A 144,179-nucleotide genomic window follows, 5' to 3' on the forward strand; every position below is an offset into this window, starting at 1 on the left:
ACTCCCTGCCGAACGGGGAGCCTGATGCGGGGCTCGATCCCAGGACCCCAAGGTCATGACCTGAGCCAAAGTCAGATGCTTAACCGACTGAGCCACCAGGCGCCCCTCAAATCCTTTGCTCATTTTATTTATTTATTTATTTTTAAGATTTTATTTATTTATTTGACAGAGAAAGAGAGCACAAGTAGGCAGAGAGGCAGGCAGAGGGAGAGGGAAAAGCAGACTCCCTGTGAGCAGAGAGCCCAATGCGGGGCTCAATCCCAGGACCCTGGGATCATGACCTGAGGAGAAGGCAGACGCCTAACCGATTGAGCCACCCAGGCACCTCTCCTTTGCTCATTTTAAAACTGGACTGTCTCTTTGTTGTTGAGTTTTAAGAATTCTTTTTTTTTTAAGTTTTTATTTATTTAGATAATGTTATCTTGACACCCAACATGGGGCTTGAACTCATGACCCCAAGATCAATAGTCACATGCTCTTCCAACTGAGCTAGCCAGATGCTTCAAGAATTCTTTACATATTCTGGATAATAGACCTTTATTAGATATGATTTGCAAATATTTTCTCCCATTCTGTGGTTGCCTTTCCCTTGAATTTTTATCTCTATTTTTCTGTGCTTTCTTCAGCATGGTTTCTTCTGATCTACTTTTCAATACACTAATTTTCTCTAGGGCTTATCTAAACTGCTGTTACTCGTTTATCCGGTTCCTAATTTTACTTACCGTGTTTTTCTACAGGGGCAGAGGAAGGGGGAAAGGGAGAGAATCTCAAGCAGACTCCCCACTGAGTGCTGAGCCTGACAGGGGCTTGTTCTTACGACCCTGAGATCATGACCCGAGCGGAAACCAAGATCCGTCACTCAACTGACTGAGTCACCCAGGTGTCCCTGTTCTTTTTATCTGTAATTGAGATATGTGTTTAATTTTCTAAGTATAATGGTGGATTTGTTAATTTCTTCCAGCAAATGTATGTTTTTGCTTCAAATATTTTAAGGCTATATTGTTTGGAATGTGTAAGTTTAGAATTGTTCTTTCTGGATGGGGTAACTGGGAGATGGACATTAAGGAGAGCACGTGATGTAATGAGCACTGGGTATTATATAAGACTGATGAATCACTGACCTCTACCTCTGAAACCAATAATACATTATATGTTAATTGATTGAATTTAAATTAAAAAAAGAATTGTTCTTTCTTTCTTTTTTTTTTTTTAAAGATTTTATTTATTTGACAGAGAGAGAGAGAGATAGCAAGGGCAGAAACACAAGCAGGGGGAGTGGGAGAGGGAGAAGCAGGCTTCCCGCCGAGCAGGAAGCCCGGATGTGGGGCTTGATCCCAGGACCCTGGGACCATGACCTGAGCCGAAGCCAGATGCTTAACGACTGAGCCACCCAGGTGCCCCAAGAATTGTTCTCTCTGATACACTGAATTTATGATCATTTTTTAAAAGATTTATTTATTTATTTTAGAGCGAGAGTGAGCCCATGGGGAGTGGCAGAGGGAGAGGGAGAAACTTTAGCAGACTCTTTGCTGCTCTCGGATCCCATTGCCGGGCTTGATCTCTCGACCTTGAGATCATGACCTGAGCAGAAAACAAGAGTCAGAGGCTTAACCGACTGCGCCACCCAGGGGCCCCTGAATTTATGATTATCTTTTCTGTTTTTTTGTTTTTTTTGTTTTGTCATAAAGCCTATTTTTAGGATATTAATGTAGTATGGCAGTTCTTACTTTAAATTTTTTATTTTTTATTTTATTTTTTATTTTTTTATTATTATTATTTTTTAAAGATTTTATTTATTTATTTGAGAGAGAGAGTGAGAGAGAGAAAGAGCACAAGAGCGGGAAGCGGGAGAGGGAGAAGCAGACTCCCTGCTGAGCAGGTAGCCCGATGCGGGACTCGATCCCGGGACTCCAGGATCATGACCTGAGCCGAAGGCAGTCGCTTAACCAACTGAGCCACCCAGGCGCCCTAAATTTTTTATTTATTTATTTTAGAGAGCGAGCGCGCAAGTGGAGGGTAGGGGCAGAAGGAGAGGGAGAGAGAGAATCCCAAGCTGACTCTACACTGAGCATGGAGCCTGATGCAGGGCTTGATCCCAGGATCCTGAGATCATGACCTGAGCCAAAATCAAGAGTTGGATGCTCAGCTGACGAGCCACCCAGGTGCCCCACTATGGCAACTTTTAGATTGTGTTGGTTAGCTGTATCCTTTTCCATTTTTTTGAGTTCAACCTGTTTTGATCTTTGTTTTAGACATGTCTCTTCTGAACAGAATATAGCTAAATTTGTTTTTTATATCCACTATGACAGTCTCTCTCCCTTTTTAAAAATTTAAATTCAAGTTAGTTAACATATACTGTATTATTAATTTTGGGGTAGATTTTAGTGATTCATCAGTTGCATATAACCCCCAGTGCTCATTATATCAAGTGCCCTCCTTAATGCCCATCACCCAATTACCCCAGGCCCCACTGACTTTCCCTCCAGCAAACTTATTTGTTCTCTATAGTTAAGTTTCTTATTGTTTGTCTCCATCTCCTTTTTTATCTTATTTTATTTTCCCATCCCTTCCCCTATGTTCATCAGTTTTGTTTCTTTAATTCCACATATGAGTGAAATCATATGGTATTTGTCTTTCTCCAACTGACTTACTTTCCTTGGCATAATACACTCTAGTTCCAACCACATCATTACAAATGACAAGATTTCATTCTTTCTGATGGCTGAGTAATATTCCATTGTATATATATATATATCACATCTTAGTTATCCATTCATCCATTGATGGACATCTGGGCTCTTTCCATAATTTGGCTATTGTGAACATTGCTGCTATAAACATCGGGGTGCATGTGCCCCTTCGCATCACTATGTTTGTATTCTTTGGACAAACAAGTGCAAACAAGTGCAATTGGTGGGTCATAAGGCAGTTCTATTTTTAACTTTTTGAGGAACCTCCATACTGTTTTCCAGAATGGCTCTACCAGTTTGCATTCCAACCAACAGTGTAAGAGGGCTCCCCTTTCTCCACATCCTCGCCAATATCTGTTGTTTCCCGAGTTGTTAATTTTAGCCATTCTGACCCGATCCACTATGACAGTCTCTTTTAATGGGCAAGTTGAATTTATTTAGAATTATTGTAATATTAATATATTCGGATGTTTATGCCAGTTTACTTTTCACATAAATTTGTTTACTTAAAAATATCTTTCCTCCCTCTGTTTTTTGCCTTATTTTTCCTTTGCAATGATTTTTTGTTTTTTTATTCCATTTTTTTCTTCTTCAGCTGGTTTGTAAGTTATATACTCTTATTATTTTAGTAGTTTTCCCTGATGTATTAATATGCACACTTAGAGTATAAAGCTAGTCAATATTTTAACCCAGTCCTGGAATAAAACCATGGACCTAGGACACTTTTGTAACCTGATCGCCCCCTCTCAATTACATAGTATTGCTGTCTAGTCTTACTTTTTTTAAACACAGGAATTAGAAATTATTAATGATAGTATTTGTTTAAATATACTTGCATATTTACCAATTTCTTTGTTTATCATTATTACTTGCATCTCAGAATTTTTTTGAAATTATTCTTTTCCTTTTTCCTGAGGTATATTCATTAGTAATTTCTATTTTTTTTTTTAAAAAAGATTTTACTTGAGAGAGGGAGTGAGAATGAGAGAGAGCATGAGTGGGGTGGGTGGGGGAGGGCAGATGGAGAGGGAGAAGCAGACTCCCCGCTGAGCAGAGAGCCCTATGCGGGGCTTAATCCCAGGACCCTGGGATTATAACCAGAGCTGAAGGCAGATGCTTAACTGAGCCACCCAGGTGCCCCTCCTTAGTAATTTCTTTAGTGAAGACCTCTCAGTGATGAACTCTTTGATTTTTCTTTTTCTTTTTTTTTAAAGATTTTATTTATTTATTTGACAGAGAGAGACACAGCGAGAGAGGGAACACAAGCAGGGGGAGTGGGAGAGGGAGAAGCAGGCTTCCGGCAGAGCAGGGAGCCTGATGCGGGGCTCAATCCCAGGACCCTGGGATCATGACCTGAGCCGAAGGCAAACGCTTAACGACTGAGCCACCCAGGCGCCCCTCTCTTTGATTTTTCTGAAAAAATGTTTATCTTGCCATTATTAAAAAAAGTAGATTCTCTGGATACAGAAATTTGGGTTGATAATAATTTTCTCTTGGTGCTTAAAAATAGTATTCCATTTGTCCTCTGTCCATTGTTGTCATGGAGAAATCTGCTATCAATGTGTCATTCCTTTGTACCTGATCTTTTTCTTTCTGGTCTTTTTTTGTCTTTTTATTCTGTATGACACTATAGCTCAGATGTAGGCTTCTTTTTTCTTTTTTTCTTTTTAGAGAGAGAGTGAGAGTGATGGGGGTAGGGACAGAGGGAGAGGGAGAGAATCTCAAGCAGGCTCCACGCTCAGTACAGAGCCCCATGCGGGGCTTGACCCCACAACCCTGAGATCATGACCTGAGCCGAAATCAAGAGTCATTTAACCAACTGAGCCACCCAAGCACTCCAGATGTAGGTGTCTTTTTATCATCCTTCTTGATATATATTTGTATCTCTTAATTTATAGTTTTAACAATTCCAATAGGTTATCAGCCATTATCTCTTCTAGTATTGGCTCTCCTTCATTCTCTGATTTTTCCCTTTTTGAGACTTTGGTTAGATTATGTTAGACATTTTCAATCTATACTTCACTTCTCATTTTTTGTCATTATGAGACATCTCATCATGTCTGTTGTATTTTGTTGCCTTTGCTTTTGGTGTCAAATAAAAAAAAAAATTGCCAAGACCAATGTCAAAGAGCTTACCACCTATGTTTTCTTCAAGGAGTTTTATCACTTCAGGTTTTACTTTCAAGTCTTAAATCCATTTTGAGTTGATTTTTGTGTATTTAAAGTATGTGTATATTATAGGATCTAAGTGTTTTGTAATGGGAGGTCCCAAATTTTACCTATCAAAACAGGTCTTAGGATTCTTTTGGCGTCATGTTGTTTCTGTAGCTAACTACTGAACTGTTCTTTTTTCAGAGACGTAGATACCATAAAATATTTTTCTGACATCCTTGTTTTCAACTGTTGTGGCTTGCTGAATCAAAGAAGCTGAATTTGATAGAAGTTCAGTGTCCTTTCCTTCAAGAATTAAGTCATCTTTCTGGGCTTGAGATACTGAACAAGGAACACCTGGCCTCATATGACACCTGCGGATATATTTTTCACCCAAGAAATCTCAGATTTCAAGAAAAGACTGGTTCTCCTGAATAATAAGCTTAATAGGGAAATAGGCATACACAATCTGATTTTGTAATGGAAGCTCAGTGTGATACCCATGGATCATGTTCTGTTAATGAAGATCATGGGAATAGCAGACAGTTCGTATTTCCCCAGAATTTGTCAGAGTTTCTTCTTTTTCTTTCCAAGGAGATTGAGTTCTACATTGATGTGATTGAAGTCCCTCCATAGGATTCTTCTGGGGACCTGCACAATAACTGTGTGTCCTTTCAGAGTAATGTTGACATTTTCTGGAATGTTGATAGTCTGATTGAAGAGTCTTCAGTCTTGTAGTAGATGTGGGAAAGACTTTTAAAGTCTATTTTTTTTTTAAAGATTTTATTTATTTGTCAGAGAGAGAGAGAGAGAGAGAGCAAGCACAAGCAGGGGGAGTGGCAGGCAGAGGGAGAAGCAGGCTTCCCGCCGAGCAGGGAGCCCGACGCGGGACTCAATCCCAGGACCCCGGGATCACGACCTGAGCCGAAGGCAGACGCTTAACTGACTGAGCCACCCAGGCGTCCCTAAAGTCTATCTTGTTAGGCATTTTTAATCCACCCTTTTTAGCATTTATATATCCCTTTCTCTAATCTGGGAAATTTAAAACATTTTTTAAAAATCTGTACTTAAGGGGCGCCTGGGTGGCTCAGTCGGTTAAGCGTCTGCCTTCGGCTCGGGTCGTGATCTCAGGGTCCTGGGATCAAGCCCCACATCGGGCTCCCTGCTTGGCGGGAAGCCTGCTTCTCCCTCTCCCACTCCCCCTGCTTGTGTTCCCTCTCTCGCTGTCTCTCTCTGTCAAATAAATAAATAAAATCTTTAAAAAAAAATCTGTACTTAATTTGAACCTTACAAAAAGTTGGAATAAGAATAATACAAAGAACATCCATATATCATCATTTACTCAGTGTCAACTATTGATAACATTTACTCCATTTACTTTATCATGAGTGCTCTCTTTCTGTGCATACAGGTATATATTACACATGTAATACTATTTTTTAGAAAAGAACTGCTTGATTGTAGTGCTGTTTTGGAAAATTATTTCCCCCCACCCCTTTCTGGAATACATTTTATACAGAGGTTATTTCTACTTCTATTCTTCATATCTCAACTTTCTTTCACTACTTCCATTTCTTTATGCTTCCTCTTGCTTTTCAGGACAATTGCTTAATCTGATATCTTTATCAGGTTATTATTATTTTTTTGTTGCCTATAGGCTTTCTGTTGTCCAACTCCCTCTTTCTCCCCAATTTTTCCCAATCTTTTTATTGTGGTAAAACACACATAACATAAAATCTATTATGTTAACCTTTTTTTTTTTTTTTTTAAAGTAGGCTCCACACACAACGTGGGGCTTGAACTCATGACCCCAAGATCAGGAGTTGCATGCTCCCCCAACTGAGCTACTCAGGTGCCCTTATCCTAACCATTTTTAAGTGTATAGTTCAGTAGTTTTAAGGCCTTCATATTGTTGTACAACCATCACCAGCATCCATCTCTTTTCAAGTCAAAACTGATACTACCCATTAAACAATAACTCCCCATTCCCTACTTTCCCAGACCCTTATAACTACCATTCCACTTTCTGTCTCTATAATTATGACTACTCTGAGTACCTCACATAAATGGAATCATACAATATTTGTTTTTTAGTGACTGGCTTATTTCACTTAGCACAATGTCCTCAAGTTTCATCTATGTTGTAGCATGTGTCAGAATTTCCTCCCTTTAAGGCTAATAATATTTCATTGTATATGTACACCACATTTTGCTTATCTATTCATCTATTGATGGACACTTTGGTGCTTCCATGTTTTAGCTATAAACATGAGTGTAAAGGTACATCTTCAAGACCCTGCTTTTAGTTCTTCTGTGTGCATACCCAGAAATGGAATTCCTGGACCATATAGAAATTCTACTTTTAACTTTTTGAGGAACAACCATACCATTTCCATAGAGGATATACCATTTCACATTCCCACCAACAGTGCATAAAGATTCCAATTTGTACACATCCTTGCCAAAACTTGTTAATTTCTCTTTTTTTTTTGTTTTTTTCAATAGACATCCTAATGGGTGTGAGGTAGTTTCATTGCAGTTTTCTTTCCTTCCTTCCTTCCTTCCTTCCTCTCTTTCTTTCTTTCTTTCTCTTTCTTTCCTTTCTTTCTTTCAAGTAGGATCTACACACAACGTGGGGCTTGAACTCATGACCTGGAGATCAAGAGTCACATGCTCGGGCACCTGGGTGGCTCAGTTGGTTAAGCGAATGCCTTCGGCTCAGGTCATGATCCTGGAGTCCCGGGATCGAGTCCCACATCGGGCTCCCTGCTTAGCAGGAAGTCTGCTTCTCCCTCTGACCCTCCCCCCTCTTGTGCTCTCTCTCATTCTCTCTCTCGCAAATAAATAAATAAAATCTTAAAAAAAAAAAAAGTCACATGCTCTACTGACTGAGCCAGCCAGGCGCCCCATCACTGCAGTTTTGATGTTCATTTCCCTAATGATTTGGTGGTATTGAGCATCTTTCGATGTGTTTATCAGCTATTTATTTATCTTCTTTGGAAAAATGTCTATTCAAAACCTTTGACCATTCTTGAATCTCATTTTTTGTTGTCGTTTTAGGAGTTCTCTATATTCTAATATTAATCTCTTATTATATATATTAATTGCAAATATTCTCTGTGAGTTGCCATTTTATCCTGTTGAAGTCTTTTGATGCACAAGATTTAAAAATTTTCATTAAATTTGTCTATTTGTTTCTTTTTTAATATTTTATTTTTTAAGTAATCTTTACACTCAGTGTGGGGCTTGAACTCATGACCTCAAGATTAAGGATTGCGTGCTCTACTGACAGCCAAGAGCCCCTCTATTTCTTTTTTTGCCTATGCATTTGGGGTCATATCCAAGAAGTCATTGCCAAATCCAATGTCATGAAGCTGTGCCCTATGTTTTCTTCTAAGTTTTATAGTTTTAGGTCTTACCTGTAGGTCTGATCCATTTTATGTTAATTTTTATTTGTAATGTTAGGTAAGAGTCCAACTTCATTCTTTTGTATGTGTATATCCAGTTTTCCCAGTACCATTTAAAGAAAAGACTATTTTTTTCCCTTTGAATGGTTTTGGGAATCTTGTTGCAAATCATTTGATCATAAATGTGAAGGCTTATTTTTGGAGTCTCTGTTCTATCTCATTCTTCTATATGTCTGTCTTTATGCTAGTACCATGCTGTTTTGATTGTTGTAGTTTTATGCATGTTCCAGTTTTCCCTGTTATTGACTTTTTTCTTTTTAAGAGAGGGGGAGAGAGAGCAGAGGGAGAGGGAGGAGAGAGAGAGAAGTCTTAAGCAGGCCTCACAGTGTGGAGCCCAACATAGGGCTCATTCTCACAACCCTGAAATCATGACCTGGGCTGAAATCAAGAGTCAGACACTTAACCAACTGAGCCACCCAGGTTCCCCCTCTGTTGCTGATTTCTAACTTCATCTCATTATGGTCAGAGAAGATTCCTTTTTTAAAATTTTTTTAGAAAGATTTTATTTATTTATCAGAGAGAGAGAGAGAGCACAAGCAGGGGGAGTGGCAGGCCAAGGGAGAAGCAGGCTCCCCGCTGAACAGAGAACCCAGTGTGGGACTTGATCCCAGGACCCTGGGATCATGACCTGAACCAAAGGCAGATGCTTAACTGACTGAGCCACCAGGCGCCCCAAATCAGCTGAGTCTTAATTGTGGCCTAACACATGGTCTGTTCTGGAAAACATGTACTTGAGAAAAATGTGTATTTTTTTGTTGGGTAAAGTGTTCTGTGTATGTCTATTAAATATAGTTCTGACTTACTGTGTTGTTCAAATCCTCTATTTCTTATCTTCTGTGTGGTTGTTATATCCATTATGGAGATCCATTAGGATATTGAAGTTCCCATCTGTTATTGTAGAACCATTTCTCCCTTTAATTTTGTCAATTTTTGCTTCATAAGTATTTTTATGTTGTCATTATGTGCATAAATGTTTACAGTTGTTATTATCTGCTTGCTGTATTTGACATTTCCATTAATATATGTACTTGTTTCTTGTAACCTTTCTTTTTTTTAAATTTAAGAATTTTTAATTTTTATTTATTATTATTTTTTTAAAGTGAAGCTCTACACCCAATGTAGGGCTTGAACTCATGACCCCCTAGATCAAGAGTCATTTAGGGGCACCTGGGTGGCTCAGTCATTAAGCGTCTGCCTTCAGCTCAGGTCATGATCCCAGGGTCCTGGGATCGAGTCCCACATCGGGCTCCCTCCTCGGCGGGAAGCCTGCTTCTCCCTCTCCCACTCCCCCTGCTTGTGTTCCCTCTTTTGCTGTGTCTCTCTCTGTCAAATAAATAAATAAAATCTTAAAAAAAAAAAAAAGAGTCATTTAAACTCTATTCTGTCTGATATTGTATAGCCACTACTGTTCTGATTTTGTTGCTATTTGCATAGAATATATTTTTCCATTTTTCCACTTTCAACCTGTGTCTTTGAATCTAATAAGTTTTTTTAGACAGCATATTGTTGCATATTTTTAAAAAAGCCATTCTGCCAGGGTGCCTAGGTGGCTCAGTCAGTTAAACATCCAACTCTTGATTTTGGCTCAGGTCATGGTCTCAGAGTCATGGGATTGAGCCCCACATTGGGCTCTGTGCTCAGTGTGGAGTCTGCTTGTCTCTCTCCCTCTGCTCTTCCCCTTGCTCTCTCTCTCTCAAATAAATAAATAAATAAAATCTTAGGGAAAGAAAAAAAGCCATTCTGGGGCACCAGGGTTCCACAGTTGGTTAAGCATCTAACTCTTGGTTTCAGCTCAGGTTGTGATCTCAGGATCGTGAGACTGAACCCCATGTTGGCTCCACACTCAGAACAGAGTCTGCTTGGGATTCTCTCTTCCTCTCTCCCTCCCCCTCCCACTTGTGCTCTCTCTCTCAAAAATAAATTAATAAGTCTTTTTAAAAAATGTATTAAAAGAGAAAAAGCCATTCTGCCAGTCTCTGTCTTTTTGTTGGAGAGTTTAAACCATTTATATTTAAAATAATCTAGAAAACCATTTCCAGCTTATTCACTTCCCTTCCCATCTTCCTAGAAAATCTGGTCTGTGTAAACAGGGAGTACAATAAGAGTCAACACCATTTCCTAGAAATAATGTAAGAACGGATGAGGTCATGTAAATAAAAAACTTACTTTTTATTTTTCTCCTTTTTAATGTTCCCAGTAGATGGTAAGCACTCAACAAAATGGTACTTAAAGGGCACCTGGGTGACTCAGTCGGTTAAGTGGCTGACTCTTGAATTCAGCTCAGGTCATGATCTTGGGGTCCTGAGATCGAGGCCCCCGTTGGGCTCCACGCTCAGTGGGGATTCTGCTTGAGATTCTCTCTCCCTCTCCTGCCCCTACCCCAACCAGAGCACTCTTGCATGCTCTCTCTGAAATGAGTAATTAAATCTTAAAAAATAAATAAATAAAATGGTACTTAATACTGATAATTGTAAGTTGGAATTGCAAATATCCTAATTCCTCTGCCCCATTTTTGATTAATTGAATTCATTTGGCAAAAATCAAAATCATCTCAAATCCAACTCTCCATCTAATCCATACATATTGACTGCTCTCTTTAAATTCTGTTTCTTAATCTCTAGGGATCCCTCTTTGCTGCCCAGCAATCACATACTTTTTCTTTAATCCATTAAAATCTATTTCATGTCATATCCTCTTTCTTCAAATGTCTAGTGCCTTTTCTTTTGTCTTCATTTTCAGCAGATAACCTTGCTTCTTATTTCACTGAGAAAACAGAAGCACTCAGAAAAGAAGTTCCACAAGCTTCTACAGTCCTATCTCCTGACCTACCTACATCTATGCCTGTATATTCCTTTTCTTCTATCACAACGGATGAACGATCCATATTTCTAGCTGTGGCCAACTCCTCCATTTGTGAACTAGATCCCCTCTCCTCTCAAAGATGACTCCAGTAAATCTTTCTCTTTTCTACACATTATCTAACACTTTCAAAGTCAGTATATATTTGACCTATTTGCTTAGTTATGGTTTATCACCTCCCACTAGAATGCAAGCTCCATGTGAGGTGGTATTTTATTCTGTTCAAGGATAAATTCCCAGTAGCTATCTGGCACATATTGGGTATGCTCAATAAATATTTTTCTGCTCTTATTTGATAATATTGTCTAGTATTTTAAAAGTTTATACCTCCAGAATAGATTGAAAAAGAAAGAAAAGACATACCAGTTAGAAATGAATAAATTGTCCTTATTTGCAGATGACAAGGTCTATGTAGAAAATCTCAGAGATTTTTACCAAGAAAACCTCCTAGAACAAAGTGAGTTCAGCAAGTTTGCAGGATATAAAATAAATACACAAAACCCAATAGTATTTCTTCATATGAACAATGAAATGAAATGAAAATGTAGAAACCAAAATGAAAAACGGTACCATCTACAATTTCTCAAACACAAAATGGATTTTTCTCTCTCTCCCTCCTTTCCTCCCTCCGTCGCTCTCCCTCTCTTTCTTTCTCTTTCATTTTCCTTCCTTCCTCCCCCCACCCCTTGCCTAATTGCTCTGTCTAGGACTCTTGAGTAGTAGCGGTGAAAGTGGGCATTTTTACCTTGTTTCTGAATTTAAGGGGAAAGCTCTTAAGCTTTCCATTGAGTGTAATGTTAGCTGTGTGTGTGCTTGTGTGTTTTTTTTTTTTAATAAATGCTTTTTGTCATGTTAAGGAAGTTCCCTTCTATTTCTAGTTTGCTGAGTGTCTGTGCCTAACTGATTTTTTTTGACAAAGATGTAAAAGAAGTTCAGTGGAGGAAGGCTAGCCTTTCAAAAAACGATGCTGGAGCAATTGGATATCCATAAGGGAAAAAAAAAGAATTCTGACCTAAATACAAATGTTATCTCAAAATATTTCACAAACTTAAATGTAAAATGTAAAAGTATAAAACTTTTAAAAACAAAAACGTAGGAGAAAATCTTTGGGATCTATGGCCTGGTAAAGAGCACTTAGTTGTGACACCAAAAGCACAATCCATAAATGGAAAAATTAAGGACAAATATGTAGCATATATAAAGAATTCTCAAAGTTCTACAATAAAAACAATCATATTTGAAAACAGGCAAGAGAATGAACAGACATTTCATCAAAGAAAATATACACATGACAAATATCCACATGCAAATGTTTTCAATATCATTACCCTCAGGGATATGCAAATTAAAACGAGATAGAATTACACATCTACCAGAATAGCTAAAAACAAAGTCGTGACAACACCAAATGCTGCTGAGGATGCAGAGAAACTGGATCGCTCATACATTGCTGGTGGGACTATAAAATGGTATAGTCACTCTGGAAAAGTTTGGCAGTTTCTTTTTTTATTTTTATTTAATTTATTTTTAAAAATTTTATTTATTTGAGAGAGAGAGAGAGAGAGAGAGCATGAGAGAGATCATGAGCAGAGGGGAGGGATAGAGGGAGAAGCAGACTCCCTGCTGAGCAGGGAGCCTGATACGAGGCTTGATCCCAGGACCTGAGATCATGACCTGGGCTGAAGGCAGACACTTAACCGACTGAGCCACCCAGGTGCCCCAAGTTTGGCAGTTTCTTATAAAACCAATTGTGTAATTACCATACAACACAGCAATTGTACTCTTGGGCATTTAGACTAGAAAAATGAAAACTTATTCCCTGCCTCCAGGTTCTGAGATGATGTCGAAGGTCTCAGAGCTCTATGATGTCACTTGGGAAGAAATGCAAGATAAAAAGAAAATGGAGAGAAGAAAACTCACGAAACTGAGCAAATTATGGAAGTTGGAGAGGAATTAATTAATGAATATGCTTCTAAGCTTGGAGATGATATTTGGATCATATATGAGCCAGTGATGATTGCAGCCCTAGACTATGGTCGAGATGATTTGGCATTGTTTTGTCTTCAGGAGTTGAGAAGACAGTTCCCTGGCAGTCACAGAGTCCAGAGACTAACTGGCATGAGATTTGAAGCCACGGAAAGATACGATGATGCTATACAACTATATGATAGAATTTTACAAGAAGATCCAAATAACACTGCTGTAATAAAGCGTAAGATTGCCATTTCAAAAGCCCAGGGAAAAAATGTGGAGGTCATTTGGGAACTGAATGAGTATTTGGAACAATTTGTTGGGGACCAAGAACCCTGGCATGAACTTGCAGAACTTTATATCAATGAACATGACTATGCTAAAGCAACCTTTTGTTTAGAGGAGCTAATGATGACCAATCCACACAACCACTTACACTGTCAGCAATATGCTGAAGTTAAATATACCCAAGGTGGACTTGAAAACTTCAAATTTTTCAAGAAAGTATTTTGCACAGGCCCTGAAACTGAACAACAGAAATATGAGAGCTTTGGGCTTTACATGTCAGCAAGTCATACTTCTTCTAATCCAAAAGCAAGTGCAAAAACAAAAAAAGACAACATGAAATATACTAGTTGGGCAGCTAGTCAAATAAATAGAGCTCATCAGTTTGCAGGCTGAAGTAAGAAGGAAACCAAATACTCTCTTAAGGCAGTCAAAGACATGCTGGAAACACTGCAGATCACCCAGTCTTAAGGTTTCAAAGTCCTTCACATTACATTTCACAACTGCACAACTGAACTTACTGGCCTATGAATTATTACTAAATGCCTAGTGCTATTTATAGACTAATTTTTTGTTAAGAGGGCAATTGTAACAAATGTTTACATAAACCTAAAAATGCCTTTTATTGCTAAGCAGGAAGATGGAGAAAGTCCACAGAAGAGAGATTTAACAAGATTCATTTTGATTGTACATCATTCTCTTCATATCACACATATATAATGTCTTTTAAACCACAACCTGAGGTAGAAATTCCATAAATAAATCATGTGATTTATTAAACTTGCAAAAAAAAAAAAGAAAACTTATGCTCACACAAAAACATGTATACAAATGTTCTTAGTGGCTTTATTTCTAGTAATCCAAAACAGGAAAAAATCCAAATGTCCTTCAATGCATGGACTGTTAAACAAACTGTGGTACATTAATAATGCTACTCAGGGATAAATAGGAACAAACTTGGACAGATTTTAAGGATATTATGCCAAATGAAAAAAGCCAACCCCAAAGGCTACATACTGTATGATTACAATCATTCTTGAAATGACAAAATTATAGAGATGGTTAATAGGTTAGTAGTTGTCAATGGTTGGGGAGAGGAAAAGGGAGAGTGGAAGGTGGATATATTTATAAAAGTGTCATACGAGATTGTTGTATTGATCGAACTGTTTTGTATCTTGATTATAGTGGTGACTACAAGAATCTATACATGATAATATTGCATACACACAAGTACATGTAAAACTGGTACACCTAAATAAGATAGATTGTGTCAGTGTTTGATTTCCCATTGTGATATACTGTATTATAGTTATGCAAGATGTTACCATAGGGGAAAATTGGGTGAAAGATATGTGTGATCTCTATTATTTCCTACAACTTAATATGAATCTACAATTACTTAAATATAGTCTAATTTAAAAATATTACATAAGATTGATAGTTGGTAGATTTCTGATATTTTTGGGAGCAGTGCTCCTAATATTGTAATTATTGGCTGGGTCTATCCATATATTAATACTAATATTACCTATATTTTGTTAAAGAAATAACTTTTTATTCCAATTTTACCTATGTTTTAAAATCAGGTACAAGGGGCATCTGGGTAGTTCAGTCGGTTAAATGTCTGACTCTTGACCTCAGCTCAGGTCTTGATCTCAGGGTCTTGAGTTCAAGTCCCACACTAGGCTCCATGCTGGGTGTGTAGCCTACTTAAAAAAATAAAAAATAAAATCAGGTACAAATGTTAATGCCTTATAAACAATTTTATAGTATTTATTGATACTACTTTCTTAACTTGATATATTACTTTGTTGTCTTTCATTAGTAAGTTTTCTAATATTTTTTTAAAAGATTTTATTTATTTGACAGAGAGATAGCGAGAGCAGGAACACAAGCAGGGGGAGTGGAAGAGGGAGAAGCAGGCTTCCTGCCGAGCAGGGAGCCCGATGCGGGGCTTGATCCCAGGACCCTGAGATCATGACCTGAGTCGAAGGTTGACGCTCAACGATTGAGCCACCTTGGCAGCCCAAAAGTTTTCTAATATTGAAACACCTTTACATTCCTGGCATAAACTCCAGTGGGTTTATCATTTAAAAAATTTTTCATTATAGGGGCACCTGGGTGGCTCAGTTGGTTAAGCAACTGCCTTCGGCTCCGGTCATGATCCCAGGGTCCTGGAATCGAGCCCTGCGTCGGGCTCCCTGCTCGGCAGGGAGTCTGCTTCTCCCTCTCCCTCTCCCTGCTACTCTGCCTGCTTGTGCTCTCTCTCTCTGTCAAATAAATAAATAAAAATCTTTTTAAAAAATTAAAAAATATTCATTATAGAAAACTTCACATACAAAAGTTGAGTAACAATACAGTGAGTCCCTATGTACATATCACCTAGATTCCACAACTAGGAAATCATGGCCAATTTTGTTTCATCTCAACCCTACATCCTCCTCCTCCACCAAAGTATTTTGAAGTCCCAGATTTCATATAATTTCATTCACTAAGAGGCAGTGACTTTTTAAAAAACACATAAGCACAATGTCACTATTATACCCTCATAATGAACAATTCTTTAATATTATCAAATATCCAGTGTTCACATTTATTTTAAGTGGGATCCAAGTGAGTTTCACATACTGCAATTTGTTGACATGCCTCCTACCTCTCTCTGTCTCTCTTTTTTAAAGATTTTATTTATTTATGTGTGAGAGAGAGCGAGCATGAGATGGGGGAAGGTCAGAGGGAGAAGCAGACTCCCCGCTGAGCAGGGAGCCCGATGTGGGACTCGATCCTGGGACTCGAGGCTCATGACCTGAGCCGAAGGCAGTCGCTTAGCCAACTGAGCCACCCAGGCGCCAGACTCCTATTTCTCTTTTAAAGTTATAGAATCTTCTGTCATATCTTGCTTTTTCCTTGCAAGTTTTTGTTAAACTATTGTTTATTCTGTACAGTCTCCCAGGATTTGGGTTTTGCTTGTTATATCCCAATGATGTTTAATATGTTTCTCTGACCCCGTCTTTCCAGAAATGAGCAGTTAGATCTAGGTTTTATTTATTTATTTATTTATTTATTTATTTATTTATTTATTTTTAAGGCAAAAGATTCATTCAATCTGAAGAGAAACCAGAGTATTAGATCTAGGGTCTTGATGAAATTAAAGATTGAATTATTTTGGCAAGATTACTTCATGGATGGTTCTCTATCAGCCAGGAGACTGAAACCACATGAGTTATTTGAATCATTGAGCTAAGAAGGCACAAAGAGAGCACTAAGGTGTTCTAGAAGCAGCAATTCCTGGTAGCTTCTACCACCTCTAACTGTTAGCACTTGGCTGGGGGGTGGGGGGGGGGAGAGAAGAGGTTGGAGTTATTAATCCTTAAAAGCCTGGAAGAATCCTGTGGAATTGAAATTCAGACCTCTGAGGGGATGCACTGCTCAGCTGGTGCTGATGTCCATTGGGAAGTATATAATGCCTGGCTTCCTTTAATGACAGTAGCAGTCATGGATGATCACCGCCTAGATCTATTAATTCAAAAGAGTGATATTCTAATTTTATTATTCCTTCTTGATACTTGTAAAACTATCACTCCTCATGTTAATGCCCCTCCAATCAATCTAGTTATCTGAACCACATTCTCTAGTAGATTCCTTAGGTCCAGGGATCATGGAAACAAGGTTCCATGAGTTTGCATATTGACGATAGTTTGCCTGTGGTTTTGATACTTGAAAGTCAATTTTGTGGGGCGCCTGGGTGGCTCAGTCAGTTAAGCGTCTGCCTTTGGCTCAGGTCATGATCCCAGGGTCCTGGGACTGAGCCCTGCATTGGGCTCCCTGCTCAGTGGAGAGTCTGCTTCTCTCCCTCTTCTTGCTTGTGCTTTCCCTCTTTCTCTCTCAAATAAAATTTTTTTAAAAAGTCAATTTCAGGGCACCTAAGGTGGCTTAGTTGGTTAAGCATCTGCCTTTGGCTCAGGTCATGATCCCAGGGTCCTGGGATGGAGTACCTCATCGGGCTCCTTGCTCAGCGGGGAGCCTGCTCCTCCCTCTGCCTGTCACTCCCCCTGCTTGTGTGCTCTCTCTCTCTCAAATAAATAAATAAAAAATCTAAAAAACAGGGCAACTGGATGGCTCAGTTGGTTAAGCGACTGCCTTTAACTCAGGTCATGATCTGGAGTCCCATAATCGAGTCCCGCATCGGGCTCCCTGCTCAGCAGGGAGTCTGCTTCTCCCTCTGACCCTGCCCCCTCTCATGTTATCTCTCTCTCTCTCTCAAATAAATAAATCTTTAAAAAAAAATCTAAAAAATAAAAAATTTTTTAAAAAGTCAATTTCGTTGGTTATAAAATCCTGAGTAAGTTTGTTACTTCATTGTCTTCTGGCATAGAATGTCATTATGAAAAAACTATGAAAATAATCAGATTTACCTTCCCTTATAAGTGTCTTGGCTTTTTGGCCTGGATTCTCAAAGGAATTTTTTTCTTTAAACATTAAAAGTATTTTTGGCCATGACTATTCTGGGTCACATTCTTAGGCACACAGTTTATCTTTTCAGTACACAGCCTTTCTTTCTTTAAAGATTTATTTGAGAGAGAGCAAGCGAGCACGTGAGTGGGAGGAGGGGCAGAAGGATAGAGAGAGAGAGAGAGAGAGAATCTTAAGCTGACTCCCCACTGAGCACAGAGCCCAACTCGGGGCTTGATCCCATGATCCTGAGCTGAAACCAAGACTGAGCCACCCATGGGCCCCAATACATAAAGTCTTTCTAATTTCAGGCAAGCTCCCTTGAATTACAGTGTATTGGCCAGGGTCCAGTAAGGACAGAGAAGCCATATTAGTTATTTGAGCAGATGGAATATGAAAACAAATTAACTAAGCATAGAGCTAAGTAGGTTACTGAAAGAATAAAAAGAAAACACCAAAATGTCATAGAAGTAGCAGCTTAGATTCTCAGGGATGAGAGAACAAAATAAAGGAGATAGGAGTTAAAATTTAGAGGGACCTCATGGAGCTGAGTCAGACATCTGAGGAAGGATGCTGGTGCTGGTTTGAGCTTGGGCTTAAGACCCAGAGCCCTGAAGAGGGCGTGCTGGTGTCTCACAGGAGGGGCATGATTAAAGTGGTTCTGTAAGTGTTGTGAAAATTGCAACTGGAATGAGGTCCTGCTAGGGAAGGAGGTGGTGCTTCCAGAATGATGTAGCATTGCTGGAATGATGCTCACAGCCACAAGCAGACATACAGCCCAGGAAGCAGGAACAGATTCTTTCTCCCTCATGCTTGCAGCTGTCCTCTAGTGCCCCCTATTGGTAGAGGCTAACACAGATCCAGCTAGAGGAGAACTGCTGTGGTTTGGATGTCCAGCTTTATCATCACCAGAGACAGAATGGTGGGTGTGGAGCTGAGACAAAATCTAAATAACTGGCATACAGTTTTTAGTATTTGTCCTTTTCAATTGCTTTGGATTACTGTGTATTTTTAATATTCTTTTCCATTGGCTCAATTTCTTCTTTGAAGATTCCTTTTATATGGATATCAAGTCTTCTATATTTGATAACTTTCTCTTGAATCCTTTTAAAGTCTTTTTTTTTTTTTAAAGATTTTATTTCTTTGAGAGAGAGAGCGAGCATGAGCAGAGAGGAGAGGCAAAGGCAGAGAGAGAAGCAGTCTCCCTGCTGAGCCGGGAGCCCAATGCAGGACTCGATCCCAGGATCCTGGGATCGTGACCTGAGCTGAAGGCAGATGCTTAACTGACTGAACCACCCAGGCACCCTAAAGTCTCTTGTTTTGATGGAAAACATTTTCTTCCCTTCCATTCTCTTTTTCTTAGGGATTATCAATTGTGTCTTATTGACTTTGGAGTCCCTTCTAGTTTTTTTTTTGTTTTTTTTTTAAGTAGGCTCCATGCCCACAGTGGAGCCCAGCACAGGGCCTGAACTCACAACCCTGAGCCGAAATCAAATCGGACACTTAACCGACTGAGCCACCCAAGCACCTGAGTTTTCAGTTTTAAAGTGATTTTTTTCCCTTTAATTTCTAATGCTTTGCTGAATTGTCACTGATCTTTTAAAATCTTTCATCCACTTATCTGAGCTTTTCTAATTTGTTTATAGCTTTCATAGCTTTCTTAAATTCTTATAGCTTGGATTAAAACAATTTTTAGGTTTTATAAGGATAACTCTGTTCTCTATTTTTGTATTAAATTCTACAATTCTGTTGTTCACTTCTATGTGAAATACATTTTCCTGTACTTTTAGGGAAGTAAAAAGGACAAAAATAACTTTGCTGGCCTCAAGACTCATGAAATTCTATTATTTTCACAAAATTACCTCATATTGAGATTCTGCTTCCTCTGATTCTCTCCTTCATTTCAATCTGTACATTGTCTTTCCTCTGTCCCTACTATCCCTGTCCTAATAAAATTGTTGTCTACAGCCAGCAGTTTCTCCTTAATTGAGCTGTTTGGGAATAAAGCTTGTATTTGTTAGTTTCAAAAGTTCCTAAGGACCAAAACAAAACAAAAAAAACAGAGTTCATAAGGACCTAGACTACTCTATCATCTTCAGAACTTAGCACAGTCTCCTCAAATTCACCAGCTGACATCTGTAGGGACCTTCTTTTTGGGCTACTGTTTCCTAATTAGCCTGCCATGCTTTCTAGTGGAAACCTGTTTATTTGGGAGATTTCTTAATTCTCAAAGGGTATCAGATGCCCCACTGCTTTTCCTCCATGGCTTTCTGAACAGATAGCCAATACCATTCAGGTCTATGGATTGCCTTTGAGTTTGTCACTACCTAATCTTATTTTGGGACCATGGGGATACATTGTCACCAAGATTTGTTATAGATGTTGTGCATGGATTTCTGCTTCAGTGGATTTGGGGAAATTAAAAAACTATACTGCTATTTCTGTGATCTTCCATTCTTTAATGCCCTTCTGGTAGTTACTCTTTTATTTGGGAATATTTCTGATAATAGTTTGTATAAGAGTTAGTAGAGCACTGTGATTGAGAGCATGGGCTTTGGAGTCACACTGCCTGGACACAAATCCTACATTCACCATTTACTCTGTGATCCATAACCTTTTTGTCTTTGTTTCCTGTGTAAAAAGATAGGTTGTTGAGAGATCTAAATGAAATATTGTATGTAAAGCACTGAACAAAGTACTACATTACATAGTAGGTATTCAACCAAAATAGCCGTTTTAATTACTGTAGTTTTCTTTTTCAGGTCTAGGACTTATGTTACTGTCTTTATAGGAAAAAAAGTAAAAAACAAAATATTTGAATATTTAAAAAGTAAAAAAACCCCAACCTCTTGAAATTAATTCCTGGTTCCATGACAATATAGAAACTACAACTGCAAACAGCTAGAAAATAATGAAAATGAGAAAAACACATGGTAGACAAAGGTGACTTCCGAGGACAGTTCACAGCACTAAGCACTTTCATTACAAAATTGAAAAGAATGAAAATACACGCAAGAAGCATCCAATACTAGTGGTTAACTAACCGCCTTCTATTTTGCTTTTTTTAAAAATTTTTTAAGTATTTTTTTAAATAAGATTTATTTGACAGAGAGAGAGAGAGAGCAGGAACACAAGAGGGGGAGTGGGAGAGGGAGAAGCAGGCTTTCCGCGGAGCAGGGAGCCCAATGCGGGGTTCAATCCCAGGACTCTGGGATCATGACCTGAACCGAAGGCAGATGCTTAACAACTGAGCCATCCAGGCGCCCCTTGTTTTCTTTTTTAAAAAAAGGTAAAGCAGAAATCAATGAATTAAAAAAAAAAGAGTAAAATGATAATACCAAATGTTGGTAAGGATGTGTGGAACAAGAGAGACACTCAGATAATGGTGGGAAAGAAAAAATTAATTTAATTAAACTGAGGTTTAATTAAAGTAGAAGATGAACACAGCCTTTAACCATCAAGTCTACTTCTAGGTAAGTACCCTACAGCAGACCTTCCCAACCGGTATGTCAGGGATTGGTGGTTGGGTAAGGCCTTTACTGGCCACAGCTTCCAAAGTCTCATCTTTTATCCTAGTGCAGCCTATATTCTTTTCTGTATTATCATCTATCTACATAAAGAACTGGTGAGCAACCTCTTCTAGTATCTATCTTGGATCACCACATTAGAAAGCTAAATTTCATTGGGAGTCAGGGCCTTATTTTATTCTCTGCTGGGTCTCCACAGTTAGAATAGCGTCTAGTATATAGTACTTGCTCAAAAGTATTTGTTGAATGTGCAAATGCATACCACATATACAAATGTTCACTGGAGTATTATAAAAGTGCAAAATCAAAGAGTATAAAATGTCCATTTAAATAGAGAAAGAATGAACATGTATATTCATACAATGGGGTATTATTCAGCAGCTAAAATTAATAAACTAGAAATCCATGTATAAATTTCAAAAACATTGAGTGAAAAAAAAATTACCGAAAGGTATGTACAATGCAACTTAGAGTTTTATATAGTTTATAAATATGAAACAAGGCTATCTTTTAAGTATAAAATTAAACATGCATGGAAAGAAGCACAACAAATAATCATTGCTTCTGGGGAAAATAGAAGAGGAATGCTATCAGTAAAAGATTTGCAAGGGAGCTTCATCTTGCTCTGTAATATTTCTGAAATAAAAATCTGGAGCATAGTAAAATATTAGGATTTATAGGATTAAATGTTACTTGGTATGCTCTTTGTATTTTTTATGTTAAAATCAACCATAATATTTTTAAAAAGTAGGATTGATAAATAAATCTAAGAATGTGTATGAAAAACAAGTAAATAAACCACCGGTTGGCTAATCAAGCAAGAAAGCATGTATACAGAAATTGTCGAGGAAACTTAGTATACAGAAAAAATTAAAAAAATACTTTCTATACCTTTACGTAAATACGTTTTCAAAAAAGCCTAAGTAAAATGCTCTTTCTAGAAAAATTACAATTAAGAATTGAGGAGAAAGAAACAGAAAGGGAGAAGTGGCAGAGAAATATTCCTAAAACAAACAAAATTCTAGGCCCAGATACATCTACCACTAAATTCTTACAAGCCTCTGAGGGACAGATTTTCCTTTATCACCTGAACCTTTCTAAAGTATAATGATAGAAAGAGTCTCTTCTTTTTGGGTTATTTAGTCATATTTTCATAAAGTAGATTAAGAATTCATATTGCACCATCTATTTGTGTCAACCAAAACCATAGTCGTGTTTATTTTTATTTTTTTTTATTTTTATTTTTTTTTAAAGATTTTATCCATTCATCCGACAGAGAGAGACACAGCAAGAGAGGGAACACAAGCAGGGAGAGTGGGAGAGGGAGAAGCAGGCTTCCCGCCGAGCAGGGAGCCCGACGTGGGGCTCGATCTCAGGACCCCGGGATCATGACCCGAGCCGAAGGCAGACGCTTAACGACTGAGCCACCCAGGCGCCCCACCATAGTCATGTTTAAACGTGACAGTTCACAGGAAAAGGAAATACTAATGGCTCAAGTAGATAACCCAACCTTATTATTATTATTATTATTATTTTAAAAGATTTTATTTATTCATTTGTCAGAAAGAGAGAGACCATGCGCACAAGCAGGGGGAACGGCAGGCAGAGGGAGAAGCAGGCTCCCTGCTGAGCAAGAAGCCTGATGCAGGACTTGATCCCAGGACCCTGGAATCATGACCTGAGTTGAAGGCAGACGCTTAACCGACTGAGCCACCCAGGCACCCCATACCCAACCTTATTCTGAAGTGAAAATACAAAATTCCACTGGGATTGATACCAGACTGGCAAAGATCAAAATGTTTCAGAACACTGTTTATAAAGATTCAAGGAAATAGGCAATCTCACACATGGGTGGTGGGACTGTAAATGGGCATAATCCTTATAGAAAGCAATTTGCCAGTATCTATCAAGAATAAAAATGCATAAATCTTCTGACCTAGTAATTCTAATTTAAAATTTTACCTTACAGTAACTCAATCATGTGCAATATGACCTATGTACAAGGTTATTATTATTATTTTTTATAGATTTTATTTATTTGGCAGAGAGGAGGGCACAAGCAGGGGGAGCGGCAGGCAGAGGGGAAGGGAGAAACAGCCCGCCCCCGCTGACCCTGAGCAGGGAGCCCAATGTGGGGCTTGATCCCAGGACCCTGGGATCATGACCTGAGCTGAAGGCAGACGCTTAACTGACTGAGCCACCCAGGCCCCTGTACGAGGTTATTAAATGCAGGATTATTTATAATAGCAAAATACTAGAAAGAATTGAAATGTTTATTGTTAGGGACTGCTCAAATATATTATGGTACATTCATACAATGAAATTTTATGCAGTTGTAAAAAAAAAATCAAGAAACTCTTTAGTACTGATATAGGACAATCTCAAAAATACGTTAAGTGGACAAGTTGAAAAACGGTGTGCACTGCAGAGTACTGTCTGTGAAAAATATCTCCAGGAGGATATTTGAGAAACAGATAACACTACAGGGAGGGGGAACTGGGTACTAAAAAGAGGAAGGAGACTTTTCTCTTTTCAGTCTGTTTTTTTGAATTTTCAATCAAGTGAATGTTACATGTTCTGATGAAAAAATTTTTTTCTTAGGAGATAAAATTTTGAAATAAAAAACAAACATTCCAGCAGAAATACAAAATTCTTTTGGGTAAATTCAAATTAGCAAATGTTATGTTTCTTTCATCTGATGGATAAACTTTTCTACAATTCCATTGAGTCTTTCAGGTTCCATCAGTTTATTCACCAATTCCTGCTCAACAGCCATTAGGGCCAGGCCGCTAAGCTTCTCCTGTCCCATGGTATGACATAAGTATGTTTGAAGACGGGGCAGTACAGAAAATGAATTTTCAGCACTTGAAGTAACTGGCCAAGACAAAGCAATATATAATAACTTTGATATGCAAGGAATGTTATTGTGAAGACCATGCTGAATAAACAAACAGCCAAGACTGATGAAGTTGATACAATCATAATCTATGACAAAATTGAGCCTTGCATATTGCCGATAAAATCTAAGCTCTGGGATGATGTCTGCATCAAGTTTATAAAATTCCTGGACATGTTTGGCTGTTGTTTCATTTAATGGTTCATTCCATTTAAATAATAGTTCTGAAATTTGCTTCATTTTACAATAATCAAACTCTGAAAAACATAATTTTAAATTATTTAATATAGTATCCAATCCTTGGTAATAAATATTAATTTTATATTGTTCTTCTGTTGAAGTAGGAAAAAACATCCTATCTGAATTGCCAAGATCTACTGTTTTCTGAATTTTTCTTCTTTTCTGAAAAGAAGGTCTTTCAACTTCAAAACCTTTACTGGTTATTTTTTGACATATTTCCTCTGCTCCATCCCAGATAGTTTTGAAATAGGCATCATTTCTTTCAGATGATAAACATTCCAAAATTGCTTCTATTTTTGAAGACAACGAAAAAATATCTATGGTTTCACTTTGAAGCTCTTTGGAAAGAATTCCTGTAACACTTAACACTCGATAAAGAAATTTCAAACAAAAGATAAATTCAAATTTGGAAACCAATATTAACAAATCACTCAATTCATCAGCCAAACTTGTGTTTGAAGAATGGCTTGATACAACTTCCAATGTTTCAATAATCTCTGGAAGGCCCTCAATCACAGACAGTAATATATGATCATGGACTGTCCAACATGATTGTGATGTATGTTTCTTGCATGTTTTGTTTTGACTTAGCTTACAAATGTTTTGAAAATTTGCAGACATTTCCCCAGACATATGAATAGTGTTGAACAAAGAGTTGAGAGTATTTAGAGCACTTCGGAGTTCTTTCACTTCTTTACAAAACCTAATTACTGCTAAATCCAAAAAATGCGCATAACAATGTATGTACAAAGCTCTTGGCTCTTCTTTCTTGAATTCTGCTGCAATTTTACTAAATTTTCCCCTCAAATTAGTGGTACTATCATAGGCCTGGCCACATATCTTCTTCAGATCAACTCCAATTTGCTGCAGGTAAGTTTTGATAATCCTATGTAAGTTAGTCCCAGTCATCTCTTCAATATCTATGAAACCCAAGAATCTTTCTTTAATTAAGACAGCCTTTGACATTTTTTGTGGGTATCTTACACAAACTGAAAGCTGTTTTTTCGTGGCACTATCAGTTGTCTCATCACATATTATTGAAAAAGCTGAGGAGGCATTGATTTCGTTCACAATATCTTGCAGCATTTCAGTCTTTATTATTTCAATAATATCATTTTGAATTTGTGTACTATTATAGAAGTCAACTTGTGAATTCATAAGTTGAAATATTTCTTCTCCTTTATCTTTTGCTCTGATTTCTAACAGTTCTAAAAAATTGCCTTTATTCACAGATGAAATCGATTGGTCATTTCCTCTTAATGGTAAACACTGCTTCCCAAGAAATAAAATATTTTCAATTATAAGCTTTAGGTACTTTTTATTTCCTTCAATCTGTTTTGAATGAATAGATAAATTATCATTGATGGCTTCATCAGAAAACTGGTATTCCCTCCAAAACTGCAATGACTTCAAATGCATTTCACTTTTTTCATGCTTTCTGAATTTTTCTAGAGTCTTTTTCCAATTAGAAATTCCTTGGGCTGCAAATGATTCTCCTCCAAAACTATAATTTTTTTGGCAGAACAACTGGCATGAATAACAGAATGTCACTTCCTTTTTAATACTGTTTTTCAAATGCTGGAAATTTGAACACCAAGATTTTTTAATGCTTCGTGACTTATCTTTAACTTTTTGTACTTTGGATGTAAATTTTGGGTGACATAGTCCATCACTTATTTTCACAGATTTCATATGGTATGTAGCATCTTGGTTTGACACTTGATCTTTTTGTACTTCTACACTGGACTCAACCATATGCTGACTGGGTATTGATGAAGATGGAGAAAGGCTTGGCTGTTCAACACTACCAGTTGCAACACCACTACTTGATTCACTGGGTAAACTCTTAGAAATGTTTGGGAGAAAAAGAGAAAAGCATTTGTTTGACAGTTTTCAAATGATTAAAATATCAAACATATCTATCCTAATAACACAATAAAATGAATGGGTGAGTTGCAATATTAGCTCCACTAGGGGGAAACATTAACAATTATTTATAATATAAAGTTGCAATCTAGATTCAGCATTAAATGTTCAAAGAATCTTTTGGTATATAATTGTAATAAAAATAATTTTTATTGCTCACGTGACCTAGAATATTGAAAAAGGTAATAAAGAACGCAGAGGAAAAACTACAACTAATAATACTTCTGTTTAAATATTCTTATTAATAATTTCAAGTCAAACCTGAGATTTGGGAAATTGAACGTGAATACCAAAAGATGTCTCTTGCTCAACTTTTTTGAGCTCTTGGATGAAAACAGGAATGAATATGCTCATATATATATATATGGACATACACACATATATATACATATATATATATATATATGCACAAAATATGCTTAAAAAAGACAAGACAGTGTCAAAAATATTAAGGACAAAACTTACATCTACAATGACATTTGCTGTTACTGAAGAAACTGTATCTGCTAAAATAAAAGAGTATCATCAATTCAAGATCTTATATGCAATAAAATATATGCTATAAAATAGGATAATAAACTACAATTGCTTATTTCATATCAGACAACAAAAACAACCTTAGAATATAGTTAGATTCATCAAGGATGGGAAAACAGTGTATATGTCAGGTATCTTTATATCAATTTTACCTTGTAAGACATCAGAGTTCATGATGGGTAGGGAAACGTGAGTATCTGCCAATGACACTATATTGCTTATAACTGGAGTTGTATCTTTCTTTGGAGAAAAGAGATCTGTTGAGGCATCATGTACCATGGAAACATTTACTGAAAAAAATAAAAAGATTTCTCAAAAACCAAGCAGAATCAGTCAATCAGAAAGCATTGTTTAATAACAAGTGTTTCAACAAACAATGAAAAAATCTAATAGCTTGGGGCGCCTGGGTGGCTCAGTGGGTTAAGCGTCTGCCTTCAGCTCAAGTCATGATCCTGGGGTCCTGGGATTCACCCCCGCATCTGGCTCCCTGCTCAGTGGGGAGCCTGCTTCTCCCTCTCCCTCTGCTGCTCCCCGCTTGTATACACTCTGTCAAATAAGTGAATAAAATCTTAAAAAAAAAAAAAAATCTAATAGCTTTAGGTATTATTGCTGGATATTGGAGTATGGCTTAAGGATAGCCAGGTTCTTTAGGATAACACATTAATAACCTTAAACTGATAATTTCCTTTTTCCATTTTTAAACATATTTTACCTTTGCATACAATTTCTCAGTTCTTTTAACCATTTGCTTGAAATTTCAAGCAAATCTTTACATGAAATTACCCATGAAGAACAGAAAAGAGATTCCTTTAGAATCTCCTAATGGTTATCATTTCTTTCATCATTTTTTATTTATTTATTTATTTTTTTAAAGATTTTATTTATTTATTTGAGAGAGAGAGAACGAGAGACAGAGAGCAGGAGAGGGAGGAGGGTCAGAGGGAGAAGCAGACTCCCCGCCGAGCAGGGAGCCTGATGTGGGACTCGATCCCGGGACTCCAGGACCATGACCTGAGCCGAAGGCAGTCGCTTAACCAACTGAGCCACCCAGGCGCCCCTCTTTCATCATTTTTTAAAATATTTTATTTTTTTAAAGTAATCTCTACACCCAACATGGGGCTCAAACCCATAACCCCAAGATTAAGAGTCACTCGCTCTACCGACTGAGGTAGCCAGGCGTCCCTAATGGGTATCATTTCTAACTCTTTCAAGATTCATAACCCTCAACATGAATGGAGCTACACTGGTATCTAAGCTAGTATTGCAAAGATTTCTATAATGAGCCAGTTTACATGATGTACAAGCCCCAGGGGCATCATTTACTTTATTATCTATGTAAATAGGACCACTGGTCCTATATGAGGCTCTTTGATGGAATACAAAGTTGGCCCTGGGTGACTTGTGTTTTTCTATTAGTGAACTTCCAAGTTATTTCCAACTAGTTCTATTTGCTGTAAAAAATGTAACTAATATTCTTGTTTTTACAAAGCAGGGCTAAGTACAAAATTCTATATTCTAACACAACAATCTTTACAAATAAATATTAAGTCTCTGGTTGTGAAGTAGGCTTCCTTTTATATAAAACTACTGGAAAACTTTTTTTAAAATGTAGGCTCCATGCCCAATGTGGGGCTTGAACTCATGACCCTGAGATCAAGAGTTACATGATCTATTGACTGAGCCAGCCAGGCGCACCTGAAAAACATATTTTTGCAAGGAATTTTGCATTGTTTTGACTTTCTTTTTTTTTTTAAAGATTTTGTTTATTTATTTGACAGAGAGAGACACAGCGAGAGCAGTAACACAAGCAGGGGGAGTGGGAGAGGGAGAAGCAGGCTTCCCGCGGAGCAGGGAGCCTGATGTGGGGCTCAATCCCAGGACCCTGAGATCATGACCTGAGCTGAAGGCAGACGCTTAACGACTGAGCCACCCAGGCACCCCTGTTTTGACTTTTAAGTCAGTTTAATTTCGAGATGAATCAAGGTTATAAATTAAAGGAAAGCAGTAATATTCTTCAATAGTTTCTAAACCTCTGATAACTGCTAAACAAACGTTACCTGTAGATGATTCCGTCTTAGCTTTATTGTAAGCAGAGAAACAATTAATAGAACAAAAAAGGTCTGTCTTCCCCAAGTCATTGGTGGTCTCAATCACTTCATCTGAGGGCTTCAATGATTTGCAAGGAACAGATGTAAGTGTTTTGGTTGGTTTCTGTTTAGAAATTAAAGTAATATTCATATTCCTGGTGTATGACATATATTGTTAACAAACAAAAATATACTCATCATTACGGCTCTTAGTTAAAATATAGCAAGTGATGATAATGAAGCCACATTTTTACACTTTCTTAAAAGCCAGAAAAAAATAATGAGCACTGGGTATTATATGCAACTGATGAATCACTAAACTCTACCCTGAAACTAATAATACCCTACACGTTAACTAACTTGAATTAAAAACAAACAAGAGAAAAAAAAAGGCAATACAGATTACAGTGACAAAAATGAAAGAAATAGATCAATCCAATAAATCACTATTTGTGTTATTTATCAGATAATATTAGTAGCAGCAGTAATACATATGCAAGCAATGAAGAAAGAGGTCATAGAATATGGTCATCATTCCAGGCAATCAAAGCCAACTGGATAAATAAACAAAAGTCTTACAATTATATCTCTTTCATCAATTCCACTTTGAATATTAACTCAGGAAAGCCTTCTATCGGTACTAAGGAGGAGCCAGAGAACGGCTGTGGGAATCACTGTTTCTCTAGGCTAACTTCATGTTTAAAATTGCAAGCATACTGCAAGAAAGTAGCATACAAGCAGTAAAATATATAGAATATAGTGCATCCAGGAAGCAGTAAGTGTGCAAAGGTAAATGATATAAACTGTGAGGCTTACCATCTACTGTTTCTACTGAAACAGGAACCATCATTCCTGGACTTATGGCAATGGTGAAAAAGAACTGCTTTTGGGGCATAAAGTACAAGGACAAATGAAAATATCTTATACAGGGGTGGCTGGGTGGCTCAGTCAGTTAATGTCTGCCTTCAGCTCAGGTCATGATCCCAGGGTCCTGGGATTGAGCCCCACATTGGGCTCAATTCTCTCTCTCAAATAAATACTCAAAAAAAAAAAAAAAAAAAAAAAAAAAAAAAAAAAACACATTTTCTTCCGTGAAAAACAAATTGGCAAAGGAACAATGAAACAAAAAACAGAGTATAACTTTGAAAATTCTTTTACACTTTACTAGTATGACTTTTTATCCTTTGAGAAGCCCTGGGGTGCCTGGGTGGCTCAGCGGTTAAGCGTCTGCCTTCTGCTCAGGTCATGATCCCAGAGCCCTGGGATTAAGCCCCACATTGGGCTCCCTGCTCAGGGGACAGTCTGCTTCTCCCTCTTCTCTGTCCCTCCCCATCCACTCGTGTTGTCTCTCACTTTCCCTCTCTCTCAAATAAATAAAATCTTAAAAAAAAAAAAAAAATTAAAAAAAAAGAAAGAAAGAAAAGATGTGGCTTACAAATGACCTATTTGAATTGTTCAGACTTGCTGAGAATCCTATCTTCAATTGCATGATTTTAAGGAAGAATTTATGGAGATAGAGTTGGGTCTCAAAGCATCATCTGAACAAGCAAGACAACCTCAATCCTACTTCATGAAAGGGGCTCAGACCACCAACTGCATTAATCTCATTTAGTCCACCAAAGCAGGACCCAGCTTCTCTGTTCTCAGAACCTCTCACCCAAGGCTCTCCTACCAGAAATAGGGGATTCTTTCTTTTTTTTTTTTTTAAGATTTTACTTATTTATTTGACAGAGAGATAGAGAGCACAAGTAGGGAGAGGGAGAGGGAGAAGCAAGCTCTCCGCTGAGCAGGGAGCCGGACGTGGGGCTCGATCCCAGGACCCCAGGATCATGACCTGAGCCGAAGGCAGCCGCTTAACCAATTGAGCCACCCAGGCGCCCCGGGGATTATTTCTCATTCAGAAAAGCATGTGACATTCTTGATTCATTTTAACCTTGCTTAGGTATAAGAAAACATAGAATTAAAAACACTGTGTGGAGCACCTGGGTGGCTCAGTCGTTAAGCGTCTGCCTTTGGCTCAAGTCATGATCCCAGGGTCCTGGAATCGAGCCCCACATCAGGCTCCCTGCTCAGCAGGAAGCCTGCTTCTCCCTCTCCCACTTCCCCTGCTTGTGTTCCCTCTTATGCTGTGTCTCTCTCCGTCAAATAAATAAATAAAATCTTAAAAAAAAACCCAAAACACTTTGTGGTTGAGTCTTACTGACCAGTAGGCTATTATTATTTCTGCTATCTTTATTTGCAGTTTATAAACAAGTTTTCATATGCTTGGCTTTTCTTCAAGGCCAGATCATCCTGAGATTCTTTAGGAAAATCTCCATACAGAATTTATCATGAATTGTTATGTAAGAGGAACTGTCTCTCAGAAGTCTTTTATTCCATCTTCTTCACTGTCCTACCAACTGAAACTATTCCCAATGGTACGAAAAGCTAATCCCCACCCTTTTCCTAAAGTGGAACCATCCACAAGTGAACTAATGGAAGGAACTCAATCTTGGATGTTTCATTTGAGTCCCATGCAGTCAAATTCAAATGGAGTGGTTCTTTATGCAACAGGTCTTTATTCATACCTGCTTATATGCTGTACTAGTCTTTGACCAATTTTTTTTCACGATTTTATTTATTTATTTGAGAGAGAGAGTGCGCGAGTGTGTGGGGTGGGAGAGGAGCAGAGCAAGAGGGACAAGCAGACTCTGCACTGAGTACAGAGCCTCATGTGGGGCTCGATCTCATGACATGAGTTGAAATCAAGAGTCAGACGCTTAACTGACTGAGCCACCCAGGCACCCCTCTCCTTGAACTATTAAAGTAATGGGACTGTCCTTTCATCTGAAGCATATGAAACAGACTAGAGACAGTTTAATAGTAAGCCCCACAGTTCTCAAGACCACCGTGATGAGGCTGTCAGAGTGAAACTGAAAACAGGCATTACTACAAAGACAGTGTTTCACATGCTGGTATTTTACTTCATACTGAATCTAGGATTTAAAAAAATTCAGTAAAAACTCTAATATTTAAGCAAAATAATCAGAATCCCTAAAAGTTAAAAAAAATTGCAACTTACAACAGTAGTCTTCTGACACATGCTGCACTTGGTTAAAATGCTATTAGTACATATGGTAACAAATGCTTTTCTTTTTTCTTCATATGATGAAAGACAAGACTGGCTGCAAAAATTTTTGCTAGACGTATTATCTTCTAGCTGGACACTGATCACATCCTTTAGATTTAAGATGTTTCTAAAAGGAAAAACAAGGGCACCATTAAACACTTTTATAAGTTAAAGCACTCCTTCAAGTAACCCTCTCCCATTTCATCTACCTTTAGATGGTGCAACAGCAGTGACATCAGCCTTGAAATAAGAAAACCTGAATTTGGTATTTAGTTCTAGGACTTATATTATGCAATGACGGGTAAGTCATATATGCTCCCAAATGTTGATTCCCTCATCTATAAAGTAGGGATTATAAAACACAACTGATAGCACAGTTTGAGGATTACCTAGCTTATGTTAATTAGTGCTAGTGATAAAAGAATGATGATGAGAAATCACATATTCATACCTGACTAACTTTGTAATCTACAAGACAAGAGGATATCAAAATATGGTCTACAAACCTCCGGGGATACTCCAGATACTTTTAGAGGGGTCCACAAAAAACAAAACTATTTTCATATTAAAATATTATTTGTCCAAAAATTTTTTCCTATGTTAACATTTGAACTGATGGTGCACAATCAACAATGGGCCACTGCAATTCCACTCCTAGGTATGTACCCCAAAGAACTGAAGAGAAGTACTCAAAAAAGTATAAATACACGTATGTTCCTAACAGCACTATTTCAAATAGCTAAAAAAGATAGGGGCACTGGGCTGGCTCAGTTGGTAAAGCACACAACTCTTGATCTCAGGGTTGTGAGTTCAAGCCCTACATTGGGCCTGGAGCTTACTTAAAAAAGAAAAAAAAATAGCTAAAAGATGGAAACAGCCCAAATGTTCACCAATGAATGAACAAATTGTGCTATATCCATACAATGGAATATTACTCAGCTATAAAAAAAAGAATGAAGTGCTGCCATACATGCTACAACACATATAAACCTCGGATAAATCTCGAAAAAATTATGCTAAAAGACAGACACAGAAGGTTGCATGCTGTAGGATTCCAGTAATATGAAATATCCAGAATAGGTAAATCCATAGATAGAATGAAGATTGGTGGTTGCCAGGGGCTGAAGAGAGAGGAGATCTCTGGGGAGAAACTGCTTACTGGATACACTAGAGTGACAGAAATGTTCTGAACTAGACACTGTTGAGTGTACTAAATACTACTGAAGTGGCTTTTTGTTATGTGAATTTCACCTCAATAAATTGGGAGAAAAAAAACAATGCTGAGTCAAACGCCAGAGCCTGAGCACAAATTAAGGCAGTTGAACCAGAATGTCCTAGTATGTGTTATTCATTGCCACACATTCGCTGTAAAAATCATTTACTTTATTAAACTTTATCCTTGACAACCTCTTTTTAGTATTCTGTGTGATGATATGGGACACAGGCATAAAGTACTTCTCCTTCACACCAAAGTATGATGGTTGTCTCAAGGAAAATCTCACGTGGGAATGTTGAGAGTTACAACCTGAGGTAGTTACTTTTTTCATGGAATACATTTTTACTTGAAAGAACAAACTATTATCCAGAGTGGGTATCTGGCAAATATCTTCTCAAAAATGAATAAAGTAAGACTGTTACTTCAAGATAAACAACTGGCAGTTTCACTGCCAATGATAAAAGTCGAGCTTTCACTGAAAATTAGAATTATGGAAAATATGCCATCTCCAACTTGCTTCCCAATAGTTAAGCTTTCTTGATGAGATTAGTGGTATTTTTTTTTTTTTTTAGTGTTTCTTTTAACAAATGTGATTTTAAAAATATTGCATAAATATGCCAACAGGGGCACCTGGGTGGCTCAGTTGGTTGAGCGTCTGCCTTCAGCTCAGGTCATGATCCCAGGGTCCTGGGATCGAGCCCTATGTCAGGATCTCTGCTCAGCGGGGAGCCTGCTTCTTCCTCTGCCTGCTCATTTACCCGTGTGCTCTCTCTGTGTCTCTCAAATAAATAAATAAAATTTTTATAAAAAAAGAAATACGCCAACATTTGGAAGATCTACATAACTCAGTGAACCAGTACTTTCCAAATTATGATAGCATGTAAGAAAAATCATTCATTCATGGGTAAAAATAAAGCCATTCAAAGTACAAACAGACCAATGTATTTTAACCTAACAGTACAAAAAATTCATTGGTATGGTTTCAGATTTCACATTGTAACTAACCTTTAAGAAGTACTACCTATTTTCTGGTAGAGGATCAAAGAAGAGCATCCACAAAATCTAAAAGGCTATTAAAACACTCCTCCCTTTTCCAATTACATATTTGTAGTGCCAGATTTTTTTCACACTTCAGCTAAAACAACATTTTCCAATAAACTGAACAGAGGCAGATATGAAAACCCAGTCAGACGATGAAGTGGTTTGCAAAACTGATAAAACGATGCTTATTGAATTTTTCTTAAAATTCCTCCTCACTAAATTAAAAAATGTATATGGCTATTTTTCATTAAAAATATTATTTATGTCAATATGCAATGAGTTATTATTTTTAAATGAGTTAATAATTAGTTTAAAAATTTCTCAATTTTAATTTCGAACACAGTATATATTGGTAGATAGAACCTACATAAACTAAAGCTCTCTGGCTTTTCAAAAAATTTTAAGAGTGGAAAGGGGTCCAGAAACCAGAATGTTTAAGAACTGCCATGGTATCTGGCTACTTAGAACCCTTAGAGTATCAATCTTTCAGGATAATAGTTTTCCACATGAAATATTCCTGAAATCAACACTATTTTAACACTTTAACACTTACAAATTTTTAGTGTATTATGATTTTCCTCCTTCTTAAATAGATGGTACCAAAAGTAACAGGTTCATTTCATTATCACGAATCAATCATTTTACTGGTTTAAAATATAGCTCTAAATGCAGTATCTGAGTTGTGCTATCCTTGTACTTTACTCGACAAAAACTTTTCTAGGATTCACTGTGTGCCAGTTGGTGTTTACGCATTGGGAATATAAAGATCGAGTATGATCTGGTTCCTAATCTCAAGAGGTTCATAGTCTAGGGGCGCCTGGGTGGCTCAGTTGGTTAGGTATCTGCCTTCGGCTCAGGTCATGATCCCGGGGTCCTGGGATTGAGTCTTGCACTGGGCTCCCTGCTCAGCGGGGAGTCTGCTTCCCCCTCTCCCTGCTCCTTCTCTCTCTCAAATGAACGAATAAAATCTTAAAAAAAAAAAAGAGGTTCATATTCTAACTGGGGCGATATCAATTCTTTCTTTAAAAACATTAATTTTATGATTAATGTTGTGGGAACTATGAACACTATTAAAATACAGGCCATGGAATAATTACTCTGAGTGGGTGGGGGGTTAGTGAGAGGAGAGGAAAAAATGGTGTGGGAACAGACAAGAGGTAAAGATATTTGAGGCAGACCTTTAAGACAGAAAGAAATTAGCAGATGGAAAGGGAGGCAGAAGAAACCATTGGCAAAAGCATGGAAGTCTGAAAATGTTTACTGATTTTTACTGCTACCAGTATACTACATTCCTGGTTTCTAATCTACTAAGTCCTTATAAATAAAAAACTAAAAAATGAGTTTTCTTAATAGTACCTGAAATTAGCTTAAACAAACTAAGCACAGGACTGAACAACGTTCCTACATGTAAGTGTTATATAGCACAGGGACATTCTGAACTCTGCTGATTGCTATCAGAATCTCTGGTTGGTTCCAACTGGGATACTAAAGTGCAGAAATGACACTTCTTAAATACACTGCTCTCAAAAGAAGTCTTATTTTTCTAACATGATTTAAAATGCCATTTTCGAAGCTAACTTTTATTTGGTTCATGAAACAGAATAAAAACTGCATTAACTCAAAACAGATTTTAAATCACTGCTATGAAAGAAACCTCAATACTAACTGATAATTAGCTAAAATCTTGAGAACTATATATTAATACAAGACGCTAATAAATGTGAAAGAAAAAAATTTTTTAAAAAGCACAGGTTACTCTGGACAATGGATGGCCTCTCCCAGCCTAAGCATTATTACCGTTCCACCAACCTATACAATAGTGTTTTTATCAAAAAAAAATTTGTATTCCAAAGGAAGTAAAACCTGTTTCATATTTTTGCTCATATTGGATTTCTTCATCTTAGGGAACAACTTACACACTATATCTTTCCTGTTTCAGCCTTTTCAATCTGTCTGGGAGATCTGCTGAAGATGTACAATGGGTAAACTCCAAACACAGTAACATGATACCTTAACTTCTCAGGACCTCAGTTTCCTCAAAACCAAAAGAAAATGTTTGGACTGGATGATCTCTAAGGTCCCTTCCAGTTTTATGATTCTGCAGAGAAAGAAAGCAGACTGAAGAGAGTGCCTTACAGCCCTTAGCAAAAAGGAAAAAAGACATAGTATTGAAGGGTTGAAAAAACACAAGAGAAAGGTTGAGTTTCAGGGAGTAAGACTCGAAGCAACAGATAACACCCGAAGCAGCAGCTAAACAAGGAGCTGAAGCAACCAATAAAAAGGGTTTGTGAGTTTGTTAAGAGAATAACAGTGATAACTAACATTTACTAAGGTCTTATTACATGCCAGTATTGTTCTGATCACTTAAATCTATTATTTAATGCTCATAATTCTTATGTGCATTTAACAAAACAAATGGGAATACTAAGAAGTTCTCGATGCTTTTCAAACTTTAGCATATAGATGTATCATCTGGGGACAAATGCAACTCTGATTCAGTAGGTCTGGATGAGGCCTAAGATTCTGTATTTTTATTTAACAAGCTCCCAGATGATATGGATACAGCTGCTATGAGTTGTACAATATAACCGTAAATGGAGGAAGCAAAATTCAAATTATGGCAACCTGATTCCAAAATAAGACATATGAAAGGAATTTATTATATTTACGAGCAAAACTGGTGGCTTATGTGTTTTCTTTGTTCTGAAACAAAAACATTTAAAATTTAGCATTAGCATTTAATGAGTACTAACAAACCAGAATTATACTACGATAGGATTCTCAAAGTACGTTGATCCTTTATACATCCAGGGTAGAGTTCAAGGTTTTGGACATTTTCCACTAATTCATTATGAAATTACTACTTCCTTTCTCTGCATCTAAATTGCCTTATATATATATATAAAGAAGTTAGTAATACAGACCCCAACACTGAAATCTTGAAAAGACTACATCCATCCATGTTTACCTACGACTATTCAATTTTGTAAAAGAATCGAATAACTTCATTTACCATTATGAGAAACATTATTTTATAATGTCACACCTTGGCTATTTTATACCTTGGAAGATCCAAATTAACTATTACATGATTAATGTGTTAGTGGTTTGCCTCCTATACGGTTAAATGATAAAATAGAATGGGCATATAATAATTTCACTTATAGAGAATTTTAAATGAAGAGTAGGAAGGTTAAGTTTCAGAAGTCACATTATTTAAAGCTGAAGAGAAATAGAACTCCTTACGTTTTAATTTCTGCAAATCTCTCAACAAAAAAAGTATTTCTGAAGAATCTAACAGAGGAACTGAAAGCAGAAGCAGCTTCTTTTCACTAAACCGAGGTGATACTTCTTCAGAAAAAATGAAAATAGGGGCGCCTGGATGGCTCAGATGGTTAAGCATCTGCCTTCGGCTCAGGTCATGACCCCACAGTCCTGGGATCGAGCCCTGCATCACGCTCCCTGCTTGGCAGGGAGCCTGCTTCTCCCTCTACCTCTGCTGTTCCCCCTGCTTGTGCTCTCTCACTCTCTCTGTCAAATAAATAAATAAAATCTTTAAAAAAAAGAAAAGAAAAGAAAAAATGAAAATGTAGACAGTTACAACCAAGACTCTGATCAAGATCTATGTAGGGAAGTAAAAGGAGCATAATTTAGAATTATATACTTTGAGCAGTTTGAACAAGTTCTCTTGGGAAGAGCTGGTGAATTGGCAGATGAAATGTATTCAGTGATGCACAGCGTGGAGCAGAAAAGCTGAGTAGACCCTTTCCTCTGATAAGCAGTTTGCCCCTTCTGGAGGATTTTTTTACAACCAGAACAGGAAACCTGAATAGCTGTGGTTGAAACTGAAGGAAGCATTTTATTCATGCCAGATGATGTCAGAGAAAGCTGAATGCCTGCAGTCAACTGTGGAGCTATAAACACAAAACAGGAAGGAAGAAAATTAGTATTTACATAAAATTAAGTATGCATTCTTTTGTTTTCTTTTAGAGGTTACTTCTGGACTTGAAACCCCAAACAATGCACTATTCAAAGACACTCTAAAAAAGTAGAATAAACTGGCTATTACATTGGTTAGAATAAATAGGATTAATTTAAGTAATTCTATTACCACTGTCTGAAAATGTGGTGTTTATTTTCAGTTCATTCTCCTGAGTTTTAGGCTGCTGGGCTTGACAATACTCCTAAAAAAAGAGATGAAAATAATGAATACAATGTGTATAAAACAACTAGTTATTCAACAGAAAATAATACTGTATATTATTGATATATAATACGGTATATTAGTGAATTGTATAACTGAACTGAACCATAGGTGAACACTCCCCTTTTGGTGACCTTTGGCTGACACATTATATTCTATACATTATATATTATATTCTATCATTCCTAGATGTGATTTCAGTAATATTTGTTCACAGTCCTTCAGTAAGCTACCACAAATAGAGGAGACACACTCAGTAATGACGCCTATTTTCCCTCCTTGTTCTAATCAATAATAGCTAATTGTCTTCATAAAGACCTTAAACACAAAATTGTTGGAGTGGGCTAAACGAGTCTTGCAGAGGATTTTTCAGAGCAGCAGGCACTCTATCTAAACATGATCTATGTGTTTGAATGTCCATACATTGAAGAAGCAATCAATACTTCCGAGATGGGACAACATTCCCCAGTGTCACCAACTCAATGGGAGTAATATCCTTACTTAATACTGATTTACTTTAGGCTATTTCTAAACAGAATACTAGAAATAAATTAAAACTGAATTTACTTTTTGTTTCATTAGAAATTTCACCTAGTTCATATATAAACATTTTAAGGAAATTTGGCACTACTCACAGAACATTCACAGCTTGAGTCAGTTTATCATTTACAGGTTCTTTAGCATATAATATGTCTAAAAAAGTTTAAGAATAAACATGAAACTGATTTGGGTAAAATAATTACAAAGAAAAAAATTCTAAGAATTTATAATGTACTAAACAGAGTCAGTAGCATAAAAACATACAATTAGTTACTCATATTGTTTCAAGTTAAGAAAAATGAAAACAAAAATGTGTTAACCTTAGTTAGGCCCATAATACCCTAAGCAATCCGTTTGTCAATCCAAAACCCAATTCTAAACATCCATTCTTCGCTCAAATCATATTCTTGCGTATAGTTGTGACGGCACTTTACACCATATACCTTGTATTATTTGACCAACTGCTTAGGGGAAGATAAAGATTTCAGGTTTTCAGCCAGTAAACCAGCATCTGCATAACTGAAATGTATACTTAAATGCTGCTCTACAAAAAAGAAAATAAGGTAGGATATTTACCTGAGCATTGTCAGGTTCTGTCTTAATTTCATCTAGCCGCCCCAGTTGTGGTGTCACTGCTTTGTCACATTTACCATCTATCGGTGATTCTTTCATCTTGGGGTCTGATACAAAAGAATCCTCCAGGTCCAAACTAATGAATTTCTTCTTGGGGAACAGTATCCAGGTTCCTAAAATAAAATATGAATTGATGGGACAGTCTGATTTTCTGGAAGCACAAAGGGTCTTTAGACAGCTTGGACTCAAGGTTCCTTCACAGTACCAACACTAGCTTTCTTCCCTTCATCCATTATTCCCCAACATAGCTTTGCTTTATAATTCTTTGGTAGACATATCTCTATGCTTTCTTCTGGAACTAGTTTTCTCCACTTCTATTCTCCCAGGCCTGCCTATAGCATTAGCTCACCAAACCCACAAGTTTACTTCTAACTTAGTCTTAGAAAACATAAAGTCTTCTATCCAAGGTTAATCCAAATACCTGTGCTCACTACCTCTCCCCTGCCACTGCTCTTATAGAGCCAATTATTATCTATATCTTCTTCAACTTCTCTTTCCCTCCTTATTGGTTCTTCACATATAAACATTCAAATACACTCAAGGATCCAACTTTTAAAGCTAGTGCCCTCTCTCTGACCACTCCCTTCCCTCATCCTTGAGCCTCTCTGTTTCCTTGAATCCTATGACTGCAAGGCCTATTTCTCCTCCTATCTCTTTGACAGTCTTCTTCTCATTTATTTCACCTGCTTCTAAAATATTTGTGTTCTGGGTGCCTTAGTCAGTTAAGCATCTGCCTTTGGCTCAGGTCATGATCCTAGGGTCCTGGGACAGAGCCCCGAGTCGAGCTTTCTGTTCTGCTTTTCTCTTTGCAGCGCCCCCCCACCCCACCCAGCTCATGTTCTCTCTCAAATAAAATCTTTTAAAAAATAAAAATATTTGTGTTCCTCCAAAGCACAATTCCACAGGACTCTTTCTCACTTGTTCTGTGGGCAAAACCTTGGATTCAACTATCATTTATAGGCTGATTTTCCCCTATATTTCTGAGCTCCAGCCCATATACCTAACTGCCTACTAAATATCTCCACTTGGACGCTCCACAGGTCCCTCAAATTCAAGAGATTTAAAACTATATTCTTATATAATTCCCAAAAGTCTGCTTTACACATGTTCCCTTTCTTATAAAATGCACTATCCTATATACCCAATTTCCCAAACCAGAAATCTAGGGGTAATCCTAAGCTTCTCTTCTCTCAAAGTTCCCACATCTAATCACCAAAGTGGATCAAATATACCTTCTATATATGTTTTGAATCTATTTTGCATTTACACTTCATGCCTGCTCCCCCCCGTCCCATTAATGGATTCCTTTTTGGTAACTAGATAAGATAGTTAAAATCCAAAATCAAAATATAAAAGATTGTTACACATTCAGGCTTAAAATATAATTCCATTTTATAGCTTTTGAGGAACTACAAGTGCCTTTTTTTGTTTTTTAAAATTTTTATTTTTTGAGAGAGAGCCTGTGTGCGCACAAGCAGGTGGGAGGAACAGAGGTAGAGGGAGAAGCAGGCTCCCCACTGAGCAGGGAGTGGGACATGGGGCTTGATACCAGGACCCTGAGATCATGACCTGAGCTGAAGGCAGATGCTTAACCTACTGAGCCACCCAGGCCCTCCTACAAGTGACTTTTGATTGCTCAGCCCCAACGCCTCTTTTTCCAGGATAGACTAGTTCCTTCTATATTCTTTTCTCTCATCTTTGGTCCTTTCCCCACTTTTCTGGTAGCTTTTACTGCAAGTCCCTATCACAAAGCAGAAAATTAAATGAATAAGGCCTGACTTGTGAAGTGCAATAAAAGCTCATATGGCCTCTGCCCAGCCCATTTGAGCATTGAGCACAACCAGCAAAGCAAAACTCACGGGAAATTAACTACTAGACTGTCATTCACCTGAAAGAAAATATGCAAGTCTAAAAATCAATTAAAAACAAAGCATCTATGAGCTTTTGCATCTTGGAATCCCTTCAAATGTGTCAGTCATTACACCAATAGGCAAATAATGGAAAGCACCTTGACAGTGTAATTAATTAATCTAAAATATGTTTTTGAAGCAGGGAAAACAGTATATAACATTTCTTTAGCTATTAGAAAAACAAAAAGAGCAAAAAACATACATGAATAACAAATCCAGTACTTCTTTTTCCAACAAGATGCACATTAGAGTAAAATAAGTCCTAGAAACCTTTTTTTTTTTTTTTTTTTTTTTAAGATTTTATTTATTTATTTGAGAGAGAATGAGATAGAGAAAGAGCATGAGAGGGGGGAGGGTCAGAGGGAGAAGCAGACTCCCCGCCGAGCAGGGAGCCCGATGCGGGACTCGATCCCGGAACTCCAGGATCATGACCTGAGCCGAAGGCAGTCGCTCAACCAACTGAGCCACCCAGGCGTCCCAAACCTTTTTTTTTTTTAAAGATTTTATTTTTGGGGCGCCTGGTTGGCTCAGTAGGAGGAGCATGCGTGGGGCTTGAACTCACGACCCTGAGATCAAGAGTCACATGCTCCTCCAACTGAGCCACGTAGGCACCCTGAAACCTCTTTTTTTATATAGTCTATCACCTGTCTTTCCTGGGGATAAACCATGTATGTCAGAGAGTATTAATAGTCCTAGGATAAATGTGGTACATGTTCCTGCTGGTTAATAATACTACTTGGTAATAACCAATTAAAACATTTTAAACCAAAGAGGGATATATCATGGATCAGAAAACAAAATTCACATTAATTTTTTAAGAAGACTTTATTTATTTGACAGAAAGAGAGCACAAGCAGGGGGAGGAGCAGGCAGAGGGAGAGGGAGAAGCAGGCTTCCCACTGAGCAGGGAGCCCGATGCGGGGCTCGATCCCAGGACCCTGGGATCATGACCTGAGCCGAAGGCAGTTGCTTAACCAACTGAGCCACCCAGGTGCCCCTCAAAATTGATATTAATTTTTAAAGTAAAACATGAGACTGCAAAGAAATTGCAAGCTATCGGGAGTTATTTCCAGACACACAAACAGATCTCCAGAGAGAATGTATGTGCTTTCCTCCTGGAAAATTAGTACAATATTGATGCTTCAAATTGCTTCACCTTAATCTTTTAATTCTTCCCCACTATGTTGTGCTCATACTGTTCTACCTGTAAAGTTATTTTTGCTTATTCAAACCCTATTCAGCTTCTAAACCAACTCAGCTCCAAATTTTATCAGATTGGCAAGAATTAAAAATAAGAATGATATGGGACGCCTGGGTGGCTCAGTCGGTTAAGCGTCTGTCTCAGGCTCAGGTCATGATCCTGGGGTCCTGGGATCAAGTCCCGCATCGGGCTCCTTGCTCAGTGGGGAGCCTGCTTCTCTCTCTGCCTGTCACTCCCCCTGCTTATGCTCTCTCTCTCTGTCTGACAAATAAGTAAAATCTTAAAAAAAGGACTGATAAGTCTAGGGGTGCCTGGCTGGCTCAGTCGGCAGAGCACAAAACGCCTGATATCAGGGGTCATGAGCCCCATGTTGGGTGTAGAGATAACCTAAAAAAAAGAAGAGATGATAAATCTAGGCATAACAGATAACATTAACAGGCTTTACCCCTGAGCACACTTTGCAGGACAGAGCAGAGGAAAAGGCCCAAGCAGAAAACAGCAGCACAATGAGCTAAGGAGATGGGAGTTCTGGGTGGCCAAAGCAGTCAGAATTCTTGAGGCACAAAGGACAGGTGGGAACCAAGGAGAAACAAGCCTCCCAATTTGCATACAAATCTCCTCCTCCCCTTATTAGCTGACTTCCAAATGTACATCTACAGAGTATGACACTAAAAAATCTAGCAGAAAACAGAAGGTTGAGTCTAAAGAGCTGAACAGAGATTATATATAGTAGCTTTGCAGAGCTAAGAACAAAGTTGAAATTTAAGCCCAGCAAAGGTAGAGGGGATTTGGTAAAGATCTGGACTTGCAGTTGAGAGGGCCCATGTGTTAGGAGTAAGGGCCACATCACAGGAGAAAAGACCACTCCCTAGAAGAAAGGGCAAACCAAAATAAATCAGCCCTAATAAGGCATAACACTAACTCTCAAAAGGATCAATATAATCTGTTAGGGGGAAAAAAAAAAAAAAAATATATATATATATATATATAAATATATAAATATATATAGTCTGTTAGAACTATCTGCCTGCCTACAGGAAACTTAGCCCTCTCTGGAGGAAGTACACCTAGAGTCTTTAAATTTTTTCATCCATAATACAATAAAAATTTATGGGTACATCCCAACAAAAAACCCCCCAAAAGACTGAAAACCAATGAAAAGAAAAAAGACAATAGAACAGACCTATTGGTAACTCATATTGGTATTATCAGGCTAGGACTTTGATACATTTGAGAAAATAGAGAAAAAGATGGAGAAGTTTAGCAGAGTCCTGGAATAATTAAAAAAAAAAAAAAGTCATGGAAATTTGATAACTGGAAAATAAAATAGGGAAATTAAGAATAGATACATTTTATATCAACAGTACAAAGTAGTTCAGATTGATACATAAAAGGATAAAAATACAAATAGGGTAAGCAACATGCGGAACAAGGCAAAAAGGTCTAACACAGAGGTAAACCGAGTCCCAGAATAAGGGAAAACAGACAATGCAACAGAAGCAATATTTGAAGAACTACTGGCTAGACAATTTCCCCAAAATCAAGAAAAATATCAAACCACACAAATTCAAGAAGCTCTGTGAGTAACAAATAAGGTAAATACAAAGGGAAACACAACCACCCACATCATAGTCACACTAGTGAAAACTAAAGATTAAAAAAAAAAGTCTTAAAAGCAGCTAAAGATGGGGCGCCTGGGTGGCTCAGTTGGTTAAGCGACTGCCTTCGGCTCAGGTCATGATCCTGGAGTCCCGGGATCGAGTCCCGCATCGGGCTCCCTGCTCGGCAGGGAGTCTGCTTCTCCCTCTGACCCTCCCCCCTCTCATGCTCTCTCTCTATCTCATTCTCTCTCAAATGAATAAATAAAATCTTTAAAAAAAAAATTAAAAAAAAAAAAAGCAGCTAAAGAAAAAAGACAACATACAGGAGAACAAAAATTAGAATAAAGGCTGTTTTCTTGTCAGAAACAATGAAGGCCAGAAGCCAATGGAGTATCTTTACGGTGCTGAAAAAAACAACTACCTAAAATTCTCTAGTCAGTAAAAATATCCTTTAAGGATAAAGGTGAAATCAGGATATTTTCAGATAAATGAAAATGAGAATTTATCACAAACAAACCTATACTGTAGAAATGCTAAAGGGGCGCCTGGGTGGCTCAGTCATTAAGCGTCTGCCTTTAGCTCAGGTCATGATCCCAGGGTCCTGGGATCGAGCCCCCCCATCGGGCTCCCTGCTCAGCAGAGAGTCTGCTTCTCCCTCTCCCACTCCCCCTGCTTGTGTTCCCTCTCTTGCTGTGACTCTGTCAATAAATAAAATCTTTAAAAAAAAAAAAAAAAAAAGAAATGCTAAAGAAAATTCTTTAAGTTAAAGTGAAATACTCAATGGAAATTTGGTGTAAAAACTGGAAAGGGAGAAGTAAACAAACTGCTTTTATTTGTAGAGAGCACGATGGTGTACATAGAAAACCCTAAGGAATATCTTCTCCCTGCCCGGTAAAATACTCAAATAAGTGAACTTAGAAGGATCATAGGATAATACAACATCAATATTTAAAAATTTCTTCTCTAACCGCTTCACCATTGTTCTAGAGGTTCTAGTCAGGTTAATAATGCAAGAAAAAGGGGCAGCTGGGTGGCTCAGTCGTTAAGCGTCTGCCTTCGGCTCAGGTCATGATCCCAGGGTCCTGGGATCGAGCCCCGCATCGGGCTCTCTGCTCGGCGGGAAGCCTGCTTCTCCCTCTTCCACTCCCCCTGCTTGTGTTCCCGCTCTCGCTGTGTCTCTCTCTGTCAAATAAATAAATTAAAAAAAAATGCAAGAAGAAAAAAGAAATCTTGAAAAGGAAGAAGTAAAATTGTCATTATTTATAGATGACATGTTGTATACATTGAAAATGATCTCCAAGTAATTACTGCAATTATTAAGTAAATTTAGGAAGGTCAATATTCCAAAATCATTTTTTACTAGAACAATTAAATAAAAATTTTATTTTTATTTTTTAAAAAGATTTATTTATTTATTTGTCAGAGAGAGAGCGTGAGCGAGTGCACAAGCAGGGGGAGCGGCAGGCAGAGGGAGAAGCAGGCTCCCCGCTGAGCAAGGAGCCTGATGTGGAACTTGATCCCAGGACCCTGGCTGGGATCATGACCCAAGCCGAAGGCAGACGTTTAACTGACTGAGCCAACAAGTGTCCCCGAAATAAAAAACTTTAAAACAACCATTTGTAAAGCATCTCAAAACATCAAATACATGAATATATCTAATGAAATATGTCAAGATCTCTACACTGAAAACAAAACAGTGCTAAGAGAAATTAAGGAAGATATAAAGAAACATAGCATGCTCTTTGATTGACTTAATATTGTTACATCAGTTTTCCCCAAATTGAGCTACAGATCAAAATCTCAGTTTTTGTGGATTTGCAAGATGATTCTAATGTATATGGAACGTATACAAAACCCAGAATAGCTAAAACAATCTCAAAAAAGAAAAAAGTTGGAGGACTTACTATAACGCTACAGTAATTAATATAGTGTGGTATGGTCACAAGCAAAAATAAAGTGACTAATGTGTCCAGAAGCAGGTATACTCTTTTTACTTCTTTGCATTACAGCCACGTCCTTATACGTTACACTTTGCAAAAATATGTTTTATATTCACTTGTGTTCTTTTACTGGTTTGACAGAAAGGCTGGAGGCACAAGGCTAAATGCTTTTCAAACCAAACTAAAATGTCCATGCTTAGTTCTATAGGCAATGGGGAGCCATTATTTATAAAATGCCTACATACTAGAATTAGAGGGATAATTAGGATGTCCCAACATTCTGTAATACTCTGCTAGCACAGGATAATTGTAACAATATAAACACATGCAAGGTAAAAGCAGAAATGAGGGAAGAGAAAATGGTTAAAGTCTTCTAGAAGAGAAGATCTAAGCTAGGTTTTAAAGTGCCTACAAAGCAATGATGAAAGAATATTCCAGGTTGGAGAGAGCATGCTAACTCTTGTAAATCAGTAGCTTTTGGGGTTCAGCAAACATTTCATTCATATTTTTTAAAATTAGTTTAAAAATAGGGGTGCCTGGGTGGCTCAGACGGTTAAGCATCTGCCTTGGCTCAGGTCATGATCCCAGGGTCCTGGGATGGAGCCCCGCATCGGGCTCCTGGCTCAGCGAGGAGCCTGCTTCTCCCTCTCCCTCTGCCTCTCTCCCTGCTCATGCTTTCTCTCTCTGTATCTCTGTGTCTCAAATGAATAAATAAAAATCTTTAAAAAAAAAAATTAGTTTAAAAATAAAATCATGATAAGCATTTAACTGTGTAATATATCAAATGTTAAGTATTTCGGAGACGTCCAAAGCATTAATTTGTGCTAGATTAACACTGACCTTCAGGAAATAGCTTTTCCTGCCATCTAGATGAATACAGTTCAATTCCCCATAGCTGTGTCACCGATAAGGTTACACCTTTTCACCAATCCTTTTTGGATTCTGACCTGTACATGTTCACTCACAGAAAATGCTGGAGGCAAATTTATTATTTTAGCAAGGGCATCTACTCCCCTAAGGCTGTTGCCTCATCCTAGGAGTTAAATGTCAAACTGTTCAGTCCTGATACTGCCAGGACTAAATGCAATATAGTTCTTGTTATAAATTTTAAAGGCTTCTCGTCTTGTATATTTGTGATGAGGAATACCAGTTACTGTCAGGTGTTATCAGTGGTCGAACTCTTACTGAAATTGCACCCCGAGAAAGCTGGAAGTTACCGTTTGCAAACACTAGTCCATGCAAACCAAGATACTATCAATCCTGGGCACTAAAGCAATATACTGAAATAAAGTGATGAAGACTGCACCTGCATCTAATCCCAATTTCAAGTCCGAATTCATCGAGTCAAACTTTTGTACTAAACTTTTTTTTTTTTTTTTAGCTGAGACTCCGTGTACACATCTAATTGCAAAAGGACTTCCACGATTTTTTTTTTTAAGTTGTTTGTAAAAACACTACTGCTTAATGAAGGAGAGCTACAAGTGTGATCAAATGAATGTTTTTAAAAAAGGCCGCGGATAGAGACCAAAGGCTTGAAAGCCCAGTAACGGCGCAGTGGGAGCAGGCGGCGAGAAACGCTGGAAAACTCGGGGCAAGGATCCCCCGACTCTGCGGACAAGGTTAAAGGAGACGACAAACACAATCCAGGGGCCTGACCCCGAGCTCCCGACCCCTCACATGGCGGAATCCGCACGCAGGGACCCACCTTTAGGACCCCGGCCCGACCCGAAGCTTCATTCTCCCGCCACAGGCGAAACTCTCTGCCCCTTTCCGGTCAGGCGCAGAAATCCACGGCCGCTTAAGAGGGCTTACTAATTTCTCTCAGGGACGCTGGCCGCGCGAGGATTCTCAAAGGAACTTCGACGCCAAACGGTCACACAGGCCCCGCCCCTTTCCCGCCGCACTCTGCGGCCGAGCATGCGCAGCGCAGGTAGTCGGGCGGGGCCCACGTTCCCTTGGCTACAGAGGGCGGGGAAGAGCCCTTAGTGCTGCCCAGGGTCTGATCTTTGAAGCCGTCCTACAGGGCCCCAAATTTGGACCCTTAAATGCTGGGGGCAACGTCGGGATGGACTCAGAGTTCAGGCGCGGCATTTGGATTTACTGGATTCGAGAGATGGGTCTATTAGCAATTTCTGTAAATCCCAATTTCTTCATCCTTGAAATGGGGTTTATTATAGTGCCTTTGCCATAGGCATGTGAAGATTGGAAAGGCAATGTTGGTAAAGTTCCACGTACATAGTAAATTCCCAGTAAAAGGAATTATCTGCAGCGATGGAGAGAGGGTTCAGGCTTTTTCCATTTTGGGGCACTCTTCGTATATTAAAAGAATCCCAAAAGAGTGTGCAAAAATCATGGTGTGTTTTAAATGCTACTTAACAAATTAACACTTTCAACGCCTAAAAAAGTATAGGATCAAATAATTGTGCTATTCTTTTTTTTTAAAGATTTTATTTATTTATTTGACAGAGAGAGACACAGCGAGAGAGGGAACACAAGCAGGGGGAGCAGGAGAGGGAGAAGCAGGTTTCCCGCTGAGCAGGGAGCCCGATGCGGGGCTCGATTCCAGGACCCTGGGATCACGACCTGAGCCGAAGGCAGACGCTTAACGACTGAGCCACCCAGGCGCCCCTAATTGTGCTATTCTTAAAATCATAATAGGATTATAGAAGATATATAGAGTTGAATGATGAATTTATTGCAATTTTGTCTTAAACCATACTTCTTGAGATATTATCAAAAGTCTGTGTCCTGGGGCGCCTGGCTGGCTCAGTTGTTAAGCGTTTGCCTTCGGCTCAGGTCATGATCCCAGGGTCCTGGGATCAAGCCCCGCATCGGGCTCCCTGCTCCGCGGGAAGCCTGCTTCTCCCTCCCCCACTCCCCCTGCTTGTGTTCCCTCTCTCGCTGTGTCTCTCTCTGTCAAATAAATAAATAAAATCTTTAAAAAAAAAAGTCTGTGTCCAGCCCAAAAGGCCCTCCTGACCCCTGCTGCTATGGTCCCTAAATGTCCTCTGCAGTTAACTTCAAATTTAGACTCTTTGGTGATTCTGAATACTTCATTGGTAACTGAACTTAATTTCTCCAACAGTTATTCTTACCTTTCTAATATAATATATACTAAGTACATCATTTTATTATTTGTTCTCTGTTCCCTTTGTTCCGTTTCTCTGCCTTCTTTTGGCTAATTTGAACATCTTCTAATATCCCATTTTTTTTAAAAAAGATTTTATTTATTTGACAGAGAGAGACACAGCGAGAGAGGGAACACAAGCAGGGGGAGTGGGAGAGGGAGAAACAGGCTTCCCGTGGAGCAGGAAGCCTGATGCGGGGCTCGATGCGGGGCTCCATCCCAGGACTCTGAGATCATGACCTGAGCCGAAGGGAGACGCTTAACGACTGAGCCACCCAGGCGCCCCCTAGTATCCCATTTTAACTATTGTGTTTATGACAGTATCTCTTTGTATACTTTTTTTTTTAGTAGTTGCTCTAGTGATTGCAATAAACATAATTTACTTTCCATAGTCCACTTAGAATCAGTATTTTACTACTTCAAGTGGAATGTAGAACTATTACCCCCAAATAAATCCCTTTATCATCTCCCCACACTTTTGTTATAGTTGTTTTATGTATTAGAATCATAAACCCCATCAGGCAGTGTTAATAATTTTTACTGTCAATAGTAAATATTTTTATTTTTTTTAAGATTTTTTTTTTTATTTATTTGACAGAGAGAGACACAGTGAGAGAGGGAACACAAGCAGGGGGAGTGGGAGAGGGAGAAGCAGGCTTCCCGTGGAGCAGGGAGCCGGATGCAGAGCTCGATCCCAGGACTCTGGGATCATGACCTGAGCCAAAGGCAGACGCTTAAGGACTGAGCCACCCAGGCGCCCCAATAGTAAATATTTTTTTTTTTTTTTAAAGATTTTATTTATTTATTTGAGACAGAGAGAATGAGAGAGAGAGAGCACGTGAGAGGGGGGAGGGTCAGAGGGAGAAGCAGGCTCCCTGCCGAGCAGGGAGCCCGATGTGGGACTCGATCCAGGGACTCCAGGATCATGACCTGAGCCGAAGGCAGTCGCTTAACCAACTGAGCCACCCAGGCGCCCCCAATAGTAAATATTTTTAAAATTACTCAAGAGAATAGTCTACTATGTTTACTCAGATATTTACCATTTCTGTTCTTCTTTCATTCTTGATGTTCCCCATTTCCTTCAGGTATCATTCCCCTTCTATCTGAAGAACTTCCTTTAGCAATTCTTTTAGAGCAGGACTGTTGCCAAAAAATTCTTTTGGTTTTTCTTCTCTAATAATGTCTTTATTTTACCTCTACTCCTGAAGAATATTTTCACTGGATATAGAAGGGTATTTCTTGATAGGGTAGGAGAAAAAAATCCCAGTGAGGTAGGACTATCAAATGACCATCGCTTACCTAATCACAATACCTGGAAGATGGAGTACTCTGATTCCAGTGTAGGTCATATAATAAAAATTTTGACTCTTTCCCTCCTTGATCGATCCATTTGTGATGTTCAACTCTTAGAACTTCCAAATTATGTAAGCCAGTAGATTCTCTCTCTCTTTTTTAGTTTTATTTATTTATTTTAGAGAGGGGGGCGGCAAGTGTGAGCCGGGGAGGGGAGGAGAAGAGGGAGAGGGAGAGAGAGAATCTTCAAGCAGACTCCCCTCTGAGTGTGGAGCTCTACTCAGGGCTCGGTCCCAGGACCCTGACATAATAGATTCTCTTTGTACTTGACCTACTTCGATTTGGTTTTCTGTCATTTGCAGCCAAAATCTTGTTTAGTAAATGTATCCATGAGCAATTGCTGACAACAAATGTGTTTTATTTTCTAAGTTAACATAAGTTGGTCTAAGCAAGATAAAGCAGTTGAGTCTTTAAGTTGTGTAGACTCTTGTTTCTAATAAATGAATGACTTGTACAAGTAAAATATATCAATGAGAGATAAGCCCTAGCTTTTGTGTAACAACTTCAGGAGAACTGGAGCACTGAGTGCACATCCCTGCTTCTGATAATAGGACCAAGAAAAAAAAAAAACATGATAAAAAAGATTGAATCCTCATCCCAGGTGAGGACTACCACTGAGTGTGCAAACTGCTTTTTCATGGGGGCAGTTACCTAATTTTTGAGACATTAATTTGTATTGTTGCATACTTCTCCTCCCTTGCATCTTTGTCAGAGGGATTTTGGTAGGACCCAAAGCAGAAGCTATTGGAAGTCAAGAGCTGTCTTATGTTTTATGAAAATTCAACCTGACTGAAAAGATTATGAAAATATCCAGGGAGAGGAATACCTGGGTGGCTCAGTTGGTTAAGCGTCTGCCTTCGGCTCAGGTCATGATCCCAGGGTCCTGGGATCGAGTCCTGCATTAGGCTCCTTGCTCAGCAGGGAGCCTGCTTCTCCCTCTGCCTGCTGCTCCCCCTGCTTGTGTGCTCTCTCTCTGACAAATAAATAAATAAAATCTTTTAAAAATGTAAAAAAAAAAAAAAGAAAAAGAAAATATCCAGGGAAGGAGTGTGTGTGTGTGTGTGTGTGTGTGTGGTTAAGAAGACAAGGAAGTGCCTTAGAGAAAACCAAGGAAGAAAAGATTTCAGAAGGCTAGGAAGTGGGTGAAGGTCTATAGTTTTGTGATTTGAGGCAACCTGCACCATGTTCTTTGACAGCACCATGGGGAGAGGGCTGGACCCTGAGCATAAGGAGTTTTATCCTCAATGAAGATGCTCATGCCCTAAGCCACGGGTCCTGATGAGATCATGCAGATTGGGGCAATGGCCATCTCTGTGGTAACCAATCTGGACTATTGAGCCAATCGCTGCAGAGCCTCCCTGATGCTTTAATGGTGGATAAGACCCACCCTAGGATATATACATATCTCTGGTGGAATTCTTGGGAATGCCAATAATGACTAAGATTAAGTTTTCTGCCAGTGTAACAGCATGAGGCTTCAGGTTTGGATTTAAGTTCATTATGAGAAAATAAATGTTATTTTCTCCATACCTGAATATGCCCTAAAATTCATCCCTGTTACTTCTGGATGAAGCACCAGACCCCAACTTAGTTCCTTGACTTATCACTTTTGAATAAGTATCTGAAGAGAGAGGCCCAATAGCAGTCAAGCCATAGTCCTAAAATTCCCCAGGAGTTCACCCATAATCAGTGGCATTCATACCCTTAGGAAAACACCTAAATATTAAGGATATCCTGCTTTGGGTCCGGAGTAGGAGTTCAGAAAGAATGAGAATTAATCCACAACTTTATTCTTTGTATTCTATATCTCCCTAAAAAGGCTTCTTATATATTTTCCCCCAACCATAACCTTCATCACTTTTGTAATGGAAAAAAAGCCCCATAAATTTATTGAAAAAAATCAAGAGTCAAAGAATGATCCAAAATAATAGTATGAGATTTCACCAGATAATTAGTACACAGCTAATTGTCAATAACGATCTGCAGTAGAGAGGATAAGAATGAGTCACAAATCTGTCTCCTTGATGAGCCCTTTTCCCTCTTCAACATTCTTTAAGCTAAAGAACATTTTTATTTTTTTTTAAAGATTTTATTTATTTGTCAGAGAGAGAGAGCAAGAGAGAGAGCGAGTGTACAAGCAGGGGGAGCGGCAGAGAAAGGGAAAGGGAGAAGCAGGCTCCCCACTGAGCAGGGAGCCCAATGCAGGACTCGATCCCAGGACTCTGGGATCATGACCTGAGCCGAAAGCAGACGCTTAACTGACTAAGCCACCCAGGCATCCCTATAAAGAAAAATTTCAAAAAGCACCCAAATTATGTGTAACATCCTGTCTCAGGACAACTATTTGAAACATATATATATATGTATATATATATGGAGGATTTCTAGACATATATATATATATATATACTTTTTTTTTCTGGTTATCAAACACACAAATTGCAATGAAACTTTCTGTGTAGGTCCTTCTCTGCATCTCTGCCTGACATGTACTTTCTTTCTGTTTCTGGAACTGTAGGTCTTTGTCTCTCACAGCTTATCTCCTAGTACTTAACACAATACTGGGCAGGGAGTCACTTGATAAATGTTTGTTTAATGAATGGATGCATGTGTGTATTCTTTCTGCTTCAGAATATCTTTGTTTCTATTTCTCATTGTCACATCCTGGCGGATGGTGGTATTGTTCCAATAGATAGGGAACACAAGAAGGGGGGAGGTGAGCAGTTGAAGGAGTGGGGCATTTGGACAAATAATAGGTTCAATTTTATTTTTTAAAAAAGATTTTATTTATTTATTTGAAAGAGCGAGAGAGCGAGAGAGTGAGCACAAGCACAAGTGGGGCAGAGGGGCAGAGGCAGAGGGAGAAGCAGACTCCCCACCTCCCCACTGAGCAGGAAGCCCAATATGGGGCTTGATCCCAGGACCCTGGGATCATGACCCGAGCTGAAGGCAGATACTTAACCAACTGAGTCACCCAGGTGCCCCTGGGTTCAATTTTAGATATGTTGAGTCTGAGATGCTGTGGAATACCCAAAGGGAAATATTTAATAGACAGTTGGATAAACAGTTCAGAAGAAATATCTGGGAAAGAGTTGTAGTTTTTTTGAGTCATCGCATAGAGTTGATGATTATAGCCATAGAAGTGGGTAGTGAGAGTACACTCATTGTGGGTAGAATGAGGTGAAAAGAAGGCCAAAGAGAGAAGCCTTGAGGAACATTGATAATTAATCAATTAGCATAGATATGGGAACACAAGAAAGGGACTAAAAAGAAATGGCTAAGGCCATAGGAGGAAAACTTGGAGAATATGGTATCACAAAGCCAAATGGTGGGGTTTAACAGAGGATGAGGTCTGGGCACCTGGGTGGCTCATTCAGTTAAGTGTCTGACTCTTAGTTTCGGCTCAGGTGGTGATCTCAGGGTCATGATCCCATGGTTGTGAGATCGAGCCCCTTGTCAGGCCCCCGTGCTTAGCGTGCAGTCTGCTTGAGATTCTCTGTCTCTGCCCCTCCTCCTGCTTACGCGTGTGTGTGCCCTCTTTCTCTTTCTCTCAAATAAATAAATAAAATCCTAATTAAAAAAAAAGAGAGGATGAAGTCAATAGTAGCAATGCCGTTGATTGATGAAATAAGGACTGATAAATAGCCATAGGATTTAGCAACAAAGTCATTAGTGAATTCACCAAGAGTGATTCCTGTAACAGGCAGAAGCCAGACAGCAGTGGATTGAGGAATGGGTGTGAAAGAAATGAAACAGTGAGTGTGGTCAGCTCTTCTAAGAGGCGTGTGGCTATGACAAAGAGACTCTCCTTTGTAATTAGAGGAAAGAAAGAATGGTAGGTTTAATTGCAGAAAATGGTGCATTTGGTGCCAGGAACTGAGGAAGTTCTTATTTGATTGTTTGTATAGTATTTTCTCTATGAAAATAAGAGGTCAGGTCATCTGCTGTGAGTGAAGTGATAGGGTCAGAGATTTGAAGAGAAAGGAGAAAATGAATAGTCACTGTGAAGAATGGAAGAGAGAACTGACAAAAGAGGCATGGGAGGATTTCTAGACAATATCATTAGTCCAGTGGAGGCTGAGGAACTTGAATTTATATTTGTGCCATCTTGGTAGGTTCTATGACTTTTATCAACAATAATAAGCAGTCCAGGTGTGGGCATGGAGAAGTAGGAACAACATAAGGTCCATAGGAGAGAGTTGAGGATATTGATAAGTGACTAGTAGAAAGTATAAAAGGAAGAGAAGACAGCAGAGGTGAATAAATAGAATGAAAATAGACTGATCAAAGAACCAGAGGTCTTTATAAAATAGAAGTGGAGCTTTAGAGGGAAAAATTGAGTGAGAAAACAGAGGAGATAGAAGACTGTAGTCAAAAAGTGGGATATCTGGATACATCATCTCCGAGTTGGAGCAATTTTAGGCAATCAAAGGGTTCAAGATGTGTCGTTGGAATGGGGGAAGTTCAAGTAGAAATGGGAAAAGTTCACTGAAATTGAGAAGCTAAATAAACTGAGAGACCAAGGTGTTAGAAGTGTCCATGGGAAAGGTTAATTCATGGCAGAAGAGGAAAACAGTGAGCCAGCAGCTAAATTCTTCAATGAATGTTAAAGAGTGACTAGGAGATGAGTAGGTGTCAGTAATAAGAAGGGGTACTCAAATAAAGCCTGATGAAATAAGCTTGAAAGGAACATGAATTTTTAATTAAGTGCAGCAAAAGGGAGCATGGGGGATACAGACTCAACTTTAAATCCTAAGGCAGATAGTATAGGAGACTGAGCATCCTTCACTTGAGAGCTGCAAGTGAAGTAGTTATCATTAGAAATAGACACAGCCAGGAGACCACAGAGGAGCACATCGAAATGAAAAAAAAAAAAAGAAAAGAAAAGAAAAGAGAAGAAAAGAAAAGAAAAGAATTGGATTCACACAGTATCCGGGTCCAAATGCTAACTCTATCACTTACAACTTTGTCAGAAGTAGGGGAATCTGCTTAACTAATCTTTGAGCCCCCTAATTTGTAATCAGCATTTCCTTGGAAATATGATCTCTTGATGTCTACAATAAAGTGAGGAGACCATCTCTCCTCACATTTGTGTTATACTCTATTGGAGGGGTCCCAAAGTAGGATTAATATGTCAGAAATTTTAGTAAAAACTGATATTTCAAGTTTTGATTTTTGCTCTTTCTTGTGTGTTCTTGAGACCTCATTCTTCCCCTGTCTCTCCCTTTCCTTAGACATGACACCATTTGAGCTGAGGCTGAGTCAAATCCAAGTGACAGACGCTGTACTCTGTTCCTGAGGCTTCATTACTGCACCAGGCTTGTCCTGATGGCTTATTTTTTTTCCCTTCACATCAGTTCTCTTCCAGAAGTCCCTTAGCAAACAGACATCTTGGCTGTCGTATCAATTAGGTAGGCCTGGAGAATATGTCTAGATCCTAGCCATGGGGACATTTTAGGCTTAATCTGGTTTCCCCACATTGTGAAAAATGTTTGGAATTAGAACTGATGTGAGGTTTCCATGATACTTGGTTACAAACATCTAGTCAATTACATAGTCTTCTACTATGCCTGGTAAGTAACAGATGCACTCGTTGAGTTACCTTTTCTTTCTTTTTTGTTCCCAGAGCATCCCTTCTGTAATATTCACCACACTGTAGACTAATTATCTGTTTGGTTGTGTGTCCTTCTCAGAAAGTGTATGTGACACAATTTCCAAAATTCTTTCAACTAACCCCTTGTTTTAGTCTCCCATTTATTACTTTCCCTTCTTCTCAAAGAGTAGTAGTAAAAACACATTATCTACTTTGTGCCTTATGACTCAGTATTTTTCATGTCTAGGGGGCTTTTTTGCTTGGAGGATACTCACAGCTATTTGTTGTTTAATGCCCAATTTACAAAATCATACTTCTTTTTTTTTTTTAAAGATATTTACTTATTTGAGAGGAGGGTGAGGGGGTGAGGGGCAGAGGGAGAGGGAGAATCTAATCTCAAGCAGACTCCCCACTGAGTGCAAAGCCCAACACAGGGCTCAATCCCACGACCCCTAGATCATGACCTGAGCCAAAACAAGAGTCAGATGCTTTAACCAACTGAGCCACCAGGTGCCCCAAAATCATATTTCTAATAAATGAAATGTTGAAATCATTTTTGCTTGATCATTTAACATATAATACACATTTGATTAATTTAATTCCCTTAAACAATTTAAGCTGGAATTAAAAATTTAATATGGCTGATACTTTTGAATATCTCATATGCCTTAAACATCAGCAAAGTATGAACAAATACAAAAATTGCAAAATCAACTACACTTGTATCTAAACCTACTCAATGCCATATTACTGCATTATCTTTATACTGCTTTATACCTCTTAAGATTATACCATATTTGATATCTTCTTAAGGTTTCAGTAGTAGCATTTTGATTATTTTCTAGGATTTCAGAAATCTTATCAAATCCAGTAGAAAAAGAAATACAACTTTAGACCAGTTGAGGTTCCAGGATCTGTGATATTAACTAATTCTTTCTTGGTTGGGATATAAAACCTAGTTTTGTTGTCCAGGGTAATTTAGACCATCTGTGAAAAACCCTTTTGTAATAGTAAAAGTTTTTAAGTACCACAGGATTTGTAATTCTCTGTCTTCTTTATGGTTTTTAATTTTTGAAACTTAGTGTCTATCTTGGAAATGATGTAAGTTCTAAGTTTTTCATGACCAATAGTCCTTAATCAATCATCTTGCCATTATATAACATCAATCTGCTTAAAAACTTATGTATTTCTTACCAGTATTTTATTATAATTAGTAGGGCCATTTAGTTGTTTTCTCTCCTGAGAGATGGAAGATTGATTCACCCTTCTCATTCCTGGAATATCGGCTCAACTCTATTTTTACTTGCTTATTGTAAATCTGGTGCTGAGTAATTGACAGACTCCCCTTCTATCCGGTTGTGGTAATTTTACAAAATTACTAGTCTTGATGGCTCCTTCATCCTACTTTTTGGTTCCTTTTTATCTGCTTGCTCATATATGAAACATAAATATAGGCAAATTATATGTGGATTTATTTATTTATTAATTTATTTATTAAAGATTTTATTTATCTATTTGCCAGAGAGAGAGAGAAAGAGTGCACAAGCAGGGGGAGTGGCAGGCAGAGGGAGAAGCAGGGAGCAGGGAGCAGGGAGCCTGCTGCGGGGCTCCCCACTGAGCAGGGAGCCTGATGCGGGGCTTGATCCCGGGACCCTGGATTATGACCTGAGCTGAAGGCAGATGCCCAACCGACTGAGCCACCCAGGCGTCCTTATATGTGGATATATTTATTTATTTATTTATTTTTTAAAGATTTTTTTTTATTTATTTGAGACAGAATGAGAGAGAGAGAGAGAGCACATGAGAGGGGGGAGGGTCAGAGGGAGAAGCAGGCTCCCTGCCGAGCAGGGAGCCCGATGCGGGACTCGATCCAGGGACTCCAGGATCATGACCTGAGCCGAAGGCAGTCGCTTAACCAACTGAGCCACTCAGGCGCCCCTATGTGGATATATTTAAATCAACACACCCTTTACAGAAGAAAAAATAAATGTGCATCCACACCTGTACACTCAAAGACCCACATGTAACTCATTATTAAACATATATTGTATTCATCCTTCTATTGTATTAAATTTTTTTGTTTACTTAAAGCTATATTTTTTGTTTACTTCTCTCATTTGAGTCTTAGTATGAATGCATAGCCTTTGTAGATTTGACTTATTCCAATTCACTCTAATGATGACATTTTAAAGTTAAATTATCACAACTTTACCAGTGGGTACATGTCTAGGCTTTGTCCTTTTAGCTCTGCCCCTGACATCCTTGAAACATCCCTTCTTTCTTGCCATAACAGAATCTTCTAAAGTCATACTAAATTTTTCCCCCTGCCCCATATAATCAGCTACTCTACAATGAATTCCAGATAATTTTGGTGGATAAAACTACTAAAAATCAAATTTAGATGTTAGGGATATACATGAGAGTAAATATGGGGCCAAAATATTAGAGCTGCTAGTAGGCCTCTTTTAGTAGTGACAAACGTGGAAAAAAAAATTCAAGGTCATGATCTTGCAGTGCTATTTTCCATTTTAACATGTTATGTTACTGAATCATACTTTTTTTAGACTATATGGTTCATTGAGCACTAATGCTGTCCCATGCATTGACAAATATTTTCTTGTTCTGTGAATTATTTGCTCTTCTGAGAGTCAGGAAGGCCCTCAGAAAGTGGAGGGCTATTCCTCTCAATAGAAATCTTTGGACATCTATATTTTATTTTAGTTCTTGCATCTGAATTATAAACTCTTAAAGCTGGAAAAGCCTTTAGAGACTTTCTTGTGTAATCCATACAGATTACAGATATACCAGACATTTGTCTCTCCCCTTGTTTTTAAGCATCCTGATCTCTCTTTTAGGGAAATTCTCCACTGTGAGGACAATCTCTCTATTTGTCTCCTCTCACAGTAGAATAGAGAGGGATAGGTTCTTTCCATATTTTCTTCCTGATATGGCCAGTAGCTTAGCATGTAACCTAAACTTGGCCAATCAGATGATCATTCTTAGAACTTTGAATCCTGTTCAAGTGATGTTGTGACCGAGATTTTCAAATGTTTGTCAGACCCCATTTTCTTATCCTCCTGGGCATACAGATATACTACATTTTCCTGAAGTTAGGTGCATCCATGTGACTTGAGTTCTGGACAATGGAACATAGAAACAATGCCCAACATGTAGGCCTGACCTATATAAACATCCCACATGTGATCTTTGTCCTCTCTTTCCCCAACTATTGGCTGAATGGAGAAGACTCCACAGACATAGAAGAGGACAGAAACACAAAATGGAAGGATTATGGATCCCTGAGCCAATGCCTGGAGGAGAGCTGCCCAGAAAAGCCACTAGACCAGGAGCACCCATGTTGGACTATTGTGTGAAACAGAAATAAACTTCCACAGTGTAGAACCTCTATAATTTGGGAGGTTATCTTAGCATTTAGCTTACCCAGACTCAAAGACAGAATGTTTGGCAAAAAGTTTATTTTAGCAATATCTGTGACATGGATCAAGCTATTCTTGCTGACAGATCTTGGGAGGTCCCTCATTTTGTTCATTGTCTAAACCTCTTCTTAGAGCTTCTCATCATTTGGGCAAGGCACCATATTTTTCCTTTTTGGTTTAAAACAACCAGACCTGGGTGTCTGGTTGGCTTAGTCATTAGAACATGTGACTCTTGATCTTGGGGTCATGAATTCAAGCCCCATGTTGGATGTGGAGCCGACTCAAAGGAAGAGGAGGAAGGAAGAAGAAGAAGAAGAAGAAGAAGAAGAAGGAGGAGAAGGAGAAGGAGAAGGAGAAGGAGAAGGAGGGGGAGGAGGAGGGGGAGGAGGGGGAGGAGGGGGAGGAGAAGAAGAAGAAGGGGAGTATACTTATCCTGATGAGCACTGAATAATATATGGAACTGTTGAATCACTATATTGTACACCTGAAAATAATATAGCACTATACATTAACTACACTGGAATTAAAATTAAAAAAAAAAAAAACAAACAACCAGACCCGGTTTCTGTTGCTTATAATCAAGAATATAGACTCCATCAGGTAAGAAACTGAGGTCTTAAGTGATAAGTGATTTGCCCTAGGGCACACCTCCTCAGTGGCAGATCTAGGATTACTAACTTGACTTTGTATCTCCTGATTCAGTATTCTTTCCATTATACTATTGGGAGTGTGAAGGGGTCCAATAATTAGCATTCCTCTTCCCCACTAACTTCTAAACCAATTGAGAAATGAGATTCAGGAAATGGTAAACAAAGGTATCTATCACCTTCACTACTGGAAAAGGCTAGGTTGGAGGATAGAGACTCCCCACATGGCAGGCCTGCCCCTGTGAGACTTAAGGCAGAGAAGAGCCAAGGAAACTAGTTCCCTGTTGACAACTTGCTTCCACGTAGAAAGAAAAGCAGAAGAGTCTGAACTGCACATAGTTTCTCCTTCCAACCTCTCCATTTAGAGAAGCCACTGCCTCAGCTGAGGAGGAATGAGAGGGTGAATAGAAGTCAGTACTTTAATGTTAATGATTGACCCTTTACATAAAAAAAAATGAGACATAAGTTATATATCTTCATTATCAATAGGTAGATATTTTGGCTGCTAGAAATATTTTATTTCTGATAATACATTATTGTATAAAACATTGAAACAAAGTCCTCTAATATTCTACCCATCACAGATGAGTGTTAACAGTTTGATGTGTATCCTTTCTTATGACCATGCTAAAATTGAGATTTTGTGGTATCAAAGGCTTAATCTGTATGAAGCATCCTGTGTAGTGCCTGGTACAGAAGGAAGTCATTTGCTTCCTTCCTTTCTTCTTCCTTAGCACCCCAGAGCCTTCTCTAGGCTAAGAATCTATGACTAGTGTTGAGCTGGGCTGATGTAACCACAGAGTCCATAGTTCCTGGGTGCTGACAGACTTACACCTGCCAGAACTGCCAGAGAGCTGTCGTCAGGAGTCCCAAGCCCATAGCAGGGGCCTTTGGGGCAAGGGCTGCTCAGCTGGGCCAGGCCCATGGCCTTTCCTATTCTCTGATCCAGGGGTCTAGACCCTCACCAGAGCCAGGGCTTAGGGCTGCCTCTTGGGTTAGCACATTGTCCTGTAAAGCTCTCTTTCTGAGCTGGAGGGCCTGTCCCCTCCTTCTGAGCCTCTCCCAGAGGGGAATCAGACACAGGGCTGGGCCCCATGGGGCAGTTGGAGGACTGCTGCGTTCACGCGATGGCACCTCCCACTCTCAGCGTCTCCTGTAACTCTGTGTGATGCTGACCCGGCTGACCCCTCCTCAGGGATGTCTAAGCCTGTTTTCTCCTCTCTGGGTTTTTGGGATTAGCAGGAGATGAGAGTGGGGAGCTAGGGACACAGCTGGAGAGTGTGTGGGTAGAGGATCAGCACTGACTGCAGGCTTCCTCCGACTCAGCTCAGGTGTCTTCCCTCCTGCAGGAGTCTTTCCTGAAAGCCACCTCTCTTCCTCCCCCGCCCAGTTATTCACTCCTTCTAATTCTTGTTGATAGTTTTTCCATGTCTGCCTCCCCTCTAGCACATGAACTTTAAAAGCTAAAATTTAATTCATTCATCTCTATGTCTAGTGCTTAGCACCAGCTCCGGCTCAATAATACTTGATAATTTTAGGTACCGTGATTGAGAAAAGCAAGGGTGGTACCCCGGGGCTGAATTATGTAAGTGGGGGTGAGGACAGAAGAGGGAGGAGGGACTACATTCCTAGGGCCTAGCCAGGGTTTATGATCAGAACCTTCCTGAAGGCAGAACTGTCCACTTTGTAAAAGGAGTTGCTAGGGAAGAGTTAACTCCTTGTCTTGAAAGGTGTGCAGAGACTGAAGATTACCTCTGCAGTGCTGCAAGCAGGATTCAAGCACAGCACAAGCCTCGGGCCATATAACCACCAAAGGGCCTTCCACCTCTTAAGTCTGAGATCGTGGGAGGACACAGGGCTGGTACCAGAGAGCTACAGCACTCCGAAAGCTGCCTGTCTGTCTAGACATGGTCAAGCTTGCCTGGAGGCCACTTGGAATAATGTCATGGCCTAATCAACCCCAATCCCTATGGCTTTCTTGTACATGCACACCCATATTTACAGTAATTTAAATCACATACAACTTACATAAAGTCCTGCCTGTATATGCACATTGCTATGAATGTTTATTTTCATATATTCTTCACAGATAAGCATGTTAAAACCTAACCTCATCACTAAATAAAGACTCACTGGCCCAAATTTATACACACTTCCTCCACTGCCTCCAGGCCCAGGGAAGCTATGGGGCTTCCTTTTCCTGGGATTGGCCAGGCAGTTCTGAGAAGGGGAGAGGCGGAGAAGGCTTGGCCTGCCTATGATGGATAGAATTAATCATAAAAGTAGAAAAGACTGAAATTCACTGGGAAGTTAGCAATCTACACTATACCTTGCACAGTATTTCCAGAAATGTCATTAATTGGCCCTGACAAATGTCTTGGCCATTGTATAACATTCTCGGATTTTAGTTTCTGTCATAGTATTGCAGATGAGAAGTCCAAAGCTGGTCTAATTCTCTTTCCTTTGTAAGTAAATTTTATTTTCATGTTTCATTTAGGATTTTCTGCACTTACTGCTCATCCATCTGCACTGTGCTCTTGAGCTGGAGAGCTGCCTATCACTTCCCGGCAACTTTGGTTTTGCTTTGGCAGCACCTCATAACCAAATATGTCAGTTTAACTATGGGATTATAATTATTGATTGGAACATGACACTCTTTCCTCCCCACACCCTCCCCCCGCCTCAATGCCGTTACACATGGTCACATGGACAAGAGGCTCCAATAGTAAGTACTTAGAGTTTTATGTGTCATTTTTGAGCCCAGCAACGTAAGACCCACGTGTGCTTCCTCCAGACTCTTAGAAGGATGTGCTTGTGACTGAGTTTCAGTGATGGAGAAACAAGTTGGGAGAATCCTGTGTTCATAAATGATGATGTAGAAGCATAACTGCTAATGACCTAGAGCATGTGCCTTGAATGGTGATATGAAAGATAAACTTGTTTGTTTTTTATTTTATTTTTTGAAGATTTTATTTATTTATTTGAGAGAGAGAAAGTGCACAAGCAAGAGGGGGAGGGGCAGAGGGAGACGCAGGCTCCGGCTGAGCAGGAAGACTGATGGGGCTCGATCCCAGGACCCTGGGATCATGACCTGAGCCAAAGGCAGACACTTAACCAACTGAGCCACCCAGGCACCCCTAAATTTCAGTTCATTTGAGGTATTGAATTTTGGGGTTTCTTTGTTATAAAAATAGTCTTCAACACACAGGGATTCAAAAAAATATATCATCTATAACTTTATCTGAGCAAAATAATTAAAATACTCTAACTAGTTTTCAAGGTAGAGGAAAGGGAGAGGAAAAGAAAGAGTGATAAATAATAAATCTGTACTCTAAACAGGTCATAATATTGCAACTGGGAATGTGAAATAGAAGTATACAGTAAGGATTCTTGAAACAAAACATACAAACCCAGAAGGAATTCCTAATAACATCAAACTAAAAGATGTAAACTATTTTAGTGTGTCAGTTATCTACTGTTATGTAGTAAACCACTCCAAAACATTGTGGCTTAAAGCAACAATTTGTTATTTCTCATGATTCTGTGATTGGTTGGGCTCAGCTGGGGAGTTCTTCTGCCCCACAGTATGTTGATGCTTTCAGCTAGGAATTTGGCTGGAATACCCAAGATAACTTCACCTACATCCCTGGGACCTTGGCAGGGAAGCTCAGGGGCTTCTCTCCTCTCTCTATGTGGTCTCTCCAGTAGGATGGCCACACCCGTTTACATGATGGTGGCTCCGAGAGAGCAAAGGCAGAAGCTGCCTGTTCTCTTAGAGCCTACACCTATGACTGTCACACTGTCACTCCTCTGCAATTTATTGGTCAAAATAAGTTGACAGGTCAGCCCAGATTCAAGTGGCAGGGAAACTGACTCCACTTTTTTTTTTTTTTTTAAGATTTTATTTATTCATTCATGAGAGACAGAGAGACAGAGGCAGAGGGAGAAGCAGGCTCCCCGTGGAGCAGAGAGCCCGATGCGGGACTCAATCCCAGGACCCTGGGATCATGACCTGAGCCAAAGGCAGACATTTAACCAACTGAGCCACCCAGATGTCCCCTGACTCCACTTCTTTTTTTTTTTTTAAGATTTTATTTATTTATTTGACAGAGACACAGTGAGAGAGGGAACACAAGCAGGGGGAGTGGGAGAGGGAGAAGCAGGCTTCCCGCAGAGGAGGGAGTCCGATGCGGGGCTCGATCCCAGGACCCTGGGATCATGACCTGAGCTGAAGGCAGACAGACGCTTAATGACTCAGCCACCCAGGCGCTCCTCTACTTCTTGATAGTAGAAACCTCATACACATACAGAGATGGGAGGAATTGTTGGTGGCCATCTTTGGAAACAATCTCTTATAGTTTGCCTTCTGGACATAACAACTGATGTCCCTTCCCAATCAGAATACACTCACATTCTCAACCGAAAGTCTCAAATCATTATGGCATTGGATCAAAGTCCAGAATCTCACCATCTAAATCAGGCCTATGAAGAAGAAACTCCTTTGGTGTAGTTCATTGGGTGCAACTGCTCAGGTGCAACTTTTTCAATCCAAAGGCCTATGAACTAAAAAGACAAGTTATCTGGTCCCCTTGCTCTTTGCTCCCCACACACCCCAAACATCTGATGATATAGAGACACAATGACTCCTTCAATGAATGCTCCTGTTCAAAAAGAGGAAGAACAGAAAGCATATAACAGTCATTGATCCAAAGTAATTCACTACCTGGGCACCTGTTGTCAGATTCTCCTACTCCAAGGACAAGGATGTTCTTTGATTGTTTTGTTCCCTGGGAATGGTTTCATAATTAATTTTCTCCAGAGGCTTTTGCTTCTTCCCTTTGGGCTCATGGCTTTCTCCCCTGAGAAACCTTCATTTTCTGTAAGAAATGATCCACATTTGCAGCTGAGTAGCTTTCTCAGCTTCTATAAGGATCTTTTTCATTTCAAACTGTCAGTAATCCTTATAGTCCAAACCAAGGTTTTGGTTTTGCCCAAATACGTCCCTTAAAAACTTCGTGGATCTTTTTTTTTTTTAATTTAATTTTATTATGTTATATTAGTCACCATACAATACATACAAACTTCATGGATCTTACTGGGATTCACTCTGTGACCCCCAAACCACCTCCATTCTTTTTTTTTTTTTAAGATTTTATTTATTTATTTGACACAGAGAGACACAGTGAGAGAGGGAATACAAAGCAGGGGGATTAGGAGAGGGAGAAACAGGCTTTCTGCTGAGCAGGGAGTACGATGTGGGGCTTGATCCCAGGACCCTGGGATCATGACCTGAGCCAAAGGCAGACACTTAACGACTGAGCCACCCAGGTGCCCCACCACCTCCATTCTTCTTTCTGAGACAGAACTCTCTCTACTCTGGGTGTGTCAGATTGCTATGGGACAATGCCCTTGTTTCTTAGAAGCCCTTCTGTCTAGATGAGAGGGTCTATGAGGCACTGTTTAACTCCTTTTGAGGTCTTACAGCTGCACTCTTGAGTTGATCTTGACCTAAGGCCACATTTTACCTGTAATGTCCTATATGTGATTTTTCTTCTGAGATTTGTTTCTTATTTTGATGATATTTTGCTAGCTGGAGAGACTTGGACCCTCCATATTTTGTCTAATTTCTGCTTGAAAACAAAAGTTCCTTCTTTAACTTGTTTATCTTTTGCAAAGCCTTATCATAGGTGAGTAAAATAAATCAATAAGCACTTTATATATTCTGCCCAGAAATCTCCTAAGCCAGATCTACAAGTTCACTAATTACATTTTCTATTTTCCATGTTTTTATAGGTGGCAGTGCTGCAAAATATTTTGCCACTGCAATACACTGGTTAGTCTTCCTCCAGCCTCCAATAACAATTTCCTCACTGCTCTTCCGGCCTCTACTAACAGACTTCTTGTCTTTCCAGACTCTGCTGGCTGCCTGGTCCCAAAGCCAATGTCACATGTTTTAGATTTTAGTTATGGCAGTACTCCATTTTTAGATATCAATTCTGTAACAGTTATCTACTGCTAAATAAAAAAGCACCCCAAACTTACTAGCTTATGATAAGAACCGTTTATTCATTCATGACTCTATAATTTGGGCTTAGCTGGGTAATTCTTCTGCTTATCTTGACTGGGCTCACTCATGAGGCTGCAGTCATCTATCAATCTGGAGGATCTAAAATGGTTCCACTCATACGTATGGGGCCTTGGTGCTGGCTATAGGGCTACTTTCTGCACGTGATTTTTCATCATTTAGTAGTTTAACCCATCTAATATTGACATGGTGGTGAGAGTGTTCTAAGAAAGTCAAAGCAGAAGCTGCAAAAACTATTGAGACCTATGTTTGGGAATTTACAGGATAGCACTTCTGTCACATTCTATTAGTAAAAATAAATCATAAAGCCAGCCAAGAAACAAGGGATAAGGAAAAAGACTCCCTCTCTTAATGAAAGAAGTTGCAAAGAATTTGCCATATTTAATCCCCCACGGGTGACTGCAAAAATTCTAAAGCAAATTTAATATTTAATGATTTTATATTGAAAACAACATAGCAGGAAGTAGATACAGATGCCCAATATCACCATTTCCATTAAGGCAAGAAAATGGGATAAAAATTATATGCTTAGAAAGGAAGAGATAAATTTGTCATTATTCTCTATACAGCTGAAAACTTAGAAAATTTTTACAAATATGGATAAACTACTAGAATTAATAAATGAATTTAGCAAGGGTGCTGGCTTCAAAACCAACATACAAAAGTCAATTATATTTCTATATTTATACTGGAAATAAACAATTAGAAAATAAAATTTTACCCTTTAAAATACCATAAAAGGGGCACCTGGGTGACTCAGTCGGTTGGGTGTCTGACTCTTGGTTTCAGCTCAGGTCTCATGGGTCGTGGGATCAAGCCCCGCATAGGGCTCCATGCCTATGGAGGGGGTCTGCCTGGAGAGTCTCCCCTTCTGCCCCTCCCCCACTCTCTCTCACTCAAATAAATGGGTAAATCTTTAAAAAAATACAAGATATCAAAGATCTAGAATAAATCTAAAAAAGATATGCAATCTCTATATTTAAAAACTATAAAACATTATCAAGAGAAATTACAGAAATAAATGGAGAGGTATACTATTTTCATGGATTGGAAGATTCAACCATATTAGTTTCCTGGGCCTGCTGTAGGAAAGTGTTACAAACAGAAATTTATTGTCTTACAGTTCTAGAGGCTTGAAGTCTAAAATCAAGGTATCAGCGGAGCTTTCTTCTCTCTGAAATGTGAATGGGAGAATCCTTCCTTGCCTCTTCTAGCTTCTGGTGTTTGCCATTAATCCTTGGCATTCCTTGGCTTGCAGCTGCAGTACTTCAATTTCTGCCTCAATTGTCACCTGATGTCCTTTCCACAGGTGCCTGTCTCTACATCTCCTCTTTTTATAAGGACATGAGTTATATTGGATTAAGGGTCAGCCCTATTCCAATATGACCATGTCTAAACTAATTACATCTGCAACAATGTTATTTCCTGAGGTCATCATATCTTTTTGGGGGACCCAATTCAACACAAAGAATAACAAATGCCAATTCTCCAAAACAGGTCTATAGTTTCAGTGCAATACTAAACAAAATTCTGGCTGATTCTACAATATACGAGCAAAATTTGGTTACATTTGGCAAGTAGTTTCTAAAATTTATATGGGGGTGCCTGGCTGGCTCAGTCAGTGGAGCATGTGACTCTTGATCTTGGGGTTCTGAGTTAGAGCCCCACATTGGGTGTAGATATTATTTATTTATTTGACAGACAGAGACACAGCGAGAGAGGGAACACAAGCAGGGGGAGTAGGAGAGGGAGAAGCAGGCTTCCTGCGGAGCGGAGAGCCTGATATGGAGCTCGATCTCAGGACCCTGGGATCACAACCCGAGCTGAAGGCAGACGCCTAATGACTGAGCCACCCAGACATCCCAAAAATAAAATCTTAAAAAAAATTTATATGAATCTGCAAAGGACCAAGAAGAGCCAAGACAATTTTGAAGAGCATCATGGGAAGGAAGACTTTTTTCTACCAGATACCAAGATTTACTGTAAAGCTGTCACAGAAATTAAGACAGTGTGATATTTCCACAAAGAGAGACAAAATGAATAGTTTACATAGTCCTGAAACAAATCCACACATTTATAGACAACTTATTTATGCAAAGGTGACAATACAGAGCAATAGGGGAAGGACAGACTTTCAAAAATAGTACTTAATTTAACATTCATATGTAAAAAATGAAACCTGACTTACCTCACATGATACACAAATCCCCACTTCAAGTGGATTGAAGAGCTAAATGAGAAAGACGAAGTAATTACAATCCCAGAAATTAATCAGGACCTTTGGTAGGAAAATATTTCTTAAAAGGACACAAGAAGCACTAAGCATAAAGGTCTTATATGTTTGTTAAAGACACCAATAATAAGGGAAATCCTGGCCACTGAGTGGGAGAAGATATTTACAATCATATACACAACAAAGAACTCATATCTAGAATATATGTCCATAATAAAATGGCAGACAATCCAATACAAAAATGGGTAAGAGACTTGAACAGGCACTTCATAAAAGAGTATATCCAGATATCCAAAAACATAAAAATGGGCTCAATCTCATTAGAAATCTGGGAAAACCAAATTAAAACCACAATGAGGGGCAACTGGCTGGCTCAGTCGTTGGAGAGAGAGATTCTTGATTTCTGGGTGGTGAGTTTGGGCCCCATGTTGGCTGTAGAGATTACGTTAAAATCTTTAAAAACCCAAAAAACAAAAAATGCCACAATGAGATACCACTATACCCCTACCAGAATGGTTAAAATTAAAAAGATGTATAGTGGTAGTTATTGGCAAGGATGTGGGGCAATTGGATTTCTCATAGATGGCTGGTGGGAGTGCAACTGAAAAACCACTTTCTGAAAGTTCTTGACATTATCCACTTAAATTTTATATATACATAACAAGCACGTTCATTGCTACGTATAAACCTAGCATATGTGCAACAAAAGACAGGAAAGTTCACAGCAGCATTATTTCTAATAGCCCAAACCTGGAAATATCTCAAACGTACATCAATAGTAGATAGTTAAATTGTAGCATATTCATAAAATGGAATATTATACAGCAGTCACAAATCAAAAACCAATTCTGAGTGAAAAATACCAAATCTTGGCTTTGAACAAGTTAATTAATCTAGTCATTTACATCTCTGAGATAAAAATTTGTACCTCTTGGGGTTGTGGTGAGGATTAAGTGGAATGATGCATGTCAAGTGTTTAGCAAGCACAGGGCTTAATAAATGTCAGCCATTATTTATTCGTATGTTCCTTAGTAGGCTATTTTTCTGGAAATGGGAATTAAAGAATAGTGCAGACTATCTAATGCCCCCAACTTTCTGCCCCAAACCCCTTCTTCTACTTTTTCACCTTTGTGTCTTGGTCTCTTTAAGAAGTCAACCATAACTGAGGAAAGAGGAATCCTGGGAAGATCCACTCAGCTCAGGTCCAGAGCATGACGGGAAAAGGAGGGGCGGAGACCAGGGCTGCGCACGCGCGGTTGGCCTGGTGTTGCGTTGCGATGGATCAGGCGGAAGAATTTCAGTAAGAGAAAATAATCCTCGTCCCGGCGTGGGGAGCCTTGGGTCCTAGACCCCCTTACCCACCCGGTACTTCCTGGGAGCAGGGAGGCAATCGGAAGGTGAGCGCAGCGAAAGGTGGCTGCAGGGTCTGCGCGGGGCGGGGCGGCAGGCGCGCCACGTGACGAGGCGGGCACCGGGCGAGGGCGGCGCCGGGAGGGCTGCGCGGCTGACGCCGTGCGGATTTCGCCGCAGGGACGCAGTGACAGGGATTTGCGACTAGCGTTCTCCCCATCAGATACAACGTTGCCGCGTTTGTACTCGGTGACGGGCGCGGAGATTATTGGTGGGGACGAGACTTTCCCAGCGATACCATACTCGAAGGAGGGATGAGCACCCGTAGATTGTTGTAACTGTGGCAAGTGGTCAGAAGTTCTCATCTCTTCTTCCCCACAGGCTTTTCCACCAGTTGCCCATTTCCCTGCCTGGCTTGACTATTCGGATAAGGACAACTTTGGGGAGCTTCCTTTTTGCTTCAGGTTTAGTACGCTTACTCTTAGGGGAAGGGAAATCTGTTGGATGGCTAATAGAGTTTCTTGTTTACAGGGAAGCGATTGAGAAGCAGAGCTCAAGAGGGGCTTATTCGTGGGCATGGCCCCCAGGGAGACCCTAGAAAGTTCAGGTCGTCCACTTTAAACGAGGGCGTACTTGTTCACTGGTGGTGGCATCTGGAGCTCTGATCTCTCGTTAGGCCAAGAAATGGGGCCCTTATGGAGGCCTCCAGTAAAGGCTGAATTAGAGGTGGGGGTGGGGAGCTCGGTGTGCCCCACTTTGAGAAATAAAAGTTGAGGTGGGCCTCCAAGTACTAATTCTCCCGGAGTCAGAAACTGTATTTCTGAGCCCTTCCCCCTAAGTGCTAGGTAACTTCTTCCCACATCTTGGCCAGCTGGTCTGGTACCCCCTGTAAGTTTCAACATTTGAGAGACCAGAGTGTTTGTCTTTAAAGTTATCTAGGGAGGTGGGAACTTTTTCCAGAAGACTTTTCTTATTTTATTTTATCTATTTTTTTTACAGAGGGAGGGGAAGAGAGGTAGGTAGAGAGACTCTTGAGCAGGTCTCCACACCCAGCCCTGAGCCCTTGGGAGTCCTGGTGGGGCTCTATCCCAGGACCCTGAGATCATGAGCAAATTCAAGAGTTGGGTGCTTAACTGACTGATCCACCTGGGTGCCCCTGGAAGACTTTTCTTATGTGAAGATAACTGTTAAAGGAACAGAAGGCAGGAAGAGGGGAGTATAGAGTTAGTCATGGCCCCGGAAGAGTTGATTTTCAAAGGCTCAACTCTGAAGCCTTGTGCTCAATACAAAGCTTTTAAGATAGATAAACATGAAGGAGAAAATAAAAAGAATAAACCTGAGTACCAATCCTTTATGTTGTATTTTAGGAGTCCAGCTATCCTTTACCAAGAAGAAATCTGTTAGTTTTAGACTGGGGAATTCCTTTACATAAAAAATTAGAATGAAAGAACCTTTGGATGGTGAATGTGGCAAAGCAATGGCACCACAGCAGGGGCTTCTGGACAAAATTAAAGAAGAACCTGACAATGCTCAAGTAAGCATTTCATTTTATTAAAAAAATTTTTTTTTATTCTTTTCTATCTGGTGAATTCAGATTTTTAGTTAGGCAGTTTCTGGCTTGTATGTTAAAACAACCCAAATTTTTTCCCCATTATATGAGTAGATCAGTTTTTCTCCTCTTTAAATGAGAAAAGATCTTGGTAACTGTATATTTCTTTTTGTAAAAAGAAAGTAATATGTATTACCATTTTTCTATACTTGGTACTTTTTTTTTTTTTTTTTAATTTTCTTGTATCTGACAGTAGTTTCCTTTTATTCTGTAAGTATTTGTGTTCTATTCTATGCCAGGGGATCAGGGAGTCAGTTTAGTCCCTCCACTCATTGGGCTTATAGGTTAGTAGGGAAGATAGACATTACACAAGTAATTGATCAAATAATATATATAATTACAGACTATGACAAGTGCTCTGCAAGAAAAGCCTAAAATGGGGAATCTGACCTAGTTTTGGTTGGGGGCAGAGCCTGGGTAAGGAAGGCTTCCCTGAGGGAAGGATGTTTAAGCTGAATTATAAAGAAGGAATTGACTGGGCAAAGACACAGAGAGTGTTCCAGACAGAGGCATCAGCATATAGGAAAGCCCTGAGTTGGAAAGATGGGTGTTTCTTTTGAAGAACTGCAAGACCAGTGGGCCTGGAACAGAAAACGTATGAAAATGGTGATGATGGTAATGTTGATCGTAACAACACTAATAGTATTTATATATCAACATGTAGTATATATTATATCATAATAACTTGTGACATTATAAATATTAACTTACTGATATTTATATGTGCTTAGATTGTGCCAGGCACCATTCTAACCATATTATTATCCCCATTTTACAGATGAGGAAACCAAAGTACAAAGAAGTCAAGCAGTTTACCAGGGATCACCCAGGGATCACAGCTCATAAATGGCAGACTAGATTCAAATCTAGGTAGTCAGACTTCAAAGCCTGTTATCCTGCTTCTAGGATGAGGCTCTGTAGGTAGTTTGAGGCCAGATTATGCAGGACTTTGGGACCATGTTATGAATTTTGGTCTCTATGGGAAGACACAGTGGGAAGAGAGCAATGGGAAGAGATTGCAGGATTTTAAGTGGGAGAGTAAGATAAACATGTTCAGAAAGATCATCTAGGTACCCTTAAGGACCCAGATTGGAAATCTGTGGAGATCAGTATAGGGACATGGTTAGTTGTTTTGGCAAAGAATGATTTTTTTTTCTTGCACAGTTCTTTTGCTTGATACTCTAGTTACTGTATAAGCAAACTAATAATACTAAAAATACAAATAATATAATAACAAAATAATAATAATGGTAATATTTTATTTCTCATATCATCTCAAAGGCAGTATTAGTATTATTCCAGGACAGGGATGCCAAATAGGTTTTGTCTCATTCATCAACTCCGTGTCTTCCTAGAGTGCTGTGCTGAGAAGGCATCTGAGGTAGTGTCTACAGGATGTGGGGTGAGGGGTGAACTTTTATAACAATTTCCTACTCATCCTCTTTCCTTCAGTCACAGTCCCCAGCAAAACACTGTGTAATAATGCCGTTGTAGCTCTACAGATCTGATGATATCTCTCCCTTTAAAGACCCGGTCTCCTCATGTGTGATAAAGCATGAACTTTTTAGTGTAACATCCAAACTATCCATGTTTTGGCCCTTGTTTCTGTCTTCAGTATCATTAGTCATCCTTCCCACCTTTTCTAATCTATTTACCTGCAAACTATCTGCAATTTACTCGAAGTCATATTCTGTTGAGTTTTGTTTTCTCGCCTTTGCACATGCCATTTTTTCTGCCTGTGGTATTCTAAACTAGGCAACTTGGCAAAAATTTTTCTCCTCTTTAAGACATGGTGTAACAGTCGGTCACTCGGGTAGGATGAATCATTCCCTTTTTTTCTATTGTATATTGCTTTCACTTTTCCTATGGCATCTACAGGTCAATGAATTTTGTTTTCATACAGAGTCTGGAATCCTCAGTTCTTAGTGCAATGACTGGCACAAGATTACATGCTCAGTAATTGAAATAAAAGAATCTCTGTTTCACAGATGAGGAAACTGGACCTGAAGGAACAAGGGACTTCACCAAGGTCCCATGGCAAAGTTGGGATACAAAACCAGTTTTTAAAAATTCTAGATCCAAGTTTTCTTTCATTATGCCTTGTCTGTATATAAATTTAACAAATATTGTGCTATGAGTTGAATGTTCTTTCTGAATATCAAAATTGTGATAATGAAAATCCCCTTAGCAGCTTACATTCTTTTTTTAAAGATTTTATTTATTTATTTATTTGTCAGAGACAGAGAGAGCACAAGCAGGGGGAGCGGCAGACAGAGGGAGAAGCAGGCTCCCTGCTGAGCAGGGGGCTCAATGCGGGACTCCATCCCAGGACCCTGGGATCATGACCTGAGCCAAAGGCAATCGCTTAACCAACTGAGCCACCCAGGCATCCCAACAGCTTACATTTTAAATATAAGTAGATAGGGACTGACTCAGTTCTCTTTGTTTTATATTAATGCTACTCAAGGTGAATAGGCTATAATCTTTGTCATAACTGAGAGTGTGGGCTATGATAGAAAAGCCAATTAAACAAATAGTGTATGGTGTTTTCCATGTTGCATTTGAATATTGGAAAATGGTAGGCAAGAAATAAAAAATGTTTCATATTTTCTGATACAGCCTTTCCCTGCCCGCCCCCACCATCCAAAAGCAGTGTTCCTATGAGAACTTTTGTAGGCTGAAATGGTGTAAAGTGAAGAAGTAATTACCACTAATTTATGTGGAAAATTTTTGAGCGTTTCTAGATGAGGCTTTCGTGATACCTTAGGACATATCTTACAGATGCACAAAATCAAGATAAAGCACTGATGCTCACATAGTTCAGAGCTATAGCAGCTGAGATGGTTGATGCTGAGGTGCTGAGTGTGCTTCCTGGGAAAGGAGCTTGGTGGTGCTGCTCTCGCTTCTTGCTTCTCGGATGCACGCTGCCTCTGTAACTGCTTGCTGCAAAACAAAGCTGAAGGCTGTTTTCGGTTTTTGCCTTTTCTCATAAAAGCAGAAATCTTCAGATTTCTTTTGGTTAGTGAAAACAGGTACTAATGTCTTTTGTGAAAGTGAAGTGGCATTACGTGAACTTTTGAAAAGTGGGGAAAACTCTACTAAGAGTCTGTTCTGGATATTCGAGTTACAGTTGAGCTGTCATTCATTCAGTGAGTTTTTATTCCTGCTTACCATAAATTTCATAGCACTTGCTCAACATTGTTGTAAGTAGTTTACATATGTTAATCCATTTGATGCACATGACCCTGTTACTCTTCCTGCTTTACCCATGAAGGTGCTGAGACACAGATAGTAACTCGATAAAGGTCACACAACTAGTACGTGGTTGAGTGAAGATTTGAACCCAAGCAGTCTGGTTCAAGATCCCAAAACCTTAACCAGGATACTGCAGGCTAAGTTGTGTTAGTTATTTCTTCAGAAGAGCTACAAAGATGAAACAAGACCTCTGCTCTCAAGGGAATTGATACTGTTAAGGGGGAGATATGGGAATAAGAGGTAATTATTTATAGAGTGTACCTCACCAGAAGCTATGCCAAGCATGTCTTGTGTATTCTCATTTAAATTCTACAACCATATGAGGGATGTATCTTTATCCCATTTTACAAATGAGGGAACCGAAAAAAACAAATAAATGAGGGAGCTGAGGAAAGGAGAGGTTGGTAACTTACCAAATTCAAAGGCAGCAACAGAGCTGGAATAGGAACTGGCTTCAAACTTGTATCCTTTCTATTGCTTTGTGCCACTTTTGTACGGATACAAAGTCACAGTATTGTAACAGCAAATTGTGTAAGGTGCATTTGGGAGCATGGGGGAAGGAGCCTTTAAGTCTGCCTGAAGAGGAAAGGAAGGCTTCATGGGGCAGGCAGCACTTGAATTGTGACAGTTAATGTTTTCAGGCAGAGAAGATAGTATGGGCCAAGTCATGGAGAGGTGAAAGAATGTGGTATGTTTAGTGGTTGAGTATTTCAACAACAAGGAAGAGAAAAAAAGAGGATAGATTTAAAATACTTGGGTAGAGCTGATCAAACTTAAAGATAGCATATGAGGTACGTGGGTCAAGGAGGAGTCCCAGAATACTTAGAAGTTTCTGTCCTCAATAAGTTGAGTTTTTGATACTATTTACTGAGGGGCAAGGAACAGGATTTGGGGGGAAATAAGTGCAGTTTGGGATCTGTTGTGTTTAAGGGGCTAGTGGGACATTCAATTGGTAATTTGCACTGGGAGGCATTTGCATATATGGATATGGTATTTAAAGATTTGGAAGTTATCTACCTGTAGGTGTACTGTTGTCAGATAAAATACAGAATGTCCAGGTAAATTTGACTATTAAGTTAACAGTGATTTTTTTTTTTTTTAAAGATTTTATTTATTTATTTGACAGAGAGAGAGACAGCAAGAGAGGGAACACAAGCAGGGGGAGTGGGAGAGGGAGAAGCAGGCTCCCTGCCAAGCAGATAGCCTGACTCGGGGCTCGATCCCAGGACCCTGGCAGATGCTTAAGGACTGAGCCACCCAGGTGCCCCAACAGTGATTTTTTTTTTTAAGATTTATTTATTTATTTATTTATTTGAGAGAGAAAGAGAAACAATGGGAGCTTGGGGGAAGAGCAGAGGGAGAGAGAGTCCCAAGTGGACTCCGCACTGAGTGAAGAGCCCAACACGGGGCTTGATCTCACAACCCCAAGATCACGACCTGAGCAGAAACTGAGAGTCAGAGGCTTAACCGACTGCACCACCCAGGCACCCCAACAGTGATTATTTATTTATTTATTTTTAAGATTTTATTTATTTATTTGACAGAGAGAGAGATAGCAAGAGCAGAACACAAGCAGGGGGAGTGGGAAAGGGAGAAGCAGGGTTCCCGCGGAGCAGGGAGCCTGATGCAGGGCTTGGTCCCAGGACCCTGGGATCATGACCTGAGCCGAAGGCAGAAGCTTAGACTGAGCCACCCAGGCGCCCCTAACAGTGATTATTTTTTAATATAAGTATGTTATATGCAATACTTGGGACATATTTATACTAAAAAAGTATTTGTTGTTTATCTGAAATTCATATTTAACCAGGCTTTTATATTTTTATTTGCTAAATCTGGTAGTCCTATATAGGTGATAGTTGAAGTTATGAATGTGGATGAGTTCATTCAGGGAACAAAAGTAGAGGAGAGAAGAGCTCAGGATAGAAAGCTGGGAAATAGATTAATTTAGGGCTTCAAAGTAGTCCCCCCAATCAGCCGCCTCAGCATTACCTGGAAACTTGTTAGAAATTTATAGTCTTGGACCCTGTTCCAGACCTACTGAGTTAGAAATGCTGGGGTTGAAACCCAACAATCTATGTCTTTTTTTTTTTTTTTTAAAGATTTAATTTATTTATTTGAGAGAGAGAGAGAGTGTTGAGAGAGAGAAAGAGAGAGGTCACAGCAGGGGGGAGGGGTAGAGGGAGAAGCAGACTCCCTGGTGAGCAAGGAGCCCGATGTGGGACTCCATCCCAGGACCCTGGGATCATGACCTGAGCTGAAGGCAGATGCTTAACTGACTGAACCACCCAGGCGCTCAACAATCTATGTCTTAACAAGACATATAGGGGCTTCTGATACCACTGAATTTGGGAACCATTGACTTTAGGGCTGAATATAAGATCAATGAAAAATACTAAGACATAGTAATAATTGAAGTAACAGAACCAGAAGACAATGAAATGGAATCATTAGCCGTATCAGATGTATCTCAGAAGCCATGTAAGATAAAACCTAAAAAAAAAAAATGTTTATTGGGTTAAGCAGCTGCAAGGTGATTGGTTAATCTTAAAACAGTTTCAGTTGGGGGTGTCTGGTTGGCTCAGTTGGAAGAGCATGCGACTCTTGATCTTAGGGTCGTGAGCTTGAGCCCCATGTTGGGGGTAGAGATTATAAATAAATAAATAAATAAATAAAAAATAATAAATAATAAATAACTAAATAATAACTAAATAATAAATAAATAATAAATTAAAAAAAAAAGTTTCAGTTGAAGCAGTAGCCTGACAGCATTGGGTTCAGGAGGGAATCAGTAAGGAAGGAGAGAAATAATGAGGTGCTTTTTCTCTGGCTGGTTGGAAGGAGAGAGAAGAGGGTAGTAGTTCCTTAGGAAATAGGTTACTCATAAATTGAGAGGAAAAAACCAACATGGAGGTGGTGAGAGGCTGAAGATACATGTCGGTGGCATGGAGTGCTGAAAGAAGGGGGAGGGAGAGGGATCCCAAACGCAAGCACTGTTTTTAGTCATGGTTAAGAAGATTGCTTTTTCCTGTAAGATAGGAGAGTTTGTTGATCAATTTGTAGGCATGGTGGAGGGAGGGAATCAGGGTGTTGAGGGAGTTCTTAGTTGTTTCTTTTTTTTCTTGGTACAATTGAAACATCAGGGAGCAGGAAATTTGTAGGGTTGATTTATTAGTGGTGAAGGTTTGGAACAGTTTGTGAATCAAAAGGGACATTTAACAGGCATATTAGAAAAATATCAGAGATTGAGTTGATGATAAGGCAAAGTAACTTTATATTGATTCTTTTTGGTAAATTGAAGGAGGGTATAGATACTTTTAACTTCCTCTTTGCAAGTTCCAATAAATAAACATTGTTACTCAAGTATAATGTTGAAGACCATCCACTTGGATTCATTCAACTAATATTTATTTAATGCCATAATTATGAAAATAATAAAAGCTAGAATTTTTGTAAGTCATGCTTAACTTTTGGTTTATCTTTGAGGTATCATGCTACAAACTGCATTTGTATTAAATCATTTATCCCCCCATAATGGCCCTAAGGATTAGATAATATATTTTATAGATAAGGAAATTGGAACTAGAAGAGATTAAATAACTTGTTTGAGCCAAGATCACGTCTGTGTCTGCCTGCTGTCAGAACCCATAACCTTCTCTGTTAGGTTATGTTGACTGTGCTGAGATGGGAAAACAGATATGGTCCCTGTCCTTAATGGGCATGGTCCTTTCAGTCTTGTGCGTATGGGGGAAAGAAGAAGGGTGTTAGACATAACAAATTATCACCCAAATAAATAGGAAATGATGTATTGTGACAGGTGCTATGAGTGAAAGGAAATGGGAGACTATAGCAGGGGAACTTCTTTTTCAGTGGGGGCCAGGGTTTAAATTCATTGTAGTAATTTTTTATTATCTTATCTTACTTTATCTTATTTTATTTTTTTAAAGATTTTATTTATTTGTCAGAGAGAGAGAGAGAGAGAGAGCACAAGCAGGGGGAGCAGCAGACAGAGGGAGAAGCAGGTTCCCGGCTAAGCAAGGAGCCCAATGTGGGACTCTATCCCAGGACCCTGGGATCATGACCTGAGCTGAAGGCAGATGCTTAACTGCCTGAGCCACCCAGACATCCCCATTATAGTAATTTTTAAAAAAGATTTGTTTATTAATGAGAGAGAGAGACAGTGCATGTGGGAGGTGAGGAGTGAGAAGAGGGGCGGGGGGAAAGGGAGAGAGTCCTAAGCAGACTTCCTACTGAGTGCAACCCAATGCGGGGCTTGATATCATGACCCTGAGATCAGGACCTGAGCCGAAACCAACAGTCGGTGCTTAACCGACTGCGCCACCCAGGCGCCCCTATAGTAATTTTTTTAATATTGTTTTTATACATCTGTGAGGGAGGTAGCACGGGTTTTAGAACAGAGAGACCTGGGTTTGATTCCCATCTGTGCACTTAATGTCTCTGTGACCTTGGACAAACTGCTGAACCATCTATCTCTAAGGTTCACTTTCCTCGTCTATAAAGAAGATATCGTTGTTCCTGCCTGATTGGCAGCAGCTCATCTGGTGCCATAATGTACACTATGGGAAGTGGTAAATTAATGCAGTGGTACCTAGTCTTTGTGGCATGTAATAGTCCAAAGCAATTTCAAAAGTAACTTTGGGAGCTGACCTGTCATTTATTTTGCTAAGTATAGGGGTATTAAAAATACAACTAGTGTTTATTATCACCATTGTTTCAGAAAAGAAGACTACTTTTTTAACTTTTTATTTTGAAATATGTATTTTAAAATTTTTTTTTAAAGATTTTATTTATTTATTTGATAGAGAGAGATATAGCGAGAGAGGGAACAGAAGCAGGGGGAGTGGGAAAGGTAGAAGCAGGCCTCCCGCTGAGCAGGGAGCCCGATGTGGGGCTCGATCCCAGGACCCTGGGATCATGACCTGAGCCGAAGGCAGACGCTTAATGACTGAGCCACCCAGGCGCCCCTGAAATATGTATTTTAACACCAAAAAAAAAAAAAAAAAAGTAGGATGGTTGTGATCTCAGAATAAAGAACAGTCTTTTTCAAAATACATATATGTATTTTTAAAATTTTGTTTTATGATTCTATTTTATCTTAAAGCATTTTAAAGAATGTATAATTAGGATAAATCTGATTTAGGCTGTGATGATTTTATGTATAATGAACAGATTGCATTGAAACTCTTGTGTCTTTTCTGCCATTAACAGATATGACAGTTTGTAAGTCTGTTGGCTAAAATTACTAATTGGATCCAATCTCTATATCATTCAGATTTAATTTTATTTTTTGTTTCCTTATAAACACAGCCTAAAAAAAGGGTAGTGCTCAACATTGAAATAGCTATGTATGGCTCCTATGTATGAGATTACATTTGAAGAGTAGTTACAACTGAAAGGTCCTTTTTGTAAAGATTAAATCTAGTCTGACAATTTAGAAATTTTGACTTTTGAGGTATTTGTGAAGGTGATTATGATTAGAATGTAGAAGAGATATGACAGTATTATTTTTTGCTTGAATTTCTAGTTTATTTAGATACTAACACTGTGTTCATTTCTCTCTCTTTTTTTTCTTGAAGGAGTACGGACATGCCCCAAAGCCAAAAACTCAAGAAAGTGAACTGAAAATCAGTGCTGTGTTTTCAGTCGGTGACAGTCCTCTTGGTAAGAAATAGAACTGTGTAAGTTAATTATGATTAATATTGTTATATTCTGGCTAGTAGAATTGAGGGAAAGTGCCTCCTCATGTAAGTTTTTTTTCCCTTAAGATAAAGCAGTACTTTTTGAACTGGGTAGCTGGTCTTGACTAGCATTTTAAAAAGTGGAATAGAGGGGCACTTGGCTGCTCAGTTGGTGGAGTGTGTGACCCTGATCCTCAGGGTTGTGAGTTTGAGCCCCATGTTGGGTGTAGAGATTACTTAAACAAAATCTTAATAAAAATAAAAATAAAAAAATATATATATATGTATGAAGAAATAAAAAGTGGGAATAGAATTAAGATTATATTAAAGTGTTATGCATGTAAAGAAACATGATTTCATGAAACTACTGTTTCAATTATTAAATTTTACACACATACAAAAATATATGTCTTCTGAGTTATAATGTGAAATATAGTTCTTACTATGGGTTATGGTTAAAAAAGTTTGAAAACCCCTGTTTTAGAGTATTTATTGCCTCATTAATATTGGATTTCAAGACTGAGAATTTGTCCTAAAAAATGGAGAATGTATATTTGTTTGTGTCGATACTGAAACTGTTTCCCCCCCTCCCTTATTTTGTATTTATAGCCCAACAGTTGACCCCAGGCTTTCAGTTTTCTCTTGCATCATCTGGCCCAAACATATTGCTTCCTTCGGTTCCAGCCATAGCTATTCAGGTTTTTTGTTCTGGTTGTAAAAAAATGCTTTATAAAGGCCAAACTGCATATCATAAGACAGGATCTACTCAGCTTTTCTGCTCCACGCGGTGCATCACTGGATATTCTTCACCTGTCTGCGTACCACCTCTTCCCAAGAAAACCTGCACAAACTGTTCAAAGTATAAAATTTTTAATTACATCCCTTTTTACTTTTCTTTTTTAGTGTGTATATAGTTTAGCTCACATATGCTATTGTTAAAAAAAACCAAAAGAACCAAAGATGCGATTGCTACTTTAAATCTCTTTAGCATGTTTCTATGGAAATATTTAGCTGATTGAGAAATTTGCAAATTTTCAAGTTTTGTAACATTATATAAGAGACTTGGTGTTAAAAGTGTCATCTAAACCAGCTTTCTGTCTCTTTAAGCTTAAATTTTACTGTGAAAAGAAATAAACCAATTGTGGGAATTGTAGGACCACTCATTTATTCTGTAATTGTAGACAGCAACCATTCACAACTATTTATCTTGAAAGTTATTGAAGTATAGAATACAGTAACAGTAGTCTTATTATATAAGTTATTTAATTCTTTAGAAGATAAAAAAGTCTAAATGGTTACAAAAGTAATGTGTTTATTTCTAAAACATCCTTGTAAGTTTTTGTTGGAGGTTATTTTTGCTTTACAGTCACACATAGGTGCAGAGAAAGGAAGAAATAGCAACAAAGCCACATAAACTTCTTTCTCTACGTTAGTATGTTTGAAAAATTTGGCATGTTCTGCCTATTCCTGTGGTAGTGTAGTTCTAGGAACACATTGTATTGTCAGTAGTCATTAATGTAGAGTGAAAAAAGTTAAGAGCTTGGTTTAGATCATGGCTCTAATCCCTTACTAGCTATATGACGTTGGGTCTAGATTTTTAACTTTCCTAAGCCTCCATTTCTTTGTTAGTAAATAGTATCTACTTACTCAGATTTTAATGAAACAGTGTTAGCCCAGGGCTTGGCACATAGCAAATGCTTAGTAAGTGGGATCCTATTATTTTTAATAATAAAATTATTATTATGTATATTAACATAGAATTTATAGGCTCCTATTTTTTCTTTGGAGATAGATGACAGTTTCTTTATCTGCCTGGGTGTTGGCCTTACGTATCTAAAAGTAGATCCTGTTAAAATGGAAATCTCCAACTAAAAAGAAAGAGGAATTTAAAAATATTTTACATAAATATTCAAATTAATATTGTTCTAAAATGTCCTTCTAATACCTTACTTAAACTCTTCTATACATTCTCATGAAACTGATTTGGAAGGGTAAATTTAGTTTTCTGTTTCTATATACTCTGTTTCAACATATCAGATATCAAAATGAATTAAATTTTAAAGAACAAAGCACAACTTATACATCCAAATGCATATTATTCTCTTAAAAATAGTCACTCTTGTCAGAGACATTTTACGACAGTGCTGCTCTTATTCAAAATTTTGTTTTGATCTCTTGATTTGGCATTGCATTCAGAGCCTATGAAACATTCCTTTAGACCGAGTTAGGTGACAAATCTATCTTTATACCATGGTTTTTGCAAAGTGCCAAAAGTTGCTTGATGCCTTTATCAGTTGACTATCGTAGACGAATTCAACTGAGTCATACTCTTAAACATGATATTTGACTATAACACTGAAAAGTTGTTCTTAGAGTTCTTGTAAATAAAAGAAATTAGAAGAATGTTGGAGCCATGTTTTTGGAAGATGTATGGTTTTTTTTAAGATAAATGTTAAGGTATAAGTTTCATTTGGATGCATAAGATTTAGAATACATTTATATTTATGTGCACAGATTTCCATTAAAAAATCATTCTCATTGGTTTACATATGTGTATATTATACCACTGGCAGATTCACATTATTAAATAACATTCTTTATTGCTTTGTTTTTAGTAGAAAAATCACTTTTCAAAATTAATAACTTCATCCGTGTGTAAGCATATCCACTTGGTTTCCAAGATTCACTGTCCTATTTTTAAGGTTAGGTGAGTTTTGGAAAATCACAGTACTTTGTTGTTATTGTTATTCTTTGATAGTTTACCATGGAACAGTTCTGTATAATAAAGGCACAGGATGGGAGGCAGAATAGTGGAATGATTAACTCCATGGACTGTGGAATCACACTGCCTAGAGTTTGTATTCTGGCTTCACTGCTTACCAGCTGTGTGACCTTGACAAACTATTTAACCTTTCTGATTTGGTCTCCTCATCTGTAAAGGGGCAACTATAATAATACTACCTCACAGAATTTTTGTGATAATTAAGTTGGGTAATTTGAATAAAGAGAACAATGTCTGGTACATACTAATTACTCAGTACACATTACTATATATAATATTATTGTCATTATATTCTTTGTGGCCTCTACTAGTGCTTCTAATGACCATTTCCTTTAGTTTTTTACACTGATCAGAAAAATGGCAATATTTAGTCTTTGTTTTTACTGTCAGTGCTTATTACAGCAATGAGGTCTTACAAAATAACTTGAGTTTTACAGAACGGCTCGATTATTTGTGTTCTTTCTGTCTTATTCTTAATTCCATCTGTCCTCTGCTACTAAACCTTAATAGCTCTTTTATTTGTTCCCTTACTCTCTTCATTTATAGTTAAGTTTTATATATCATGCTAATTTTTTATATTAATCTTTGGTAGTTCATCTCTTTCCCAAATCTTGCATTTCAATTAAAAAAACCCAAAACATGTCATTCCTTGTCTCACTCATGTTTCTACTCTTGGCAGCTGCTGGCTAGTAAGAGGACAAGTGTTTTGTGGTCTGGAATTTTGGGATGGCTACTTGTTCCATTGGCTCCAGTGGATGAAACTTGGTTGGAGCTGGAAGCCTCACTGTTTTTGTCATGAACATCTAGCTGGATATATTTTAAATATAATTTGCCCTCAACACATCCATAAATTAGGTATCATAAACCCATGTTATACACAAAAAATTGAGAGTAATTACTTCAGTCATTGTCACTCAGCTAAGTAACGGAACTAGTCCTCAAACTCAGGGTTGCAGACGCCTTATCCCAGGCCAGCTGTTTTCTCCTATGCAGTAGCTGCCCTTAGTAAATGTAGTTATTTTAGCTCACAGTGTGTAAGAAATTACAGTTATGAAGTACACATTTCATTTTGCCTTTGTTATTTATTTTTAGAGACATTTTAAATCCAAAGGATGTGATCACAACCCGATTTGAAAATTCTTCTCCTAGCAAAGATTTCTGCAGCCAATCATGTCTTTCTTCTTACGAGCTAAAGAAAAAGCCTGTTGTCACCATATATACCAATAGCATTTCAACCAAGTGCAGTATGTGTCAGAAGAATGCTGATGTAAGTCACGTTGTACCTTTTTTGGGATTCTGCTCAAAGATCTGAGATTTTTGATTGGCTTTGCTGATTTTGGATGTGTATGTGTTTTTATTTCCTAGATTCGATTTGAAGTTAAGTATCAAAATGTGGTGCATGGTCTTTGTAGTGATGCCTGTTTTTCAAAATTTCACTCCGCCAACAACCTCACCATGAACTGTTGCGAGAACTGTGGAAGCTACTGCTATAGTAGCTCTGGCCCGTGCCAGTCCCAGAAGGTTTTTAGTTCAACAAGTGTCACAGCGTATAAGCAGGTATGAAGATCTGTCTGTCACACATAGTTAGGCTCGCTCCTTCCAGGGTGGCCCTGCAGGGATGAAATGCAAAATAAACAAGATCAGTTGATTTTGGTGTATGAGTTCCCTTGCAGAAAAGTGGGATAGATTCTGGTGGTGTAAGTGTTGATTGTGGTAGTGAGATGATACAGGTGGTCAGGAATTCACAAATGGAATTTCATGTTTTGCGAGGAGTCTGAAATATTTTGTGATATAGTGATAAGTGAAGATAGCCCCATATAAATAAACTATGACCAGTTATAGATGATAAAAATCAGTGGATCTAAAGCATATCTTTTTCCTTTTAGAAAATATATTTTCTGGGGCACCTGGGTGGCTCAGTTGGTTAAGCGTCTGCCTTTGGCTCAGGTCATGATCTTAGGGTTCTGGGATCGAGCCCCACATCAGGCTCCCTGCTCGGCAGGGAATCTGCTTCTCCCTCTCCCTTGGCCTGTCTCCCCAACTTGTGCACATACTCTGTCTCTCTGAAATAAGTAAAATCTTTTTTTTTTTTTAAGATTTTACTTACTTATTTGAGAGAGAATGAGAGAGAGCGAGCACATGAGAGGGGGGAGGGTCAGAGGCCCTTCTTTTTTTAATTTAAATTCAATTCATTAACATATAGTGTATTATAGTTTCAGAGGTAGAGTTCAGTGATTTATCAGTCTTATATAATACCCAGTGCTCATTACATCAGGTTCCCTCCTTAATGTCCATCACCCAGTTACCCCATTCCCCTAACCACCTCCCCTCCAGCAACCCTCAAGTTTGTTTCTTTTTTTTTTTTTTTAAGATTTTATTTATTTGACCAGAGATACAGCGAGAGAGGGAACACAAGCAGGGGGAGTGGGAGAGGGAGAAGCAGGCTTCCCACAGAGCAGGGAGCCCGATGTGGGGCTCGATCCCAGGACTCTGGGATCATGACCTGAGCTGAAGGCAGATGCTTAACAACTGAGTCACCCAAGCGCCCCAACCCTCAGTTTGTTTCTTATGATTGAGAGTCTCTTATGTTTGTTTCCCTCTCTGATTTTGTCTTGTTTTATTTTTCCCTCCCTTCCCCTGTGATCCTCTGTTTTGTTTCTTAACTTCCATGTATGAGTGAGATTATATAATAATTGTCTTTCTCCGATTGACTTATTTCACTTAGCATAATACTCTCTAGGTCCATCCATGTCGTTGCAAATAGCAAGATTTCTTTTTTTTTTTTTTTTAATTTTATTTATTTATTTGACAGAGAGAGAGATAGCGAGAGCAGGAACATGAGCAGGGGGAGTGGGAGAGGGAGAAGCAGGCTTTCCACCGAGTCAGGAGCCCGATGTGGGACTTGATCCCAGGACCTTGGGATCATGACTTGAGCCGAAGGCAGACGCTTAACGACTGAGCCACCCAGGTGCCCCAAGATTTCATTTTGATGGCTGAGTAGTATTCCATTATATATATATATATATATATATATATATATACACACACACACACACACACACCACATCTTCTTTATCCATTCATCTGTCAGTGGACATCTGGGCTCTTTCCATAGTTTGGCTGTTGTGAACATTGCTGCTATAAACATTGGGGTGCAGGTGCCCCTTCGGATAACTACATTTGTATCTTTGGGGTAAATACCTACCCCATATAACTTCTCATTTAGAGACTTTATGTTGTGTCAGTGACAGTATAGGGTAGTGGTTAGTCTGGAACTTTGGAGTGAGATGAAATGTTTGATCTCCCACTTTTCTGTTTATTTGTTAATTGAATTAAAATTAATTTAAACTTTTTGTTAATATAATTTCTTAAAGTATCTCACTATGTTGTTGAAAGGATTCTTTGATACAGTATATAAGTTATTTAGCATAGGGCCTAGCTCATGGCAAGCACCGAATAAATAATAATATTGGTAATTTATGTAAATGGTAGCCATTATTATTATTGTTTCTTAAAACATGAGTAAAGTTACAGGCAGATTTTATTGTGAACTCAGCTTGAAAAACAGGTAGTTCTGTAAGATCTCTTAATATACATTGAACATCATCTCTGTTTCCTCCTGCTAAAGAGTCTTACTGGTTAAGTAACCTTAAAGGTGGTAGATGATCTTCTAGATTGATGTCCAAGATCTGGTGAGGATGGCCCTTTGGTTCATGGATTACCTGGTCATCCTTGATTATTTGTACTGAAAAAAGTGCATTACAAATACCAAATTAATTACTTTTAATGTGTTTTGTTGTTAATATACATGAGTAGTTACTAATTTTCTTCAGTTTCATTTTATTATTGTCTGAAAGAACTTATTTTTCCCACATCCCAACTTTGAGAAAAATCTATAGAGTGGCCTCATAATCATGCTCAAATATTTCGGCCAAAGGCAGTCTTTGTAGGTAGGTTTTCTTTTTTCTTTTCTTATACAACTTATATGTTTGTGCTAGGTATCTAAATGTTATTTTATTTTCTTGATAGAATTCAGCCCAAACTCCTCCATATGCCTTGGGGAAATCATTGAGGCCCTCAGCTGAAATGATTGAGACTACCAATGACTCAGGAAAAACTGAGCTTTTCTGCTCTATTAATTGCTTATCTGCTTACAGAGTTAAGACAGTTATTTCTTCAGGTAATGTTTAAATTCGATAAATTTATAGATTTAGTAACTATTCAGTGTAGCTGCTTTTCTTTCATTTTGTTACAAACCGAATTTATCTATGTGGTTAAACTGAGACCCAAGATTTAGTTTCCGAGAACTCATTTTTAAGTGAAAATAGTTTTTCACTGATTTTCTTGGTTGAGGTATTTATTTTGTAGTTTCTATGTGAAAAGAAAGACCAAAAAAAAAAAAAATCACTTGTAAGTTCTAAATTTTTGTGTAAGTAGGACTTCACTGCGATTAGTTGCAGTTAGCAGAGATTATTGTAAAGTTGCTTGATTTTAGTTTTGTATATTACTATTTTTTAATCCTTCTAATACACTTTTGGATCATTTGTTCATCTATGTAGCTTATTCATTGGTTTTTATTTTTTCTTACCAAGGTGTCCAGGTTTCATGTCATAGTTGTAAAACCTCAGCAATCCCTCAGTATCACCTAGCCATGTCCAATGGAACCATATACAGCTTCTGCAGCTCCAGTTGTGTGGTGGCTTTCCAGGTATGATCTAAGGTAGTATTTTATCCCTGAGGTTCTTTTAGGCATTGGTCTATGGCAATATGTTAACTGCTGAAGGTCTATATTTACAAAAGATTAAATTTAAGTTAGAAAGAAAAAAATTCTGTGCAACTCTGGTCCCCGAAGTCATTTCTGCAAAATGTCTCAGCCAGGTATTGAGCCTCAGTGCCGTCTTCCCTATTCAGGGTCCCTACATAAACTACCCTTCCCTCCCACTTTTGCCTTTGGTTCTCTCCCTTTCAAAAGGATGGAAACTTAAGATATGGTTCAGATAAGTCCTCATGTGTCCCTTCCTCTCATCCTGGGCCAAATGTAATGACTCCTGGCATGAAATTGTAAGCCTCCATTTACTTGTCCCATTTGTTCCTCACTCTCTGAGACAGATGGAGAAAGTAGAGTTTAGTGACCCTCTGGGATGGCAAGATGCCTGATAAAATGTCCCTGGCACCAGGGCAAAAGAGACCACTGGTGGCCACCATGCTCTTCATGGCCATCAGAGGCTAGTTGGTGATGGGTGTGCCAGTGGAGGGGTATTTTGAGGGAAAGAAGGGGTCTGCTTTAGTTTATTGGAGCCCTGTATTAGAAGTGTCTGGGAAGCCCTAATTCCAGTCCTTAACCTTATAATGTTGCATTTCTCAGTCCTTCTATTCTGGAAGTGTGCCATTTAAACTCTTCCTGTGAAGTACTTTATAAAGTGTTAAGGAAATATTTGTGGGGGCATTAATTTATTAAAACAAGAAAACGAAAATTACCCAAGTCATGTTACTTCTCAGTTGCTAAATCTTTGCCTTATATGTGTTCTTCCAGAATGTATTTAACAAGCCCAAAGGAACAAACTCTTCCGCGGCACCGCCATCTCAGGGCCAAGTGGTTGTAAGCCTCCCGTCTGGGTCAGCAGTGTCAGCTACGGGAGGTAACGCCTCTGCCGGTTCCGGTTCCGGTCCCACCGGCTCCATCAGCAGCTCTGCCTCTGCCACAGCCGCTTTCCAGCCTCTTGCTGCCCCATCCCAAGTTGCTGTAGCTCAGACACTTGTTAAACTCAAGTGTCAACACTGTAGCCATCTGTTTGCCACAAAACCAGAACTCCTTTTCTACAAGGTAAAGAGAAATCATGAAAGGGATGGAATATAAATGTATCCATCAGAAGCATTTGTCTTTTCATCTTCGACAGTCACTTAATTTGCTTTGAAATGAGGAGAATGATTTCTTAAAGATAAAGCAACTGTTTAATTAGGTCTTAATGACTATTTTTTTTTTTTCTCTCTGCAGGGTAAAATGTTTCTGTTTTGTGGCAAGACTTGCTCTGATGAATACAAAAAGAAACATAAAGTTATGGCAATGTGTGACTACTGTAAATTGCAGAAAATTATAAAGGAGACTGTCCGATTCTCAGGGGTTGATAAGCCATTCTGTAGTGAAGGTAAAGAAAGCAAGCCAGTTCAGTTTTATCCACAGAGCATGTTGTTGTTATAAAGTAATTCACACTGAGTTGAGCCATTAATCTATAATTTTCAAGTAATTTTGTTTTATGAGGTATAATTTGAGGATTTTTCTTGAGTTGATGCTTAATTCACTGTTTTTATACTTAAGTCACTTTAAAGTTTATACTTCTAAATGTTAACAATAATCTCAATAAAGAAAAACTTGAAAAAAATTTTTTTAAAGATTTATTTATTTTAGAGAAAGCACACGGCAGGGAGGGGCAGAGGAAAAGAGAGTCTTAAGCAGACTGCACGCTGGGCACAGAGCCTGATGTGGGTCTCGATTCCATGACCCTGAGAGCACGACCTGAGCTGAAACCAAGAGTTGGATGCTCAACTGACTGCGCCACCCAGGCGCCCTGAAAAAGATTTTAAATATTGTAATATATTTGTGATCATGATTGGCTTGTGGTGATGTTTTAAATTACAGTAATCTTAAATAAATTGCTTTAAAGCTCAAAAAAGTCTTTTGAAAGATAATTAGGTCAATGATATTAGTATAGAGTGTAAAAAATCTCTTCATAAGTTTAGCAATGACTTGAGAGATCTTTCTGTTCTTGCACCCACTTGTAAAGAGGGTACTTAAGCAATTACTGCTTCTTGGCTTAAGAAACTTTTATATCTCTGATGTTTCTGAATATAGATGGCCTAATATTTAGAGTATATGTAAAAGGTGATACGAGTTTGTTTTGTGAATATAGAGACTATCCTTGCTCCTATCCTAGAAGCAAATAATTGTGTCAAGTATGTAGAAATTAGCTTAGCTGGTACCTGAGACTGTGGAAACTCATTTTATCTCCTTCAGGTTAATATAAGTTTGATGTTTCTTCCTTTCATCCCTTCTGGTTCTCAGTTTGCAAATTCCTCTCTGCCCGTGACTTTGGAGAACGATGGGGAAATTACTGTAAGATGTGCAGTTATTGCTCACAGACATCCCCTAATTTGGTAGAAAATCGACTGGAGGGCAAGTTAGAAGAGTTTTGTTGTGAAGATTGCATGTCCAAATTTACAGTTTTGTTTTATCAGGTAAATGTAACATACCTTTTTGGCTTTCTGAAGTTAGTAGAAATTATTTTCTTAAAATATGTTTGGATCATGTGAAGTAAAATTTACTGTTTAGAACTGGGTTAAAATAAATTATGGGCTCCTAAAGCAAAATTCAACTGAATATAAATATGAAATTTTGGGGGTAAAGAGTATAGGATTTCTGAAGACTTTGTTGTTGTTTGGACATATATTCCTTTTATTTTTATATTTTGCTTTCTCTCTCTTTTTTTTTTTTTTTTTAGATTTTATTTATTTATTTGAGAGAGAGAGAATGAGAGACAGAGAGTGTGAGAGGGAGGAGGATCAGAGGGAGAAGCAGACTCCCCGCTGAGCAGGGAGCCCGATGCGAGACTCGATCCCGGGACTCTAGGATCATGACCTGAGCCGAAGGCAGTCGCTTAACCGACTGAGCCACCCAGGCGCCCTATTTTGCTTCCTCTTGAGGCATATTGACCTTATTTATAACTGAGTTCTCTTAAGTTAGAACCTTACGTAGTTATGTTATGTTAAGTGGCTCTCTCATTCAGAAGGTTGCTGTGATGAATTAGAAGTCAGACCTTGTTCTCACTTAATAAGTCAAATGACTATGACTGACATCCTTACCCACTACCTTTTAAAAAAATTACTTTTTTGAAAGGCTAACTGTGAAAGCTACAATTAATTGAACCACTAATACACACCTAGTGTTTCATAAGTGTTGTTTTATTTAATCCTCACTATGATCCTTGGAAGTAGGTATATTACTACCAGTTTATAAATAAGGTAAAAGAGCAAGATCCAAGGAAGATACGTAATATAACCTTCAAGAAGCTGGTAGGTGATAGCTAGACAGCACCTATAATACTTGAGTGAAACCATCTGGTTTTTTTGCCTACCTACCCCCTAAAATATAATCTTCTTCATGGAGAAGTATGTCTTTATCACAACTATATGACCAGGAAACTATCTCAGTGCTCAAGACAAAGGATACCTGATTAAATATTTTTTGAATGAATCAGTGTCTTTACAACTCCAAAGTCCATATTCTTTCTACTACATTATGCTGCTTCTTAACCTCTTAAAAGTAGAACCTACCTCTAAATTCCTTCATCAGTAATTTTGAAGATGGGAGATCAATTTTTATATTCTATATATTGAGGGCATTTATGTGGAAACAAATAATTAAGTACATCTATTTTTAACCACATTATTTTAAACCCTATATTTTGTGATCACACCTGACTTATACATCCTGTTTTCTTAGTGCCTTCTGGTTTTATGACTAATGTTATCTTTTCATTATTTTGTGGTTTTAAGTCTATCCTGCCTTACATTTCTTTCTCAGATGGCCAAGTGCGATGGCTGTAAACGACAGGGTAAGCTAAGTGAGTCCATAAAATGGCGAGGAAACATCAAGCATTTCTGTAACTTATTTTGTGTCTTGGAGTTTTGTCATCGGCAAATTATGAATGACCCTCTTTCACAAAATAAAGGTAAAATTAAACTTGGCTAACAGGATCTTTATGTCAGTGCTAGGATATGCTATTAGCACAGACAGTTGTAATAAAAACAAAATTTTACTGGATTCAAATAGCGTGGATTTCCTTAAATTTTCCTGTAAGAATTCTTAAAGCTTGCCCTTCAGGGAAGGTTAATCCTGATGCTTTTTGCTATCATAATCAAACACACCAAGGAATCAATAAATGTTATGATAAGCACTAGTTTTATCAGAAAGTTAGATTTGATTGCTTTTGGTTGAATTTATCTATACATAAATAACTTCCACTAAGAGATATATGTTATTCAGTTAATAAACTAGAAAAAAAAAAGAAAATCAGGGCAAACAAAGGGAGAGGATATAGTATGTTAATATAGTTTCTGTGACTGGCATAAGATTTGATCCAGAGCTTGCTTATAGCCAAGGAAAAAAACCAACACATTAATTATATCAGAAAAAATAAAGTAGACCAGTTCTTCATAGGTAGCAAAGTTTTGTTGGCTAAGAATAAAATAATTTTGCAAGTAGGACAGCTAATATGGTCAAAATATCCAGATGAATAGATACATATGTGGCATGTTCTTATAGTAGTTCCTTGAAGTAGTACTTCTCTGAGTTAGGTTCAAAACATTTGGTATTATGCTCTCTGATCAAAGCCTGGAGTGCTGTTGAATTGACAGAACCCATGTGCTTTGTCCTTACAGTCTGGCCCTTGTCTACCTTTTGCAGTATTATTGATCATCACCTTAATCACATATGCCACGTGCCAATCTTTTATGTCATCATCTATTCCCTAAGACCAGTCAGGTCAGTGGTAGAATTTTCATTTTATAATATGGGTTGGCAAAAAACCAGTGGATGGACAGGTGCCTCACCAACTTATTTATAAAAATTATCATGTTAAATTTTTATTGGAAGCAAGCTTAGGTGGAGGAGTTTTAATATTCACTAATAGAAAAGCCCAGTTGATTCTGAAGCTAATACCTATATTTTTACCTGTTAAGTAGCATTTGAAGTTTATAATTTTAGAGAATCAGCCTGTCTTTAAGTCCTATCGAATGTTAATTGACCAGAATCACTCTTTATACAGAGTTAGATATTTGCCCTGCTCCTTGAAAACTTAGTTGTTAAACAGGGTTTATTTTGTGTGTAACCTTTTTGTTTATACTAGGTCTTACCTTTTTATTTTAATCAGTAAATATTTATAAGGCGCAAACTGCTTCAGTGGAGCTCCCTTCAAGGAAAAATACAACGCCAGTTATAACCAGTGTGGTGTCATTGGCAAAAATATCTCCTACCCAGCCTACAGGGAACACTAACAGTGTTTTAAAAGGTATGACTTGATATAAAGGCATTTGGTTGGACTGTAGAGGTGAGTGCTGTCTAGTCTAAGTAGCTCTTGTTGCTAATATTTACATTTATATTTATATAAGGAAACATGCCCCTTTTTCTCAGAGGGAAGTGGGGAGCAAGTAGGTTGGCCTGGGTGGGGAAGGAAGTGGCATGTATAGTTTATTTTTTTAAGAACCTAAGTGATTTTAATATACTTGCCTTTATCACTGGAGATTGTAATACAGCTGGATAAGATTGAGGCCCAAGAATCTTTACCTTTACCAAGCACCCCAGGTGATATTGACGCCCAGTTTCCTTGGACCATTTTTTGTGAAATCCTGGACTAGACTCTGGCCCACCTTAGTAAGAGGAAAGTAATTTCTTGGTCTCAGTGTTTACATATGTATATTCTGGGGATAATGTATGTTTTAATCTATTACAGGTGCAGTTACTAAAGACGCAGCAAAGATCATTGAAGATGTAAGTTTTATTGTTAATATTTTTCCTCATAGTGCCACTTGTGTTTATTTTCATTTTGGATGTAGCATTTTAATATGTACCTGAATATATTTCTGTTTGCAGGTTAGTCTTTAAAAAAAGAGTAATAATCTATTATGTACTAATTTTGTTTTGAGATTTTAAAGTTACATCATTAATAAGAATGCGTTTCTGATTTATTTCATTGTGTTCTGTCTCCTTAATTTCTTTAAATACTTGTTAATTCCATCTGGTTACTACATTCAAGTATTTTTCTTTAAGACTAGAAAGTCTCTTGAGGGGCACCTGGGTGGCTCAGTCAGTTAAAGAGTCTGACTTTTGATTTCAGCTCAGGTCTTGATCTCAGGGTTCAAGCCCTGTGTTGGGCTCCATGCTGGGTGTGGGGCCTACTTAAAGAAAGAAAGAGAAAGAGAGAAAGTCTCTTGAAAAAGTTCAGTGTAGTGTTGTTTTGTGCATCTTCAAATTATGTGAGGCTGAAAATAGTGCAAAGTAAAAATACATTTAAATTCCCACTTTATGTCTCAAATTTGAAATATTGTGAAACTTTCCAAAATTAAAAAAAATATTTTGAAGAAATGCATAATTTCAAATCTGGCAGGCCGAAAGGATTGCAAACTGTCGGTGTCTGTGTCTTGTGTTAGCAGGAAACAAAATTCCCATCATCCTTTATCAATATCGTATGAACCTAATGTATCAGATCTTGGGTTGATGTTTTTGGTGACTGTTTTGGCTGTTCTCTTAGCATTTGCTTTTGGTACAATTAAAAATATTTTTATATATCATGTAACATTATCATTCAGATTCATTAAGTAGTGTGTGCTAGTGCTGAAAAGTGTGCCCCAAATTCAATATCTTTGGAACAGAAATTAGATATTATAAAGCTCTGTGATGAAGGCCAGGCCTCGGCTGTGAACCCCCGTGCTGTTCATTTAGGAGAGTGAAACCTGCAGAATATTAGAGATAATGCTCAAAAAAACAAAAGCAGCATTAAAGAAGGCACATTATTTAGTTCGCATGAAAATATCTTATAACCAGGAAAAAATAATGGAATAAATGGGAAAAAATCCTGGCAACACAGCTGCAAGATCAGTGCTGCCATAATGTGCCCCTAAGACCAAGCCATCGCCTGTGCTAAAGCTTGAAGTGTTTTGATGATTTGAAAGGAAGGGAAAGTGAGACAAAAAGTTTACATGGCTGGCTTTCCAATTTTAAAGCCTACCAAGGTTGTAAGAAGCTATAACTGCTAACTGAAGCTATCAAAAACATTTCAGTTTTACCATAATCTAAAGAGGCTTTAACTTGGAAGACAGCCTCACACCTAATAAAGAATCTGTGAAAGTGGTAAAGAAGGTGAATTTGTACAAGGTTGGTGAAGGGGATGTTGACATTTTGCTTGGGTTGTTCTCCATGGATTAATAAAGGAAGACTTGCTAGAATTAGAAAAACAGGGCCCCAGCAGTTAGCCTGGGCCTTCAGCACAACAGCCAACAGTGAAGTAACTGGCATATGCTTTTGACCATATTCCAGCAACAATTGCTATTATTAAAGGAAATGATCCAAATGTGGATTGCTGTTTCATGGTGGCAAGGTGAAAAACGGACAGTGTGTCTGCATATCAAGAAACCTTCAGTGAAAAAAAAAAATCTTCAGTGGAAAAAAAATTAAAGAACCAGCTACATTAGATCCATTCGTTAGCAGAAGTCTTTCAAGGACTCAGACTAGCCTTCCCCATGATGTGGAGAGAAGGCTTCTCCTAATTTGATACTTTTTTTTTTAAAGATTTTTAAAATTATTATTTATTTATTTGACAGAGAGAGACACAGCAAGAGAGGGAACACAAGCAGGGGGAGTGGGAGAGGTAGAAGCAGGCTTCCCATGGAGCAGGGAGCCTGATGTAGGGCTCGATCCTAGGACCCTGGGATCATGACCTGAGTCGAAGGCAGACGCTCAACCAACTGAGCCACCCAGGTGCCTGGGATCGAGCCCCCTCTGGGGTTCCCTGCTTGGCGGGGAGTCTGTTTGTCCCTCTCCCTCTGCCCCTCCCCACCGCTCATGTATACTCTCTCTCTCAGGTAAATAAATGAAATCTTTAAAAAAAAAAGCATTCTATATTGGTTGTAGATTTATGTATTCTGAGAATGCATTCCTCCTCTATATGTATGGGACAGTTAGTTTTGAATTATTCAGGGTTTTCAGGCATACATCTCTCATATTAAGTATGACTGCCCTATATTTTTCCCTATGTGGAGTACTTCTATAATTCACCAGTCATTTAACCTGTGTTATAGAATAGCTCTGATTAATATTTTCAGTTTAGGAAAATAGGAAAAAAAACTAGGCAAATAAGCCCAATCTAACAATGGTTAATTCTCAGTGGTGGGAATACAGTAGAGCAGGATCTGGCAAAGTATGGAGTGGACCAAGTCCAGCCCACCACCTGTTTCTGTAAATATAATTTTATTGGAACACAGCCACTCACTCATTTATGGATTGCCTGTGGCTGCTTCTGCACTACAATAGCAGAGATGAGGGGTTGCAACAGAGTCTGTATGGCCTGCAAAGTCTAAAACATTTACTACCTAGGTCTTTATAGAAAATTTACTGACATTTGCAGATTTTCTTCTTTGTACTTTACTGTATCTCACCTCTCCCTGAAATTTAAGACTATTTAAATAACTTTAGATTTACATACAAGTGAAATTCTATGATGTTTATCTTTCTCTGTTTGACTTATTTGTCTTTCTCTGACTTATTTCACTTTGCATAATACCCTCTAGGTCCATCTATGTTGTTGCAAATGGCAAGATTTCATTCTTTGTTACCGCTGAGTTATATTCCTCTTTGTGTGTGTGTGTGTGTGTGTGTGTTTATCACATCTTCTTTATCCATCCATCTATCAATGAACACTTAGGTTGTTTCCATATCTTGGCTATTGGCTATTGTAAATAATGCTGCAGTGAACTTTGGGGTGCATGTATCTCTTTACTTTGGTGTTTTGGTTTTCTTTGGATAAATTCCCAGAAGTGGAATTGCTGGATCATATGGTAGTTTTATTTTTAATTTTTTGAGGAAACTCTATACTGTTTTCCACAGTTGCTGCACCAATATACATTCTCACCAAAAGTGCATGAGGGGGGCCCCTGGGTGGCTCAGTGGTTAAGCATCTGCCTTTGGCTCAGGTCATGATCCCAGGGTCCTGGGATTGAGCCCCGCGTCCTGGGATCAAGCCCCGCATCGGGCTCCCTGCGCAGCGAGAAGCCTGCTTCTCCCTCTCCCACTTCCCCTACTTGTGTTCCCTCTCATGCTGTGTCTCTCTCTGTCAAATAAATAAATAAAATCTTAAAAAAAGAAGTGCACAGGGGTTTTTTCCTACATCCTTGCCAACACTTGTAATTTTTTGTCTTTTTTATAATATCTAATCTGACAGGTTTGAGGTGATATATCATTGTGGTTTTGATTTGTCCTTCCCTGATGATGAGTGATGGTGATCATCTTTTCATGTGTCTGTTGACCATCTGTATGTCTTCTTTGGAAAAATGCTTATTGAAGTCCTCTGCCCATTTTTTAATTGGGTTGTTTATTTTTTTGATATTAAGTTGTGTAAGTTCTTCCTATATTTTGGTATTTAATCCCTTATCAGATGCATGATTTGCAAATATTTTCTCCTTTTCAGTAGATTGCCTTTTCATTTTGTTGATCATTTCCTTGCTTTTTAGTTTGATGTAATTCTGTTTGTTTATTTTAGCTTTTGCTGCTCTTGCCAAAAAAATGTTGCTAATACTGATGTCAAATAGCTAACTTCCTGGGGTGCCTGGGTGGCTCAGTCAGTTGAGTGTCCAAATCTTGGTTTTGGCTCAGGTTGTGATTTCAGGGTCTTGAGATTGAGCCCTCTGTTGGATTCCATGTTGAGTGAGGAGTCTGAGAGATTCTCTCTCTCTGCTCCTCCCCTCGCTTCTGCTCTCTCTCAAATAAATAAATAAAAATCTTTTAAAGTAGCTAACTTCCTATGTTTTCTTCTAGGATTTTATGGCTTCAGCTCTTTCATTCAAGTCTTTAATCCATTTCATATTTATTTTTCTATGTGGTGTAAAATAGTGGTCCAGTTTCATTCTTTTTTTTTTTCTTTTTTAAAGTAGGCTCCTCACCCAACATGGAGCCTGATGTGGGGCTTGAACTCACAACCCTGAGATCAAGACCTGAGCTGAGATCAAGAGTCAGACGCTTAATCAACTGAGCCACTCAGGCATCCCTAGTTTCTTCTTGTGCATGTAGTTGCTGGGTTTTCCCCAACACTATTTATTGAAGACATTGTCTTTTACACACTATAGTGTGTCTCCTTTGGTGTAGATTGATTGACCATATATGGGCGGGTTTATTTCTGGGTTCTCTGTTCTATTCCATTGATCTATGTGTCTGTTTTCATGCCAGTACCATACTGTTTTGGTTACTATAGCTTTGTAGTGTAGTTTGAAATCAGGGAGCGTGATATCTTCAGCTTTGTTCTTCTTTCTCAAGCTTGCTTTGGCTAGTTGAAGTCTTTGTGGTTTCATACAAATTTTAGGATTCTTTGTTCTAGTTCTGTGAGAAATGTTGGTATTTGATGGGAGTTGCATTGACTCTGTAGATTGCTTTGGGTAGTATGGGTGTTTTAACAATATTAGTTCTTCCAATCCATGAGCATGGTATAGCTTTCCATTTATTTGTATCTTCTTCAGTTTCTTTCATCAGTGTCTTACAGTTTTCAGGGTACAGATCTTTTATCTCTTTGATTAAATTTATTCCCAGTATTTTATTCTTTTTGATGTAATTGTAAGTGGGATTGTTTTTTAATTTTCTCTTTCTAATAGCTCATTATTAGTGTACAGAAATGCAATTGATTTCTGTATGTTAATTTTGTATCCTGTGACTTTATTGAATTTGTTTATTAGTTTATTGACTGCTGTATAATATTTTGTGGAAGTAACACATTTTGTTTATCCATTGACTTATTGATGAACCTTAGGTTGCTTCAATTTTTAACTTACAAAATCTCTGCTACAGTGAACATCGTTGCATATGTCTCCATGTGCATGTGTGCAGGTGTTTGTCTAGTGTAGGTATGAAAGAGTGGAATTTTGGAGTCAAAGAGTATTTGCATTTTTAGTTTTTTTAAAATGGTTATTTCAGTTTTTGTTCCCACCAGCAGTTTATGATTGTACTCATTTCCCACAGCCTCACTATCATTTAATGTTGTCAGATTTAAACTTTTTTTTTGTCAATCTGTTTAGTAATCTTATTGTCTTACTTTGCAGGTCACTAATTACTAGCATGTTTGCTTATATTTCTATGTTTTTGAACATTTGAATTTTCTTTGAATTTCCTGTTATTAATTTTTCCCCATTTTTGTGTTGAATTTTTTTCCTTATTGATTTATAGAATTTCTTTATATACTCTGGATTTGCCCCCACCTCTTTCTACTCATTTTCACTGATACAAAAACATGCAGTAATACTTAATATCTATTAAAAAAAATCCTTTAACAGCATAGCCCTCTAGCTATTGTCCTATTTCTCTGCTCTCCATTTTAGAAAAACTCCTCTAAGGGTGGCCTCTGCTTTCTGCCTCAATTCCCTTATCTGTTATCTTTCCTTAGCTCACTTAAGTCAGGCTTTGTCTGCACCATTCCACTGAAACCGCTCTTGTCAAGGTTGCCACTAGCCTTTGCAAATCCAGTGGTCAGTTTTCAGTTCTTATTTTACCCATCCTTTCAGTAACATTTGATACAGTTGAAATACCTTCTTCAGCTTCCAGGTCAGAATACTTGTCCTTTTTCTCAATCTACATTATTCTCAGGGACTCAGTACCGTCCTGTGGTTTTAAACACCACCTAGATGGTGGCTTATTCCCAGATTTATTTCTCTTGCCATGACCTCTGAGCTCCAGATTCATGTATCCAACTGCCTACTTGACATATACACTTAGATGATTAATACCCATCTCAAATAATATGTCTAAATCAGAACACTTTTATTTTCCCTCAGACTTCCTCTCTAGTGTTCCTTACTTCTTACCACTACAATTGCTACCTCCTTTGAGCCACCATCATCTTTTCTCTGGTTCATTGCAGTGACTACCTACCTGTCTTCCTGCTTCCATTCTTGCCCTTCGCATTTTTTTCTCCACATTGTTAGCAGAATGATCTTAAATCAGATTGTGTCACTCCACTGCTTAAAAACCTTCAATGAAATTCTGAAAAAGAAGGATAAAGAAGGGGGAAGAGCTAGTTTCTGAAATTATGTTAAAACTCTAAATTTTATAAAGCTAGGTAGTTAAAACAACTGATACTAAAGCCATGAATAGACAGACAACTCAATAGAAAAGAAGTCCAGGGGTGCCTGGGTAACTCAGTTGGTTGAGCGTCTGTCTTCGGCTCAGATCATGATCCCAGGATCCTGGGATCGAGCCCTACATCAGGCTACCTGCTCCAAGGGGAGTCTGCTTTTCTCTCCCCCTCTGCCTGTCACTCCCCCTGCTTGTGCTTGCTCTCTCTGTCAAGTAAATAAATAAATAAATAAAATCTTAAAAAAAAAAAGAAGTCCAGAAATAGACCTAAATATATATGCAAATTTAGAAATAATAGATATGGCATTCAGATCAGTAGGAGATTTAGATTATTCAGTAAATAGTGTTGTAACAATTGAGTATACATATGGAAGAAAATGCAGTTGGATTTCTACCTTACAAGTTACACCAAAAGGAAGTCCAGATGGAGAAGACATTTAAATATAATAAAATAATAAAGTAGTAGGAAAAAATACAGGAAAGAATTTAAATGCAGAAGTGGGGAGTCTTTCTAAATATGTCACATAACCCAGAAGCCATAAAAGATTTGTTAGGGAAATTCAGCTACATTTCAAAGTCAAAAGACATGAAAAAAATGATAAGATTGCAATTCATGTCATAAAAGGTTGGTTTTTTTCATATGTGAAGAGCTTCTACGAATCAATAAGAAAACCCAGCACCCATTAGGAAAATGGGCAAAACTGTGATCCTTCAGTTTACAGACTATGAAATAAAAATTGTTCTTAAACATATGCAAAGATATTCAACTTCAAAATTAGAGAAATGCCAGTTAGAACTACAGTTTTATCAGATTGGCAAAGAAATATGATGGATAACACTGTTAAGGCATTTTTACATATTGTCAATAGCAGTTGGTAAAATTGCTACAGAGAGCAATTTAGTAAAACTTGTTAAAATTTAAAATGTAAATACCATATTACCAAGGAATTCCATTTTTAGGAATTTATCCTTCAGATACATTTCACATATTTATAAAATGAAGTATAGACAGGGATGATTGCAGCATTGTTTGCAGTAGCAAAGGCTTGAAAACAACCAAATTGTTTCATCAGTATTCAGAGCCACTGTGAGTTCATCCTGAGTTACTGTGTGAACTAGAAAAAAAAAAAAGCCTGCATGGGTAGGGCCTGAAATATACCCTTCTCCTAGCTCATACTTAGTCACGTGGCCTGGTAAGTGGAGTTCCCTTCACAAGCATATGCAGCAGCTCTTTGGGAACTGTAGTTAAAATAAATATGCTATATCCATACAGTAGAATACTATGTGCTTAAAAAGAATGTGGTAGCTATATCTGTACAGACATAGAGCAGTCTCATATATAATAAATGAAAAAGACAAAATGGTATAACATACTGCCATTTGTATTTTAAATACACACACACAAACCACATGCCTGTACATATGTATAGAAAGCTCTGGAAGGCAGCCAGTAAATAGATAATAATGGTTGCCTCTGAGGAGAACCGAATGACCGAGGCAGAATTTTAAGAGGGGGAATTATTTTTTATTGTTTACAATGTTTAAATCTTTGAATTTTATGTCATGTGTTACAGTGCTCATTCAAAAAATATGCATAGAAATTTTTTAAAAGCTAAAGGAAAACGGCACAAGACAGGAGTAGATAGTTCACAGAAGAGGAAAAACTAATAATGCTTAAACATGCAAAATGCCTAACCCCACTACTGTTAGGTAATTTTTCATTTATTGAGAAATAGCAAAAAGTTTCATAGTACTATGTTAACTAGAGTGTTGAGAAACAGGCTCACATATATTGCTGAAGGTCATATAATTTAATATAATATGCTTCTGTGAAAAGCAATTTGGCTGTACCATCATAATTAAAATCTTCTGACCCACCAAACCACACTTATACCACCTTATTCTATAAATATACTAGCACATGTAGGATTAATTTATATGTAGGGGTATTTATTATAGCATTGTTTGTAATAGCAAATATTTTTTTTTTTAAGATTTTATTTATTTATTTGACAGAGAGATAGAGAGCACAAGTAGACAGAGTGGCAGGCATAGGGAGAGGGAGAAGCAGACTCTCTGCTGAGCAGGGAGCCGGACGTGGGGCTCCATCCCAAGACCCCAGGATCATGACCTGAGCCGAAGGCAGCCGCTTAACCGACTGAGCCACCCAGGCGCCCCTGTTAATAGCAAATATTTTTAACATTCACTATTCAGCAGCAAAGACTCTTCAGATTACCTACAGTACATTCAATGTATAAAGCTGCTACTAGGGCAGCTTTATACAAAGTTATGTAAATATACCTCTATGATAGCTTGCTATAAGTACAGTGCATGGTACTAGAACCTCCCTGATAATATGCTGCCAATTTGTAGTCAGAAGCAACTTACTTAATTACAGGGACCATTTCTAGAAGGATGCATAAGAAACTGGGGACAGTGGTTATGTTCAAGGTTGAGTCTGGATAGAGGATAGGAGGATGGAAAACTTAATTTTCATGTATATACTTTTTTTAAAAAAGATACTTATCTGAGAGAGCACACACGGAGGGGGGTGGCAGAGGGAGAGGGAGTCTTTTTTTTTTTAAGATTTTATTTATTTATATATTGTCAGAGAGTGAGTGAGCAAGAGCAAGGAGCCCGATGTGGGACTCGATCCCAGGACCCTGGGATCGTGACCTGAGCCAAAGGCAGACACTTAACTGACTGAGCCACCCAGGCATCCCAGGGAGAGGGAGTCTTTTATTATTATTATTTTTTTTAGCATATAATGTATTATTTGTTTCAGGGATACAGGTCTGTAATTCATCAGGCTTACACAATTCACAGCGCTCCCCATAGCACATACCCTCCCCAATGTCCATCACCCAGCCACCCCATCCCTCCCACCCCCCTCCACTCCAGCAACCCTCAGTTTGTTTCCTGAGATTAAGAGTCTCTTATGGTTTGTCTCCCTCTCTGGTTTCGTCTTGTTTCATTTTCCCCTCCCTTCTCCTATGATCCTCTGTCTTGTTTCTCAAATTCCTCATATCAGTGAGATCATATAATTGTCTTTCTCTGATTGACTTATTTTGCTTAGCATAATACCCTCTAGTTACATCCATTTCGTTGCAAATGGCAAGATTTCATTTTTTGATGGCTGCATACTATTCCATTATATATATACACCACATCTTCTTTATCCATTCATCTGTTGATGGACATCTAGGCTCTTTCCATAGTTTGGCTATTGTAGACATTGCTGCTATAAACATTGAGGTGTGGTGCCCCTTCGGATCCCTACATTTGTATCTTTGGGGTAAATACCCAAAAGTGCAATTGCTGGGTCATAGGGTAGCTCTATTTTCAACTTTTTGAGGAACCTCCATACTGTTTTCCAGAGTGGCTGCACCAGCTTGCATTCTCACCAACAGTGTAGGAGGGTTCCCCTTTCTCCGCATCCTCGCCAACATCTTTCGTTTCCTGACTTGTTAATTTTAGCCATTCTGACTGGTGTGAGGTGGTATCTCATTGAGGTTTTGATTTGGATTTCCCTGATGCCAAGTGATGCTGAGCACTTTTTCATGTGTCTGTTGGCCATTTGGATGTCTTCTTTGCAGGAATGTCTGTTCATGTCTTCTGCCCATTTCTTGATTGGATTCTTTGTTCTTTGGGTGTTGAGTTTGATAAGTTCTTTATAGATTTGGGATACTAGCCCTTTATCTGATATGTCATTTGCAAATATCTTCTCCCATTCTGTCGGTTATCTTTGGTTTTGTTGACTGTTTCTTTGCTGTACAAAAGCTTTTTATCTTGATGAAGTCCCAATAGTTCATTTTTGCCCTTCCTTCCCTTGCTTTTGGAGATGTGTCTAGGAAGAAAATTGCTGCAGCTGAGGTGGAAGAGGTTGCTGCCTGTGTTCTCCTCAGGGATTTTGATGGATTCCTCTCTCACATTTAGGTCTTTCATCCATTTTGAGTCTATTTTTGTGTGTGGTGTAAGGAAATGGTCCAGTTTCATTCTTCTGCATGTGGCTGTCCAATTTTCCCAACACCATTTGTTGAAGAGACTGTCTTTTTTCCATTGGACATTCTTTCCTGCTTTGTCAAAGATTAGTTGACCACAGAGTTGAGGGTCCATTTCTGGGCTCTCTATTCTGTTCCATTGATCTATGTGTCTGTTTTTGTGCCAGTACCATACTGTCTTGATGATGACAGCTTTGTAATAGAGCTGGAAGTCCGGAATTGTGATGCCACCAGCTTTGCTTTTCTTTTTCAACATTCCTCTGGCTATTCGCGGTCTTTTCTGGTTCCGTACAAATTTTAGGATTATTTGTTCCATTTCTTTGAAAAAGGTTGATGGTATTTTGATGGGGATTGCATTGAATGTGTAGCTTGCTCTAGGTAGCATAGACATCTTCACAGTATTTTTTCTTCCAGTCCATGAGCATGGAACGTTTTCCATTTCTTTGTGTCTTCCTCAATTTCTTTCATGAATGTTCTATAGTTTTCTGAGTACAAATTCTTAGCCTCCTTGGTTAGATTTATTCCTAGGTATCTGATGGTTTTAGGTGCAATTGTAAATGGGATCAACTCCTTAATTTCGCTTTCTTCTGTCTCGGTGTATAGAAATGCATCTGATTTCTGTGCATTGATTTTATATCCTGCCACTTTACTGAATTCCTGTATGAGTTCTAGCAGTTTGGGGATGGAGTCTTTTGGGTTCTCCACATAAAGTATCATATCATCTGCAAAGAGTGAGAGTTTGACTTCTTCTTTGCCAATTCAGATGCCTTTTATTTCTTTTTGTTGTCTGATTGCTGAGGCTAGGACTTCTAGTACTATGTTGAGTAGCAGTGGTGATAGTGGACATCCCTGCCGTGTTCCTGACCTTAGGGGGAAAGCTCTCAGTTTTTCCCCCATTGAGAATGATATTCGCTGTGGGTTTTTCATAGATGACTTTTATGATATTGAGGTATGTACCCTCTATTCCCTACACTGTGAAGAGTTTTAATCAAGAAAGGATGCTGTACTTTGTCAAATGCTTTTTCTTCGTCTATTGGGAGTATCATATGGTTCTTGTTCTTTCTTTTATTAATGTATTGTATCACATTGATTGATTTGAGGATGTTGAACCAACCTTGCAGCCCAGGAATAAATCCCACTTGGTCGTGGTGAATAATCCTTTTAATGTGTACTGTTGGATCCTATTGGTTAGTATTTTGGTGAGAATTTTTGCATCCATTTTCATCAGGGATATTGGTCTGTAATTCTCCTTTTTGATGGGGTCTTTGTCTGGTTTTGGGATCAAGGTAATGCTGGCTTCATAAAATGAGTTTGGAAGTTTTCCTTCCATTTCTATTTTTTGGAACAGTTTCAGAAGAATAGGTATTAATTCTTCTTTAAATGTTTGGTAGAATTCCCCTAGAAAGCCATCTGGCTCTGAGCTCTTGTTTGTTGGGAGATTTTTGATTACTGCTTCAATTTCCTTACTGGTTATGGGTCTGTTCAGATTTTCTATTTCTTCCTGGTTCAGTTTTGGTAGTTGATACATCTCTAGGAATGCATCCATTTCTTCCAGATTGTCTAATTTGCTGGTATATAGTTGCTCATAATATGTTCTTATAATTGTTTGTATTTCTTTGGTGTTGGTTGTGATCTCTCCTCTTTCATTCATGATTTTGTTGATTTGGGTCCTTTCTCTTTTCTTTTTGATAAGTCTGGCCAAGGGTTTATCAGTCTTATTAATTCTTTCAAAGAACTAGCTTCTAGTTTCATTGATCTGTTCTATTGTTCTTTTGGTTTCTAGTTCATTGATTTCTGCTCTGATCTTTATTATTTCTCTTCTCCTGCTGGGTTTAGGCTTTATTTGCTGTTCTTTCTCCAGCTCCTTTAGGTGTAGGGTTAGGTTGTGTATTCAGGGAGAGGGAGTCTTAAGCAGACTCATGCTGAACACAGAGTCCGAGGCAGGGCTCAATGTCATGACCCCGAGATTACTACCTGAGCCAAAACCAAGAGCTAGAGGCTCAACCAACTGCTCCACCCTGGTGCCCCTTCGTGTATATACTTTTATACCTTTTATATTATTACATAATTCAAAATTATTACATCTATTGCCTATTTAAAAAGTAAATGTAGGGGCGCCTGGGTGGCTCAGTCAGTTAAGCGTCTGCTTTTGGCTCAGGTCATGATCCCAGGGTCCTGGGATTGAGCCCTGCATTGGCCTCCCTGCTCAGCGAGGCATCTGCTTCTCCCTCTGCCTCTGCCTTTGCTCTTGCTCTCAAATAAATAAATAAAATCTTTAAAAAATAAAATCAAAAGTAAATGTAAATAAAATCTTCAGTGGCTTTCCATCACATTTAAAATAGAATCCTAATTTCTAGTTTTTAAAACTAAGACCTTCCAGATCCTATACAATTTGGCTTCTGCCTACTTCTTCAAACATTTCATTCTAGCCCCTGCTTACTTTTATTTCAGTCTTATTCTCGTCTCTCTTCCTAAAGCATGCCAAACTCTTTACCACTTGAAGACTTTTGCGTCTATAATCCCACTGCCTGGGGTCCTTTAACTTCAGGCCTTTGCATGGTTTGCTTTTTTGAGTATTTAGAAGATCTCTGCTCAAATGTTTATTCCAAAAGCACCTCTCCTCCACACCATCACTCTCCATTCCCTTATTCTGCTTTCCTTCTTTCTTTCATAGCACTTATCACTACCTGGAATTATACATTATATATTTGCTTTACTTGTTTATCTTCTGTGTCTCCCTACAGAATGTAAAGCCCGTAAAAGCAGGACTTTCTTTGTCTTGTTTTTTGCTGTATTCCCAGGGTTTAGGACAGTGCCTGGTTTACAGTAAACATTCTGTAAATATTTATTGAATGGAAAACATGTTTTCAGTACATTCTCCAACTCTGTTGCTTATCCTTCAACTTTGTTGTTGTTTTTTAAGATCTTATTTATTTATCTGACAGAGAGAGACACAGCGAGATAGGGAACACAAACAGGGGGAGAGGGAGAGGGAGAAGCAGGTTTCCCACCGAGCAGGAGCCCGATGCAGGGCTTGATCCCAGGACCCTGGGATCATGACCTGAGCCGAAGGCAAACGCTTAATGACTGAGCCACCCAGGCACCCCTCAACTTTGTTTTATAAAGACCTTTATTTGTAAAAAAAAGAATTCGAGGTAGTCAAATGTATTAGTCTTTTCTATTTTGTTTTTAACTCTTTTGTGTTTTGTTTAAGAATACCTTCTCCTTGGGGTGCCTGGCTTACTGGTCAGTATAGCATACAACTCTTGATCTCGTGGTTGTAGGTTCGAGCCCCATGTTGGGTGTAGAGATTACTTAAAAAAAAAAAAATCTTTAAAAAGAGAATCCTTCTTCTTGTTCTGGTCATTTGAAAGTTCTCCAGTAATTTGAGTTGATTTGATCTGATTTGATTTATTTTTAAGATTTAAAAAAATTTTAAGTAATCTCTCTTCCCTATGTGAGGCTCAAACTCACAACCCCAAGATCAAGAGTTGCATGCTCTGCTGACTGAGCCAGCCAGGTGCCCCTTTCCAGTGATTTTAAAGTTTTATTTATTTATTTATTTATTATTGTTTTAAAAGATTTTATTTATTTATTTGACAGAGAGAGACACACAGCGAGAGAGGGAACACAAGCAGGGGGAGTGGGAGAAGAAGAAGCAGGCTTCCCATGGAGCAGGGAGCCCGACATGGGGCTTGATCCCAGGACCCTGAGATCATGACCCGAGCTGAAGGCATATGCTTAATGACTGAGCCACCCAGGCGCCCCTAAAGTTTTTTTTTTTTTTTTAATGTTGAGGTCTTTAATCAATATGGAATATATTTTTGCATATGGTTTGAGATTGGATCTAATTTTTCTGAATAGCCAGTTGTCCTAATCAGCAAAGATTGTTTTCACTGTTTTGATTGTCCTTACTATAGGCAGTGTTTTTTTTTTTTTAAAGATTTTATTTATTTGTTTGACAGAGAGACACAGCGAGAGAGGGAACACAAGCAGGGGGAGTGGGAGAAGCAGGCTTCCCGCTGAGTAGGGAGCGTGATGCGGGGCCAGGACCCTGGGATCATGATCTGAGCCGAAGGCAGACACTGAACCATTGAGCCACCCAGGCGCCCCTTTTTTTAAATTAAGAAATGGAATGGACACTGATTAGAAGAATTAGGAATTAGTATATATTTTCCAAAGTAACTTCTCTATTGTAACTGCTCTTTCAGAGGAATTATATTTCTTTTGCTATGTGCCACCTTTCAATTGATACAATTATGGTCAGTGATAAGGTACTAAAAAACATCTCTTTTGGTTTCTAAATTTGTTTTTAACTAGGGAAGCACACAGACAGATGCCATGAAACTTCTATCTTCCCAGTGTTCCAGGCTTTTAAAAAACAAAGCAGTATTGTGCAAGCCTGTCACACAGACCAAGGCCACCTCTTGCAAACCACATACACAACACAAGGAATGTCAGACAGGTATGTGTCCTTGTGCTCTCCATATGTAGAAAGTTATTCTGTTTTGTTTGTTTTTGTTTTTTTAAGAAAGGCAAAGAAAATCATTTACAGTTTCTTAAATGTGAAAATATTCATTCTTGGATCACATACTTTGAAAATCTAATTTATTCCTTTTATAATTCTCATTAACACTAATAACTACTAAATTGAATCCATCTGCACACACAGCATTATGTGTAGAGTGGACAAACATCTCCTCTGTGTGTGCACTGCTGTTTTTCAAATGTACAAACTATTACAACTACTAAGGTACAAATTTATTTAAAAGCATTAGTGATCTAAAAAAAAAAAAAGCATTAGTGATTTAACCTTAGTTCTTTTTTTAAAAACACTCTGAATTGATTTGTCATTTACTGAAAGTATAACTATGTGTCTGAGGTGTTGGTGATCAGGAAAATTATTTTAATTCATACTTGGAAACGTTGTAAACTATTGCCCCAATCCATGTTAACTGCCACTACCCTTATATTTTCAGTTAGTTGTGTAGCCTACTCTGCCCGAAGCATTTTTTGATTTTTGTTTTTAATGATTATTTTACTACCCAGAACATACTGTATTTAAAAGCATAGTCTGTCAACAAGTAATCCTGAGTTTTTATGTAGGGTGCCTTTCTTTTGGTAGGAGTCAAGGAGAATCCTGTCTTCCTTCCAAAGTAAATTTGATTGTTTTATATTCCTGTTAAAATGATATACTCTTTGTGTACATGAATTTATATTATATACACATTCACATGTGGAAGGTAGTAAAGAATCTGTGGACATCCATATGTGTGGGTATGTGTGTGCTTATATATATATATTTTAAATTTCTAGATTAAATATTGGATTGTTTAAAATATACTGTTGTGAACTACTTTTTCATTTGACAGTGCTCATCAGAAGTATTCCATATCAATATAAATTTAAATATACATTGAGTTTTTCTTTTTTTTTAAGATTTTTATTTATTATTTATTTGACAGGGAGAGACAGTGATAACGGGAACACAAGCAGGGGGAGTGGGAGAGGGAGAAGCAGGCTTCCCACTGAGCAGGGAGCCCAATGCGGGGCTTGATCCCAGGACACTGGAATCATGACCTGAGCTGAAGGCAGATGCTTAACAACTGAGCCACCCAGGCGCCCCTACATTGATATTCTTAACGGATGCATAGATTACAACGTATCCATCTCCCTAAGATTGGACATTGAGATTGCTTTTAGTTATTTAATATTATAAACAGTGTTAAGTTGTGTAAGTGGATTTTTGTTCACTTGTCTAACTGTGTCCTTAGGATAAATCCTAAGTAGTAGGATTTCAGATTCAAGAGCTAGCATAGATTTTTAAGGCTTTTGGTATGTGTTACAAAATTGAAAAATTACATCAGTGTTTGAGAACATCCATTTCTCTTTACCCTTATTGACACTGGGTATTCTAATAATTAACCTTTATTTTTTTCCTCAACTTTAATTTGGAAAAATTTCAGAATTCAGAAAGATTGAAAATATGGCACAATGAACATTAATATATCCTTCATCTCAATTCACCAGATGTTAACTTTTTGAAACTTGTTTTCCCTTTTTTCTGAAAATTTTAAAAATAAAATAATTTGTTCTTAATTTGATGTATCCTGTGGACTTCAGCCCTAATTCCAGTAATCTATTGAATACATAGCATTGCTAGTTCATGTACTACAGCCTAAAGTTTTGCTTTAGTTAGTGGCCAAGTTTTGGGCAAGGAGAAACTCAGTTTTTAATGGCACCATGGAAGTATCATGGTTTGGGTTTCAACTTTAATTAGTGTATTCTTTTGACAAATATAAATAGTAATGAAATATAAATTTTAAATGTGTGGGGGAAAACATAATATGGCTTATTTCTTCTTGAAAATAACAGTGATTCAAATATTTTATTCAGATTTCCCTGTGCCTAATGAGAAACATGATGCGGAACTTGAGTCTCCACCTGCAAAGAAAAAAAGAATAGGTTTTTTCCAGACTTATGATGCGGAATATTTAAAAGTTGGTTTTATTATCTGTCCAGGATCCAAAGAAAGTTCACCAAGGCCACAATGTGTCATTTGTGGAGAAATTTTATCCACTGAAAACATGAAGCCAGCAAATCTTTCTCATCATTTGAAGACAAAACATTCAGAATTAGAAAACAAACCAGTAGATTTTTTTGAACAAAAATCTCTTGAAATGGAATGTCAAAATAGTTCTTTAAAAAAGTGTTTACTAGTTGAAAAGTCACTTGTGAAAGCTTCTTACTTAATTGCTTTTCAAATTGCTGCCAGCAAGAAGCCATTCTCCATTGCTGAAGAATTAATTAAACCATATTTAGTAGAGATGTGTTCAGAAGTTTTGGGTTCAAGTGCTGGAGACAAAATGAAAACCATTCCTCTTTCTAATAATACGATTGGACACAGGATTGATGAACTGTCTGCAGACATTGAAGATCAGCTGATTCAAAAAGTCAGAAAGTCCAAGTGGTTTGCCCTTCAGGTGGATGAATCATCAGAAATCTCAAATATCACCCTTCTTTTGTGCTATATTCGTTTCATTGATTATGATTGCAGTGATATAAAAGAAGAATTACTATGTTGCATTGAAATGCCCTCTCAAATAACTGGCTTTGAAATATTTGAACTAATAAGTAAATACATCGACAGTAAATCTCTGAATTGGACACATTGTGTTGGTCTCTGTACAGATGAGGCTGCAAGCCTGACCGGCAGGTGTTCTGCTTTCAGGGCAAAAATTCAAGAAATTGCCACGAATACAGTGGCATTTACACACTGTTTTATTCACCGTGAGCATTTAGCAGCAGCAAAGTTGTCTCCATGCTTACATGAAATTCTTTTGCAGTCAGCACAAATTTTAGGTTTTATAAAAAGCAATGCATTGAATTCACGAATGTTAACAATTTTGTGTGAAGACATGGGGTCTGAGCATGTGAATTTACCACTTCATGCTGAAGTACGTTGGATATCGAGAGGGAGAATTTTAACAAGATTATTTGAATTACGACATGAAATTGAAATTTTTTTAAACCAAAAGCATTCAGATTTGGCCAGGTATTTTCTTGATGAGGAATGGGTTGCAAAGTTGGCCTATTTATCAGATATTTTTTCACTTATAAATGAACTCAATTCAAGTCTCCAAGGAACTATGACTACTCTCTTCAATTTGTATAATAAAATGGATATATTTAAGGAAAAGTTAAAAATGTGGTTGAAGCGCACACAAGAGAATGATTATGACATGTTCCCTTCATTTTCCGAATTCTTAAACTCATCAGACTTAAATATGAGAGGCATTGCAAGCATTATTTCTGAGCACCTAGAAGGACTTTCTCAAATGTTCCATGACTGTTATCCACCAGAAGAAGACTTGCGTTCAGGAAATTTGTGGATAATTAATCCTTTTATGAATCACCAAAATAGTAATCTCACGGACTTTGAAGAAGAAAAACTAGTACAGTTATCTTCAGATTTGGAATTACAATCAGTATTTAAATCAATGTCTGTAACTCAGTTTTGGATAAATGCAAAGACAAGTTACCCAGAGCTCCATGAAAAGGCAATGAAGTTTTTGTTGCCTTTTTCAACTATTTATTTATGTGATGCTACATTTTCCGCTTTGACGGAGTCAAAACAAAGAAATCTGTTGGTTTCTGGTCCTGCTCTAAGACTTGCGGTCACATCTTTAATTCCAAGGATAGAAAAATTAGTAAAAGAGAAAGAATAGTAACATGGCTATTGCTTATTATCAAAGTCTATAATTTTGTGTTAAATTTTCTATAAGTACCCTAAAATATAATTTCCTAATGTGGATATGTGTTTTCAGTGATTAAATAAGTGTTTTAGTAATTTTTCTTTTTGTTGAAGAATTAATAATCATGCATTTATAAATTGTTATATATATTTTTATTAGTCCAAGGTAGAGAATTTAGCGTTTGATCGATTGATTGGATAATCTGGATTAGGGACAAAAATGAGGGTAACAAAAGGCCCGTTTATAACCTACCGGCACACCTGGATGTTGAAACTGCTTGGCCTTTAGAAACACGTGGGACGTCGCAGTCTTCAGCCAGGCAGCCCCCCACCCCAGCAGGCTGTGGGTAGGTACAAAACCAAGATCCGAGCTGCTTGGCTAACCCAGAAATAATAGAAGCAGCGGAGAGTTTGAGACCCTTTGTAGGGGTCTCTGTGGCCCTCTCCACCGGGGCTTGGCCAACTTTTTCCATAAAAGGCCAGATAGTATTTTAGGTTTTGCAGGCCGTATGGTGGCAACTCCTCAGTTCTGCGCTTGCAGCACAAAAGCAGCTGTAGGCAATACACAGACGAGTGTGGCTGTTTCAATACAACTTTTTATTTATGAACATTTGAAATAATACCGTTTTCATGTGTCATGAGAGCTGCCTTTAAATTTTTTTGTATCATTAAAAAATGTAAACAAACATTGTTAGCTGGGGAGGGGGAGGAATGTGAAGAAACCAGACAGCTGACTAAATAATTTGGCCCACCCTTTGTCCATCTGGGTGTAGACAGATCTCCAGGTAATAGCAGATGGGCCAGGAGTAGCCTCTAGAGTTTTGTTCCGTGGAAGTCTCTCTTCCCGCAGCTGCAAGTGTCTGAGTTTTTAAACACTTTTCACATTTTAATTTCAGCTGGGAGGAATTCGAGGGAAAATATATTTTACACAAAGATAGAAAAGAACAATTTATAGCTACTTGTTACTGATTACTAATGATTTCATAACTAACTTACAAATAACTTTTGAGCTCTTACCTGTGCCAGGCATTGTGCTAGGCCTGTTCTTCAGAACTAAGAGGCTTATCCGCATATACAGAGGCAGATACTGAGGCCCATCGAGGTTAGGTGGCAGCTCTGCTGGCAAACTAGGGAGGCTCAGGCAGGAAGGAAACCCCGGTCTTCTGCGAGGCACGTTCAGATACTCCTATTGGACTTGACTCTGTACTGGTTGGGAGACAAGAGACTTCCCCTGAATTCAAAGGGGCCCGTTTAGTCAGTTGAGCCAGTGGGCCTCAGTGTCCCCATCTGTGAGACAGACAGAAAAGGGGGTGGCAACAGCCTCGGGAGGCGAGGAGCGGGAGGCTCTGGCGCGGGTCTTCTGTCCGCCCTGGGCAGGGAGCAACCGAGACGGCGGCAGGGGGCGGGGTTCGGCCCGGTCTCCCCTCCCTTGCCCTGCCCTGCCCTCTCCTCCCCTGCCCGCCCCTTCCCTCTCCTCGCTCCCGGAGGGCCTGCGCGGCCATGGCGCTCGGGCTCCGCGCTCTGCGCGTCCTGCTGGGCGGCTTCTTCGCACTCACGGGGGCAGCCAAGCTTTCGGAGCAGATCTCGGCTCCCGCGTCCCAGCAGATGGTGAGCGGCGGGGCGTGGGCGGCGGGCGGGGGGGGGGCGGTCAGTCCCCGACCCGCCTGCCCGCCTGCCCGAGCCGGTGCCCCACGGACCTGCCTGCCTTCCGGCGAGACGGCGCTAGAGCGGGGGCGGGGAGAGCACGTCGACCGAGACGTGGGCGCCTTCCTAGGGTGCTCCTCGGAGTCCTTTGGCTCTTGCCTAGACGGAAGGGGACGGGGCAGATCTCCTTCCAGCTGAGCCCTGGGGTCCCGCGCAAACCTAGGGCGTCGGGACCCAGCGGGAGGAAGATGGAATGGAATAGGGGACCCAGCAGCCTCCCTGTCCTCTTCTCCTCCTTCGCTTGCTTGCGTTCTTGGGAGGTTCGTGAGGAACGGGTTTATTATTCCCCGCTTGGTGGAGTAGGAAACTCGCCCTGAAGGTGAAGTGTATCTGCTAAAGGTTACACAGCTAGTCAAGACGCAGGAACCAGTCTAGACGCTCTCCTAACTCAGAATCTGGAGAGCCCTTACCGGGGAGCCTGAGAGGAATGTCTACAAGCCCTCCTGTTTCCTGGCTAGTTCCAGACTCTTGGAAAAGCTTTCTTGTGGTTATGCCCACCAATCCCTCCGCCCCTCAAATAAGCCAGACTTGGAGACCCTGCAGCCTCCCTCTCCCAGGCCTGGGTTCTGCCCTTCCTTCCTGGTTTAGGGTGGTGGATGGTTTGGGGAAGTACATCCCCAGAGCCAGACAGCTTAGAGCTTCTTCCCTGCAGCAGAGTAGGGAAGGTAGAGCTGAGGTGGGGAGTAAGAGGGCAGGAAGGGGTAGCCGCCTGAGGGTGAAGTTGTCATGTGGCCCAGATCAGAGCCTGACTCAGCAAATGAGCCTCTTTGAGCTCCTTACCCACTCTTGTGTCTACTGCAATGGGACCCAGGCCCAGCATACCATATTCAGAATGGGATCTGTTGAATAAGCAACCATCTACTCTTTCATCCTCTCCCCCACCTCCCAATATTCCCAGCATAGTATCCTCAGGAAAACCAGGCCAGGCCGCAAGAAAGAGAAGCTGTGGCATGCCTAACTTCCTGGTCTTGGACTTTGGGGCTGGGGTGTAATCCAATGAGAGTCTGGTGAGAAAATCAGTTCTCCTCTGCACCAACATCCAGCCGTTCTCCTTGGAGCATAAAGCCTGTTTCCTGATTCCAAAGCTCAGTCCCTCAGGGAGGCCCTCTCCTCTCTAGACTGACCTCAGCCCTGGACCTGACCTACCTAGAACGGTAGCTCCTTTGTCGGGGGAGTTGAGGGTGCAGACACAGAATGCCCCTGTGGAATGCCTAGGCAGTGGATCCTTGAGTGGGGCTGACAGGCATTCCTTGCCGCCCCTAGAAAGCCCTGTTTGTGCAGTTCGCTGAGGTGTTCCCGTTGAAGGTGTTCGGCTACCAGCCCGATCCCATGAACTACCAAGAGGCTGTGGGCTGGCTGGAACTGCTGGCTGGGCTGCTGCTGGTCCTGGGCCCACCGATGCTGCGAGAGATCAGTAACTTGCTTTTGACCCTGCTCATGATGGGTAAGGGGTGCAACTGCGCTGGGGAAATGGGGACTTCTGGCAGAGGGTAATAGAAGATCTGGCAGTTCCCTTTACTGTTGCCTCCTTTCCTTTTTTTCTGGAACCAGGAGCACTCCCTGCTCTACTGCAGTTTCCACGGTCTTCAGACTAGGACAGGTGCTTTTTAAACTTAATATATTATAACGTGATTCTATGTCAGACATAACTTCCCGCCTCACTGATTCAGTTGGCTGCAGGGTATCCCCATGGTAAAGATGTAACTTAAAAGCCCCTACCCCTCCCTCCTCACCCCTACCCTTGAGCCGAGGGGATGGAGTAGCAGCTGCCTGTGGAGTTATGTGTCTGGCAGGTGGGAACAGAGAGCTAGGAAGCTGGGCCGGCCCCCTGAACAGGAAGGCAGAGAATTTCCCTATGACAGGCAGTCCTAGAGGAACCCCTCCTAGCTGCTGTGCCCACAGGAACTGCTGATGTAAAAAGACAGCTGCTGCTTCAAAGGTCAGACGTCTTCAGGCTCGTCTCTACCCGCTGGCCTCGTGTTGCCATTGCGGCCACGCCTGCCGCCCCTCCCCCAGGCCTTCCTTCGATCTCTGGAGCTTCCCTCATCTTCAGATCTTGCCCATACCTCCACCACTAACCCGCCGGGCCGCCGTCTCTCTGGTAGGATTAAGAAGGGAGAAGGAGCAGAAGTTGTTCCAAAATACCCATCCACCCACCTCCCTGTTCTATTCGGCAGGCTTGTTCCTATTTCTTTCTCACCCTCTGAGAGTGGCTACGTTAGTTCAGGGGGCTTCTGATTCTTGGTTCTGTTCTCTTCTGGGGGCCAGAGAGATGAGTGCAGCTAGTTTAGGGTGTATGTGTGTGGTAGGGAAGTGCTGAATGGGAGGGCTTGAGCTGGAGTGGGTCAGGGAGCCTCATGGACCTCACTTTCCATTCCAGGGGCTATCTTCACTTTGGCGTCTCTGAAAGAGTCGCCGAACACCTACATCCCACCTATCATCTGCCTGGGGCTCCTGCAGCTGCTGGATATCTGCCATCTCTGAGTCCAAACAAAGAAGGTGGTCAGGCCCACCAGGAAGAAGACTCTTCCAAGTGCATTCAAGGAATCCTGGGAGTCGATGGCCTCTTGCCTCTTCATGCCATGTCACTGTCACGGCAGGAACATGGTGGAACACACAGTCTACCGCCTTGTTACCAGTACGTCCAGGGTTGGCCAGTGTTGAAGTAGACATCTTATCTACCTGACCCTGCTTTCTGTCTTGGACATTTACTGCTCTTTTTTGAGGGATACGTGTTAAACATACTAACATTCCTCATGTCATGTGAAAATAGAAAATAAACAGAAAAGCAACTTAAATCACCCCAAATTTTAATGCACCAAAATAACTACTATTAATTCCTTTTAATAACTGTACCATTCAACTTTTTCTATGCCTTTATACAGATATTTCTTAATGAAAATGAGACGATATAAATTATTACCTGCTTTTTAAAACTCATATACTGTAAGACCATTCCGTGTCTGTCTTACCTCATTGATGTTAACGGCTGTATATTATTCCAATGTACTGTAATGTATTTATTCAAGCCCCCACTGAGGAACATTTAGATTGTCCCCATTGTTTTGCTACTGTACACTTCACAGTAAATCACCTTTGCATACTTATTGTCTTTCCCTAGAAGTGAGGAGAGAGGGTGGGTCAGGGCAGAGGGAGAGGGAGAGAGAGAATCTTAAGCAGGCTCCATCCCCAGCAAGGAGCCCAGCACGGGGCTTGATCTCATGACCCTGAGATCACTACCTGAGCTGAAATCAAGAGTCGGACGTGGGATACCTGGGTGGCTCAGTCCATTAATGCATCTGCCTTCAGCTCAGGTCATGATCCCAGGGTCCTGGGATCGAGTCCCGCATTGGGCTCCCTGTGCACGTTAGATGTGGAGAGCTAACAAAGATGGACACAGCATCATCGTTTTACAGGCTCTGAAACTGCTGCCTTTGGTAGTGAGGTAGGGCATCCACGGTGGTGCTTCCTGGATATCTACGTGGAGGCAGAGGACAGCCAGCTCCAAGGGACGCTGCATGGTAAAGCAGTGCTGGGAGCCTGGGATGAATCCCAGAGATCCTAGGGAATCAGAACCGGGTGTGCATGTGTGAATTATTGAGGGAAAATGACCATGTTAGAGTCCCTACTATCATCAACTATCTTCACCTCAGTAGGGCCTTGTGGAAAGTGATATGCCTCCCATAATGGAAGATAGGAAAAGAGTTGGTTTATTTATGCAAGTACTCTAGTCACCTGCCTATGGGTCACTTTGGGGGTAGGGACAATGGCTTTTGGGAGCCCACAGAAATGAAAGAAGTCTGTGCACATTAGTGCATTTCATCTGCACTCCAGAATGGTAATTTCTGCTCTGACATGGATGAACTGGGAACCTCAGGCCAGTTGGCACCCTTAGGTCTTTCCTTGTGTCTGAAAGCACAGTGACGCAATCTAGAGTGCGTGTACGTGTATATATACACACACTGGGACATCTGTAGTAGTGCAGATAGTCATATATGTAAAGTACATATAAAACATGTAGTAGTGTACATGCACTACATAGAGTGTCAAATAATCAGGAAGCCTCTTCTTTCACAGAGGTCCAGAGATAACATACCTGCAGTTTCCAGGTTGGATAATTTGGCTGCTTTGCAATGACATCAAAGACTGATGATCTCTCAACTTTCTGCTCTGCTGCTTTTAATTTATTGGCTCTTGCCCTCGGCGTTGCAAAGTAGTTGCAGCAGCTCCAGACAGCACATTTGCACATAACATCCACAGGTGAAAAAAGAGAGGAAAGCTCTCTTAAAAGACCCCCAGATTTCCCCTCACATCCCACTGGCCAGGATTATGTCCCATTTCTATTCCTAGACCCACCACTGGCAAGGAAAATGGACTTAAACTAGTTAAGGTTTGCGCACCCTGGTCGGCAAAGAACGGAGGGGGTAAATTCCTGCCATTCATTAGCTTATTTGCAAAATATGGATAATGATAGTAAATACTTCATAGAGTTGCTGGGAGGACTTAGTGAGCTAAAGTGCTTACAGTGCTGCCTGGCACATAATAAGTGCTCAGTAAATGCTATTATTAAATAGCATTTGTTATTAAATAGCAGTTTGTTCTATAGATGAGAAAATGCATTCAGAAGGCTTAAGTGCCTACCTGTCAGAGCTGAGACTAGAATTAAGGCCTGATTGACTCCAGAACCCACACTTTCCACCGCACCAGCTGCCCAAGTCGAAAGTGGGCAGGGATGACACCCCTGCTCTCTTCAACGGAGTAAATGGGATGATCTGTCCAATGTAATTAAATCTGCCTTGCCTTCCAGAATTGCCCCTCTGCATGAAAATTTTGAAGCCCAAGAAAGTAGAACCTGGAGCCTCTGGGATCCTGGCCTCTTACCAGTCCTTCCAGGGTGCGACGCCGGCCAGTCTCCAGCCAGGACTGTGAGGAAAACCTCGCGCAGCTGGTATCAGAGCGAGGGCTCCTGTGTACCACAGTTTGGCCTGTAAACTGATGGGCAGCTTCGGGGCCCCCAGGCCCGGCTGTAGGGCCCGCCCAGCAGCTGTGGCGAAGGCAGCGTGCTGGAGGAGCGGGTGGGCCAGCTGGCGTGCAGCAGGCGGGATTGACAGCAGCAGGGGTATCCTGAGCTCCAGCAGGGCCTCCTCAGCCCAAGGAGAAGCCAGGCCTCAGGAAATGTGCCCCCCGAACTGCACCCTGGACCTTGGTCAGGTCAGCACCATGACATTCAGCTGCAAGGCCTTCCTTAGACCCTTTTCTCCTCCTCCCTGTGCCCCCTTGCCCTCCAAGACATTCCCTTCCCTTGGGGCCCCGGCTGTACCCCACAAACCCAGCTCATAGCTACCACAGGTGGGCCCCAGCCCCTCCAGCTGCTGGGCCCATTCTTCACGTGGTGTCCTGGGATTAGTCGGCTGATGGGAGGGTCTGAGATGTGTGGGTGGGAGTGGATTCTGCTCCGTCTCAGCTCCTTAAAGCCAGGCCCCCAGAGCCCCAGAGACTGCTGCAGCAGCCAGAACAGCAAGAGGTAAGAGAGGAATGATCTGGTGGGATGGCAGGGAGAGGTCCGGGGTGGGCCAGTTGGGGGCTAGAGCCATAGCGGACAGAGCCGAGAGGGAGGGGGAGAAGAGAATACACTCAGGGCCCCAGAAAGGACTGCAGCCTCAGAGGTTCAAAGGCAACAAGTACGAATTTTGGTATTGGAGCAACTGAGTTTTGGGACACCCTAGGAGGGTGACGATGCCAAAAATAGGAACAGGACATTGGCTTGTGCACTTACCCCCTTGGGGAAAGAAGAGGAACACGCCCAGATGTCTGCGTTGTTTTGTTCGCGGCCGCTGCCTGTGTGGGTGGTGCGCACATTCATCTGCGCGCTGCCTGGAGGGGAAGAGAGCTAATGGTTATGAAGTGTCTCCCCAGCGTCAGCCACAGCGCTCAGAGTTTTACTTATGTTTCCTCATAATCCTCCCAACAACACTGTGAGGTAGGTATTTTAATCTCCATTTTACAGCAGAGAAGCCTGGCTCAGTGAGGCGGAGTAATTTGCCCAAGGTCACATGGCAAATAAATGTGTGTATCTAGAATCTGCCTGATTCCTGGGCCTGTGCTCTTTTTCCCTTTGCTGTCCAAAGTTTTGACTCAGACCCAGGACTTCTTTGCGGTCAGATCCGGGTGCAGGGGAAGGAAACAGGCTGGAAAGCCTGAGAGTTGTGAGAGCTTTTCCGCCCTGCCCCAGGGGCTCCAGGCAAGCCCCTGGAGAGGACCTTCGCTCACCAAGTCCAAGGTCGCTATGCAGGGGCCTGTCCTCAGGGTCACTGCATCATAAGCCTGTTCCTCCATCCACGGTTTGTGGAGGAGGGAGGACTGGGCTTTTTCTGGGAAGAACTCTATATTCCAGTCTGGTTTCTCCAGAACTCTCTGTTGGCTCAGCCTTGCTTGGGCTTACTGCACATGCTTGTGCCTCCACATTATCTGAACCCTACTCCATCTGTGAGGGGCGCTCCCACCCTCTCAGTCACCAAGGTTGGAAATTTCCAAGCTATCTGGGACTCCTGCCTCTTCCTCATTTCCCCGCAGCTTGTCAGCAAGCCCATCCTACTTCCAGGGACTCTGGAGTTCACCCCCTGTTCTCCATCCCCAGGGGTGCCGGCTCAGCTCAGTCCTCATCCTCTCCCACGTGGACTTCCTTGCTTCTAGGATCTGCTCCCAGCAAGGACTGAGGAAGAGGAGGCTGGGGTTGAAGGAAGGTGTTATGGAGGACTGTTCTGTGGCTAGCCTCCGCACTGACCTCTCTTCCTCTCCCTAGTCCGAGGCCTGAGATGAACGGCAGTGTTGGGGACCCGGGTGTCCGCGGCTGCAGCCCCTGGGATGACCCTGCTCGCTTCATCGTGATGCCCGCGGCCTACGCCACGGCTCTGGGCCTGGGGCTGCCGGCCAACGTGGCCGCCCTGGCGGTGTTCGTCCGCAGCGGCGGGCGCCTGGGTCAGGCCATGCGGCTCTACCTGCTCAACCTGGCCCTGGCCGACGTGCTCTTCACGCTCACGCTGCCGCTCTGGCTCACCTACTACCTGGGCCCGGCCCACTAGCCCTTCCCCGAGGCCGCCTGCCGCGCGGCCGGGGCTGCCTACTGCGCGGCCACCTACGCGGCCGTGGCCTTCGCCGCGCTCATCAGCGTGTGCCGCTGCGGCTCCGTGCGCGGGCCCCGGCGCGCCGCCTGCGCCGCCGCCTGGCTGGCCGGCCTGGCCTGTGCCGCGCCCTCGCTGGCCGCGCCGCACGCGCTGCGCCCGGGCCCGGGGTCGCCGCTCGGTGCCTGGAGCACGGCTGGGCGCGCGCCGGCCTGGCCTACGCCACCGTGGCCTTCTTCGCCGCCGCCTTCTTGCTGGTGCTCGCGGCCTACGTGAGCCTGGCGCGGGCGCTCGCGGCGCCCTCGGGCCCCGGCCGGGCCCCCGCCGGCCCGCACCGGCGCGCGGCCAGGACCATGGTGCTGGGGCTCCTGCTGGTGTTCGCCCTCTACCTGGCGCCCTACCACCTGCTGCTGGCGCCCTGGCTGGCCGGGCGGGAGGGCGCCACGGGCGGCGACGGCGGCGAGTGCCGCGCCGCCTCCACGCTCGACGTCCTGCACACCCTCAGCCTGGCGCTGCTGAGCCTCAACAGCTGCCTGGACCCGCACATCTACTGCTTCTCGGTGCGCCGCTTCCGCCAGGACTGCTGGGCGCTGGGCTGTCGCTCGGGGCTGGGAGCGCCCGGAGGGCATGTGGCCTCCTTGGCCTCCTCCGCCTGCGACACCCCTGCCACCCTGCACGTGGCATGCCGTGTGGAGGAGGCCCTCAAAAGGACCTAGATTCCAATCCCGAGACTCGCTGTAGAGCTCCGGGCTCGGCGATGACAGGGGGATAGAACAGTCTTTGCCACCCGAATATTCCCTAGATGTTGGCATCTTTTGGATACAGATAATATGCCGCGATATGGCTCCTGCGTCCCTCTCAGCATCCTCTCGTCTCCATCTCTTCATCCTCTACCACCTCTGCCCCTCTCCGTGGGTTTTGTCACCTTCTCAGTCCCTGGAACAGACCCAGTTTTCTTCCCTTCAAGGACTTTGCACCTGACTTTGCCAGGAATGATGTCCCTCTCTCTCCACGAAGTTAATTCCTCCTCGTCCTCACTTCCTTAAAAGTAACTCTTTATAGGGAAGCCCTTCTTGACCAGCAACACACAAGCAAGTACACACACGATTGGGTTAGATCTGATTGTTCCTTCCTAGCTATTTTCACAATTGTAATCAAGCAGTTAAGTGGGTAATTCCTTTTTTCTTGCCAGAATGTATTTATGTTGATCCATAAGAAGGTGCCATTTTTGTAGATCCAAAAAGGTTGAATATTGGCAATTGTATTTTCATCCAATTCAACTTAATAAATTCCGTGTGTACCTTATTCACTGCTGTATCCCCTGTGCTTGCTACTGTGTCTTGCACACGGTAAGACCTCAATATCTAAGGTGAATGAATGAAACCTGGATATTATTAGCTTAAAATGCTCAAGGACTCACTCAGACATTCCAGATTGGTAGATTTTCCTCAAGTTTCTGGGATTCTCCAAGCTCATATTACCTGGATTCATTCTAGACTCAGTCTTGATGACTGCTTCCCTTTTCTGTTGCTGGATACCTGCAATTCTGTAATCACCTCCACTGTGCCAAGACTCCTGTGCCAAGACTTGGTGGTAACCGAGCTGGAGATCTGTCCTGCTATTAGCTGGGACAAGGATCAGCCAGAATTGCTGCCTTCTGCTTCAGCTGAGAGCTGGGACTCTGTCAGTGCGTGCAAATCCCTGCCAATGTCACCGGCCACCAGGGCTTTCCCTTTGCATGCCTTGACGACTCAGCAGTTGGCTTCAGTTGGGGAAGGGAGCCACTCTGTCTCCTCAGCCATGTTACTGGAGGCCCCACAGCAGGACTGCTTGGCTCTCAAGGAGTTAGAAATCATGGGTGAGAGCAGCATGTTCATGTTGCCAAGTCGGTTGGGTCAGGAAGGGCCCCCCAGTGAGCCACTGGGTCTTATTTCTGAATTTGCCTTCTAATGATAACATTTGATAAATTCCTTCTTTTCTTTTTGATAAGTTACCTTTCATTGGTCCCTTATTCCTTTTTTACATTTTTTTTCTTTTACATTTTAAGAGTAATTCATGTTTGAACCTAAATTCAAAGCCTGGAGAAAAATGTGAATTAGAAAGTAAAGGTCCCCTAGTGGTAGCCATTGTTCATTTTTTCTTGTGTGGATCTTTCTAGATGTTTTCTATTCCAGTACGTATATATGTATAGTTAATAGTCTTCAAAAACCTGCAAATGGGATAGGATTACAAGACTCTTCTCCAATTTTCTTTTCTCATTTAATAATTTTGTACATCCCTTTATCTTTTTATAATAATTATACCTTGTACCTCTACCTCATTCTTTTTGATAGATGCAGAGTATTTATTTTACTCGATTGGTTCACTGTTGATGGGCGTTTGTTTTCATTGTTTTCTGCCGTAAATGATGCAATGAGTATCCTTGCCCACAAATCTTTGCATATTTGTAAACCTGTAGAATAAATTCCTGGCAATGAAATTGCTGTGTCAAGGAGTATGTATGTGCACTTAAATTGTTTAATTACATCATTTAATTACCACTAAAAATGGTGTGCCAATTACACACCCATCAACAGTACGTAACGGTCCCTGTTTTACCACGCCCTTACCGGGACTGGGTATTGTCACCTGCCCTCTCTAGAAACTGGACTCCTGTCTGCATTACAACTATGAGCATGACTAATTTTTTCTCTTTTTCCTAGAAGGCTGCACAGTCTCCTCCATATTTATTTGAAACCTGGTGGGGGTGGGAGTGTGAAGGAAAGGGTGTCACCTAAGTCCTCACACCAGCCAAATCTTAGCCTATCTTGCTTTTTTGGAGGAATTAAACAGAAGCACAAATGAGACTCCAAAAGCACACTGGTAGGTCCATAATTGTTAGAGAGATCTCCTTCTTTGGGGATTATGTTGGTTCATCCCATGCAATGGGGACCAGCATCTCAGGCCAAGGCCAGGAGGCAGCCTTGGCCCACATCATGAATTGCCTTGCTCTGGTGGGATGAATTGCTCAGCCTCAGGAGCCATGCAAGGCTGGGTCTCTGAGAAATGATCTGGTGTCCCACATTAGGGCCAGCTGAGTCTCCTAAGGCTGAACTTGATTCTGTCCAAATAAAAAATGATTCCCTAAGGCCTCATCCATCCCTGTGGTCTCATACTATCTTGCTTTTTAATGTGACTTTTCCTGTAGTAAAATAGTCAGTTTCCTTTGGGAAATGTCTAACCTAGTCTTCTGTCTGACCTGGGGAAAAATAACTTGAGAGACTTAATTGCCTCTGGGAAGTCAGAAAAAAAGCCTCTGTCTAGAGTTACAATGTGTAGGAATCATCTTTCCTTCCTGTCGACTCAGGAGAGTGGAACCTGGGGTGAGGACCCAGAGGCAAAGAGCTGGAGGGATGAAGGAGAACAGACTGCCTTGTACTGTCAGCCCTTTTGGATTCTCGATCCCCTTACTTATTCCAAACCTTCAAGAATTTGACCCAAGACTCTCCCTTAACTCAGGATGGAGAAGAAGGGAGCCCAGGTTGGTTGGTCCTTGATTAGATGCCGGACATCCCCTTTCTCCAGGATCCGGGGAAAACTCATCTGCCAATTGTTTTCAACAGTTATCAATTAGTATGCCCTAGAATCCCTCCACCTCTTGCAGGGTCAGGAATGCCCAATCCCTGGCCCTGCCCCCCTAGGCCCTTTGGCTATAGGGGTCCAAAGGTGGTGCCAAGAAGCTGCTGCTGACACAGACTCAATCTCCCCTTCTCTACTGGACCCCACTCCCTCCCTCAGTTTAATCACAGTCCAGATCTCTGAACCCAGCCCAACCCCATTCCTGTCCTTGGCCAGGGCTGGTCCAGGTTCTTGGCTCTGCACACAGCTGTCCGGGCCCCTTGACCAGCTCTGCAGCCTCTGTGACCTTACCTGTTCCCACCCGAGTCCTCACCTCTAGCGCAGGTACCGCTGCCTCCTTTGGCCTCTGTAGGGAAGCCTGTTAGATTTTACCTTAATTTCTCTCTGTCTTCAGGCCTCAAGGTGCTCTCTCTGAAGCTGAACCTTTTCCCTGACATCTATTTCCCATTCCTCTAGCCCTAGGAGGATAGTGTTTTCCCCCTGTGGCTGCAGCTATCCTTCACTGATCCTGAAGCCACCTCCTTGGATTTCATTCCAGCTTCAGGAACTACGACCCCCTTCCCAGAACAATTACCTGTAGGGCCCTCCCAGACCTGCTTTTCCTGCTATTGATGTGGCTCATGCCCACCACCTAGGCCTAATAGAGACATATTGACATAAAATCATGCTTCCTCACCCCTAATTCTCAGTGAGCACTAGTCTAGTTCTGAAATGTACTTGTGGTTGGGGTGTTGGGTTCATATTGGCCTTTGACATTTGTGGAGTGCTGGACAAAAGTACAAAGAGAAGCTTAGATACTATTACTGTCTAAATATTTAAAAGTTATAAATTAGGTAATCTCTATACCCAATGTGAGGCTCGAACTTATAACCCTGAGATCAAGAGTCGCATGCTCTTCCAAGTGAGCCAGCCAAAGCTAACACATTGTTAAATAAAGTGTGTTCCATCCTCCTACTTTTACAAATATACCTTCATAATGACAGGATAGAAAAATATGTGTAAATTTGTAGCTTTTAAGGGCTGAAAGTCAGCGAATTATCAAAAATGATTGATTTAAATTTGACATATTATGTTTAAATATTGTGTTTGAATCTTGTATAAGACATTATTGTCATAGGAAATATAAAATATTTTAATTTAATTTCCTGCTTGGAGTTCTTTCAGCTTTTTGGATCAATGACTTTATAGTGTTCATCACATTGGGACAAGTTTTAGCCATTGTTTCTTACATTCATTTTGTGTACTTTTCCTATTTTTCTGGGATTCCAATTACAGGTATATTTAACCACTTGAAATTGTTCCATTGAGTCTGTTTATTTTTCCCAGTCTTTCCCCCCCTTTCTGTTCTTCATTTTGAATAGTTTTTATTGTGTGTCTTCAACTTCACTCATCTTTTTTCTCCAGTGTCTAACTTGCTATTAATCCCATCCAGTGAATTTTTCACATTGTATTTTTCATGTCTAGAAATTCCATTTAGTTATTTTAAAATCTTTTATTTCTTTTCTCCTTATGTCCATATTTTCCTCCAAATTACTGAGTATATTTAACATAAATATGACAGCTATTTAAAGTCCTTGTTTGCTAATTCTATCATCTTTCTTATTTCTGACCTTTGTTTCTATTTACTAATTTTTTTCTTTTTTTTAAGATTTTATTTATTTGATGGGGGGAGCGGAGAGAAAGAGAGAGAGAGCACAAGCAGGGGGAGGGGCAGAAGGAGAGGGAGAAATAAGCTTCCTGCGAGCCTGATGCAGGGCTCCATCCCAGGACCCTGGGATCATGACCTGAGCTGAAGGCAGATGCTTAACCAACTGAGCCACCCAGGCGCCCCTAATTTTTTTCTTTTGATTACAGGTCACATTTTCCTGCTTCTTGGCATGTTCGTTATTTTTGGATTAGATGTTGGGCATTGTGAAAGTTTTGCTATTGAGTTTTGGTGTCTTCCTCTAAAAACTTTGGATTTTGTTTTATAAGGCAGCTAAATTACTTTCAGATTAATTGATCCTTTTGAGTCTTTAAGTTTTATCAGGGCTAGTTTGGAGTAGCCTTTACTCTAGGGATAATTTAACCATACCACCAATGCATGATCCTCCTGAAATCTTATTAAATACCATGAGCGTTCAATGAGGACTCTCCACTCTGGTTTGTCAGAGCTCAAATATTCTCCCAACCTTGTAGAGCTCTGATGATTTCACAGCTTGCAACTACTTACGTGTTCTTTGCCCTGTCTTCTGGTGTTCACCTTTGTGTGCATGGCTTGGATGTCAGCATAAACTGAAGGAAACCCTTAAGCAGATTTTTAGAGCTCTTTTCCTGCAGAGTTCCTCTTATTTGTAACTTTGCTCTGTTACTTGCAGCTACCTCAGTCTCCATGAATCCGAATCTCTATTCTCTTCAACTAAATAAGACTTCCACACTCTGCTTGGGATCTTCTACTCTGCACTATGGTCCAGAGTGTATCTCCAGGAAGATAGCTGATGAATTTGTAGGGCTCACTATGCTTGTTTTCCTCTTCTCAGATTCACAGTTCTGCACCATTTGCTAATGTATGAAAATAGTTGTTTTGTATGTTTTGTCATGTTTCTTAGTTATTTTGGTGGAAAGATAAGCATAGTCCCTATTACTCCATCATTTCCAGAAGCAGAAGTTGAGACAGACACTGCTTTAAGATAGTGTGTAATTGGGCCAAGAATAGACAAATACCTTGGTGGAATAGAATAGAGTGGAAGAAACAGGTCCAGACATATACAGTTCCTGATTTATACTTAAAATGCTACTGTGATTCAGTGGAGGTAAAGGGAGGTTTTTAAAATAGATGATATAGAAGAAAATGAATGTTGATTCCTACCTCACACCTTACCTAAAAATTAATTGGAGATGAAGCACAGACCTATATGTGAAAGGCAAAATGATAAAGCCTCTAAAAGAAATAGGATGAGAATATCTTCCTAGCCTTCAGGTAGGCAAAGATTTCTTAAATAGGGCATAAGAATAATTGTAAAAGAAAGAGTGATAATTCTTTTTTTTTTAAGATTTATTTATTTATTTCAGAGAGAGAGAGTGTGTGTGTGAGTGGAGAGAGGGGTAAAGGGAGAGGGAGAGAATCTCAAGTGGACTTCCCACTGAGCATGGAGCCTGAGGTGGAACAAAATCCTAGGACCCTAAGATCATGACCTGAGCCAAAATCAAGAGTCCAGTGCTTAACTGACTGAGCCACCCAGGTGCCTCGGTAATTTTTTTTTTTTTAATTTTTATTTGATTTGAGTTGACATACAATATTACATTAGTTTCAGGTGTACAACATAGTGATTTTACAGGTCTATATGTTATACTCTGCTCACAAGTGTAGCTACCATCTGTCACCATACAACCCTATTATAGCATCATTGACTATATTCCCTATGTTGTGCCTTTTTTCCCCATGACTTACCCATTCCATAACTGGAAACCTGTATCTTCCTCTCCTCTTCACCCATTTTTGCTCATCCCCCACCTCCTTACCTCTGGTAACCATCAGTTTGTTCTCTGTATTTATAGGTTTGATTGTGCTTTTTGTTTGTTTATTCATTTGTTGTTTTTTTTTTTAGAACCCAAATATGTGTGAAATCATATGGTATTTGTCTTTCTCAGTCTGACTTATTTCACTTAGCATAATACCCACTAGGTTCACCCATGTTGTTGCAAATGGCATGATCTCATCCTTTTTCATGGCTGCGTGAAAGGATGGTAATTTGACTTCATTATAATTACAAACTTCTCTTCAACAAATGACAAAATTAAGAAAGTGTGAAGACAAACCACAGACTTGTAAAGAATATTTGCTATACATAATGTGGAAAAAGCACTCTTAACGAATATATAATGAATCCTTTCAAATCAATAATTTAAAAAAAGACTGACAACACAAGTTTTAAAAAAACGAAAATCTCGAACAGGCTGTTCACAAAAGAGGACATCCAAATGGCTAATAAACATTTGTAAACGTGTTTGACATCATTATCTTTCAGGTGAGGTCAAATTAAGACTACAATGAGATACCATCTCATACTTACACAATTTTAGAATGGCTAAAATTAAAAAAACTGACAAATTGAAGTTGTTGAAGATGTAGAGAAACTAGAAGTCTTATACGTTGCTTATTGGGAGTATAGCTTTATATAAACATTTAGAAAACTGTTTGGCAGCATATACTAAAGCTAAACAAACATGTGCTGCATGATTGTACAACTCAACTCCTGGGTATATGCCCAAGAGAAATGAATGCATATGTCCACTAAAAGATATACATGTAACACATTCATAGCAGCATTTTCCATTATAGCTCCAAATTGGAAGCAAACCAAATGTTAATCAAGAGTAGAATAAATTATGATATAGTCATATCTGGGATATTAAGTAGCAATGAAAAAGATTTAACTGCATGCAATAACATGGATGAATCTTATAAAGTTGAGCAAAAGGGCCAGACACAAAAAATTACACTCTGTATGATTCTATTTTTACATAAAGTACAGGCAAAGCTGCCTATTTTTAATCAGATTATTTGTTTTTTTTTGGTGTTGAGTTGCACTGGTTCTTTATATGTTTTGGATATTAACCTCTTATCAGATATGTCACTTGCAAATATCTTCTCCCATTCAGTAGGTTGTCTTTTTGTTTTGTTGATTGTTCCCTTTGCTGTGCAGAAGCTTTTTATTTTCTGATAATTATTTTTGACTTCTGTCTTCTCATAGTTCCCAATATATACAATACAAGCTTGAGGATTCTGAGGAGATGGCAGAGGAAGAATCACCAGGAATCTGTCTCCCCTCTGAGAGGACAATTGCACTGGCAAAATCTGTCTGATGTACCTGTTTTGGAACTCTGGAGTCTATTGAAGGATTGCAACTTCTGGGGGAAACTTAGGATGGTAAATAATGGTTAATTTTGGTCACTTTCAGCTCTTAGTATAATAGCACCACCCCTACCCCTCAGCTACATGGCAGACAGCTGTGCACATGTTCCTGGAGCAAGTTGCACACAGTACATGGAAGATAGGGTGGGCAACAATGATCCTGTCGCCCAAATATATGGGATCTGTGCTTTGATCACTAATTGTTGCTTCTGATCAAAGAGGTGCAGACAAAGAGATGGGCAGCTGTTGTTGCACCTGCTCCTGCCTTCAACCCTACCCTTGTTGAAAACACGTCTCCTCTGCTGAAGTGATTTGCAGGGGATTTAAAAAGCCAGAGTCCCTTTTTCCTCCTTCACTTTTTGCTTTTCCCTTTTTGGGAGCCAGACATTAAAGATTAGAACATTCAAAAGCAGCTCCACATACAGAGAAAATTAAAAAGTGACCACACTTGCCCAGGGAAAGGCTCAGTAAAAACCCAAGAAGACATTAAGCTTACACCTCATTCTGATCCTCAGCACAGAAACAGCCTAAAACAAACAAACAAACACAACCCACAGTGAACAAAAACAATAATAAAACCCAGCAAACCCTGGGGAAGAGGGAGAATCTGATTTCCTGAGTTACCACAATGTTAGATTCAAATTTCCTGTGTTCAACAAAAAGTGCCAAAGCATGCAAAGAAACAGCAAAGTGTGGCCCATTCAAAGGAAGAAAAATAAGCCACCACAACCTGTCCCTGAAAAATACCTAATGGCAGATCTACTAGACAAAGACTTTAAAACAACTGTCTTAAAGATGCTCAAAGAACTAAAGAAATATGTGGAGAAAGTAAAGAAAACGATGTATGAACAAATAAAATATCAATAAAGAGATAGAACACCTAAAAGAAACCCAAAAGTAGTTCTGCAGATGAAAAGTACACTAACTGAAATGAAAAATCCGCTAGAAGGATTCAAAGGAAGATGTGAGGAGGCAGAAAAAAGAATTGAGGGGTTCCTGGGTGGCTCAGTCGTTAAGCATCTGCTTTGGCTCAGGTCATGATCCTGGGGTCCTGGGATCGAGCCCCGCATCGGGCTCCTTGCTGGGTGAGAAGCCTGCTTCTCCCTCTCCCACTCCCCCTGCTTGTGTTCCCTCGCTTGCTGTGTCTCTCTCTGTCAAATAAATAAATAAAATCTTTAAAAAAAAAGAAAAGAAAAGAAAAAAGAATTGAAAACTTGAAAACAATGAAAATTATTGAGGCTGAGAAACAGAAAAAAGAGATGAAAGAAAAGTAAACAGAATTTCAAGGATCTGTGGGATATAGTCAGGTGTACCAACATATGCATCCTGGGAGTCCTAGAAGGAGTAGAGAGAGAGAAAGGGGTAGAGAGGGTATTTGAAGAAATAATGGCTGAAAAATTCCCAAATTTGCTGAAAGATATGAATATAAATATCCAGGAAAAATCAATGTATCCAAGTAAAATGAATCCACATAAAATGAATTCAAGGAGACCCACACCAAGGCAAATTATAATCAAACATTCAAAAGACAGAGAATCTTGAAAGCAGCAAGAGAGATGTAAATCATCATATACAAAGAATTGTCAATAAGATTATCAGCAGATTTTGCAGAAAATTTGGAGGCTGGAAAGTGGCCAATATATTCAAAGGGCTAAAAGAAAAAACCTGTCAATCAAGATCCTATATTGGCAAAACTGTCCTTCAAAAATGAGGGAGAAATTAAGAGAGTCTCAGATAAACAAAAGCTGAGGGTGTTGGTGGCCACTAGGCCTGTCCTACAAGACAGGTGGAGTCATGCAAGGTGAAATGAAAAGACACAGTGGACAGTAATTTATTTAAAGTTGTATGAAGAAATAAAGATCCCAGTAAATGTAAATACATAGGCAATTATAAGCACTAGTATTATTGTCACAGTGGTTTGTAATTGTATTTTTTATTAATTTCCTACATGGTTTAAAACATTAATACATTTATTTATTTTTTTAAAAAAGATTTTTATTTATTTGAGAGAGAGAGAGAGAGAAAGAGCAGGGGAGGGGAAGAGGGAGAGAGAATCTCAAGCAGACTCTGCTGAGCATGGAGCCCTATGTGGGGCTTGATCCCATGACACTGAGATTGTGACCTGAGCCGAAACCAAGAGTTGGATGCTCAACTGACTGAGCCACCTGGGTGCCCCAAAACACTAATACATTTAAAGAAAAGAATTATTAATGTAAATCTTGTATTACTGTAACTTTGGTTTGTAACTCCATATTTTGCTTTTTACATAATTAGGGTACTAATGCATTTATTAGTTTATGTTTTTGGGCACATAATGTATAAAAATGCAATTTTGTGACATCAGCAACCAAAAGGGGTGGGACAGAGCTGTAAAGGAGCAGTTTTTGTATATTATTGAAATTAAGCTGGTATAAATACAAATTAGAGTGTTATAACTTCAGGATGTTAAATGTAATCCCCATGGTAACCACAAAGAAAATAGCTCTAGAATATACACAAAAGGAAATAAAAAAGAAATCTAAATGTTTCACTAAAAAAATCATCTAACGCAAAAGAACACAGTAATGCAGGAAATGAGGGACCAAAAAGCTAAAACGCATGTAGAAAACAAATAGCACAATGACATAAGTAAGTCTCGTTAGCAGTCATTACTTTGAATGTAAAGAGATGAAACTCCAATCAAAAGACAGAGCTTGGTAGAATGGATAAAAACACATGACTCAATGATATGGTGTCTATAAGAGACTCAGTTGAGATCCAAAGGCACAAACAGTTTGAAAGGATGGGAAATGATTCCATGCAATGACAACCAAAATAGAGCAGGAGTGGATATACTAATATCAGATAACATAGTATTTAAATGAAATAAGTTTGCAAGAGGCAAAGAAGGACATTGTATGTTAGTAAATGGTTTAATGTGGTAAGAAGATATAATGATTACAGGCATACCTCATTTTAGTGTACTTTGCTTTACTGCACTTTAAAGATACTGTGTTTTTACAGATTGAAGACTTGTGGTAACCCTGCATTGAGCAAGTCTATTAGTGATATTTTTTCCAAGACCAGATGATTGATAGCATTTTTTTTCTAGCAATAAAGTATTTTTTAAAAAGATTTATTTATTTACTTTAGGGACACCTGGGTGGCTCAGTTGGTTAGGTGACTGCCTTTGGCTGGGGTCATGATCCCAGGGTCCTGGGATCGAGACCCGTGACGGGCTCCCTGCTCAGCAGGGAGTCTGCTTGTCCTTCTCCCTCTGCCTGCTGCTCCCCCTGCTTATGCTCTCTCTCTCTGTGTCAAATAAATAAATAAAATCTTAAAAAAAGAGATCTATTTATTTATTTTAGAGAGAGAGAGAGAGTGAGTACGAGCAGGAGGAGGAGAGGAAGAGGGAGAGAGAATCTCAAGCAAACACTGCACTGAGCACGGAACCCAATATGGGGCTCGAACCCATGACCCTGAGATCATGACCTGAGCTGAAATCAAGAGTCTGACACTTAACCAGCTGAGCCACCCAGGCACCACTAAATATAACTTTTATATGCACTGGGAAACCAGAAGATTCATTTGACTCACTTTGTTGTGATATTTGCTGTATTGTGGTGGTCTGGAACCTTAGCTGTGATATCTCTGAGGTGTGCCTATAAAAACTTTTCACACATAGTGACAGATGATCAAAATATATGAAGCAAAAATGGACAGAATTGAAGGGAGAAATAGACTGTTCTACAATGATAACTGGAGACTTCACTACCCCACTCTCAATAATGGATAGAGCAACAAGACAGGATGATAAGTAAGGAAATAAAAGGCTTAAACAACATAATACACCAACTAGATCCAACTTACGTATACAGAACACTCTACCCATCAACAGCATGTACATTCTTCTCAAGAGCACATGGAACATTTTCCAGCACAGACCATATGTTAGGTCATACATTAAATCCCAATAGATTTTAAAAGATAGATATCAACAAAGTATCTCTCTGACCACCATGAGATAAGGTGAAAATTAAGAAAAAACTAAAACAAAAATTCTCAAAATTGTGGAAATTAAACAATACATTTTTCAAATAACCAATGGCTCAAAGAAGAAATCACAAGGGAAATTAGAAAATACTCAGAGTTGAGTGAAAAAAAGTGCAATATGTTGAAACTTATGAGACATAGCAAAAACAGTGCTAAGGGGAAAATTTATAGTTATAAATGGTTATTAAAAACAGGAAGGATCTCGGGGTGCCTGAGTGGCTCAGTCAGCTAAGCGTCCAGCTCTTGGTTTTGGCTCAGGTCATGATCTCATGGGTTGTGGGATAGAGCCCTGCATCAGGCTCCTCATTCAGTGGGGAGTCTGCTTGAAAGATTCTCTCCCTCTGCCCCTCCCTCTGCTCATGCTCTCTCTCTCTCTCTCTCTGTATCTCTCTCTAAAAATAAATAAATGAATCTTTAAAAAAAATCCCAGGAAGGATCTCAAATCAACAACATAATTTTACAACTTAAGGAACTAGAAAAAGAAGAATCGGGGCATCTGGGTGGCTCAGTCAGTTAAGCGGCTGTCTTTGGCTCAGGTCATGATCCCAGGGTCCTGGGATTGAGCCCTGCATTGGGCTCCCTGCTCAGTGGGGAGCCTGCTTCTCCCTCTGTTTGCCACTCCCCCTACTTGTGCATTCTCTCTCTGTCAAATAAATAAATAAAATCTTAAAAAAAAAAGAAAAAGAAAAAGAAGAATGAACTAAACCCAAAGCAAGCAGAAGTAAGGAAACCATAAAGATTAAAGCAGAGATAAATGAAATAGAGAATAGAAAACAATAGAGAATATCAGCAAACCCAAAAGTTGTTTCTTTGAAAAGATTAACAAAAATGACAAATCTTTAGCTACATGGACTAAGAAAAAAAGAGAAATACTCAAATTACTAAAACCAGAAATGAAAGTGGAGACATTACTGCTGATTCTACAGAGATAAAAAGGATCATAGGACAATTGCATGTCAAAAAATTGGGTAGCCTAGATGAAATGGACAAATTCCTAGAAACACAAAACCTACCAAGGCTACATCATGAAGAAATAGAAAAATCTGGATGTATCTGTAAAGTAAGGAGATTGAATCAATAATCAAAAATCTCCCAATGAAGAAAAGTCCTGGACATGATGGGTTCATTGAGGAATTCCACCAAAAATTACAGATTTAACATTATTCCTGCACAAACTCTTCCAAAAAATTTAAGAGGGAACACTTCTTAACTCATTCTATGAGGCTAGAGTGACCCTGATACCAACCCAGACAAAGATACTACAAGAAAAGAAAACTATAGACCAATATCTTGCATGCAAAAGTTCTCAACAGGATACTAGCAAGCAGAATTCAGCACCATATTAAAGGATGATATACCACGACCAAGTGGGATTTATCCCTGAAATGCAAGGATGGTTCAACATATGAAAATTGATCACTGTAATACTCAACATCAACACAATGAAGGGAAGAATCCACATAATCATCTCAATTGTCGTATTTGACAAATGTAACACCTTTTCATGATAAAAACACTCAACACACTAGGAATAGAAGGAAACAGCTTCAAGGTAATAAAAGCCGCAATGAAAAAAACACAGCAAACATCATGCTCAATGACGGAATACTGAAAGCTTTTCCTCTAAGAACCGGAACAAGGCAAGGATGCCTAATTTCACCAGTTCTATTCAATATAGTATTGAAAGTCTTAGAGCAATTAGGCAAGAAAAAGAAATACAAAGGCAACCCACAGAATGGGATAAATACTTGCAAATCATGTATCTGATAAGGGATTAATATTCAGAATACAAATAGAACTCCTAAAACTTAACAACCACAAAACAAAAACAAGCTGATTCAAAAGTTAGGAAAGGGGGTGGTGCCTGGCTTGCTCAGTTGGAAGAGTGTGACTCTTGATCTCACAGTCGAGAGTTCAAGCCCCATGTTAGGTGTAGAGATTATTTAAAGAAATAAGTAAAATTAAAAAAAAAAAAGAAAGTTAGGAAAGGACTTGAATAGATATTTTTCCAAAGAACATATACGAATGGCTAATAAGCACGTGAAAAGATGCTCCACATCAGTAATTATTAGGGAAATGTGAATCAAAACTACAATGAAATACCACCTCACACCCATTAGGATGCCTACTATCAGAAAACAATAACAACAACAAAAAATAACAAGTGTTGGCAAGGATGTGGTGAAATCGGAACCCTTGTACACGGTTGATGGGAATATAAAATGATACAGCTCCTGGAGAAGACAACATGGAGGTTTATAAAAAATTTAAGAATAGAATTACCGTATCATCCAGCAATTCCACTCCTTGGTATATACTCAAAAGAACTGAAAGCAGGGTCTTGAAGAGATAGTTGTACACTCATGTTCATGGCAGCATTATTCACAATAGCTAAAATATGGGAGTGACCCATGTGTCCATCAATGGATGAAAGGATAAGCAAAATGTGGTATATACATATATTATACATATATAATAATAGACTATTATGCAGCCTTGAAAAGTAAGGAAATTCTGCAATATGCTACAACATGAATAAAACTTGAAGATATTATGCTAAGTGAAAGAAGCCAGTTACAAAAAGGCAAATACTGTGAGATTCTACTTATATGAGGTACAAAGAGTAGTCAAAATCCTAGAGACAGAAAGTGTAATGGTGGTTTCCAGGGGCCATCCAGAAGGGAGAATAAGGACTTATTGTTTAATAGGTATAAAGTTTCAGTATTACAAGATGAAAAGAGTTAAGGGATGGATAGTGGTGAAGGCTGTCCAGCAAAGTGAATGTATTTAATATCACTGAAATGTACACTAAAAACCGGTTAAGATGTTAAAATTTATATTATGTGTATTTTACTGTAAAAAAAGGAAAAAAGTTTGTTGTTCAATGTGACTCTTGTTCTACACTCTAGTTAACTGAAGTAGTATTTATTTTTTGAAATTTTATATGTAATTTCTTCTCTCATGATATTACCCATTATATTACTAATCTCATTTTGAACTCTATCTCAGAAGTGATTATTCATTTTGTCATTACTTTTTTTTTACCCATTGTACTGTTTGTCCATTCTATAATCAAATTTCAAAATCATCTCTACCATACCCAGAAAATATCTATTAATTTCTGGAAATATTGTGCTTTTGTTAGTAGCATATCAAAATATAATATTATTCTTTTAATAATATTATGCCAATGTTCTTTATCAACGTTCATATTTGTTTAGTGCTATCAAATGTTGCTCCTTTTTTAGCCTTTTTTCAGACATCTTATTAGATGTAATTTCAGCACTTCTAGATCTAGAGTGACAGAGGCATCCATGTGTTTTTTAATAAATTGTGGTGTGTGTGTGTCTGGTGTGCAAGACTCTCCAAAACACAGGGACCAGAGATGGACTTCTTTTCCTTCAATGTAAGGAGGCTACTGTCTGGACCCGTTTGTTTTCTTTCCTAACATTTGTTCTGTAGTAAGAAATTTTAAGAGTCCCAATATTGAGAACAGTCTTCATTTCAAATATTTAGGCCTATTGTCCCCATAAGTGGGAATAGCCAACATTTACTGAGTGTTTCCTACATCTCAGGCACTGTTCCACACATTTTATACTTATTTACTAATGAAATATTTAGTATTTACTCACAAGAACTCTATAGAGTAGGTACCGCTATTATCCTTATTTTACAGATGAAGAGACTAAGGATAGAGAGGCTAAGCGAATTGCCTAAAACATTAAAATATGCCAAGAACGTCAACACTTTGGTATTAAAATTTTCTCTCTTGGGGCACCTGGGTGGCTCAGTCGTTAAGCGTCTGCCTTCGGCTCAGGTCATGATCCCAGGGTCCTGGGATCGAGCCCCGCATCGGGCTCCCTGCTCAGCAGGAAGCCTTCTTCTCCCTCTCCCACTCCCCCCACTTGTGTTCCCTCTCTCGCTGTGTCTCTGTCTGTCAAATAAATAAATAAAATCTTTAAAAAAAATAAAAAAAATTTTCTCTCTTGAATCTAGGAGAAGCACAAAAATTCATAGCATGGTTCCCAGTTCTTGTTTCAGAAAATAAATCAAATCTATCTATCTATCTATATCTATCTATCTATCTATCTATCTATCTATCTATCTATCTATCTATCATCTATCTATCATCTATCTATCGTCTATCATCTATCTATCATCTATCTATCTATCTATCTATCTATCTATCTATCTATCTATCTATCATCTCCAACCTTTCCCTGGAGTTCGCATACCATGAGTACACCTGAGTACTAGAGATAGTCTCCTGGGAGTCCCACGGGCATCTCCAACTCAATATGTTTAAAATCATATGAATAGTTTTCTCCTCCAGTGTTGCTTTTCCTCCTGTGATTTTTATTTCAGTGAATGGCACTGCCCAGTCATCTGAGCCAGACCCCACGGTGATCTCAGGCTCTTCCTTTCTTCTCCTACCAAATCCTCCTTATTTAAACATATAATTTAGTGCTGATAATGTGCCGTTTCTTGATTAGGACTGGTTATAGGGATTCAAGTGATACACTTAGAATTTATGCATTGTATATAAGTATACATATACATATGTATGTACATTATATATAATCCAGTTGCAATTCAATAGAATCAGTTTGTAAATTTAAAAATGTAATTTATTTAACATTTTAATTAGTTTTAAAAAAGAAAAATTTACATTTTTTTTAGAGAGGGCGGGGCAGAGGGAGAGGGAGAGAGAGGATCCTAAGCAGGCTCCATGCCAAACATGGAGCTGGACGCAGGCCTCCATCACCTAACCCTGAGCTAAAACCAAGAGTCAGGTGCTCAACCGACTGAACCACCCAGGTGCCCCAAGAAAATTTTGCTTTTGAAAAGTACCTTAAAAACTGCTTTTAAATGACATAAATGTCACCGAATGTCATGGCTGGGTATGAACTGGGGCTCAGGTATTTCTGAGAAAGGTTGGGCAAATCCTCCTCTCTTTGTAGCCATTCACATCTAGTGATTTATGCAAAGTCTGAGGAATCCCCGGAGAGAAGCCCTGAACTCTTTTCAGAGATATACAAATATAGCTGATGGGATGGGTGACCCTAACAGAAGTGAATGATAGGGAAGGAGACAGAAAGAAGGGAAAACCCCCTATATAAATGGGAAAAGTTGTTGAGTACATAAACCAGCTCTAACAATAGGTCATAAGTAATGGGAAAGAGTGCTGGTCCCAGATATAGGACAGTGGCTGAGATCAGAGATAATTCCAATCCAACGGTTCTAGTGGCGGGTGTACATCCTGGGAGACATGGATTATGAGTTTGAATTAGAAGAGTTAGATCATTGATCTCTAAACACTATGGGGCTCCATCCACCTTGCTGTGGCTCCCCTCCTCTCTTCCCCTGAGCATTTCTCAGCAGAGTCTCTTTCTTACTTCCAAGGAGTGAAGACATGGGTTTTCTGCCTTGAGTGCAAGGCAGTGTCTAAGTTTCATGGCCTTCAGGCTATAGCTGAATTCTAGCTCTGCCAGCATGTGGTGCAGCTGAATTCCTGCTTCACTGGTTCCTAGGGGTGATGGTGGGGATAACATCCATAGGAATGGAGTTTCAACAGGAGTATGACTCTTACTGAGACATTAGGTCCTGAGGTTATGGAGTCCCTGCCTGGATGTCTGTGGCAGTAAGTAAAAGAAGGATAGGATGAACAGCTCAAACAATTTCACACTGCAGGACCTCTCCAACGGAGCATAACATAGAAAAAGCATTCTTTCTATTTCACAAGAGATAACTTTAATCTCGAGCATCAAGCCAAAGCAGCAGCATTTCAGCTCCACTAACAATGGCTCATGGCAATGATGGGAGTCAGTTGCCACTGTGGAGTGGCACTTCCATGGATGACTGAGCCCTGAGCATGCAGATTTCTGGCTTGGCTAGCCATGGCCTAAAGCTCCCACTTTTTGTTTGCTTGCAAAAATTCTGGGTTTTAAGCTACCAGGATATAGTTGTGAATGCTGATGGGTGACATTTGTATTCACCAACTGGCGAAAGTTGAGATTTCTGGTTATCTCTGTGCAGTTACATATATGTGTGTGCACGTGCATGTCTGTGTGTGTGTGTGTGTATAAAATTTGGTCTATACCCACACTCTTGTTAGCCTGTTGTTTCTTTCTTTCTTTTTTTTTTTTTTAAGATTTTATTTATTTATTTGTCAGAAAGAGAGAGAGAGAGCACAAGAAGGGAGAGCGGCTGGCAGAGGGAGAAGCAGGCTCCCCACTGAGCAGGGAGCCCGATGTGGGACTTGCTCCTGGGACCCTGGGATCATGACCTGAGCCAAAGGCAGACGCTTAACCGACTGAGCCACCCAGGTGCCCCTAGCGGTTGTTTCTTAAAATGAATTTGATCATGTCAGTCTTGCTCACGCGAAAACTCTTCACTGACTGACTCCTCATTGCTTAGGAGTTCAGCTCCTCAGCCAGGTTCACCGGACCCTCCATAATCTTTGGTCTTGCTTGTATCATTAATCTCATCTCCTGTGGGTATCCCCACACAGTCTAATTATCCTGAAACTTGGATTCCCACTTTCATTGAGTGGGAATTTATTTAAATTTTTCTACAACTATTTTGGAAGTTATATACTCTTTCTGTCCTTTTACTGATTACTCTCGCAATTTTAACATATTTATTTATCAAAGTCTGGAGTTAATCTCCTTATCCTCCTTCCCCCAAATACAAGGGCCCTAGACACTTTAACTCTACTTTTTCCTTTCCAGAGATATAGGTTACTGTCATATGTTTTAATCCCATCTTTGAAAAACTCACTGGAGCATATTATTACTATGTCTACTAATAATACTAATAATACTGTCTAATGCTATGTATTATTACTATTTTATATAGTCATGGTTTATTTATATGTATCTACATATTTGCCATTTTCTTTGTTCTTTATTACTTCTTGCATCCTAGACCTTCCATCTGAGATCACTTCTTACACATGAGATCATATTTTGTCTAAGAACTTCCTTTATAATTTTCTTTAGTGAGGGCCAGCTAATGGCAGTCTTTTGATTTTTTCTTTTCTGCAGTGTCTTTATTTCACCATGATTCCTGAAAAGTCTTTTTAACTGTGCATAGATCTCTAGGTTGACTGCTTTGTTCCCTCAGCACATTGGTCATACCATTCCACTGTCCTCGGGGTGTTTGTTGTTGCTTTGTGAAGTCAGTTGTCAGCTTATCTATTGTTTGTTTGAAGGCAAACTTTCTTTTCTCTGGCCGCTTTTAAATTCTTCTTTGTATCCTTGATTTTGCAGTTTTTTAAAAAAGATTTTATTTATTTGAGAGAGCGAGAGAGAATGAGTGGGGTGAGGGGTAGAGGGAGAAGCAGACTCTCCGCTGAGCATGTAGCCTGATGCGGGGCTCGATCCCAGGACCCTGAGATCATGACCTGAGCTGAGACGCTTAACTGACTGAGCCACCCAGGCACCCCTTGATTTTGCAGTTTTAACATGATCTCATAGATGTGGATTTATTTCTATTTATTCTATTTGAAATTTGTTGGGCATCTGTAGTTTGGTTTTCTTTCTCAATTCTCTCCACATATTGCTTCTGTCCCATTGTCTCCTTCTTTTTGGGGGGCTTCTGATTCGATGTATGTTTGGCCATCTCACATTACCCTTCATGTTTCGTGACCTCTCTCGGAGCTTTCTTTCTCTATGATCCCTTCCACATATATTCAGCTCTTTCTGTTCACTGATTCTATTAGCACCTGCATCCAGTTGGCTGTTAAAACCCATTGATTGAGTTTCTAATTATAGTTATTATATTTTTCATTTCTAGGAGTTATATTTAGTTTCTTTTCTTATCTACTTGATCATTCTTTAAAATTCCAGTTCTTTGCTCATATTTCAACATTGTCTTTTATTTTTTAATGAATCTGAGACACATAGAATTAGATAAATCTCAATCCTTGGTTCATGGTCACTCACTGTCATCATTGGACATAGACCTCTTATTTTGTATATGAATGTATGTATGTATGTATGTGTATGTATTTACAAAAGAATGTAATGAATACCTGTAATCCCACCATCCAACCCAAAAGCTAGAAGAGCTACCTATTTGTGGGGCGCCTGGGTGGCTTAGTCATTAAGCGTCTGCCTTCGGCTCAGGTCGTGATCCCAGGCTCCTGGGATTGAGCCCCGCATCGGGCTCTCTGCTCCGCGGGAAGCCTGCTTCTCCCTCTCCCACTCCCCCTGCTTGTGTTCCCTCTCTCGCTGTGGGTCTCTCTCTGTCAAATAAATAAATAAAATCTTTAAAAAAAAAAAAAAGAGCTACCTATTTGCTTCTTCCCATCCTAGAATTCTGCTTCCCCCTTCTGAAGTTTGTGATTATCACTCACTCTTTTTTATAGTTTTATCAAATATATATGTGACCTAAATATATTGTTCAGTTTGAATAGTTTCTGAATTTTATGAAAACAGTATTATGGCATATATAATCTTCTGGGACTTCAAAAAATATCTACATTATATTAACTAAGACTTTTCCATATTTTTGCACACTCTATATAATTTTCCGTTGTGTGACTATTCCATGATTATTTTATCCATTCTTCTGTTAATGAGCATTTTGGTTGTTTCTATTTTTTTTCTACTACCAACAGTCATGCTATGAATATTCCTATATCTATCTCTTGATAAACATGAGCAGAAGTGTCCACTGGACACATAACTAGGGGTGGAATACTGGGTTGTAGTTTATGTGAGATAAATAGTCAGTATACATCAGTAGAGCGACTGGCTAGCACGCAGTCTGGGTGGCCAGGCATCTGCTCTGATTGTTCAGTATCCATGTGGTATTGGTTATTAACACCTTGAATATTATCCCTAAGGGTCTATGAATGGCAAGCTTTGTAATCTAATGCCGAATTATTTTAAATGGTTATTCTAATTTATACTTCTACTTGAAATATATGAGATCCTATTGATCCACATGATCTCCAACATCTGGAATTGTCAGATATCTTAATTCTTGCCAATCAGATAGGTATGAATTAGTATCTTATTCTGGTTTTGACTTGCATTACCTGTTTACTACTAATAAGTTCAAGCCTCTCTTCAAGCGTATACTGGCCATATGCATTTCCTCTGAGAATTCCCTGCTCATATATCTTGCTCATGTATCTTACTCATGTATCATGTACTTTTCTATTTGATTGTCTTTTTCTTATTGATTTGAAGGGGTTTATATAAAGACATTTAAAAATCCTTGATGCCAATTCTTGGTCAGTTATTTATGTTATGGATATCTCTGCCCCTTTTATACCTTTTCACTTTCTTTAAGATGATTTACAAAATAAAAAAATAATCAAAAAATGAAAAAAGATTATTTATGAATAGAAATTCTTCACTTTAATATAGTCAAATGTATCAAGCTTTTCTTTCCTAGATAGTGCTTTCTCTATGCCTTGTTTAAGAAAATCTTCCTAGGGGTGCCTGAGGGGCTCAATCAGTTGGGCAGCCAACTCTTGATTACAGCTCAGATCATGATCTCAGGGTTGTGAGGTTGATCCTGCATTGGAATCCACACTGAGCATGAAGCCTGCTTGGGATTCTCTCTCTCCCTATCCCTCTGCCCCCTTCCTCCCTGCCTCCAGCTTGTGCATACTTGTGTGCACATGCGCAAACTCTTTCTCTCTCTCTCTCTCAGAAAATCTTCCTAATCCAAGTTCAGAAAGAAATTTACCTAATACTTGTCTGAGGTGTCACATTAATTTTATGTGTCAACATGACTGGGTCATGTGGTACTCAGATATTTGGTTTAATATTACTTCTGGGTATGTCTGTGAAGGTGTTTCTGGATGAGATTAACATTTCAGTGAAGCAGACTGCCTTCCCCAATGTGAGTGGGCCTCATCCAGTACACTGAAGCCTGAACAGAATAAAAAGGCTGACTGAGAAAGAATTGTCTATGTCTGCTTGTCTTCAAGCTAGGACATGAGTCTTTTGCCTTCCGACATGGACCCCAACTGGGACTTATGCCCTGTGCTCTACTGGTTTTCAGGCC

General features: G+C 39.4%; 3 protein-coding genes and 2 pseudogenes across 13 annotated transcripts; 3 read left to right on the top strand and 2 right to left on the bottom strand.

The window, feature by feature from the left end:
• Nucleotides 1-5,022: 5,022 nt before the first annotated feature.
• Nucleotides 5,023-8,277, bottom strand: LOC116638773 (annotated as a pseudogene).
• A 4,730-nt stretch (nucleotides 8,278-13,007) lies between these two features.
• On the top strand, nucleotides 13,008-13,894 carry LOC116640494 (annotated as a pseudogene).
• Nucleotides 13,895-23,587: 9,693 nt separating this feature from the next.
• ZMYM1 (zinc finger MYM-type containing 1) lies at nucleotides 23,588-70,163 on the bottom strand. Of its 7 annotated transcripts, XM_032388197.1 has the most exons (10): nucleotides 70,082-70,163; nucleotides 68,911-68,952; nucleotides 39,772-39,941; nucleotides 38,563-38,635; nucleotides 38,116-38,365; nucleotides 32,147-32,321; nucleotides 29,056-29,209; nucleotides 27,151-27,288; nucleotides 26,927-26,967; nucleotides 23,588-26,380 (listed from the first exon to the last, which is right to left on the bottom strand). In XM_032388197.1, the coding sequence occupies exons 3-10, from the start codon at nucleotides 39,865-39,867 to the stop codon at nucleotides 24,080-24,082; spliced, it is 3,228 nt and encodes a 1,075-aa protein (XP_032244088.1). In that variant the 5' UTR covers nucleotides 39,868-39,941; nucleotides 68,911-68,952; nucleotides 70,082-70,163; the 3' UTR covers nucleotides 23,588-24,079. The 7 variants fall into 7 exon arrangements, with proteins under 7 accessions (XP_032244088.1, XP_032244092.1, XP_032244101.1 ...); XM_032388201.1 differs by lacking the exons at nucleotides 68,911-68,952; nucleotides 70,082-70,163 and adding an exon at nucleotides 48,186-48,357 and having other exon boundaries at nucleotides 38,566-38,635; XM_032388210.1 differs by lacking the exons at nucleotides 68,911-68,952; nucleotides 70,082-70,163 and adding an exon at nucleotides 48,186-48,357 and having other exon boundaries at nucleotides 26,927-26,964.
• Nucleotides 70,164-70,168: 5 nt separating this feature from the next.
• Nucleotides 70,169-112,877, top strand: ZMYM6 (zinc finger MYM-type containing 6). Of its 4 annotated transcripts, none has more exons than XM_032388157.1 (17): nucleotides 70,169-70,352; nucleotides 70,687-70,769; nucleotides 71,673-71,839; nucleotides 80,764-80,848; nucleotides 81,475-81,724; nucleotides 84,740-84,914; nucleotides 85,013-85,204; nucleotides 87,677-87,827; nucleotides 88,240-88,355; nucleotides 89,181-89,471; nucleotides 89,643-89,793; nucleotides 90,708-90,880; nucleotides 92,226-92,373; nucleotides 93,574-93,711; nucleotides 94,153-94,190; nucleotides 108,851-108,995; nucleotides 110,927-112,877. In XM_032388157.1, the coding sequence occupies exons 3-17, from the start codon at nucleotides 71,747-71,749 to the stop codon at nucleotides 112,756-112,758; spliced, it is 3,978 nt and encodes a 1,325-aa protein (XP_032244048.1). In that variant the 5' UTR covers nucleotides 70,169-70,352; nucleotides 70,687-70,769; nucleotides 71,673-71,746; the 3' UTR covers nucleotides 112,759-112,877. The 4 variants fall into 4 exon arrangements, with proteins under 4 accessions (XP_032244048.1, XP_032244057.1, XP_032244064.1 ...); XM_032388166.1 differs by lacking the exon at nucleotides 70,169-70,352 and adding an exon at nucleotides 70,458-70,576; XM_032388173.1 differs by lacking the exon at nucleotides 70,169-70,352 and adding an exon at nucleotides 70,503-70,543.
• A 1,204-nt stretch (nucleotides 112,878-114,081) lies between these two features.
• On the top strand, nucleotides 114,082-117,468 carry TMEM35B (transmembrane protein 35B). 2 transcript variants are annotated; one of them, XM_032388252.1, is made up of 3 exons: nucleotides 114,082-114,392; nucleotides 115,752-115,932; nucleotides 116,869-117,468. In XM_032388252.1, the coding sequence occupies exons 1-3, from the start codon at nucleotides 114,285-114,287 to the stop codon at nucleotides 116,970-116,972; spliced, it is 393 nt and encodes a 130-aa protein (XP_032244143.1). In that variant the 5' UTR covers nucleotides 114,082-114,284; the 3' UTR covers nucleotides 116,973-117,468. The 2 variants fall into 2 exon arrangements, with proteins under 2 accessions (XP_032244143.1, XP_032244153.1); XM_032388262.1 differs by lacking the exon at nucleotides 116,869-117,468 and adding an exon at nucleotides 116,040-116,163.
• The last annotated feature ends 26,711 nt before the right edge of the window (nucleotides 117,469-144,179 follow it).

The sequence above is a fragment of the Phoca vitulina genome, unplaced genomic scaffold, assembly GCF_004348235.1.
Source record: "Phoca vitulina isolate PV1807 unplaced genomic scaffold, GSC_HSeal_1.0 scaffold2, whole genome shotgun sequence".
NCBI lineage: Eukaryota > Metazoa > Chordata > Mammalia > Carnivora > Phocidae > Phoca > Phoca vitulina.

What these genes read in the sequence shown, in the direction of transcription:
- TMEM35B (XM_032388252.1), top strand. Translation starts at nt 114,285, where the DNA reads ATGGCGCTCGGGCTCCGCGCTCTGCGCGTCCTGCTGGGCGGCTTCTTC. An exon ending in CTCCCGCGTCCCAGCAGATG is followed by an intron (nt 114,393 to 115,751) that starts GTGAGCGGCGGG and finishes TGCCGCCCCTAG; the next exon opens with AAAGCCCTGTTTGTGCAGTT. An exon ending in TTTGACCCTGCTCATGATGG is followed by an intron (nt 115,933 to 116,868) that starts GTAAGGGGTGCA and finishes TTTCCATTCCAG; the next exon opens with GGGCTATCTTCACTTTGGCG.
- ZMYM1 (XM_032388197.1), bottom strand. Translation starts at nt 39,867, where the DNA reads ATGAAAGAATCACCGATAGATGGTAAATGTGACAAAGCAGTGACACCA. An exon ending in CACCACATTTTCAGACAGTG is followed by an intron (nt 38,366 to 38,562) that starts GTAATAGAATTA and finishes TTGTGTTTATAG; the next exon opens with CTCCACAGTTGACTGCAGGC. An exon ending in TGTGTCAGAAGACTACTGTT is followed by an intron (nt 29,210 to 32,146) that starts GTAAGTTGCAAT and finishes ATTTCTAAACAG; the next exon opens with AAACCAACCAAAACACTTAC.
- ZMYM6 (XM_032388157.1), top strand. Translation starts at nt 71,747, where the DNA reads ATGAAAGAACCTTTGGATGGTGAATGTGGCAAAGCAATGGCACCACAG. An exon ending in AGTCGGTGACAGTCCTCTTG is followed by an intron (nt 80,849 to 81,474) that starts GTAAGAAATAGA and finishes TTGTATTTATAG; the next exon opens with CCCAACAGTTGACCCCAGGC. An exon ending in ACACAAGGAATGTCAGACAG is followed by an intron (nt 108,996 to 110,926) that starts GTATGTGTCCTT and finishes TATTTTATTCAG; the next exon opens with ATTTCCCTGTGCCTAATGAG.